Genomic DNA, 129291 nt, shown 5'->3' with positions numbered 1-129291 from the left:
GTTTACTGTGATCACCTTGGCAGAGGCCTCTGGCCAGGATTTGTCTCCTGTCCCTGACTCCGGCGGTGACCTGGAGTCCTCCAGTGTCCTGAAACGATGTTCTTGTTTCTAGAAAGCAGAGGGTAAGAGACCATCTGGTAAAGGAATGTCAACAGCTCCATTATCCTGTTCCTAAGCAGATTCCCATACAAAAACATTTCTGCTTCTCTGAGGTAGGTTTCATTGCCCCTCATGCCCAAACTAGCAAGATTAATTCTTAGCTGCATCAGCCTTCCAGCTTGAGGCTTACTGTGGATCTAAGAAGAGGGCAGAGGAGAGTAGAGTTTCTGTGTGGGGGAAAGGCAGAGGGAAATGCCATGACCCTTCAAGGTATGGACCATTTAAATGAAAGACAACTACACAGGGAAGAAAGTGAGCATTTCTTCCTGAATCTAAGACAGTTTATGCTCCAACTGATGCTTGACAGATCAACAATCCAGCATAAATAGGGGAGAAAATTAATTCTGGAGGTGCTAAACCACACGAAGACTGGATAAGGTCTCAAACCCAGCCCTCTTTCCCTACCCCTCACTCACAGTGTTCTGTGTCCTTGTAAAGCCAAAGTGTGGTTGGTAAATGTCAGCCTATGCAGAGCAGAGAGCAGGACTCCCCCTCCCTTGGAATCAGCAGGAACAATAGGGATATCACAGGTAAACTTCCCAAAGGCAGGACCACGGCTTGAGGTTCTATCACCAAGCAACGAAGCAAGGCTGTGCCCACAAAGAGATGAGGATCATCCTGTCTGGATCCTCTTGTGCACATTCTTAGAGAAGATGGGACCAAACTGATAGATTTAAATACATGGCTCATTCTACCCTCACAGAAGGGTGGGCATCAGGATCTTGGAGGTAGAATTCCCCATTGTGTCAGAGGTCAGCAGCCCTGAGAGGGAGACTGGACGGGGCTGGAAGAAGCAAGCCAAAGAGCAAACCAAATATTAGGAGCTAGCTTGTGGGGCAAAGATTTTAACCACAAAAGAAAAAAAAAAAAAAAAAACTACACAGAAACGAAATTCCCCTGAAGAGACTAGCGAAGGCACTAGACTTCCCTTCACCCCAAACAGTCCTATAAAGCTTATAGATCTGAGGGAAGAAGTACAGGAGTACCAAGAAAATTCAAGTTCAAGGATTTTTGAGTGGTATTCAGTTGCAATCGAAAGTCAGGCTTCAAAACGGTGTGTGTGTGTGTGTGTGTGTGTGTGCATGTGCTCAGTTGCGTCCAACTTTTTGCAATCCCGTGGATTGGAGCCCACCAGGCTCCTGTGTCCATGGAATTTTCCAGGAAAGAATACTGGGGTGGGTTGCCATTTCCTACTCCAGGGAATCTTCCTGACCCAGGGATCGAACCTGCATCTCTTGTGTCTCCTGCATTGGCAGGTGATTTTTTTTTTTTTTTAAACCACTGACTCACCTGGGAAATCCCTCAAAATGGCATAATGTGGATATTTCTGTAGAATCTTTCTCAACTCAGAGAAATAAAGATAACACTTGGAGGGAGTGTCCAGGAGCTGGGGTTTTCCTGAGCATGTTGAATGAAAGGGTGGAGGGCAAGGAATTGAAAGTATTCCTGGGAAGATCAGGATAAAGCCTGTGGGGTCCAGGTTGGGCAAGAGGTACAGTGAGGCAAGGAGTTTGGTGAGGCGGGTAGAAGACAGACAGACTGGGGCAAAATTCACACAAGGAGCAAGGGTTTTCAGTACTTTAGGACTGAGAATGGTTGTCAGTGCACATAAGGGCATGCCTGAGGGAGCTGGCCAGAGAGGAATTAGACGAGACAAGGTAGTTTAAGTTTCTGACGTGGAGCAGCCCCTAGGCATGTTTGCCACTCTGAAAGGTTGATCTGAAGCAGAACTAAAAATCACTCATGAAGTGAGTAGTCAAGGAACTGCTAGTGTTTGTGTTGGACAGGCAGAGCTAGATGTCTCAGATTGTCCAGGATGGGCCCACTTTACACCTGTTTCCCCAGTGTGTTTATTAACAGCACTTCCCATACTTTCAAATGCATTCTTTTACGTTTGAATGATGATTAATTCCAGTGGCAGCAGCAGCGGTGGCAGCGATGACCGTGGCCCAGGGGTGAGGAGGGGATCTGCACGGGGGCAGGCCTGGGGCCTCAGCCAGAGGCACCTCCCTGGGGAATGTGCACACATATGAATTCTTTGACTTGAACTCGAGGACAGAAGGGCTTCCCAGGGGGCTCGGGGGTAAAAAATCCACCTGCCAATGCAGGAGACACAAGAGACGCGGGTTCGATCCCTGGGTCAGAAAAACTCCCTGAAGTAGGAAATGGCATGGAGAAGGAAACGGCAACCCACTCCTGCATTCTTGCCTGGAGAATCCGCGTGGACAGAGGAGCCTGGCCGGCTGCAGTCCATGGGGTCACAAGCAGCTGGACACAACTGAGGGCACGTGCACACGCACAGCGGCAGGCTCTGCTCCTCCTCAAATAACTTTGTTAGCTGTAAACTGTACGTTTTTAGAAAATACAGATGCGACACAGACATTGCAGTAAATTGTATCAGGGTATTATTAGAGTTCTTCAAAAAGTTTAGAATACCTGGTTTTGAAAACTGCTGTGACATGGCAAAGCAAATATCTACAAGCTTAGAAATTAAGGTTAAGGATTGTTTTATTCAATGAAAATGAATACCATTTTCATGTGAAGCTACAGATGAACCAATTATTAATGACGAAGACAATTTAAAAATTGATTTTTCCTTGTAATTGATGATACAGCAATAAAGCAATAATGCACAAATAGCTGTTTTAAATTACACACAAATCATGAAGCAGCTTTTCGTTTCTTGTTCAACTTTGCACAAGTTACAGAAGGTATCAGAGGAAATATTAAAACGACATTGCATAAATTTACATTTAAAACTGTAAGACATAAAATGGAGATACATTTTCTTTTAGAAAAAATGTTCTTTAATAATCATCATTTCCAAATGTACTAAAATTTCTATTTTAAAATAATTTGTCAGAAATTTATCCTGATGTTATTACAGCCTATAAAATACCACAGCACCAATGGCTGTTGCATCCATAGAAAGATCCTTCTCAAAAATTTTATTTATTTATTTATTTATTTTAATAATTGCCCGGGGGACGCGGCCCCAGGGCCGGCCGACGCGGGAGGCCGGCCGACGCACCCGCCCGCAAGCCGGAGAAAGGACAAAATTTATTTTTATTTTTGGCTACATCGTGTGGTTTGCAGGATCTCAGTTCCCCAACCAGGGATTGAACCGTGGACTGTAGAGGTGAAAGTCAGAATCCTAACTACTAGGCACCACGGAACTTTCCTCAAACTTAAAATTATAAAAAATTATTTGTTATCTTCACTTGCCAAGAGCGACTGATGTCATTTTTAATTATATCAATTGAAAGTTAATTTTTTAAAAGTTGTTAAACTATAAATTTTGATTACCTGACAAATGAATTTGCAGAAAAGTGAGTCAAAAAATTATTATGATCAATCAAGAACCATAATAGCAAAGTATATTTAACTCAGATGACCATTATATCTACTACTGTGGGCAGGAATCCCTCAGAAGAAATGGAGTGGCCATGATGGTCAACAAAAGAGTCCGAAATGCAGTACTTAGATGCAATCTCAAAAACGACAGAATGATCTCTGTTCGTTTCCAAGGCAAACCATTCAATATCACAGTAATCCAAGTCTATGCCCCAACCAGTAACGCTGAAGAAGCTGAAGTTGAACGGTTCTATGAAGACCTACAAGACCTTTTAGAACTAACACCCAAAAAATATGTCCTTTTCATTATAGGGGACTGGAATGTAAAAGTAGAAAGTCAAGAAACACCTGGAGTAACAGGCAAATTTGGCCTTGGAATACAGAATGAAGCAGGGCAAAGACTGATAGAGTTTTGCCAAGAAAATGCACTGGTCATAACAAACACCTTCTTCCAACAACACAAGAGAAGACTCTGCACATGGACATCACCAGATGGTCAACACCGAAATCAGATTGATTATATTCCTTGCAGCCAAAGATGGAGAAGCTCTATTTAGTCAGCAAAAACAAGACCAGGAGCTGACTGTGGCTCAGACCATGAACTCCTTATTGCCAAATTCAGACTTAAATTGAAGAAAGTAGGGAACACCACTAGACCATTCAGGTATGACCTAAATAAAATCCCTTATGATTATACAGTGGAAGTAAGAAATAGATTTAAGGGCCTAGATCTGATAGATAGAGTGCCTGATGAGCTATGGAATGAGGTTTGTGACATTGTACAGGAGACAGGGATCAAGACCAACCCCATAGAAAAGAAATGCAAAAAAGCAAAATGGCTGTCTGGGGAGGCCTTACAAATAGCTGTGAAAAGAAGAGAAGTGAAAAGCAAAGGAGAAAAGGAAAGATATAAACATCTGAATGCAGAGTTCCAAAGAATAGCAAGAAGAGATAAGAAAGCCTTCTTCAGTGATCAATGCAAAGAAATAGAGGAAAACAACAGAATGGGAAAGACTAGGGATCTCTTCAAGAAAATCAGAGATACCAAAGGAACATTTCATACAAAGATGAGCTCGATAAAGGACAGAAATGGTATGGACCTAACAGAAGCAGAAGATATTAAGAAGAGGTGGCAAGAATACACAGAAGAACTGTACAAAAAAGATCTTCACGACCCAGATAATCACGATGGTGTGATCACTGACCTAGAGCCAGACATCCTGGAATGTGAAGTCAAGTGGGCCTTAGAAAGCATCACTACGAACAAAGCTAGTGGAGGTGATGGAATTCCACTTGAGCTATTTCAAATCCTGAAAGATGAGGCTGTGAAAGTGCTGCACTCAATATGCCAGCAAATTTGGAAAACTCACCAGTGGCCACAGGACTGGAAAAGGTCAGTTTTCATTCTAATCCCAAAGAAAGGCAATGCCAAAGAATGCCCAAACTACCACACAATTGCACTCATCTCACACGCTAGTAAAGTAATGCTCAAAATTCTCCAAGCCAGGCTTCAGCAATACGTGAACCGTGAACTTCCAGATGTTCAAGCTGGTTTTAGAAAAGGCAGAGGAACCAGAGATCAAATTGCCAACATCCGCTGGATCATGGAAAAAGCAAGAGAGTTCCAGAAAAACATCTATTTCTGCTTTATTGACTATGCCAAAGCCTTTGACTGTGTGAATCACAATAAACTGTGGAAAATTTTGAAAGATATGGGAATACCAGACCATCTGATCTGCCTCTTGAGAAATTTGTATGTAGGTCAGGAAGCAACAGTTAGAACTGGACAAGGAACAACACACTGGTTCCAAATAGGAAAAGGAGTTCATCAAGGCTGTATATTGTCACCCTGTTTATTTAAGTTATATGCAGAGTACATCATGAGAAACGCTGGACTGAAAGAAACACAAGCTGGAATCAAGATTGCCGGGAGAAATATCAATAACTTCAGATATGCAGATGACACCACCCTTATGGCAGAAAGTGAAGAGGAACTCAAAAGCCTCTTGATGAAAGTGAAAGTGGAGAGTGAAAAAGTTGGCTTAAAGCTCAACATTCAGAAAACGAAGATCATGGCATCCGGTCCCACCACTTCATGGGAAATAGATGGGGAAACAGTGGAAACGTATCAGACTTTATTTTTCTGGGCTCCAAAATCACTACAGATGGTGACTGCAGCCATGAAATTAAAAGACGCTTACTCCTTGGAAGGAAAGTTATGACCAACCTAGATAGCATATTCAAAAGCAGAGACATTACTTTGCCAACAAAAGTCCGTCTAGTCAAGGCTATGGTTTTTCCTGTGGTCATGTATGGATGTGAGAGTTGGACTGTGAAGAAGGCTGGGCGCCAAAGAATTGATGCTTTTGAACTGTGGTGTTGGAGAAGACTCTTGAGAGTCCCTTGGACTGCAAGGAGATCCAACCAGTCCATTCTGAAGGAGATCAGCCCTGGGATTTCTTTGGAAGGACTGATGCTAAAGCTGAAACTCCAGTATTTTGGCCACCTCATGGGAAGAGTTGACTCATTGGAAAAGACTCTGATGCTGGGAGGGATTGGGGGCAGGAGGAGAAGGGGACGACAGAGGATGAGATGGCTGGATGGCATCACTGACTCGATGGATGTGAGTCTCAGTGAACTCTGGGAGTTGGTGATGGACAGGGAGGCCCGGCGTGCTGCGATTTATGGGGTCACAAACAGTTGGACACGACTGAGCGACTGATCTGATCTGATCTGATATTCATTATAAAAATTATGGCACCAAAGGTAATTAATATGAAATAATATCAAATTACAGCAGCAAAAATGCAATCGTTTTTGTAATTTGCAGGTTTATGCTGTTACTCATGAATCATTATTGTTGTGGTGCAGTCACTAAGTGGTGTCCAACTCTTTGAGACCCTGTGGACTGCAGCATGCCAGGCTCCTCTATCCACCGTTAACCCTTGGAGTTTGCTCAAACTCATGTCCATTGAATTGGTGATGCTATGTAATCATCTCATCCTCTGCCACACCCTTCTCCTCTCACCTTCAGTCTTTCCCAGCATCAGAACCTTTTCCAAGGAGTCAGCTCTTTCCAACAGGTGGCCAAAGTATTGGAACTTCAACTTCAACAACAGTCCTCCCAGTGCATATTCAGGATTGATTTCCTTTAGGATCGACTAGCTTGATGTCCTTGAAGTCCAAGGGACTCTCAAGAGTCTTCTCCAGCATCACAATTTGGTAAGTAGTAAAATACTTTAAAGGGAAAAATTTTGTATTTTAGTACCTTTAATCGGAGAAGGCGATGGCACCCCACTCCAGTACTCTTGCCTGGGAAACCCCATGGACGGAGGAGCCTGATGGGCTGCAGTCCATGGGGTCGCGAAGAGTGGGACACAACTGAGTGACTTCACTTTTACTTTTCACTTTCATGCACTGGAGAAGGAAATGGCAACCCACTCCAGTGTTCTTGCCTGGAGAATCCCAGGGACGGCGGAGCCTGGTGGGCTGCCGTCTATGGGGTCACACAGAGTCAGACACGACTGAAGCGACTTAGCAGCAGCAGCAGCAGCAGCAGTACCTTTAATGATGGGCTTCCCTGGTGGCTCAGTTGATAGAGACTCTGCCTGCAATGCAGGAGACCAGGTGGGCTACAGGCCATGGGGTCACAAGAGTCGGACACGACTTAGCAGCTAAACTATCACCACCACCTTTAATGATGTATTTTTTCCTGCTTTTTGAAAAAGGGGCCTCCTGTTCTCATTTTGTACTGGCAATTATATAGTTGGCCCTGACTTGGGCGTTGAATTTACCCAGACTGATTGTATTATATGGCATAGAAACATTTCCAAATACCTCGTGAATGTCAGGAAATATGGAAAGAGCAGAAGGAAGGCTTGGCAAAGACATAGAAGACCTCTCAAAACAGGAGGGCTTGGGCCATGAGGAATAAGAGCTTGCACTTGCCATGAGGACTGAAAAGGCAGCAGTGTCTTCAGGGAAGTCAGGGGCACTCAAGGTAAGGAGGTTAAAGAAATGTCTCTATGGAATCCCTTGGTGGGGGCGGGGGCAGTTGTTGATTGGTCTGTTTCCCCTCAGCAAGGTTCAAGAGAAGGTAGAGTCAGGGGCAAGGAATTCTTCTCAAGGATGAGGTTGTAAGTGGGGGCTGCCTTACCCTTCAAGGAGGTTAACTTTTAATTCTGTTAAGATTCGCACAAAGCATTTGCATTATTTGTTTGTGCCAGTCAATATCCCCACAGGAAATAGCCTCACTCAAGTGGGGTAATTAAGGAGAGTTTAATAAGGACTATCTCCAGAGGTGTGGGAAGGGTTAAAGGGAACCACCAGGAGGCGATGCAGCGTCTTGGGGCTGCCAACAACCCGGGAGCCTGAAACACAGGTGGTCTCGAGGGGCGAGGAGAGGCAGTGGTTTAAGCACCACGCCAGGGCAGTGAGAGGAAAGAGCCACTTGACAGGAGCTGTGGTCTGTGGTAGAAGGATACAGACAACCCTCAACACATGAGTAGAGAGGGAATGAGCACCCTGACTTCTCACCTTCCGTCTCCGGCCATTGCACGTTGCCTCCCATCGGCCAAACAGAGCCCCAGGCAGAAGGCCAGGGAGCCCACTCTGTGTATACAGAGGAGTCCCGCCCGCCCGGCTCAAATCGTAGGGCAGGTGAGAGGGTGGAGAGTGGATCTGCAGGGACAAGATATTCTGCACGGGATATGTGTACATGGTGTATGTATTTGTCATTGTTGTATAGTTGCTAAGTCATGTCCAACTCTTTTGCAAGCCCATGGAGTCTGCCAGGCTCCTCTGTCCGTGGGATCTCCCAGGCAAGAGTACTGGAGTGGGTTGCCATTTCCTTCTCTAGGGGATCTTCCTGACCCAGGGATCGGATTCACGTCTCCTGCATTGGCAGGTGGATTCTTTACCACTGAACCACCATGGAAGCCCACCTGTTATATATATTCCATATGTATTACATATGATATCTATCATCTATTATAATATAACATCATATTTTATATACTATAATCTTGTCAAGGATAGAGGGAACTAGAGATCAACATATACACACACACACACACACACACACAGTATGTGTTAGTCACTCAGTCGTGTCTGACTCTTTGCAACCCCATGGACTGTAGCCTGCCAGGCTCCTCTGTCCATTGAATTCTCCAGGCAAGAATACTGAAATGGGTTGCCATGACCTTCTCCAATATATATTTTATATATATAATTAATTACCTGTCAATACATACATGTTATAGAAGAAACATAGCCAAATTAGAACTTGGGAAGTATAGAAAAATTATAACAAAAATTTATCACTTGCTAATAATTGCTTACATATTTCTGATTCTTTCAAAACTCTATGAATATAAAGCTAGCCAGAAAGAAGAGTGCTTTCTAATTTTCTTGGCTACACTTCCCCTGGGGCAGGCAGGAGCAACCAAGGACCTGAGTTCCATGGAGAAGAGGACGCAGCTTCTGGTTGTGTGTGTAAGTGTGTGTGTGTGCGTGTGTGCGTGTGTGTGTGTAGGGTGGAGGTACAGGGCAGACACCTGGGTCAGATACCGGGGCTTTAGGGTGGAGGCTGATAGTGTAATTTCCTTCTTGCTCTGTTTAAATGTATCCATGTTTGAACACGATCCTCACTGGCCTAGAGCCAGGTACAAAAGGTGTGGGCCAGTCCACCTGCCCCCTGCAAGGACTAAAGTAGGGTGGTGGTGCGGTGCAGATAGCAGCAAAGAAAACGTCTAGAAACTGCGTAGCCTGAGGTTGAAATAGGACACTTGCATTGTTCCAGGGTCTTGATGTCTTTGGCTGGATTTGTCCAGCTCCTAGTCATTCTCTTCAACCTGATTCTCTCCCCTCACATGTAAAATGCCAGGAATCTCATCTTCCCTCCACACCCTGTGCCCTTCAAATCTTCTACCTCGTCTTTCTTTTCTCTGCTCCCCCAAACCAACTGAAGACTCCTAAGGGGGCTCTGATGTCAGTCACAGACAGATCTTGTCATTCCTGTGTCCTGCCCCAAGACACTCTGGTTTTAAGAGATGAATCTTTAAAAGGAAATTTTCCAGTATTTCTAAACAGAGTTCCTCCGTTAGAACTCACTGGATGTACCAGGAGAAAGTTCACATCAAGAAAATACTGAGGCCCAAGACCTTAGTATTTGGTCAAATTCCTCCAGTCTCCGGGGATCCCAGAATATCTCTTGGGCCTGCTTGTGAGTTGCTGACCCCTGCAGTCCATCATTTTCCCAACGCTTGCCAAGGATGGCGGGCCTTGGAGATCACAGAGAATTTACCCTCATTGAGCTTACTAGTTCTTCTACGTTAGAGTCGAAAGGGTGAGAAAATGGAAACATCCAATCCAAATTAATGCTCACTAGAACCCAAGAGACACAGGATTGCTCTACAAAGGGTTTTTGTCAGTGCCCGCCCCAAATGTGATATCCGTACAAGTATAGAGATGGGCCAGATCACACTGGGAATGGCCTCCAGGCAGCCATGCTGCGCTCTCTTCTCCACCCCGATGGCGCATGGAGAACCACCAGCTCCCAATTAAACACAAATTTTAAAGACCTCCAAAATGAGTGTGCTTGTGTGCAAGTATCCTTGTGTTTTAGGAATTTTCCATTGGTAGCGAAAACTTCATTGTAATGAGCATTTGTTGCCTATCTTCTAGAGAATGTGGGCTACTTAGAATTGCAAAAATAGGGCCTTATAGAACACTGAGTGGAATAGTAGAGGGAAATATGGAGGGGTGATCTTCCAAAACCAGGACAAGTAAAACAAGGGAATTCATGGCACACTTAAAGAAGACTTTCCCATTGATGGTTGCACTGAATGACCAAGACAGGTTAAAAAAAAAAAAAAGATAATACAAAGTCAAGTTGTTTTCTGGTTTTCACAGCTCCAAGAAGAGGTGGAGGCTTGTGCAGTGGGCTACCCACCCCATTCTGATTGACCGTACAAGCTTTATCAGCAAGTCCTATCTAACATTCAAGGAACAGATAATCCTCTTATTATATTACTCATTTTATGGAGCTATAAAATTTTATTTATAATTTTAAATAAATGAGCTATACTCATTTTATTTAGCATACCCTTTATAATTTAGAAGGTCAATAAAGAAAAGAAAATTATAAGCTAAAATCACACAAATGTAAATATAAAGTTTCTAGGCAAAATATTAACAATCTGAATCCAGTGATACATAAAAAGGATAACTATCATGACCAAGTTCAGCTTATTTCAGGAATACTGATTTAACCTTAGAAAATCAATTAAAATAATTGATGACAGTAGCAGAAGAAAGGGAAAATATCATATGATCATCCTAATGGATTCTAAAAAAGTGCTGGTTTTTCAAAACCCATTCATAGTAAAAATTGTAAGCAAACTAAACAGAAAATAATTTCCTTAGTTATTATTGTGTGTGTTTACTCAGAACAACAAACATCATCCTTAATGGCAAAATGCTGAAAACTTTCCCTCTGAATTCAGAGATCAAATGATGAAGCCCTGTTCCATTTTTAATCAATATTGTACCATTCAGCTCAGTTCAGTCTCTCAGTTGTGTCCGACTCTTTGCGAACCCATGAACCGCAGCACACCAGGCCTTCCTGTCCATCACCAACTCCCAGAGTCCACCCAAACCCATGTCCATAGAGTTGGTGATGCCATCCAACCATCTCATCCTCTGTTGTCCCCTTCTCCTCCTGCCCTCAATCTTTCCCAGCATCAGGATCTTTTCAAATGAGTCAGCTCTTCGCATCAAGTGGCCAAAGTATTAGAGTTTCAACTTCAACATCAGTCCTTCCAATAAACATCCAGGACTGATCTCCTTTAGGATGGACTGGTTCAATCTCATTGCAGTCCAGGGGACTCTCAAGAGTCTTCTCCAACACCACAGTTCAAAAGCATCAATTCTTTGGCGCTCAGCTTTCTTTGTAATCCAGCTCTCACATCCATACATGACCACTGGAAAAACCATAGCCTTGACTAGATGGACCTTTGTTGGCAAAGTAATGTCTCTGCTTTTTAATATGCTGTCTAGGTTGGTCATAACTTTCCTTCCAAGGAGTAAGCGTCTTTTAATTTCATGGCTGCAGTCACCACCTGTAGTGATTTTGGAGCCCAGAAAATTAAAGTCAGCCACTGTTTCCCCATCTATTTCCCATGAAGTGATGGGACCAGATGCCATGATCTTCATTTTCCGAATGTTGAGCTTTAAGCCAACTTTTTCACTCTCCTCTTTTGCTGGGAGCGAGCTCCGCCCCTGGCAAAGGTTATGAGGAAGGAGGCTTGGCATACGCCAAGGCGGGATCGAGCCTCAGGAGTCCCCCTGGAAATTCTCGAGCATCTACCCCCAAAACCAGAGTCTGCCTACTTTCTGCTTTGTGCTCTCACCTACACCTCTGACTTTATGGGGGGCTGTCCCCCACTACCTCTCTCTGAAAAAAGAGTTAGCTTACAGCTCCAGTTAATAAAGTTCCTGGGTGTGATAGTGTTTCAACCTACAAACTCCTTTGGAAGTCCTCTAGCCTGCCTGAATAGGTTTTTCCGGCCACATGTGATTGCTCAGAGCCTCCCAACTGTGAGAGTCATGAGGTGTTCTAAACTGTCTAAATACAGATTCCTTTGAGCAGTTAGAAGATTGATTAGAAATTGTATTGGTGAAGGGTTTTTCACTTGTTGGGCCAATGTTTGCTGCTAAGTCTCCATATCCCTTACCTGCTGTGTCCCTGGCAGTGTATTGATTAATATAATTGGTGTAAGTAGTAGCTTTAATGTTTGTAACCTGGGGCCCTTGAGAATTCTTTTTCTTGTTATAGCCCACCACACCTTTGCTCTGTAGGAATGCAACTTTATCTAATGCTTTTGGAGGGTGTCGCCTGACTAATCACCTTTAGAGAAAAATAAGTTTTCTGAAGAAAGGGTATTAAAATGTTAACAGGCCTCTGGGCCAGAAGATGATGCAAATCACCTAAACTTTTGCATATGATAAGTTTGCAGGAAGAAAGCCTGGCTTGCTGCATGACTCTACCCCTTCCCCCATTATCCTCTATGCATAACTTAAGGTATAAAAACTAAATATAAAATAAAGTGCAGGCCTTGTTCATCGAAACTTAGTCTCCCCATGTCGTTCTTTCTTTCTCCTTCTGGCTGAATTTTTTCCTCTGAGGCGGGGAAGGTCGTCAAGCCTACTAATTTTGCCTGGGCTTCTAAGATCTGACCGGGGAGGCCTTAGTGTCTCCTCTCCTTCGGGAGAACGGGAGGACGCCTTCGGCCTTCGTAGGTGACGTAAATTCCCTGCTTTGGAATTTTATTCAGCCTCTTTTCTTCACTGAATTTCTTCGCTGAGCTATTCTTATTTCACCACTCTTTATATCCTTAATTAACGTTTAATTAAGCAGTTGTTTCCTGATCCTCTCAGACGCCGTCCCCGCTTCGAATTTCCTGGATCCACCGGGGCTGGACTCCGGCACTCTTTGACTTTCATCAAGAGGCTCTTTAGTTCTTCTTCACTTTCTGCCATAAGGGTGGTGTCATCTGCAGCTGAGGTTATTGATATTTCTCCCAGCAATCTTGATTCCAGCTTGTGCTTCTTCCAGCCCACCATTTCTCATAATGTACTCTGCATATAAGTTAAATAAACAGAGTGACAATATACAGCCTTGACATACTCCTTTTCCTATTTGGAATGTATGTTCTAATATAATAAAGCAAGATAAGAAGTAAAAGGTAAAAGAATTGGTAATGAATAATTCAAACTGTTATTGTTAAGGAAGTATAATATATATATAGAGAGAGATAATTCAAGAGACTCTACAGATTAATTATTATGATTAATAGACAAGTTTGGCAAAGTAATCAACATTTAAAAATTAATTATGTTTTTCTACATGCCAACAACAAACATAATAAAATAAGTACTAAATGAGTTAAAAGATACTTTGAATTTGTATAAAAAATATGGAGTACACAGATATAAATCTAACAAATTGTGCAAGACCTCTATAAAAAAATTATAAAACTTAACTAAAGGCATTAAAAAAGACCTATAAATATGTGGAGAGATACACTGTGTTTGTGAATTGGAAGACTCTGTTGCAAAGTTGCCAATTCTCCCTGCTGCCGCTGCTGCTGCGTCGCTTCAGTCAGTGGCCGACTCTGTGCGACCCCATAGGCGGCAGCCCACCAGGCTCCCCTGTCCATGGGATTCTCCAGGCAAGAACACTGGAGTGGGTTGCCATTTCCTTCTCCAATGCATGAAAGTGAAAAGTGAAAGTGAAGTTGCTCAGTCGTGTCTGACTCTTAGTGACCTCATGGACTGCAGTCTACCAGGCTCCTCTGCCCATGGGATTCTCCAGGCAAGAGTACTGGAGTGGGGTGCCACTGCCTTCTCCCAATTCTCCCTAGATATACTTAAAGATTTAATGCAGTCATTATCAAATTCTTAAATAGGACTTCAGCTGCTGCTAAGTCGCTTCAGTCGTGTCCGACTCTGTGCGACCCCAGAGACGGCAGCCCACCAGGCTCCCCGTCCCTGGGATTTTCCAGGCAAGAACATTGGAGTGGGTTGCCATTTCCTTCTCCAGTGCATAAAAGTGAAAAGTGAAAGTGAAGTCGCTCAGTCGTGCCCGACTCTAGCGACCCCATGGACTGCAGCCCACCAGGCTCCTCTGTCCATGGGATTTTCCAGGCAAAAATACTGGAGTGGGGTGCCATTGCCTTCTCTAGAGCCCCATATTTTGACTTGGCCTTGGAAAGAATCCTTCCATTCTTCTGTTACTCTCTCTCCAACACTCTTTTCAAACAAAGCATCTTAAATACCTTTAAAGTACCACCTCGTTTTCACAAAGGAGATTCCTCTCCTCTCCAGCAGCCCTCACATCTGCTACCTCATTGCCATCTCTCTGGCCACCGTGACCTTTCCAGTCCCTGGCCCTATCAAATTCATTATCAGTCCTTGGGCAGATGGAGGGAGGTTCTTTAATTCTAAAATATAATTGCATTAATTAGACTGTGTTACCTGCCAAGCAGCCATTAAGGTCGGCTGGCATTTCATGACTGAGGCAGTTGTAGTTCCAGTGATGACCAGTAGGTGTCATGGTCACAGGTGGGATACTGCCTGCTGGGTCTGTCTTGCTGAATGTGGGACTGCCTTGTACTACTCTCGGAAAACCTTTCTTTTTAGCAACTTGACAGGGGCAAAGAAAAGCACCTCAGACAATATCCCCTACTCTTTTTTTCATTATGGGCTCCTCCCCATATTTGAGTAGGCGGGCCATTTATGGATTACAGCTGTCTCATCTATCAACGAAAATATTCAAGCAAGAAATGGTGGGAAGAGTGTGCCTGGCCCCTTTCTTGATGAACAAACCTAGGGGAACTTCTGCTCCTCACCTACTGAGTGCAGAGAGACTACCAAAGAATGGGCCCCTTTTCTGATTTGGTATTTCCTTTTTCACTTGGGCTCTCAAGGGGTTATTTGTCTCTTCCTGGTACTTTGTCAACAACTGGAATACGTTGCCATGAGAAGAAAGAACATGGAAAGTGCTTTCCTGGAAGGACTGAGGCCATCTGACACGAGATTTTTCAGATTCTCCCCGTCCGCCTCAACATTTCTATGCCCTTTCACTCATCCTTTCTCATCTCATCTCTTCTTCCTCTCATCTCTCCCCTCATCTCATCTACTCATCTCTTCTTCCTTAAAGAAACAACGACCTCTCCACCTCTCCAAGGCTTTCCCTTGTGTGGGTGCTTCCAGTGGGAGGTACACAGCTTTTGAAGTCTATTTTGGGTTCAAATTCTAATTCATCATTTATAGTTATGTGTCCTTGGGCAAACAATTTTAATTCTCAGAGCCTCAGTTTCCTAATCTGTGAAATGGAGATAACACTCCTCACATCCTAAGGTGTGTGCATATGGAATCATACAGGATGTGTATGTGATAAAAAGCCTTGACACACAGCTGACTTTCGTTAAAGCAAGTGGTTTCTGGTCCTGCGCCTCTGTAAGACCTCTCATCATCAGTCATTCCCATGCTGTTGAATGCAGTTTCTGCCACTTTAGGAATTCTCCACGCATTTGATCACTTTATCCGTTTCCCGGCTAGGTGACCTTACCCAATTCATTTAGTCTCTCTGAGATTTAATCATCTTTTGGAAAAACAGCAAAAATGCATTGACTTCACAGGGCTAGTGAAACTAAACCAAGGAGAGCATATCTCTACAGTGTCATCATGAGTACTGTCTGGGTCCTGTGTCTGTCACTTTAGTCTTTAAGGGCACAAATATTCCAAATATTCATCCAATCAGTATGTGTTTAGTGATCATCTGTTATGAGACACAGTCCTGATCTGGGTGCTGGAGGTGCAGCCTTGTGGCAGAAATTCTTCGGTTTTCACCCAAGAGACACATACTCCTTTTTTCCTTCATCTCAGGGGCTGATCCATATGAACCCTTGGCCCGTGAACTTCTCACTTACTGGGGAGAGGTGCCTTCAGAGAAGGGAGGAGTGGGTCTTCTTGTCTAAGTCTGAGTGGGGGACTTCTTAGGAGTGGATAGATGGTGGCAGGAAGGGTGACAGGACATCTTGCCATGTATCTCAAAGATACTCAGGTTTTGGAAGGAAGAGCTAAGACAAGTGGTTGGAGAAGCAAGCAAGATGCCTCCTGGACCCTTTGGAGGCAGTCGGGTGAGTCAAGGCTACAGAGATAGATCCCAGCTAGGGGTTCAGGATGGGCAGAGCTGCACATCCTTTGCAGAACCACCACCTTAAGCAAGACACAGAACTATTCCATCACTACAAAGATCTCCCTCATGCCATCCCTTTATAACCACTCACCCTATCCCTAACCTTTAGCCACCACTAACTTGACTTCCATCTCTATAATTCTGTCATTTCAAGAATGTCATATATGTAGAATCATACTGTATGTGAGTGTTTGAAATTGGCTTTTCCCACTCAGCATAATGCCTTTGAGATTCATTTGCGCATTGCTCGTACCAGTGATTCATTCATTTTTACTGCTGAGTAAGATTCCACGGCGCAGCCACTTCAGTATTCTTGCCTGGAAAAGTCCATGGACATAGGAGCCTGGTGGGCTGCATACAGTCCACGGGGCTGCAGAGTGGGGCATGACTGCCAGGCACACAGGACTTGGTGGACCAGACATGACTGCCGGGCACACAGGACTCGGTGGACCAGACGTGACTGCCGGGAACACAGGACTCCAGGGACCACAGTTTGTTGAACTGTCCATGTACCGTAGGACATTTCGCCTGTTAACAGTTTCTGACTGTTGTAAATAAAGCTGACAAACAATCATTTGCACGTTTCTATGTGGATAGAAGTTATAATTTCTCTAGTATAAATGCCTAACAGTTTAGTTACTGGCAAAGATAGGTTTAGCTTTTTTTTTTTTTTTTAAAGAAACTGCCAAACTGTTTTTCTGGGTGGCCATGCCATTTTTATATTCTCAGTAGCAATGTATGTGAGGTCCTGGATTCTGTTCAGAATAATACAACTTTATTATTTTATATTTAATTAATTTAAACTTTGGACATAGCCTTGATAAAAAGCATAAAAAGCATAACTGGGGACAGTTTTAGTATTGAATTCTACTTGATTATATACCTTGCTCTGAAGAACAGTAGATAAATATGGATTAACATGGTTCTTAAAAGTGAAACAATTGAATTTTTAAAGATATGCCAGTTCAAAAATTTCAATACTGAATTAGGATTTTTTTCTTGCTCTAATGTGAATGAGTGAAATCTTAACAGAGATAATTGTAGAAGGGGATTACTGCTGAGTGCTAACACTGGTAACAAAAAATGTGAATGTGGTGGTGACTTGAAGCAGACCAGCCCACACTTGGGCATCCATGATTCCGTGCTGCTGTCTGCTCTACTGTGAAACAGCCACATGATGGGAGCAGTTCATGTTCTCTTTCTGAGCCTCAGTTTCTTCAACTGTACATGGTTGACCAGAATAAATTACTAAATAAAAATTACCTAGGGCTAGCTAAAATACAGATGTCCCTGGCTCTCCCCTAGAGATTAGGGTTCAGCAGGTCTGGGGAGGTGTTGGGAGATCTATATTTCATCAGGTTCTAATTTAAATCTGATGAGTTGACAAATTTGGGAGAAACAGCACAAGACGGTTGCAAATGATGAATTTGGGGGAAATAAATTTGGGAAACAAACAAATTTGGGAGAAGCAGCACAAGGTGGTTGTACCATGCTTTACTAGCTCGTGTGGAAAACTAGTAGCCTTGAGCAGGAAAAAGATAAATTCTGTAAAACATTATATAATATTTATTAGTTTTTGTAGAGCAATAGAACACAAGGAGGTACAAGGAGAAAAAAAATCCCAGAAATGGACAATAATTTCCTTGAATAAGTAATAACTAATGACTAAATGATAACAACTCAAAACACCCCAAAGCAACCACTGTTAAGCTTCTAGTGATTCCTTCTAGAGTATATATATATATATATATATATATATATATATATATGAGTACATAATATATATAACATACATCAGTTCAGCTCGGTTGCTCAGTTGTGCCTGACTCTTTGCAACCCCATGGACTGCAGCATGCCAGGCTTCCCTGTCCATCACCAACTCCTGGAGCTTGCTCAAACTGATGTCTATTGAGTTGGTGATGCCACCCAGCCATCTCATCTCATAACATAAATAGCACTATATATAAATGATATATTTTATATTTATATATATTATGTACATATTTACAATAAGAGGAATAATACAGGCCTATTCCATACCTTTTGTTTTTTAAAAGGTCTTGACAAGTTTTGAATGCCAGTGCGTATAGATATACCTGTCTCCTTGACATTGCTGTGTAGTTGATTTTCCACTGTGTATGCACTCCAATTTATTTAGCTGTCCACTATTGATTGACACTTTGGTGGCTTTTAGTTTTTCACTATTACAAAAAACATTGTGATGAGCATCCTTTTTTATATGCTTGAGTGAACTTTTACAGAATGATTCATGAGGTTAGTTCCTTGCAGCTGTGTTTATGAATGACATGTGCATTCACAGTTTTAATAATTATCACTCAATGCCCCACTGAGAGGTTGCACTAACCTACATTCCCACTCCTGGCATATGGGACTGCTCACCAGGCACGCCCTCACCTAGTCCTGGGTTTCATCTGATGTCATTTTTATATGCTTTGGTCTTTATATGAAGTAAAATGCATGGTTTCCTTTTTTTTTTTTTAGTCTCTCCATTTTGAAACTGCCTTTTATTTGAAGGGCTCCGACAGTCTACTCTCTCACCTTTACCTTTACAGAGCTAACGTCACACCAATTCTTGGTGTTCCCCTCTGTCTACTGGCTCCTTTTTGAACCTAAGTACCAGAGTGCAGAGAAGGCAATGGCACCCCACTCCAGTACTCTTGTCTGGAAAATCCCATGGGCGGAGGAGCCTAATAGGTTGCAGTCCATGGGGTCGCTAGGAGTCGGACACGACTGAGTGACTTCGCTTTCACTTTTCACTTTCACTCGTTGGAGAAGGAAATGGCAACCCACTCCAGTGTTCTTGCCTGGAGAATCCCAGGGACGCGGGAGCCTGGTGGGCTGCCGTCTATGGGGTCTCACAGAGTCGGACACGACTGAAGCGACTTAGCAGCAGCAGCAGCAACCAGAGAGTGTGAGAATTCCTTTTCTCCAACTGTAGTCTTCCTTTAAAAAAAACAAACATTTTATTGAGGGCTGATTGATGTACAAAGAGCAGTCTGTATTTAACACATACAACTGGAAGCTTGTAGAGATCACTGTACACCCATGAAAACATTGCCACAATCCATGCCGTAACCATATCCATCATCTCCAAAGTTCCTCCTGTCCTGTTATTATTATTATGTGTGTGTATCTGAGAATCACAGTCACATTTCTCTTGCCTTCTAACTGGCAGCTCCAGGTTATTTCTCATTGTTCTCAGATGTTTCTCTGTTCTTGTGGTGCGGGTCCAAAGGGCATGGAGAATGGCGGAGTTAGTGAAACTAAGACTCCGTTCTTGGCCGGCCCCCGGTTCCTTGCAGGGCTCCATTTTTTGATTGGACCGGGACATAAGGCTACATCATGGTCACAGCTCCTGCTGAGCCGCAATCCCATCGCCTTCAGTGGCATCTAATCCAGTTGAGCTCTTAGAGGCTCTCTCGGATCACTGGCTTTGAGGGCACAGACTGCTGGGGTGGCTGTGCCTGCTAATAGGCCAGAGGCTGCTCGGGGCTCAGGGCAGAGACCAAGCCACCGGAAAGGGAAGGGCCCTTGTTGACTCAGTTTCTGGGCCACCGAGTGCTCAGTAACAAACAGTAAACAAAGGCAGAAGCACAGGCGGCAGAAGCAGCTCAGGGGAGAGACAGCACCCCTGCTCCTTGGAGAGTGGGCCACGATAAAGGCCTAGACGGTCACGGAGACTTTCTGGACGCAGCCTTTGACACAGGACGCAGGTACTTCTTGACGTCATTTACTTTCTCCTATCAGTCTGCATCAGGGGAAGGGTAAACCCGTGGGGAATAAGGAGAGCTCAGCAGGGCTAGGCCTTGTGTTAAAGGCTCTTCGCAGTGTTGTTTGGAGTATTACTTGTTTCAGGTTACTGGCATGGACTCATTCAAAAACAAGTGAAGGTACATTTGTTCCTAACAAAGAGTGGGCTCAACAGAGAGTTTAGAGTCAGACCAACCCTTGTTTGAATCACCACTTTGCTACTCAACATCTGTTTAAACTGAAACAAACTCTTTAACTTTGCTGAGACTCTTTCCTTACCTGTTAACTGGTGATGATAGTACACACTTTGTTGCAATGTTGAAGATCCCTGAGGTGATATATGGAAGGCAGGTGCTTGGAGGATAAGAGTAACCCAGTATATGCTAACTCTCCCTATCTTCTAGGAATGAGTGTTGCAGTTATTCCTTACAGGAGGTCAGTGGTTTAAGGTAAAGAGTCTCAAGTCATGTCTATGTAACGTCTAGGAAACAATGAACAAAAGAAAAAATGTCAATAATTCGTCTAATATAATATGCATGCTTAAAGGAAAGAAAAACACTCAGTTTTGAGTTTTTTGACACTTTAAACAACCTTTGTTGTTAAAGCAACAACTGAAATCAGAGATGAGTATCTCCTGGCTAAATCCCACAGTTTGCTATAGGCTATTAGCTGAAACTAAGCTATGACCTTATCAATTTAAGAAGCACTTACTCGTGTCTCCTGGGTGCCATGCTAGGTTCTAGGGTGTCGGGAATACCTTTCTCTGCTCAGAAGATCTTCCAGGTGAATGGAGGAGCCAGCAAGTTTACCTGCACAATAGCTTGTGGTGGTAGCAAGTGCTGAAGAGGCGAGGGATCCTGGAAGAGGGGCTGACTGAGCACTGTTTGAATTCTAGGTGAGAACTAGCGAGAGATGGGAGGGCAGGAGTTGGGGAAAGGCATCTTAGGCAAAGCAAACCTCATGTAAAGGCCTGTGCATGCATGCTAAGTCGTTTCAGTCGTGTCCAACTCTTTGTGACCCCACGGACTACATCAGCCAGGCTCCTCTGTCCACAGGAGTCTCCAGGCAAGAATACTGGAGTGTGTTGCCATGCCCTCTTTCACGGGATCCTCCCTACCCAGGGATCAAACCATCGTCTCTTACATCTCCTGCGTTGGCAGGCAAGTTCTTTATCACTAACGCCACCTGGAAAGCCGGAAGCTGATGTAAAAGTCCAGGGGCATGAATAAGCTAAGCACATTCTGGGAACAGCAAACAGGTTGGAATAACTTGAGTAAAGTGTGAGTGTGGGCATCTGATAAGAGAGAAGGCTGCAGAGGTGAACAGGGCAGATCAAGAAAGGCCTTCTGTAGCTTGTCTTTCACTCAGAAGGTCCTATAGAGTCATTAGTGATTTTAATGACGGAGATGTCATGACTGCATACAGATATTAGAAAGATTATTCTGGTAGTGATGTGGGTATGGGAAGAGTGACCTTGGAATAACGATGGCTTCCCTTGTGGCTCAGCTGGTAAAGAATTCACCTGCAATGCTGGAGACCTGGGTTCGATCCCTGGGTTGGTAAGATCCCCTAGAGAAAGGAAAGGTTACCCACTCCAGTATTCTAGCCTGGAGAATTCCATGGACTGTAGAGTCCATGGGGTTGTAAAGAGTCAGACACGACTGAGCGACTTTCAGCCTAACCTAAGGAAACAAGAAAGGGGATGTCGAGAACCTCCAAGCAGGTGCTAACACTGAAAAAACCAATCATGCATATATATATATATATTCATTATATACATTCATTCATATACATATAAATTCATTATAAACATTACTGATGTGAAGGATGTATACTGCACAATTTACAAGTGATAAAATACACAATACTCTTTACTGCTAATTCAGTATAGTCAAGGAATTCACAAGGAATGTATTCATTGATTTTTGCTGAACTCTTGTATCCTTTGTCAGCCTATGTTTGCAATTGACCAACGTGTGTAGTTTCAACATTAACTGATATTTTTGTTTACGCTGACAAGTAAGAAGAAAGTTAAGCAATGAAGGTGAATGTGTTGCTTCTACTCATTGTCAATGACATGAATGACTTTTGTGCGGAATTGGACAACAGTTTTGAATTCTGGAAGACTATTTCCCCAAATTTTGTTCTATTTTCAATATAATAGCTACAGATATGACATACTTCTGGCTTTAACATGCATTGTTGATTTTTTTTATCACTTTCTTAAGTCTTGTTGACTGAAAAAAAAAGCACAACCTGAAAGTTGAGCCTTATTTTTTATGTGAGGGCATTATTTAGGACCGGCGCCTGGGAAGGAAGCCTCTCAGATAGCTCTAGGGGACTATTCCAAAGAGGTAAGGGAGGAGCTGGGACACATAGGAGTTTTTGCTGAAAAGAAAAAAATAAACACTCACGTAATTGAGCATCGAAAGATTACTGCTAAACACAAAAATCAGACATCTCAAGTTAATGATTTTAGTGCCTTTCTATGTATGTGAAGATGCAACATTCTGGGCTCCTTGAAATTACTTCTTTGATTTGCATCTTAACTACCAAAAGTCAGTAGCCTGTTTTTCTCTATCTTGAATTCCCCTCTGCGGGGCCCGCTGTCGGGGTGGCTGCAGCAGTGGGTAACATTCATTGTTTACTGGAGTTTTATGTTTGTCAACAGTGTAGACAGTCAACAAAACAACAAACCAAGTCCTCATTTGCAGTCTTTGTTAATTTCTTCAGTGTAAATATCCCCACTGTGGCCAATTCTAAGTTTCCAATGCTCTATCTCTGGACAGGAAGTTGGAAGAGATAAGTACTAATACACCATCATGTGTAATTTCTATCATATACGTGGAGGAGAGCAGAGACTGCAGTATAGTATATAGTAAAATAATTAGGAAATGGTGGGTTTGAGCTTATGATTAATATAATTTATTTAATTGGAAGTTCCTATAACTTAATTTTTTGTTATACCTATGTTTAACAACCAGCTTGCAAAATTTCTGGGGATTTAATAGCTGGCTCTCACTAGTCGGTAGGAACATTCTTCAGCACATCACAGGATCCAAGAAAGTTTTAAGGAGGAACTTGCCTGGTGGTCCGGTGGTTGAGAGTTTGCCTTTCAATGTAGGGGGTACAGGTTTGCTTCCTGGTCTGGAAGATAAAGGAAATCAGTCCTGAATATTCATTGGAAAGACTGATGCTAAAGCTGAAACTCCAGTACTTTGGCCACCTGATGTGAAGAACCAACTCATTGGAAAAGACCCTGATGCTGTGAAAGATTGAAGGCGGGAGGTGATGGGGATGACAGAGGATGAGATGGTTGGACGGCATCACCGACTCAATTGACATGAGTTTGAGCAAGCTCCAGGAGTTGGTGATGGACAGGGAAGCCTGGCGTACTGCAGTCCATGGGATTGCAAAGAGTCAGATGTGACTGAATGACTGAAATGAACTAGAAGCTAAGATCCCACATGACTCCCGGCCAAAAAAACAGAACAGAAAACAGAAGCAATATTTTAACAAATTCAGTAAAGACTTTTAAAAGGATCTACATCAAAAAAACAAGTCTTAAAAGAGAATTTAAAAAAAATTTTTAAAGGAAGTTTTAAAGAGGCACAATCCATGGGGAGCGAAATATGATTAGTAGGGATAGAAGGAGAGACAAAGACAGGAATTAAGAAGAATACCTGCTTCTCTCTACGGGCAAATACATCACTCATCAAAACAGGAAATACAGGAATGGATTCAGGGGTGCAAGTCAAGGCTGAACTCTTTGGAAAGACCAATATGGAAAGAGGACTATGATTTAAATATAGAACAGAGAAGGATGGGGAATGTTTACAGCCTTCAGGAAATGTCGCCGGACTTCTTCAGATGCCTAGAGACACGGTGCTCACTCCCCTGGTGGGATCCTATTCTTTGAGTTCCCTGTATCTAAAGCCCCAGATCTGGCTCATCATCATTCAGTGGAGTTTGTTTGGCCAAGTTGTTGTGCAGTAATCCTTTTATTTTTTAACGGAGTGTTTACTTTGCCCTGCTATAAAATGAATGTAATGCTACTCTTCTTTTTAGCCTAAAAATACCTGGAAAGCAATGTAAACCTCCCCAGAAAGACTCTAGGACTGTCCATCACTCACGCTGCCTCTGTCAGTCTTGCTCATTGAAGTTAAGGTTATGGAGGAAGGAGAGGGCTGGCTTAGAAGGACTTGCTGACCCGAGAAAGTGCTGCTGGTGGGCCAGGCAAGTGTGCGCAGGGCACACAGCGTGTATGGGAATACGAATGAAAACAGCCCTGTTGACCACTTTTCCCCTTATCAACCCCCCTAGTCTCTGGCCCTGGTGGTCACTCAGCCCGCCCCCCATTATCCTTTTTTGCAAGTCTCTTTTACCCATAGCTTTTGTCTTCAGAAGCCTACCTTTTGCGTTCACAGAAGCCTAATTGACATTGAGCATCTGGTCCTGGTTCATGGCCTCGGCTTATCCTCTGATAAGTCCTTCACCAAATTCCTTCTCTTTGATTTGATAGAGTAGTTACCCAAGTCACCCAGAACATTGACCAGCCCTAGTTGGGGGTCTCTTTGGTTACTTAACACAGCAATTATACCTCCACATTTTAGTTGACTACAGCCATTGCCTGCTTGTCACTGGTTCTTCCAAACAAGCTAATAGAACAAGCAGGGCTTATGGCTTGTGATGTGCTGTGAACCACCCAGTGATCTTTGGTGATTTTGTTAAAATGCAGATTTCGACTCAGGAGACTAGAGGAGGCCCAGAGTCTATTTATAACAAGCTCCCCGTTGATGCCAATATTGTTACATCTGAGAAACCATGCTTTGAGCTGCAAGGAATGGGGTTTACAGCTTAGGCCAACGGCACCTGTAGCCCCACTGATAGAGCTTCGTCTGTTCTCAAGTGTTAGTTTTGTAGGTTTGTCCCTGCTTTATCCCTTGCCATCAGTGTTTACTCACCGTTAATAATATAAACAGCTCCCATTTCTTGAGACGATACTGTGTGTCAGACACGATAACCAACATCACATAGCTTCCCAGGTGGCATCAGTGGTGAAGAGCCCACCTGCCAATGAGGGAAACGTAAGAGATGTGGGTTCAGTCCCGGGGTCAGGAAGATCCCCTGGAGGACAGCATGGCAACCTACTCCAGTATTATTGCCTAGAGAATCCCATGGACAGAGGAGCCTGGAGGTTACAGTCCATAGGGTCACAAAGAGTCAGACATGACTGAAGCGACTTAGCATGCATACACGCACAGAGAAAATTAACTGCCCAAGGCAGACAATGGTCAGTCCAACTCTGACTTTTGAACCTGCCCTCTCAGCCACTATGATTTGCTAGTCCTGTTTTCCTTCTGGGTTTTTAGGCCCTGAAGTTAGTGTTTTTAGTTGCTCTCCTCCCAAAACTCTTCTTCCTGAGACTGGCTAACTCTCCTTCCCCAGACTTGGTTTTCATTTTATTCTTGGTCACAGGCAGCTGTATAGTTAATTGCCCTTATTTTTCTTGCCTTGATTGTAGAACTTCTGCTTATATTTCCTTGAGTTTAAATGGTTGTAATAGCCTAACATTATTGGAAATAGAGTAGGTAGTGAAGAAAAGTGAATAGGTAGTGAAAGGAGATTTATAGAATGCTGGGAAAGTACCAGTTCATGGTGGGTTGGTGTCGTTCAAGAGGAAGATTTTGAGACCAAGTCATCAGAACTGACTCTTCCATAAACTGTTGTTGTTCAGTCAATAAGTTTTCTCCGACTCTTTGTAACTCCATAGATCGAAGCATCCCAGGCTTCCCTGTCCTTCAATATTTCCCTAAGTTTGCTCAAATTCATGTCCATTGAGTCAATGATGCTATCCAACCATCATATCCTCTGTCGCCTCCTTCTCTTCCTGTCCTCAATCTTTCTTAGCATCAAGGTACATTCCAGTGAGTTGTCTCTTTGCATCAGGTGGCCAAGTATTGGAGCTTCAGCTTCAGCATCAGTCCTTCCAATGAATATTCAGGATTGACTTCCTTTAGGATTGACTGGTTTGATCTCCTTGCAGTCCAAGGGACTCTCAAGAGTTAAGGACTGTGTCTTTCTTTTTTTTTTTTAAAGTGAAAGGATAGAGAAAGCTTTTGACATAGACATCAGAAAGAGGTAGAAAGAGTACCCCCCCTTTTTTTTTCTTTTTTTTTAAGTGGAATCACACAGTACTTGTTCTTTTGTGACTGGGCTTATTCCATTTAGCTATTTTCAAGGTCTATCTATGTCGTAATCTGTGTTAGAATTTGCTTCCTTTTTATTTTATTTTATTTTTTTTTATGTTAATAAACTTCTGTTTGATTTTGTCCTGCTATTCTGTCATTTCTTACAGAGATCCTCAGCTAAGAACTCAGAAGGGTAAAGGGAAATAAGCCTCTATGTCACCCTAAGTCAGCTTCAATAATTGCCATAGTGAGCAGTCTTTTTTTTTTGGGGGGGGATGAAATGTCCTATAGATATCAATTAGGTCTAACTGGTCTATTGTATCGTTTAAAGTTTGTGTTTCCTTGTTAATTTTCTGTTTAGTTGATCTATCCATAGGTGTGAGTGGAGTATTAAAGTCTCCCACTATTATTGTGTTATTCTTAATTTCTCCTTTCATACTTGTTAGCATTTGTCTTACATACTGCGGTGCTCCCATGTTGGGTGCATATATATTTATAATTGTTATATCTTCTTCTTGGATTGATCCTTTGATCATTATGTAGTGACCTTCTTTGTCTCTTTTCACAGCCTTTGTTTTAAAGTCTAATTTATCTGATACGAGTATTGCTACTCCTGCTTTCTTTTGGTCCCTATTTGCATGGAAAATCTTTTTCCAACCTTTCACTTTCAGTCTGTATGTGTCCCCTGTTTTGAGGTGGGTCTCCTGTAGACAACGTATGTAGGGGTCTTGTTTTTGTATCCATTCAGCCAGTCTTTGTCTTTTGGTTGGGGCATTCAACCCATTTATGTTTAAGGTAATTACTGATAAGTATGATCCCGTTGCCATTTACTTTATTGTTTTGGGTTCGAGTTTATACACCATTTTTGTGTTTCCTGTCTAGAGAATATCCTTTAGTATTTGTTGGAGAGCTGGTTTGGTGGTGCAGAATTCTCTCAGCTTTTGCTTGTCTGAAAAGCTTTTGATTTCTCCTTCATACTTGAATGAGATCCTTGCTGGGTACAATAATCTGGGCTGTAGGTTATTTTCTTTCATCATCTTAAGTATGTCTTGCCATTCCCTCCTGGCTTGAAGAGTTTCTATTGAAAGATCAGCTGTTATCCTTATGGGAATTCCCTTGTGTGTTATTTGTTGTTTTTCCCTTGCTGCTTTTAATATTTGTTCTTTGTGTTTGATCTTTGTTAATTTGATGAATATGTGTCTTGGGGTGTTTCTCCTTGGGTTTATCCTGTTTGGGACTCTCTGGGTTTCTTGGACTTGGGTGATTATTTCCTTCCCCATTTTAGGGAAGTTTTCAACTATTATCTCCTCAAGTATTTTCTCATGGTCTTTCTTTTTGTCTTCTTCTTCTGGGACCCCTATGATTCGAATGTTGTAGCGTTTAATATTGTCCTGGAGGTCTCTGAGATTGTCCTCATTTCTTTTAATTCGTTTTTCTTTTATCCTCTCTGATTCATTTATTTCTACCATTCTATCTTCTAATTCACTAATCCTATCTTCTGCCTCTGTTATTCTACTATTTGTTACCTCCAGAGTGTTTTTAATTTCATTTATTGCATTATTCATTATATATTGACTCTTTTTTATTTCTTCTAGGTCCTTGTTAAACCTTTCTTGCATCTTCTCAATCCTTGTCTCCAGGCTATTTATCTGTGATTCGATTTTAATTTCAAGATTTTGGATCAATTTCACTATCATTATTTGGAATTCTTTATCAGGTAGATTCCCTATCTCTTCCTCTTTTGTTTGGTTTGGTGGGCATTTATCCTATTCCTTTATCTGCTGGGTATTCCTCTGTCTCTTCATCTTGTTTAAATTGCTGAGTTTGGGAGTCCTTTCTGTATTCTGGCAGTTTGTGGAATTCTCTTTATTGTGGCGTTTCCTCGCTGTGTGTGGGTTTGTACAGGTGGCTTGTCAAGGTTTCCTGGTTAGGGAAGCTTGTGTCGGTGTTCTGGTGGGTGGAGCTGTATTTCTTCTCTTTGTTCAGTCGCGCTGTGGGGAGGGAGGGAGGGATGCTGCAAACAAATGACACTGGCGTGCGCTCGCAGTGCCTCAGCCACACTGGGTCTGCCCCCGCTCACGGCGCGTGTAGCCTCCCTACCCACACTGCTCAGGCTCTAGGTTGTTCCGCCGGGAACAATCCGAGGCTGGCCCTGGGTTGCATGCACCTCCCAGGTCCAAGCCGCTCAGGTTCAGGCACTCAGGTAGTCCTCAGAGGCGCAGACTCAGTTGGGCCTGCGTTTTGTGCTCTTCCCAGGTCCGAGCAGCTCAGGTGATGAGGTGTTTGGTGAGCGCCAATGCTGCGACTTATCGCCTCCCCGCCACTCGGTTATCTGGGTGTAAAACCGGCGCACCTTCTCAGGCAGATGTTGACCATCCAGACCCCCAATAAGTTTTAGTTAGCAAAGAAGCCAGTTTTATAGATAATGTCTCTCTGGGGCTGCGATTGCCCCCTTCTGGCTCTGGCTGCCTGTCACCAAAGGGGGAAGGTCTGCAGCCGGCTATCTCTGTTTAGTCCTTTGTTCCGTGCGTGGGCTGGCGGTGTCTTAGGTTAGGGCTGGCTTTTCGCATGGTAGATATCCCACAGTCTGGTTTGCTAGCCCAAATTATTTCGCTCAGATAGTGCTCAGGGTATTCAGGCCAGATTCTTACTCTCAGCGATGCAGCCCGCGCTGCGCCTCCCTGCCCAGCCCCCGCTTGCTAATGGCGGATGCAGGCGTCTGCGCTGCTTCTCCGCTGGGGGAGTTACCGTAGGGCTCGCAATCTGCGAGTTTTAATTGTTTATTTATTTTTTCTCCCTGTTATGTTGCCCTCTGTGCTTCCAAAGCTCGGCACGGATTCGGCAGTGAGAAGGTTTCCTGGTGTTTGGAAACTTCTCTCTTTTTAAGACTCCCTTCCCGGGACGGAACTCCGTCTCTCCCTCTTTTGTCTCTTTTATTGTCTTTAATATTTTTTCCTACCTCCTTTCGAAGAGTTGGGTTGCTTTTCTGGGTGCCTGATGTCCTCTGCCGGCATTCAGAAGTTGTTTTGTGGAATTTACTCGACGTTTAAATGCTCTTTTGATGAATTTGTGGGGGAGAAAGTGTTTTCCCCGTCCTACTTCTCCACCATCTTGGCGCCTCCCTCAGGATTGTGTCTTTTCCAAAGGTTATTTTTAAGACATCTTTTGGTCACACTGCATGGCATGTAGGATCTTAGTTCCCAAACCAGGGATTGAACCCATGCCCCCTGCGTTGACAGCACAAAGCTTTAACCACTGGACCACCAGGGAAGTCTCTCTGGGTGTTATTTTTAATGGTATGTTCTGGATGGATAAATTTGGCTGAAGGATGTATCTTTACCCCCAAAAGAATATTTAAAACAAAGTATTCATTTTGCAGAGTTTGTGACAGGGTGAGCCTCTTCTCAGCTTAAGTTGGGAGCCCACTAAAGTCCCTGTTCTGCCTGAGTTCCGTCCATCAGAGGTTGATCTAGTTGTCACTTTGAGACAAGAGGGGACTAAGGTCTCTGTGAAGAGGGACCTTGCTAGACTTCTCTGGCTCCTGGACCCCTCTGGAGGCAGCAGACTCCATCTAGCTAGCTGGTATGCACAAATCATTGCCCCCAACACACTTAACCTCTCTCTGCTTCACATTTTCCCTTTCCCACAGAGTAATGCAATTAGCAAAAGGAATCACTCTTTGTCTTCGGCTGTCAGGCAGAAATGGTTACATTTAGATATAAAGCCTCGTCCCTTTTTATAGACCGAAGTGAACATCTGGAGAACGAGGACCAGAAACTTGACTTGTTAATGCCAATTCCAAGAACTTTGTCATGATATTTATTTTATTTTATATTTTAAATTTAATTGAGCTTTATTTTCCTACTTTATTGTTTTATTTTAATAGACTTTCCTTTTGGAGCACTCAGCATAAAGCCCTTGAGGTCCATCCAAGTGGTCGCAGATATCAACAGACTGCTTTCCATTGCTGAACAGTATAATGTGATGTAGCCACACCACAGTTTGTTTAACCATTCACCAGATGAAGGACATTATGGTTGCTGATAGTTTTTATTTTTTCTCTGTATCTTCACCAGCATTTAGTATTATAACTTTTTTCTCTACTAATAGGTAGATAGTGATACTTTGTTATAGTCTTAATTTTCCTTCCTCTTGTGGCCAATGATGTTGAACTGGTGATCTTTCCATGTGCTTATTCATTGTGTATGTATCTACTTCTTAAAGTGTCTCTTCTTGTCTGTTGCCCATTAAACTGGCGGATCCATGTCAATGTATGGCAAAACCAATACAATATTGTAAAGTAAAATAAATAAATAAAACTGAAAAAATAGACTTTATATTCTAGAGAAATTTTAGGTTCACATAAAACTGAGAGAAGATATAGAGATTTTCCCTGCACCTATGTATGTGAAGATGCAAGATACCTCTTCATCTGGGCTCCTTGAAATTATTCCTTTGATTTGCATCTTAACTATCTAAAGTCAGTAGCCTGCTTTTCTCGATCTTGAATTCCCCTCTGTGGGGCCCATTGTTGGGCATGCAAGAAGTGAAAGTTGCTCAGTCGTGTCCAACTCTTTGAGACCCCATGGACTATACAGTCGATGGAATTCTCCAGGCCGGAATACTGGAGTGGTTAGCCTTTCCCTTCTCCAGGGTATGTTCCGACCCAGGGATCGAACCCAGGTCTCCTGCATTGCATGTGGATTCTTTACCAGCTGAGCCACCAGGGAAGCCACTCATGCATAGGCTTCCCCATTATCAACATTCCCCACCAGCGTGGTAGATTTGTAACAACCAGTGAATATTCACTGACTTATCATCACCCAAAATCCATAGTATACATTAGGAGTCACTTGGTGTTACATGTTCCATAGACTTGAACAGATGTAAAATGACATGCATCCACCACGACAATGTCATACAGAATAGTTTCACGACCCTAAACAACATCTTTGTTCCACCTGTTCATCCCACCCTCCTCCCTAATCCTTGGCAACCACTGGTAGTTTTCTGTCTCCATTGTTTTGCCTTTTCCAGAATGTCATGTAATTGGAATAACACTGTATGTAACCTCTTCAGATTTTTTTCCACTTAGTTGAGCAATATGCATTTGTTTCTTCCACATATTTTAATGGTTTGATAGCTCACTTCTCTTTCAGTTCAGTTCAGTTCAGTCACTCAGTCGTGTCCGATTCTTTGCGACCCCATGAATCGCAGCATACCAGGCCTCCCTGTCCATCACCAACTCCCAGAGTTCACCCAGACTCAAGTCCATTGAGTCAGTGATGCCATCCAGCCATCTCATCCTCTGTCGTCCCCTTCTCCTCCTGCCCCCAATCCCTCCCAGCATCAGAGTCTTTTCCAATGAGTCAACTCTTCGCATGAGGTGGCCAAAGTACTGGAGTTTCAGCTTTAGCATCAGTCCTTCCAAAGAAATCCCAGGGCTGATCTCCTTCAGATGGACTGGTTGGATCTCCTTGCAGTTCAAGGGACTCTCAAGAGTCTTCTCCAACACCACAGTTCAAAAGCATCAATTCTTCGGGGCTCAGCCTTCTTCACAGTCCAACTCTCACATCCATACATGACCACAGGAAAAACCATAGCCTTGACTAGACGGACCTTTGTTAGCAAAGTAATGTTTCTGCTTTTGAATATGCTATCTAGGTTGGTCATAACTTTCCTTCCAAGGAGTAAACATCTTTTAATTTCATGGCTGCAATCACCATCTGCAGTGATTTTGGAGCACAAAAAAATAAAGTCTGACACTGTTTCCACTGTTTCTCCATCTATTTCCCATGAAGTGATGGGACCGGATGCCATGATCTTCGTTTTCTGAATGTGGAGCTTTAAGCCAACTTTTTCACTCTCCACTTTCACTTTCATCAAGAGGCTTTTTAGTTCCTCTTCACTTTCTCCCATAAGGGTGGTGTCATCTGCATATCTGAGGTTATTGATATTTCTTCCAGCAATCTTGATTCCAGCTTGTGTTTCTTCCAGCCCAGTGTTTCTCATGATGTACTCTGCATATAAGTTAAATAAGCAGGGTGACAGTATACAGCCTTGACGTACTCCTTTTCCTATTTGGAACCAGTCTGTTGTCCCATGTCCAGTTCTAACTGTTGCTTCCTGACCTGCATACAGGTTTCTCAGGAGGCAGGTCAGGTGGTCTGGTATTCCCACTTGTCCTTAGCCCTGAATAAAACTCCAGTGTCTGGAAGTACCATGGTTTATTTACCTACTCACCTACTGAAGGACATCTTGGTTGCTTCCAGGTTTTAGCAATAATAAATTAAGCTATCATAAATATTCGTGTGCTGGTTTTTATATTGACATAGGTTTTCAACTCCTTTGGATAAGTACTTGCTGGTCACATAGTAAGAGTATGTTTCGTTTTGTAAGAAATCCCCAAACTGTCTTTCAAAGTGGTTGTACCATTTGCATTCCCATCAGCAATGAATGAGAGTTTCTGTTCCTCCACATCTTTGTCAGCGTTTGGTGCTGTTAGTCTTCTGGATATTGGCCATTCTAATATCATTCTGAATGCTCCCTTGTGAAGTACGTACGTATTAAGGATGGTCATGTCTTCTTGGAATATTGACTCTTTCATTATAATACTATGTACTTCCTGGTATGGTAATTTCAAGAGCTCCATCTTACCTGAGCCTGGTTCTATCACTTGCTTGATTTCTTTAGACTGATTTTTTTCTTGCTTTTATATATGACTTGGCGATTTTTTGTTGAAACCCAGACATTATGTATTGAGTAATAGGAACTGAGATACACAGGCTCTTAGTGTGAGCACTTACGTTAATCTGGCCGGGATTTACATTGTTTTTACCATTTGGTGTAGCCATAGGTGTCTAAGGCTTCAACTTCTAGTATCTTTGCTTTTCTTTCCCCAGTTGTTTTGGGTTTCTCTAAAAATGACTTCTTAAATACAAGCCTTTTGCTGTCACCTTCAGTTTTTATACAGGAGTCCTGTTGATGTGGTGGTGAAGTGTAATGGTAGTTGCTCAGTCATGTCTGACTCTTTGCGACCCCATAGACTGTAGCCTGCTAAGCTCCTCTGTCCATGGAATTTTCCAAGCAAGAATACTGGAGTGGGTTGCCACTTCCTACTCCAGGGTTATCTTCTTGACCCACAGATCGAACCCACATCTCCTGTGCCTCCTGCATTGGCAGGCAGATTCTTTACCACTAATTCCAGCTGGGAAGTCCACGTGGTGAAGCGCAGAAGACAAGTTATGTTCCATAATCCTGTGATTAGGTCTCAATCTCCGTAACTTTGTTGCTCCATTGGGCTCTGACCTTCACACACTCTTCTTAGCTTCCTTCTCCCCTGTGGTGAGACAGGCAGGCTGGAGGCACTGGATTTGGGTATTTCCCTTCCCTTATCTTGGTTAGACTCGTAAAGTAGTTTTCCTTGAGGAGGAGATCAGGACGCTTTTGGCCTCTTTTTAAATGGTTACGTTTTTCCTTCTCCTGCTGGAAAGCATAAGAGGATTTTCTCATATTCCCCACGAGAATCTGGTGGGACTCCTGGAGATAAAACTCACAAAATGTGAGGTTCCTCTAAGATGGGGCTCTGCAGAATTTTTAACTGTCAAGATAGCTAGTCTACCCTAAACCTATGCAGCATGTCAGTTATAGTCTGTTTCCCTTCCTGGTACTGATTCCAGACACTTTTTTTTCTTATTGTGAGAATGGGAGTGATGACTTCCAAGCTCGTCACATGCTGAAGCAGAAACTGGAAGACTGCCTGTTGCATATTTTAAGACTTAATTCATGTAAATGCCATACCAGACCTTGATTTTTTTTAAAATGTAGTCCAATATATCACTCGTGTTTCATGGATTTTGAATTTTTTATCTTGTTTAAGAAAGAAGATTTTCACCATTTCATTTATAAATTCAGTATTATTATATCCTAAATCTCTCCCTTTCTTCCCCTCTTTTCTTTCTCTTTCCTATATAGATATATAATACTTAGTACTTTAATTAATTTTAAATATCGTGTGTGATATGAAGTATGAATCTGAATTTATTTTTGCCAAATGAACAACTATTATCCTAATATTATTAATTAGCCACTGAATAGTCAGTTAATTGGACTATAAAGAAAGCTGAGTGCAGAAGAATTGATGCTTTTGAACTGTGGTGTTGAAGAAGACTCTTGAGAGTCCCTTGGACTGCAAGGAGATCCAACCGTCCATCCTAAAGGAGATCAGTCCTGGGTGTTCATTGAAAGGATTGATGTTGAAGCTGAAACTCCAATATTTTGGCAACCTGATGCAAAGAGCTGACTCATTGGAAAATACTTTGATGTTGGGAAAGATTGAAGGCAGGAGGAGAAGGGGACGACAGAGAATGAGATGGTTGGATGGCATCAGCGACTCGATGGACATGAGTTTGGGTGAACTCCGGGAGTTGGTGATGGAGGGAGGCCTGGTGTGCTGTGGTTCATGGGGTCGCAAAGAGTCAGACACGACTGAGTGACTGAACTCAGTTCATTAGTCAGTGCATCTTTCCTCATTGGTTTAAATGAGTAAATTTTCTTATTCAACTTGGTTTATTTTATATTTTGTTACTCTGTTCATATGTGAATACCACACTGTTTTATTCAAAGGGGTTTTATAATACAACTATTCTTTGTTTTAATACTAAGTAAAAAGTCTCTGCAGCTCCTTATTTTGCACTTTCAGCTTCACCAGGGAGCCTAGCATTGTGGAGAACATACCAGGTGTGAAGCCACTAAATCAGCCACTGTGAACTTAGAGGATAATATACTTGCAATATTTTAGCTTTAATGAAAAGGTCTTTATATGTTGCTGAGGATTTTTCTTTAATTGTGGAGTTTTCCCTTGATGACATGTGCGTTTGATCCTTGGTCTCTCCATTGCCTTTATTATTCTTCTCATCTTCATTTAGATTTTTGTTTGAGCGAAAAACAATCAATTGTTCCAGCTAGGTAACTTTCTTTTATTTTCACACTGTCTCTAATTGTGCGCAAGCATGTTAATGCCCTTGACTCAGTAGCTCAAGGGATGTCCTATGTTCTTTAATTTTTAAAAATGATTTAGAATTTCATGCTTTTTTTTATTGTTAAAACTTGTCTTCTCTTACACTTGCCAGAATAAATATGTCACAGCATGGTTCTGTGACACTTTCAAACCACTTTGCATGCTTAATGTTTGGCGTTCAACATTTGGCTAATGTTGCCCGAAGATCAGAGAGAACTTTGAGACAGAATACTTCCGAAGCAGAGTAAAAGAGCGCGGTGAATGAAGATGAAGCACAGGAAATGAGTGGGGATAGGAGCTCGGTAGCCTATCAGCTTGCTGAATTCCGTTCTTTTACTTCATGTCGTTTGTTATTACTTGCTGGTGTGAAATTTCTCTAGGAAAAAGACTAGTGAAGGGTTTTTCAATCTTATTTCCATATAACATTGACTTTATTTCCCCGATCTGCCAATCATGTTATTTTTATAATAGAGATGTGTTTGTTGATTGGAGTGTATTAGAAGAAATATGTTCATGTTATTGTTTATCTTCAATATTTTTATTATTTTATCTTAACAAATTTCTAAGAAAAATGTTATTATCTCTTCCTATGACTGTCAATTTCTAAATTTCTCTGCATAATGTTGTCAATATTTTCTTTTTAGATTTTCTGGTTGTATTTTTGGTACATTTAAGTTCATGATTGGTATTTTTTTAAGGATTTTCTTGGTCATAAGTTTGACAAAACTTTGACTTCTGTCCTTTATTAATGTTGCTATGCTATTAATGGCTTTATTGTGGTTGGTGCTTCCATACAACTACTATGCTTAATTCTATCTTGTCCACTTTTCTATTTTAGATAGCTTCCTTTAAACAATTTTAGCAGAGTTTTCTTTTTCCTCTACTCTGATAAACTCAGGTTTTAGAAGAGCTTCTTTTTGATATTAAAGATATATAAAGTACAAAAATCGTAAGTGCTCATCTTGATGCATTTTCACAAACTGAGCATACTCGAGTAACCAACACGCAGATCGATAAATGCACCATTACCAGAACCCTTCCTTGTGCCTCTTCCAACATGATCCCTATCCCAGGTAACCTCTATCCTGACCTCTCATGGTTTTTTGTTATCCTGAATGAATTCTGACAGATGTATTCTTCATTAATTTACCATTTTATTTGGAAAAACTCCAAATGCCTTTCCATGGCCTGAGCATTCCTCTAGGACATGAACTCTGTTTATCTCCTCAACCTCATCTTGTTCCGTTCTACCTCTCCTACATCGCACATTAGCCAAATTAGCCTCTGTACACAAAAGACAACAAGCATGACTGATTGCTATTCTTTGAAAAGCCTGCTTACAAGTTTAGCCCTTGGCTGGTTTCTGGGAATTTAGTTTCCAGGAAAGTCTCCACCACTCTAACTGATAACTGACCTCCCCTTACCCCTCTTTTTAAATGACTGTAGATTGACTCAGATAATGTACTCTTGTGCATGGCTTATTTTGCTCACCATTCTATTTATCAGGTACGTTTAGTTGTAGTTTGTTAGTCTCTTTGCCGTTGAGTATTTTATTATGTGGTGTATACACTAAGATTTGTCTATCCTATTGCTTATAGGCATTTGAGTAGTTTCCAGTTCGGTGGTACTGTGAATACTGTTGCTATGTCCATTCACTGCATGCCTTTCGGACATGTATATATGAAGAGTAGAAATTTGACTTCATGGATATGTAGCTTTTGTGGACCCTGCCAGATAGTTTTTTTTCATTGTTGTACTAATTTATGGGGCTTCCCTGGTGGCTCAGCGGTAAAAAACCTGCCTGCCAATACAGGAGATGTGGGTTAAGTCCCTGAATTGGGAAGATCCCCTGGAGAAAGAAATGGCAACCCACTCCAGTATTCTTGCCTGGGAAACCGCATGGACAGCGGAGCCTAGCCAGAGGGCTACAGTCCATGGAGTTATAAAGAGTCAGACACAACTTAGCAACTGAGCACTCAGCACTAATTTATATCTCTGCCAATGAGGTATGCGAGTCCTAGTTCTTCTATATCTTCATCAACCCTTGGTACTTTATGTCTTTTTCATTTAGTTTTTCTGACACTTGTATAGTGGTATCTCATTGTGAATTGTAATTCTCTGATGATTGATAAAGTTGAGCATTTTTTAATATGTTTATTGGCCATTTTTGTGTATCCTCTTTTGTGATCTGCTTGCTTAAGTTTTGTCCTTTTTTTTTCTATTTGGTCTGTTTTTTAAAAACTGATTTGTGATAGTTTTAAAAATACATTCTGGATAAAATTGCTTTTTTTGATATATGTATTCTAGATATCACCTCCCCCTCTGAATTATCATTTTACTCTTTAATGGTGTTTTTTGCTAAACAGAGTAAATGCACCAGCCTTTTAGTAGGTACATTTGACCTTTTTACATGTACTGATTTCTGATGTATTACTGATGTATTTGGCCCTATTTTGTGTTTTATTTATTTATCATTATTTATCCTGTTTTTTCCTTTTTCTGCTTTCTGTTGGATTGATAAACTTTTTTGTATTTTTTTTTATAATCCTCTGTTATTTGGAAACTATTGATTGGATTTCTATTTTTGAGATGAGTACCCTAAAGTTTTTTTTTTTTAGCTTTATATGCTACTGTTAAGATAATTTCTAGGGTGAGTATAATTGCTTTATAAATGATCTACCTTTATATCTGATAACATAGAGACTTTGTCTTTGATGTTCTATAGTGCTGCTGCAATGTGTCTAGGTGTGATTTTATTTTGATTTATCCATTTGTGTCTAAGGACTCATATTTCTTAAACTCTGGAGAATCTTCAGCAATTCATTTATTTCTTCAAATAGTCCTCCTCTCTTCTCCTTCCATTCCCTTCTGGAACTTACACTTGAAAAATGCTGGAGCCTTCCAATTGTACCACATACCCTGCAGCTACTGTGATCTTTCAAAAGTATGAATTCTATTATGTTGGTCATATTTGCAACTCTCTGTGCTGGACGTTTTCCTAACCACCCTCTGGACTTTCTAGCTCTTCAATTACTTATACAGTCAATTTTTTGTATTAACTTTTTTCCTTTAGAGAAACCTAATTTTTTGTTATCCTGGATGATCTCTGACAGATGTACTCCTCATTAATTTACCATTTTATTTGGAAAAATTCCAAATGCCTTAGCATGGCCTGAACACTCCTCTGTGATGTGACTTGTTTACCTCCTCAGTCTTGCCTCTGTCGTACACTAGCCAGATTAGCCTCATGTACACAAAAAACAAGCACGACTGATTGCTATTCTTTGAAAAGGCTGCTTATAAGTTTAGCCCTTAACTGATGTCTGGGAATTTAGTTTTCAGGAAAGTCTCCACCACCCTAACTGATCAGAGTGGTTATCTGTGCTTAGATGGTGCAAACAATATGATTTGTGCCGAGAACATGCTTTCCTTCTGGGACTCTGGAATTTTGGTACATACTAGGCAGAGGGTGCATATGGGATCATTCCCCGGTGAAAACCTTGGGTGATGAGCTTCCGTGGTTGACTATATTTCACTCATGTCATTACAACTCATTGTTGGCGAGCACATCTTTTCTAACAGCTGGAAAAGGACTCTGGAAATTTTGTGCCTTCCCCCCCAGGATTTGCCTTATCTACCTTTTGTTTTCACTAATTTTGCTTTGTATTTTTTCTCTGCGTTAAATAATAACATGATGAGGACTATATGCAGAGTCTTTGAATCCTCCTCCTGAAGCATGGAACCTAGGTGTGGTCTTGGAAATACCACCCACACACATCTTAGAGACCTGTGAAGGAATAAGGTATTGCATAATATTTTAAAGTCCATTTCAAAAATCTCTTGTATTATTTCCAAAATTTCACAAAGACATTTCCAAGCACACTTAGTTTCAAGGTTAGAAGTCATAGAGATTATAGACTAACTATAAAAGCAAATAAATTCCTAAATTTCACAAAGACAAATGCTTTAATATACATTTTTACCTTTAAGAGCATCTTTGGCTATGTATTTTTAATAGATATACAGAGAGTGTAAAGAGGTCTCAGTGAATTAGTTATTCACTATAGTGAATCAGTTATTACAGGACTGGACATACCTAACTTCCTATTGCAAACACTGTTGTTATTTTTGGGTGAAACAAACATGCTTCTCTATGGCAAACCTTCAAACAACTGTGATTTAATTTCCAAGCATACACAGTTTCAAGGTTAGAAGTCACAGAGATTATAGACTAACTATAAAAGCAAATAAGTACTTATTCAGAACTTCCCTTTTAATAAGCTATAGCATAAATATAAATTCAACTTAAATTTTGGAATACCTCATAGGCAAATCACTTATCTCCTCCCTTATCTTTCTAACCTCGAGATTTCAAACACTGGGTCAACAATTTGTTTATTTGAAGTCTTTCATTAAGCACCATTAACATTATCATGATTTCAACAGAAATTTTTAGTAAGGTTGTATTAAGACATTATAACCCCCTCCTCAACAGTTCCAATTCATTACTGCCATGAGGTTTTCCGTCAGCAATTCTCCTCTGCCATCTTTGCAAGGCTAACTTCTTTATTGTTGTTCAGACCTCAGTTTGAATATTACCTCCTTAGAGAAATCTCTCTCTAAAAAAGCTAGCTGTTTACTCTCATTCATGTTTTTATCTTTGCAGAACACTTACCAAACTCTATTTTTATAGTTTGTTGTTTCTTTAGTCATTTATTTAATTTTTCTTCCTTCTTCCTCACTAGAACATAAACTTCATGAAGAAAGGAATTTGCTATATCCCCAGTGTCTTTCATGTAACTGGCAAGTAATCAATGTTCATGGACTGAATGAATGAAACAATAATGCTAGATTTAAAATTCTCCTGATATTTTAATAACTTTTATTTTATTTATTTATTTATTTTAGTAGGAGCCATACCCAAGTGTTTTATTATTGTCCACTAGGTCAGTTTTCTTGCAAATGTAACATGTTGGATGGTTTAAAAATACTTTTTTTTTTTTTTGTTATAGATAACTTTTTTTTTAATTTAATTTTATTTTTTAAGTTTACAATATTATACTGGTTTTGCCATATATCAACATGAATCCACCACAGGTATATATGTGTTCCCCATCCTGAACCCTCCTCCCTCCTCCCTCCTCCCTCCCCATACCATCCCTCTGGGTCATCCCAGTGCACCAGCCCCAAGCATCCAGTATCGTGCATCAAACCTGGACTGGCGACTCATTTCATATATGACATTATACATGTTTCAATGCCATTCCCCCAAATCATCCCACCCTCTCCCTCTCCCACAGAGTCCAAAAGACTCTTCTGTACATCAGTGTCTCTTTTGCTGTCTTGTATACAGGGTTATTGTTACCATCTTTCTAAATTCCATATATATGCATTAGTATACTGTATTGGTGTTTTTCTTTCTGGCTTACTTCACTCTGTATAATAGGCTCCAGTTTCATCCACCTCATTAGAACTGATTCAAATGTATTCTTTTTAATGGCTGAGTAATACTCCATTGTGTATATGTACCACAGCTTTCTTATCCATTCATCTGCTGATGGACATCTAGGTTGCTTCCATGTCCTGGCTATTATAAACAGTGCTGCGAAAATAAATCAAAATTTTCATAGAAATGAATGAAAATGAAAACACAACAACTCAAAACCTGTGGGACACAGTAAAAGCAGTCCTAAGGGGAAAGTTCATAGCAATACAGGCATACCTAAAGAAACAAGAAAAAAGTCAAATAAATAACCTAACTCTACACCTAAAGCAACTAGAAAAGGAAGAAATGAAGAACCCCAGGGTTAGTAGAAGGAAAGAAATCTTAAAAATTAGGGCAGAAATAAATGCAAAAGAAACAAAAGAGACTATAGCAAAAATCAACAAAGCCAAAAGCTGGTTCTTTGAAAGGATAAATAAAATTGACAAACCATTAGCCAGACTCATCAAGAAACAAAGGGAGAAAAATCAAATCAGTAAAATTAGAAATGAAAATGGAGAGATCACAACAGACAACACAGAAATACAAAGGATCATAAGAGACTACTATCAGCAATTATATGCCAATAAAATGGACAACGTGGAAGAAATGGACAAATTCTTAGTAAAGTACAACTTTCCAAAACTGGACCAGGAAGAAATAGAAAATCTTAACAGACCCATCACAAGCACGGAAATTGAAACTGTAAGCAGAAATCTTCCAGCAAACAAAAGCCCAGGTCCAGATGGCTTCACAGCTGAATTCTACCAAAAATTTAGAGAAGAGCTAACACCTATCCTACTCAAACTCTTCCAGAAAATTGCAGAGGAAGGTAAACTTCCAAACTCATTCTATACCCTAATACCAAAACCTGACAAAGATGCCACAAAAAAAGAAAACTACAGGCCAGTATGACTGATGAACATAGATGCAAAAATCCTTAACAAAATTATAGCAATCAGAATTCAACAACACATTAAAAAGATCATACACCATGACCAAATGGGCTTTATACCAGGGATGCAAGGATTCTTCAATATCCACAAATCAATCAATGTAATACACCACATTAACAAATTGAAAAATAAAAGCCATATGATTATCTCAATAGATGCAGAGAAAGCCTTTGACAAAATTCAACATCCATTTATGATAAAAACTCTCCAGAAAGCAGGAATAGAAGGAACATACCTCAACATAATAAAAGCCATATATGACAAACCCACAGCAAACATTATCCTCAATGGTGAAAAATTGAAAGCATTTCCTCTAAAGTCAGGAACAAGACAAGGGTGCCCACTTTCACCATTACTATCCAACATAGTTTTGGAAGTTTTGGCCACAGCAATCAGAGCAGAAAAAGAAATAAAAGGAATCCAAATTGGAAAAGAAGTAAAACTCTCACTGTTTGTAGATGACAGGATCCTCTACATAGAAAACCCTAAAGACTCCACCAGAAAATTACTAGAACTAATTAATGAATATAGTAAAGTTGCAGGATATAAAATCAACACACAGAAATGCCTTGCATTCCTATACACTAATAAGGAGAAAATAGAAATAGAAATTAAGGAAACAATTCCATTCACCATTGCAACAAAAAGAATAAAATACTTAGGAATATATCTACCTAAAGAAACTAAAGACCTATATATAGAAAACTATAAAACACTGGTGAAAGAAATCAAAAAGGACACTAATAGATGGAGAAATATACCATGTTCATGGATTGGAAGAATCAATATAGTGAAAATGAGTATACTACCCAAAGCAATCTATAGATTCAATGCAATCCCTATCAAGCTACCAACGGTATTCTTCACAGAGCTAGAACAAATAATTTCACAATTTGTATGGAAATACAAAAAACCTTGAATAGCCAAAGCAATCTTGAGAAAGAAGAATGGAACTGGAGGAATCAACCTGCCTGACTTCAGGCTCTACTACAAAGCCACAGTTATCAAGACAGTATGGTACTAGCACAAAGACAGAAATATAGATCAATGGAACAAAATAGAAAGCCCAGAGATAAATCCACGCACCTATGGACAACTTATCTTTGACAAAGGAGACAAGAATATACAATGGATTAAAGACAATCTCTTTAACAAGTGGTGCTGGGAAAACTGGACAACCACTTGCAAAAGATTGAAACTAGAACGCTTTCTAACACCATACACAAAAATAAACTCAAAATGGATTAAAGATCTAAATGTAAGACCAGAAACTATAAAACTCCTAGAGGAGAACATGGGCAAAACACTCTCTGACATACATCACAGCAGGATCCTCTATGACCCACCTCCCAGAATATTGGAAATTAATAACTTTTAATTAAAACATAACGTACTCTAAGCACACACATGTAACCACCATCCTGATCAGCAGGGGACATTAACAGTACTTCAGGATTCCCCCTTCCTTTGTTTTTCTTTCAAGTCAGTATGCTCGTCTCCCTAAAAATAACCATAATTTTGACTTCTAACACTTAGACTACTTTGTGAACTTTATGTAAATAGAATCTTGTATTATTTTTCACTCAGATTATTTCCTTTAAATATATCTATGATACTTATCCATGTTGTTGTATGCTATGATGCTAAGTTGCTTTAATTGTATCTGACTCTTTGCGACCCCATGGACTATAGCCCACCAGGCTCCTCTGTCCATGGGATTCTCCAGGCAGGAACACTGGAGTGGGCTGCCATTTCCTTCTCCATGGTGTATGCTATAGAAATAGTTTATTTTCTTTGCTGCCTAGTATTTTATTGTTAGAGGTGACATTTGACCCACTGTATAGTTGATGGCTAACTCTATAGTTTCCATTTGGGGTTATTATAAATAGTGCTGCCATGGACGTGCTTGTACACACCATTTGGTACACACACATATATTTCAGATAAGTATCAGAAGGTCATAGCTCATGTATTTATTTAGTAGATCATTAAAATAAATATTCTAATGTGATTGTACCAGCTTCCAGTAAACCAACATTCTCACCAATTCTGGGAATTATTTTTAATTTTTGCCATTCTCAAGTCCTTATTGTACCATTAGTTCTTTGATGTCTTCAAATATATTTTAACCTTTAACCAGTATTTTCAGTTATTTTGGTGGGGGGTTGGTTTGATATTGGATAGTCCTTTAATCTTCCTTCTGCTGCTGCTGCTGCTGCTGCTAAGTTGCTTCAGTCATGTCCGACTCTGTGTGACCCCATAGATGGCAGCCCACCAGGCTCCCCTATCCCTGGGATTCTCCAGGCAAGAACACTGGAGTGGGTTGCCATTTCCTTCTCCAATGCATGAAAAAAAAAAAGAAAAAATAAAGTAAAGTCGCTCAGTCGTGTCCGACTCCTAGCGACCCCATGGACTGCATCCCATCAGGCCCCTCCGTCCATGGGATTTTCCAAGCAAGAGTACTGGAGTGGGTTGCCATTGCCTTCTCCAATCTTCCTTCTATAATCCATTAATTCTTCTTATTTTTTGATGCATTTTGAAGAAAGTTGCAGACATTAAACACTTCAACATGCATATCATTAACTAGACTTCAATGACCTGATTTAAATTTTTTTTTTTTTCATGTACCAACTGTGAGCATTTAAGCATGTTACTTCAGTTCTGAGCTTTGGATTCCTAATAGGAAAAAATGTTGATATTAATAACTACCTTATAGGGGGTTTCTAGGTGGGTTAAATGAAATTATAAATGCATGAACATATATGTATAGGGCTTCCCAGGTGGTTCAGTGGTAAAGAATCTGCCTGCCAATGCAAGAGATGCAGGAGACGTGGGTTTGATCCCTGGGTTGGGAAGATCCCCCAGAGAAGGAAATGGCAACCCACTCCAGTATTTTTGCCTGGAAAATATAGACAGTAGAGCCTGGCAGGCTACAGTCCATGGGGTTGCAAAGAGTTAGATGCAACTGACCATGCACCCAATACATGTGAGTAGTTACTTATTGGTAAATATTTATGTGTGCATGTCTGTTTATAATTCTTGCTACAGGGTTGATATGTGTAGTCTTTATTATTATTGTTAATCTGTGGTCTGGAGGACAAGAGTAAGTTATTGTCATTGACCCTCTTTCCTGTTCAGCTACATCGAGCTCTCAGCCAGGAAGGCAATGCTCACAGGGAGGTGCCGAGGGCAGAGGAATGGTGTTAATACAACCACTTACTTATCATAGCACGATTTGTCCTTTCTTTGGAATATGTAACTGTGACTATTAAAGGCACTGCATTTCTGTGGACAGAAACTCTAGTCTTGAGCTTTCTTCTTCTATTCAGTGAGCTGATTATGAGAGAGAGTCCACCAAAGCCAAATTTTCTTTCATATGCTGTGAAATTGTCATAGAATGTAAACAATTTCCAAATAAATAGAAGAAGGCACTTTCCAAAAAAACTGCCGAAGTGCCATAAGGGCTGAGTTCAAACACGGCCTGACTGTGGTCACGTGGGGTCTTCTCATTCTCTTTGCTTTCACTTTGCATGGCAGTGATGTGTCCTGAGAAGCACAGGCCTGTTAGGACAGGGGTGGGCTGTGAGTATTCTCAGCCACCTGTAGGAAGTTAAAACACTGTGGAGAAGTGGTTGATAAAGTAGATACAGGAGATAGATAAGAAAGCTTTATAAAGATAGCATAGTGTTTTAATGGTGTAACTTGGATGATAAAGCACTTAATAAGAGTCAGAATGAGCCAGTGAGGAATCCAACTGATGCAACAAACACCATGATAAAGTGTTCACTTCCAGTTTTAAGAGGTTGTGTTGTAGAATAAAAAAGCCCCAAAGCTAAAAGTTCAGCCAGTTATTCTGCGAAAACTCGACACGTGTTCTGTCTATAACTCATACATAAATTAAATATTTAGACCTAGCAGCCTTCACTGGGGAAGTAAAAAAACGTTTGGAAAGACAAAGAGCACTAATATTTGTAATGTTGTGTTAGGGATACGCCTTGTAATCATGAAGAAATATATTTATATATTTAAGATATTTGAAATATCTAAGAAAATATGATGTATAAGAGAACACTCAACAACCTTGGTTTAATATGAAATTATACGAATGTAACTAGTTAAGTTTATATATGGTGTTTACATGTGGAAATTTAAGGGAGACACAATTTAAAAATTGTCAACTGCTCTTTGATGACTAGAATTTGAAATTATAAACATAATATCAATTGCATCAGCAGCAAAAAAATATGAAATGTTTAAGAAAACTTGTTTTATTTGATATTCTACCTACATTCATTACATTTATAGGAGATATATATATATATATATATGTATATATATAAGACTTGGACTGATACGTTTATAAATTTACTTTGGCGTAATTAAAAGTATTAAAGTTTAAAATGCAGTTCAAATGTTCAAAGGAATTTACTTAACTAATTTTGAAAACAGAGTTAACTTTTTAGGAGTATTTAATATGTTGATCTGCCTTCCCTGGTGGCTCTGATGTTAAAGAATCCACCTGCAATGCAGGAGACTTGGGTAGGATCCCTGAGTTGGGAAGATCCCCTGAAGGAGGGTATGGCAACCCACTACAATATTCTTGCTTGGAGAATCTCTATGGACTGTAGCCTGCCAGGCTCCTCTGTCCATGGGGTCACAAAGTTGTGGACGTGACTGAAGGACTAAGCACAGCACACAATATGTTAATCATGGGTGTATGGTTACTCTATGATGTGTCAACTTGGCTGGCTGTATTACCCAGCTGCTCAGTCAGTACTAATCTGGCTGTTGCTGTGAGAGTGTTTGGTGGACGTGGTGCCCTAATGCATCCTGTGCGTCTTTACCCAGTTTCGAAATACGTAATCGGAATAGGTGTACTCAGCAACTGGCAGAATACCAACACTGAGAAGGTGATTTAAGTATCTAAATCTTCTCAGATTTAAGTGTTTAAAATTGGTGTCCTCTGAGTACAGATTGCATCATAACTGGCCCTGAGGCTGTATAAAAGGGTAACCGAGGGTCCAAAGGATACACAGGAGCAAGGAGCAGAGGTGGAGCACAAGGTGCGTTACTAACGTTGAATTACGTTTTTGACATTTCACTGTGATTCTTCAGATTCTGTCAAGAAGAGAGTCTGTTCAGAATGAAAGGCCTTTCTCATTTCCTGAACAAACTGCTCCTTTTACCGTGAAAGATCAAGCCTTGGGCTCAGAGAATTTGGAAGGCAATATTATCTAGCAAGCATTCAATGATTTAAAAAATTAGTTATAATTACCTTCTATGTCCAATAATACTAATGTTTCACTTCTTTTAAGTATATTATACATTTTCTTTCTAAAACGGGGCTTCCATGATGGCTCAGACGGTACAAGAATCTCCCTGCAATGCAGGAAATAGGATTTGATTCCTGGGTTGGAAAGATTTCCTGGAGAACAAAAGTGTTAGTCGTTTAGTCATGTCTGAGTCTTTGTGACCCAATGGACTATAGCCCACCAGGCTCCTCTGTCCATGGAATTCTCTAGGCAGGAATACCGGAGTGGGTTGCCATGCCCTTCTCCATCTTCCTGACCTAGGGAACGAACCGGGGTCTCCTGCATTGCAGGCAGATTCTTTACCATCTGAGCCAACAGGGAAGGGAGTATAAAACAAACATTATGAAGTTAAAAAACACAAAACCAAAACCCAAACACTTGTCTCATTAAGACAGATAACATGTGAATGTGGCAGATACTGGGGAAATGGTATGTAAAGTGGAAGATGGGTGTACCACTACTGTAAAACGCTCTGGAAGTTTTTCTGGACATCGATATCCATTCTCTTGTCTAGAAAGGCAAGACTCTACCTCGGAGCGCTGGAAAAGGTAGGCCACCTGCTGGATGGCTTTTTCCACTTGTTTGTTCTGTTTCTCACAGCCACCTTGTAAGGTGGGAAGCATCACCTTCCTTTCATGGATAAGGGGAACAAGATTTTGAGAATCAACGTATTCATGGTCATACTGCATGGGTGCTGCAGCCAGTATTTAGATCAGGGAGGAGGCCAGGGTCTGTGAGGTCAGGTTAGCTCACTTTCGGAGACTTCTGGAAGGTTAAGAACCCTGACCTTTACCTCTTTAAACAGAGCCCAGATGAAGCAGAATCTGTCTTTTCCTCCTGAAGGGGAAGCTGGCATTTGCCTTCTGTAAAGTTTTGCTCAGATTTTGGCCTGAATGCAGGTAGATAGTTTTTAATGAGCATTCAAAGGAAGAGGAATGAAGGGAGACACATGGAACAAGGGGAGGAGAGAAATAAGGATCATTCTGAAAGCTTTGATTCTTTGGGAGCCCTGCATCCTTCTCTGGTCCCTCCCTGGGGTGTCATTTTGGGGACACTGAGATATTTTAGGCTTTTTTGTGAAGGTTGAAAATGGGAAGTTTATAGTGCCTCAATCCTGGCAGACAGATGGAAACAATTAACACCATAGCTTAAAACTCTCATAGTTGGAAGCTGCTCAGCAGCCCTGATGCTTAAAATTCCTCTCTGGGTGGTTGGAGCAGAGATGAAAAGAGAAGGGAAATAAGATGGGTTCAGCACTTTTTGCATACAGAGCACTTTGGTAGAATCTCCCCAACAGTTGCATGAGGGAGCTGCCATGATTAACCCTGTTACCCCGATGACAAAACTGAGGCTCAGCGAAGCCACACATGTGCTCTGTGCCCAAGCTCACATAGCACAATATCCTGGCTGGGGATTCAACCTCCCCGAACTCAAGCCTGTTTTTAGCCAACAGATAGAAAGTGTTGCATGAAAAAACCTATAGTAGGCTGAATAATGCTTGCCTCCACCCACAATCCCCCAATTATCCACATCCTGGTCTGTGGAACCTGTGAATATTACCTTACAAGGCAAAAAGACTCTGCAGATGTGATGAAGTTGAAGGGTGTTGAGATGGGAAGATTTTTCTGGATTATCCAGGTGGACCCTAATCCCATATGTCCTTTTAAGAGTCAAGCAAAGGGAAATTCAAAACAGACAGAAGAGGAGATGGTGAGGTGACTACAGAGACAGAGACTGGGGTGATGTGGCCACAAGCCAAAGAATGCTGGCAGCCACAGACACCGGAAGAGACAAGGAGCAGATTCTCCCTGAGAGCCTCTAGGGGGAGTGTGGCCCTGCCCACACTGGTATTAGCCCCATGAAACTGGTTTCTCTGAGATAATAATTTCTACAGACCACCAAGTTTGTAGTAACTTATCATTACAGCCACAGGAAACTATTAGAGGATCTGAGATAGAGTCATAAAGGACAGCATTTCAGGGACAGTGAGAAGGAGAAAGAATGCTGAGGAAGTTAGGGGGAACCAGGAATCTGAAGTAACAAGGAGAGTTTCCTGGAGGGTGTATTCCCCCACTGGCTTGTCCCCGTGAGACCAGAGGCTGTGCTTTGTCCCCACTGGACAGGTCTCCTCTGCTGCCCTCACTTCCACATTTATGCCCTCTATTCCTAGGCTGTAGTTTTTGAAACTCCAGACACCTTGGTCCAAGTTCTGTCCCAATACAGGGGTGTCTTCTAGGGCATCACAGAGGGTTGTGAATGATACCAACTACACATGTTTCAAGGCCAGAGATCATCATTGGTGCCTTGGCAGAGGGTGAGGGAGGGGAGGGAAATGAACCCAGGATACTGGAACATGATTAAAATCCCATAGCTCAAAAGCCATTACACGGTCAGTCTGTGATTACGATTAGTAGAGATCCTTAGTTCCTTAGAAGCCAGCACTTTATAAACACTGTAAAATATCATGGCAACAAATGAGCAAGGCACACCTTCAGGAAGCTGCCTTGATCCGCCAGCTGGCACTGGTGACTGTCACTCAGCAGCTGTCTAGGTAACTCGGACATGATTCTTCCTGAGGGGGTGGGAGGCAGATGTGAGCCTTGCCCTTGAGAAAAGCCATCTCTGCGTGGGGGCTTCAAGAAGATAAGGTGTTACACTCTAGCCCCCAGGCACTGTCACTCCCTCAGTTCCGCTCCATACTCAGCAGCTTGGGTTGCATTTCTGCTGCAAGCTGTTAAATAAATACTGACAATTTTGAACTGTGGTGTTGGAAAAGACTTTTGAGAGTCCCTTGGACAGCAAGGAAATCAAACCAGTCCATCCTAAAGGAAATCAGCCCTGACTATTCATTGGAAGGACTGATGCTAAAGCTGAAGCTCCAATACTTTGGCCACCTGATGCTAAGAGCTGACTCATTAGAAAAGACCCTGATGCCGGGAAAGATTGAAGACAGGAGGAGAAGTGGACAACAGAGGATGAGATGGTTGGATGGCATCACCGATTCGATGGACACGAGTTTGAGCAAGTTCAGAGAGATGGTGAAGGACAGGGAAGCCTGGATTGCTGCCATGTACGGGGTCACAAAGAATTGGACACGACTGAGTGACTGAACAGCAGGTGTCCCCACACCACAGGCATGCTGTAGAGCATCCCCTTGTCTATTTGTTCTGTCTAGTCTTCTCTCTGTGGAATAATTTTATCTGTTTACTTATTCATTGACTGCTCCCTCCACCCAACCCCGTCCTCCCTAGGATATAAGCCTCACGAGGGTAGGATGTTCTATCGGACCTACTATTCTATTTGTTGCCAGGGCTTATAATATATAAATATTTGTTAAGTAAAGGGATGGCTGAGGCAAGGGTGTGGGAACAACATCACAGATGAAGCTCAGGGCTGCCGCCACCCATGTGAGGGGGCAGAAGAAGCACTAAAGAGCAAAGTCATGGATGGCGCTTCTGTGCCAAGCTAGACCCAGTGTGAGGCTGCTGGAAGGCGGCAGGAGAGATGCATTACAGCATGAGAACTTATGGAAGGGAGCCCTAGGAGACTTCTGAATGGGCAATGGGGTTTCAGGTGGAAAAAGAGACTTTTAGGTTATTACATGACCACAGAAGTCTTCAGAGAATGGAGTGGATACAGAGGCAGTGGAGGTGAGATTCAGCAAGCTGCTTGAGAGATGAGGGTGCAGCCATGGAACTTCCCCATAAGGGCATGCTTATTGGCTAGACACTTTCTCCAAGCATCCCCACTGACAGCGGGCCTAGGCTTATCTGTATGGCTGGATCCCTCCATCCTTTTTGCAGTTAACAGCCCCCTCTTTAGTCCATGACACAGCAGTAGCATGGACTCGCCCACCAGACCACTTAGAAAGACTTGGAGAAAAGCCCAGAGGCATCACAGCATGCTGGCGAAAGGCTGACGATGACTGTTTCATAGCCCGTATGCCGTTTAGCTTATTTACTTTCCTGAATTAACTTTCTAAGTCTCTACTCTTTGTTCTGTGTGGCCGCTGAAGTCTCCACTCAGTTAATTTAGAGGGTACCTAATGACTGGACAAGGATTTCTCTAAGGGCTCGTAACCAACAATTCTCCCAGTCTTCACTGAAGGGCTTTGTTTGATGTGAGAACGTGCCTTCAACACTCAGTCAGGCATAGACACTCTGCCTTAGCTCACTTTAGACTTGCTCAGAGTCTCATGGTCAGCCAGAGGTGAGTGTTTAGGGCCTTTTCATGTTTTACAACCTTGGCCATGTACACAGCCCTATCTACACATGTGACCTTTAGCCTCTAAGGATATTTTGCAGCTTTTCAAAGATAAATAAGGTCACTGCATTTCCCAGTTTTAGAATTTTTTTTTTTTTTTTTTTTTGGTGGCACGGCATGGCATGCAGGATCTTAGTTCCCTGATCAGGGATGGAACCCACACCCCGTTTGGTGAAAGCGTGGATTCTTAGCCATTGAAATGTCAGAGAAGTCTTCCCAGTTTCTTCAAGACTTTTTTTAATTAGCTTGCTGTTTGCCCAACTGTTATTGCTACCTCCAGCAGGTACAACGTTAAACAATTGTTGTTGACTCGTTTTGAGAAATGTCCCCTGGGAAAAGTCTGCTTGCATGGGGCAAACTCTGAATTGGGTTAAGTAAAAGCAAACATCATGAGAGGGGCTTTCCAAAGAACTGTCAGACAGGTCAGATAATGACAACTCTCTGGTTATGGGGCTTTGAAAGAGCTTACAACTATGCTTTGACCCTCACAGTGTCTACGAGGCTGCGTGTTTCTTCACTGCTTTTATGGAGGAGAGGGGTTGTGGAGGTTTTTAACTTTGCCACTCCATTACCTCATCTTCTCCTTTCTTTTTCTCCCTTCCTCTCTCCCTTATTTTTTTCCTTCTTTTTTACATAATTTATTTACTGAAGAACCCAGATAGTTTGACTGACCCAGCTTCCCAAGTATGGATTTTGTGATGGCATACTCTCTGTGTAGCTCAATATCTTCTTTACCCTCTAAAGGTCATAAGATGGCAGTCAGATACAGAGACCTGACCCGACTCAGGTTTAAGCCCTTTGTAAGACTATAGCGGGTGCTGTGTTCCTTCTGCGGGAGACACAACATATGAATTTTTAGGGCAAACCTACCACGTGAACAAATTTACTTTCAGACAGGATGGTAAATACATTTCCATCCATGGAATTCTCCAGGCCAGAATACTGGAGTGGGTAGCCTTTCCCTTTTCCAGGGGATCTTCCCAACCCAGGGAGCTAACCCAGGTCTCCCACATTGCAGGTAGATTCTTTACCAGCTGAGCCACGAGGGAAGTCCAAGAATACCAGAATGGGTAGCCTATCCCTTCTCCAGTGGATCTTCCTGACCCAGGAATCGAACCGGGGTCTCCTGCATTGCAAGTGGATTCTTTACCAACTGAGCTGTCAGGGAAGCTCCAAAATTAAAATAGGAGCAGAAATCTCATTCAACGATGCCTAAACCCTCTTAGCTGGCTATTGGGACAGCCAGCTAACACATTGGAAAATTTCAATGTGTTGGTTTGTTTAATATAGAATTGTTAGGATCTAAGAACATCTATAACTATAATAACTTTTATAATATTTCCATACAGTGTATTAATTCCCTATGAATATTGGGTTGGTGCTACCCAGTAATGATCCTAAAAGTTAATACTTATGCATATAGTGCCTATTTGTGCTAGGCACTATCCTACCCCCGTTTAATTTTTTTTTAATGTATTTACTTTTATTTTGGCTGCACTGGGTCTTTGCTAGTTGCAGCATGAGCTTAGTTGCTCTGTGGCATATGGGATCATGGTTCCCTGGCCAGGGACTGAACCCACATCCCCTCCATTGGAAGGCGGATTCTCAACTATCAGACGACCAGGAAAGTCCCTGTCTTACCCTCTTTTGCATAGTGTGTGCATTTTTCATTTGTCTCTGCTTGGTTTGTAGTAAATTGCAAATGTGGATACACACAGCATATATATTTAGCTCCTCCTATTCACGTGGGTTGGAAAGTGTCATCTACATTATGTGCAATAATCACTAATTCCCCACTTTCAGCCTCCTTATTTTAAAACCCTGAACAAAAACCTGTGATGGGCAAAATATTGTTCTTCTGCTCAATTGCAGCTATTCAAAAGGTGATATTAGAATTTTGCCACAGGATATATCTAGTGAAAAAGCAGACATGGCGACATTCACCACCTCACACGTATTTCAAATATTTCCACCCAGTCTTTAGCTTGTCTTTTCATTCTCTTAACAGCACTGTTCTGAGGGCAAAAGCTTTGAATTTTGATGAGGTCCAATGTATCAATTTCTTCTTTCATTGCTTGTGCTTTTGGTATCAAGTCTAAGAGCCCATTGCCTAGTCCTAGATCCAAATATTATCTGTATTTTTTCTAAAAAATACAGTTTGATGTTCTACATTAATCTATAATCCACTTAGTGTTAATTTTTGTATAATGTGTGAGTTTTTTTCATGATGGATCCAGTACTATTTGTTGAAAAGTCTGCCCTTCCTCCATTCAATTACCATATTGAAAAGATGGTATTAATTAATGACTGCAGCCTTTCTATACATTTAATGCAATTTTCTTCTAGTCATAAAATAACTTGAAAAAACCATATTTGATATTTGTGTGAGATATTTGATTTTGATATTCAGAGGTCTCGTTTCCTATTTGAGAATCAATATCTTGTCCCATTGGTTTTCCTTTACTAAGCAGCCTTTCATTGTGGTTATAAAGATTTAGAAAAATGTGGCACAGTGGGAATGCCTAGTCCATGAGTCCTAAGAAAAGTGTGAAAGAAGTCGGAGGAAGAAAAAAGAAAAGAAAGACAAGAGAGGGCCTGGACTTCAGCTTTGATTCCATCATTTTTTTCTTGGGTTCCCTTGGATTGTTTTCCTGCCTGTAAATGGGATCAACAGTTCCTCTTCACAGATTCCTTGTGATAAATAACATCACGTACAGAAAGCGTCTAGGTCCCGCTGCAATGCCCTTCTCGCCCCAGGGGATAGATAGATGGACAAGCCAGACTTTCTTCTGGGAAACCATCTCTCTTCCTGAGGCTGCAGGAGGCTGGTCTTAGAGGCATATGTAGAGAGCTGAGCAGCTGGCAAGTGGAGAGCTTGGATTAGCATGTTGGATAGAGGGATGGCGGGGCAATAATGTGCTCCCCACCCCACCCCCAACTCTGCACATCCGCCCTCCGAGCTCAGCTGTGGAGGAGATCAGTGACGTAAATGGATTAGGGAAAGCCTGCCTGGCCTCTTCCCACTGCCACGGCACCTGGGGCTCTCCACGTTGGAGATTAGTGGGTGGCAGCTTTGTCAGGGGGACAGACATTTAAATGTCAGCTTTAAAGGAGTATATTTAAGGAGAGAGGGAAGAGGAGAGCCTCCTTCCTTACCTCCTCCTCCAGCAAATCAGGCCCGTGCCTTCTTGTGAGTCTGCACCTTTTCAAAACACAGGGCTTAGTATTCTTTCTAGTGATTCTCGCCCTTTGGGCAGGTGCTAGTGATCGTTAGAGACAGGGCTGCTGCTGGAGCCAAATCCAACTCTGCATGTGGCAGCCAGTGAGGAGCAGACATGAATCACGTACTGGAGGCAAAAAAGGTTTTTAACCCACTTTCCCAGACAGAGAGGGGAGCAGGCGAGAGACAGTCCCCAGCAGGAAGCTCTCTGTGACAGCGCATGCCCAGCTCAGCGGGAGCCATTCTCATGGTTTGTTCATTCATTCATTTATTGACTTAACCCTTAATTGGGAGTTTATTTATTTACTGAAGTGCTCATTCACTGAGAACCCGCCAAAGCCAGCCAGCCTCCCAGTGAACATTTCTTTAGCTTCTCCTGTGTGCCTGGCCCTGAGCCCAGCCCTGGGGACACGTGGCAAAACATGGGGCTGTGCTGCAGAGGGGCTGGACTCCGCACAGGCTGGCATGGTCACATAAGCTCCTGGACGATGCCAGGGCTCTGCCACATGTGTGTCTTTGCAGGTATGAGCCCGGCCTCTGTGACTCTGGCCAGTGCCCTCCAGGTCCGGGGTGAAGCTCTATCTGAGGAGGACATCTGGTCCCTCCTGTCCCTGGCAACTGAGCGGCTCCTGGAGGACCTTTGTGATGGTAAGAGAGTGTGTCTGGGGCAGCTGAGTCACAGGGAGTTGAATGTGAAGCTTCCCACACAGCTTACTGGTGTGTCATCAGTCCTAGGTGACAGGCTGATTAGACTGAGCAGGCACGGGACACCCCTACCCCACTCCCATGAAGCTGCTCTGGGAGGGCTGCCCTGTCTCTTGGATCCATGGAATGACACAGAGTTGGAAGAAAGTCTTTTTGCCTTGGTACGGTAGCCTTTCCAGACATGGTGTTTAGGGAGAGAGAGGCTGGGAGCTCTATGGGGCTCTCCCAATACCTGGGCAGCCTGGGCAGAATCAGAGACAGGAGGCAGGGGGCAATCACCGGGATGGCTGGCATTCCCACATCATCCCCTGCCAGATGCTGCAACCGTTAGTAGATAGAACCCACACACTCAGTGGTCTAAACAGGGGAGGTTAATATGAAAAATTGTTAAACTAAGATAGAGGAGTAACCGTCAGATATGAGAAAGATTGACATGGTCTCCTAGGACTGAGGGCATACCCAGTGAGGGACAGACTTTGAAGGGAAGCCCCCTCTCCAAGTTGGGGTTCAGATCTGCTGGAGGAGCTGTGCTTGCAGACCACGATGATGGAGAAGTTCTCTGCTCTACCTGGCTATGGGTGTCTGCAGCCACGGGACACTCACGGTACAGGCATCGCCTACGGGGGCAGGGTGACCCCCCGGATGTGGGCAGGCAGAGATGAGCCACAGCTCCAGGAGCTAATGCCTGCAGGAGGCCCGGAACCTGCTGTCTCTGGAGATAGGGTTGCGAAGCGATCACTTCACAAGGTCAGGCCGAGGGGTGGCCTAGGGACCCAGAGTCCAGGGCGTGTGCAGGAGCAGAGCGTCATTCTTCATGCACACGCCGCTAACCCCAAAGAAACAGCAGGAGAGCCCGCCTCCCTTAATGTCTCTCCAGCGCCCTCTACTGAGAAAGCTGTACATTACTCTCGCAGTGAAAGCGAGAACTCTTGCAGTCAAAGGAGAGAGCAGGTATTGAAACGTGGATTTGCAGTTTCCAGGCACTGAACTGATAACTGGGACAAACACTTGAGTGTTAACACTCAGTGCTCACACTCCTGCCAGCCCGCGGTGGAGTTTCCCCATGTGGGAGATCACACATACGCAATCAGGGTGAGGACCCTGGCTGTGCTGTATGAAGGGAGGCTGTGCACCTGTACTTACCGCTACGTCTTCCTCCTAGTCTTCACTCCTCTTCCCTGCCCTGGAGGCTTTAATGAACAGCTAGAGTATGTTCAGAAGACCAGCTGCCTTGGTTTCTAAATTGACTCCAGAGAAATAAGACTTGTGCTAATTTCCAAGTCGATTTGATCGCTCTTTACCTTTTGCCTTGAGACTCTTGGGCCACCTGTGAACTTGGATGTGCTTACTAGTTTCCCAGCCACTGCTGCAGCCACATTTTGTGACACATGCTCCTGTGCCTGCACGTGTCAGGGTTGAATTCCTTCCACTCCCTGGGTCTTGCTTACAGTTCATCTCAGAGAGGGTTTTGGAAGACACCTGCTGGGCACACTCCCACAGATGGTGCTCCAGATGGTGGCCCTGTCTCTACAGCCCCATCACTGCCTTGGTTTCAGATTCCTCGAACTATGTGGTCTGCCCCTGGTCAGTCTTGCTTTCTGCGACCGGAAGTCTTTCCTTCCAAGACCATGTTTCCCATATAGAGGCAGCTCCTTTCAAGGCCCCTGAACTGCTACAGGGACAGAGCAATGATGAGCAGCTTGGTGCATCTCAGGTAAGGCACATGTTGTCTCTGCAGCATCTTGGGCCTGTCCTCTGGGAAGGGCCTGGTCCCAGGTCATCCCCAGCTCCCAGCTCAGCCCCAAGGAGTACTGAAGCAGAATGGATTTAACAAATGTTTTAATGAATTTTAAATGATTTTTTAAAAATTCCCAGGCTGTCTTGCCAGTAATTTATTAGCTCTTAGGTGAGAACAAGTCAACTTCTCTGAGCCCCAGGTTCTATATCTGTAAAGCGGGGGTAGTATTACCTAATCAATCAGCTTATTATAAATACTCAAAAGGAAGTGCTGGAAGAACTATAGGTAAGTGGTCTTGCAGCAGGTAGCAGGAACCCTAAAAGGACCCAACAAATCCTCAAATAGAATGTATCCCAAGGCTTGAGTAAAGATTGATGTAGCTGCACCAATGTTTATCTGTATTGTTGACATTAGGGATAAACTGGAAACAAACTAAATGTCCAGTGAGAGAGGAGATGAAACAAGACAGCATTACAATGAAACTGTAGAAGCTTAATGACTTGAAAAGTAATTAACTATATGTATTATAATTTATATTATATGTATATATATTTACATGTATGTGATCTTAGTTGTGTATACACACACACACACACATACCCAAGGTTCTAAAAATAAATGTCTGCATCGATTATTTCTGGATGTCAAATCAGTGGTGATTTTTGTTTTTCCATGGAGATGTTATACCATGCTGCTTTCTGACAACATATGATGCTTCTTAATCAGGCTGAGTCATAGATTGTCATGTAGAGACAGTTTTGGCTACAAGAAACAAAAAAGCCTAAAATATAGTGGCTGGAACCACAGATGAGTTATTTATGTAACAAGAAGTCAAGAGATTGGTCATCAGCTTTAGTGAATGTCATCATTTACTAAAGCTGTATATTTTCATTCTATCCTCCTTCGCTGTTGACTATTTGGCTTTATGCTTGTTGCCTCATGGTCACATGGTGGCTGCCACGATTCCATGTATCACATCAGTGTTCAAGACAGAAACAAGGGGGGAAAGAATGGGACCAGATGCACATGTTCCTGTTGACAGTAAAGAACAAACTTTTTCAGAATTCCCCTACTTCATGTCTTTCACAAAAAATGAGTGTCATGGTCACTGAGACTTTTAGTCTCTAGAGTAAGATGCAGCAATATTTAAAGGAGTTGCAGATGGTTGTTAGGCTAGGCAGCCAACAATGTCTGCCACACATGAAAATAGATTATATTTCATTTACAGGACCATGGAATAACAGAAATGACAAATCTAATCATGTGCTTTTTTTCTTGGATAGATGCATGTCTATTCTTTGGGAATGACTCTCTACTGGTCAGCAGGGTTTCACGTTCCATCAAATCAGGTCTGTGAACAGGATTCTCAAAGTCTTGCCAGGTGATGTCTTTGGATTTATTTAGTCTATTTCCCCAGGGCAGGGACCACATCTGTTGAGCTATGCACCATCACTCTGTCCTCCTGGGTTCTAGGAAGGATTGCCAATTGATTTTAAAGAACTGCTTCTGCTGAATCCAGAAAGAACCTCAGAATCCTACTCGACATGGCACTCCAGGCAGCCACAATTTGGGATTGGCAAGCAAGATAAGGCTTATATGCCACTCTAGTCCAGGGGAAGTAGGAAGCTAGAGAATTTTATAGATGCGGAAGATACCAATTTATAGAAAAGTTCTTAAAGCAGCCCTTACTGAAGTGATATGCTTCCATGAAAAAGGGTTCTGTGCTTAATCCATCTGGGAAAATATTCCCTACAATGTCTTCTTCTTGAAGATTTATCAGAGTAGTTTATTAGAGACTCTGAGAAGGCTTAAAGTGCAGAAACTTTTAAGCTTTATCATAGCATTTTATAAAAATTTTGACCACAGAATACATACGTGTCTGCTTGTATGTGTAAATATTCATCTGACACTATGACTATTTTGTGGAAACTAGTGTGATGAGAATACACGTTGGAGAACTCTATCTAGTCTGTTTGGCTTCTCTCTTCCTTCCTCCCTTCCTTTTTTCCATCTCACCCCTGTCTTCTCCAGTTCAACATTCTAGTGCTTCCGGTGCTCCCAGAGACCTGGCCACCTTCCTCTTCTGTGGAATTATTCACAGCTCTCCACTCCCCAGGGGGTTGCACTTCACTCCTCAGCACAGAGTGTGTGGCCTACATAATAGCACACTGCACTTGCAAGGGCCCCACACTTGATTTAATGCTCTGCATTAAAGTTCTGAGCCATTTGAACAAGGGCATTGTCCTTTTGCCCTGGGCCTGGTTCTGCCCGTGGTCCCCTTCCTTCCAGACACGTGCCAGCCTTTGCCCCCACTGCTTCCTCCATCTGTGGCTCACCTCCCGCCTTTCTCCCAATCAATGCGAGTGTGCTATTTGATGTTTAGTTCAAGTTGCTTCCCCATCTCCCTCCTCCCTCCCCATGATGGGCCGAGTGCCTTCCTCTGTGTTATGACCTTGTCTTGTACTTCCCAAGATCAAAGCCCTTGTCTCCCTGCACTGTGCTTGTCTCTTAGTGACCATCTTCTCCATTACAGTTTGAACCTCTTGAAGACAGGGACTGTCTCCCACCTTGTATCTCAAGCAGCTGTGCAGTTTAGGCATGTTAGAGGCCCTCGGACGTGCTGTATGAGTGTAGGACTCAGCAGTCTGCAACCATGTGAGGATAGAAATTCACAGCTGATGCTCCATGGCAGAAAATGCTAGAACAGCCTTCATCTGAAAAATGACTTGCAGTGTGGATGAGCGTTAGAAAAACATCTGATTGTGAGTCTGAACTTGGCACCCTTTCCATATAAATGGTGGCCACTTAAACGCATGAGGAAAGTGTTTAATGAAATATCCATTTTTCCTTTTGCCTGATGAGTTCATGTGACATGAAGTTCAATCAACAATTATTACTTTATGCTTACCACTGGTGATTCCAAAGTGAAAAAGCCACAGTGCTTATGGTCTTGGAGCTCACATACTAGGGGAAAGACCCAGTAAGCACCACCTAAATAATCTGAGAAAATGATAGGCTGCCCAAGTGAATGTGAGTTAAAGGCTGATCCTGGTTTGATCTGGGTCCTTGCATAGGCAGAAATCCACTTTGTCAAGCACCTGTTTTTCGTAGGGATTTTAAGCATGTGTTTGGGCTCCCCAAGCACCAAAGGGCGTTCCAGATTAGAGAGCAGAAAACTGCACACAGCTGGTGCAGAGATAATTGCTCTGCATTTTGTGGTCTCGGTGAAGTAGCCACGCAGAAGGAGTGGGCATCTGTCTAGTTAATGAGAACATCCGTTCTTGCTGGTCCCCGGGCATGCCTGACCGGACATCGCCCTCCGTGGCTGCAGCTCTGTCAGCCTCTCACAGGGCTGCCCCGCTCTCCAGCCCCTGCAGCTTTGCCAACCCCTGCACTCCATCTTGCTGACCATGTGCGAAGACCAGCCTGGCAGGAGGCTGCCGCTGCAGTCTGTCCTGGAAGCTTGTCAGATTCATTGGGAAGAAGCAGCTGTCCACCCAACTTCTGCCAATCTCCACGTCAGACAGCTAGTCGGCTTGGTCCTGGGCACCATCTCTGAGGTCAGTGTGGAGCTGTGCTTTTCAACCTTGGGGCCTTTCCCTGGCCATGTGCAGCTGTTAAAACTCAAATGAGCTAAGTTATAGTTCATCAGAAGGAAATACAACATTCAATTCCTCAGTCACACCTACCACACTTCAGTGCTCATTAGCCACTTGCAGCTGGCGAGGGCCATGCTGGACAGGGAGGATCCAGAACTTTCCTGTTATTGCAGTTCTGTTGGGCAGCGCTGGTGAAGACCTTTGTGGGAGCCTAGATTTCTAATGTGGCCAAGACCTCTGCGATCTTTAAAAGAGCCTCTTTGCATTGAAATGATTATATTTATGACCCATGAGTTAGCTCTCTTGTCAAAATTCAAATCTAGGCCTGACATGAGAAGCCTTCGCTGCCTGTGCCACGTGGTCCCTGGTCCCTCCGTCTCCTCTGCCATCTGATGCCTGCAGGGGGGCCCCTTGCTGTGGTTGTCTCGCTGTGCTGCTTGCCACGCTGTGTGGTTGCACCCTTTGTGTGTTCTCCAGCACCTAACGAGGGGTCTGGCACATACTAAGCATTTGGCTTAGGCTGGGTGACCCTGAAGCAAAGTCAGGGCATTTTTGTGCAAGTCAGTTATTGGGGAGGTGCTCCTAGGAGAGGGAGTGATGGAAGGATGTGTGGGTGGGTCAAGCTGAGTAAGGTGGTGGTCTCAGATGGAGACGGCCTCAGCCTGGTGTCACGGGTAGCTCCAGAGCAGGAATCGGACCAGCTTTGGTTCCCCTTGAGGCCAGGTCAGAGCTGGGACTCAGGTGGGGCAAGTGAGGTGCCAGCTGTGCAGCGCTGCCCTTTTAGTAGGGGGCGTGTTGGAGAGTTGAGACCAAGACTAACAAGGAGCCATGTGGGTGGAGAGCAGGGAGTAGCTGGGGAAGCTGCCCACAGAGAGTCAAAAACTGCCTCTCCCAACCTGTCCTCCTGTTTTGAACTTCTCTCTTGGGGTGTAAACACGTTACTCCTGTCCACTGAGCCGCAGGATTCAGTGGCGAAGGAGGGGCTCTTTTATTTGAAAAACACTAGAGCCTGCCTTCCATCAGTGTGCCATTGTGCCCTGACGGACACTGTGATGACGCTCAGCATCGTCACCAGAACACTGTGAAGTGATTTTGATCACTTACTCAGCTCTAACGGGGCACCGAGCTAGGTGAGTTACAGGGGTGTGTGAAGCACACAGTGAGGTCGCAGGCGGCAGACAAGCAAGTGAGTTTGTTGGAATGTGGTGTGATAGAGGCAGATGTGAGCAAAGTGCTGAGGGAGCTGATGAGAAGACGTTCGTATCAGCGGTTATGGAGAGGCCAGAGGTGGAGAGGCTTAGAGGTGGAGACGATGTAGCTCTGAGTCCTGGAAGCACAGGGCGATCATCAGGGAGACCCTGGCCTGTGGTGGGGGCGTGTGAGCCAAGGCACAGGTGTGCGTGAGTGGGCAGGTTTTGGGGGGTGGGGGCGAGTGTGTGGTTGGTGGGCGAGCGTGTGGGTGAGCCCGCCCTGGTGGCTACTGTACTCCTTGCTGGACTCCCAGTGTGAAGGACAGACTCTTCCACATTGACTCAAACTGACAGCCAGGCTGTATGTCTTTATGTAAGTGTTCCCTCTTGACCTTGGGATGTGGATGTGTGATGCACTTGGCCGTCAGGTGGAGAGGAGGGCCGTGGAGGAGAGCTCCTCTGGGCAGCGAGACAGAAGCCACCTGCTCAGGAACAGGCTGCATCAAGCGAGCTGTGAGAGCCAGGCGGCGTGGGCTCTGGGGTGTGCGCATCGCTGCAGAGGTGGGTGCAGCACCCTGAGCCTTCCCTGGGTAGGCCGATGATATCCACTGTATCGTTTCCTGCTCCTTTTGTTGTTTCATGGCCTGACGTCCATGCTGTGGGCTCAGAGAAAGCCCAGGCAAGCCCCATTCTTCCAGGTTGCCCCTGAAGAGAAGGGACTGAGCTTAGGACTCCTCCGGTGTCCTGAGGAAAGCTTCACTTGGAGATATAATTTAGCTGAGTTATTTATAGCCAACGTAGACTCTTTTTATATTGAGTTTTAACTGTCCGAGTTGATAAAAACAAATTTAAGCAAACATCATGAAAGAAAATTTTTTCCTTTAATTGATTTCTAGGCGGAATGAAAGGAGAAGCAATTTGTAAAGATAGTTTTTATTGTTGCTCTAAGTGTGTTGGAAGAATGGCGTTTAGAATAATCTTCCAATCTTCTCCTGTTCTCTACTTTTCAACTGAATGTGGGATTCGAAAAAGAAAGTGATGCTGCTGTCTGTCGTCCCTAAAACAAAGTGCTCTTTCTTGTTAGCCTTTATCTCTCCCAAACTCCCCCCACCCTCTGTGACTGCTATTTCTGTTTGCGTTTTTGCATGAGGAAACAGAAAGTTCAAGCAACTTTGTCAACATCGCACGGCTATGAAGTCGTGACGCTGATATCCGTACCCTAAGTTGCTTAATGCAAGAAAACTGTGCTATTTGCTTCTGCCGGCGCCTTTCACTATGATGTCTGGTTAGTTTCAGAGAGAAGCACAGAGACCCAGAGCTCCCTGGAGCCCGGACTGAACACCTCAGCACGCGGTCGCTGTAGCCTCGCTGTGAACAGGTAGGCACAGAGCTGTGAGCTTGGGGTTGGGTATTGGCATGGGAGCGGCTGAACCCTGCTTCTTCTCTTTTTGATTATTAATGAGAAAAGGGAAAGTGAAGTCGCTCAGTCGTGTCGCGACCCTCCGTCCATGCAATTTTCCAGGCAAGAGTACTGGAGTGGGTTGCCATTTCCTTCTCTAGAGTATCTTCCCGACCCAGGGATGGAACCCGGGTCTCCGGCATTGTAGGCAAATGCTTTACCGTCTGAGCCACCGGGGCTTTTTGATTATTAATGAGAAGTCTCTTGCTTTTCAAGGACAACCCGACCCTGTTCCAGTGGCAGGTGAGGAAGCCACGTTTAAGCAGATTTGGATTCGGGGTGACGAGGGACCTGATGGCAGTTGTCCCGTCAGGGTGTTCTCTGTCCTCTAGGAACCAAGTTAGGCTCAGTTTGGAAACAGCGTGCTGTTACATAGAGACTGTCTACATTACGTGAGCTGCACGACAAACAACCACAAAACACAGTGTTAAAAACAATGATTTATTTAGCTTTTGACTCCGTGTTAGGAATTTAGGCTCCGTTCAGCCTAGAGGGAAGCTATTTCCACTGTTAACTATTGCTTCTTCTCTGACTGCTGGCCAGCGCCCTTCCAGTTCAAGTTCCCCCAGACCTTCAGGAAGGCCGACGGCTCAGCTCCGGTTCTGCTCTCCCGGAAAACTCACAGCCGGCAACTCCTTCCCAAAGGGGTTTTTTGCAAAGAAAGGGAAAGGTGAGCAAAGAGGATCGAAGGGCACTGCCACAGGCGGTGTGAGAGAGGAGTCGTGTGCGGCTGACACAGCAAATGAAAATGGGCAGGATCCTGCTGAGGGCCAGCCTCCCCGGGCTGAGACTTACAGAGCTGGACTGAAATAACCTCCAACCTGGCAATCCAGGGCGATAGGTGTTATGGAGTGGCCTTGCTATAAACTCTGTAGGATAGCAGGTTGAAGGTACCAGGTCCCACCGTTCAGGAAGTTCACAGCTGTTGATGTGCGGTGGGGACAGAACAAAGGAGGTGGTCAGAGAGCTGACGGGGCTGAACATGCTTGGAAGGGCCTTCTGAACAGGTGACATGTGGAAGCAAAGGAGTGGGTGGGATAGTTCGGGAGAGAGATTCTCCAGGCTGGTTGGCACAGGAGCAGGGGAGTTTGGATGGTGTGGGGAGCTGGAGCTCAAGCTTCCCGGCTTGCCCCGCTGGGAAGTCCAGGCTGACAGGAGAGACCATGTCGGGGGGCCCCTGCTCATGGCTCCGGGGACCCGAGACTCCTGGCAGGCAGTCTGGTCTCTGCTGAGGGGCCAGCTCCCGGGCTGGAGGGTGAGATCAGGCATGGTCCCAGGTTGTACCTTCTGCCCAAAACAGCCCTGGCACCAGCAGTCAGAGCCGCTCTCAGTGTTTAGATAAAAAGCACCCCTTCGTCCACGTGTGATACTGACATTAGCTGAAAAACTAACCACACAAGGCCACAGTGGCCATGGGGATAGGCACCCCTGGATCTGTGACAAGCCCTCCAGAGCAGGCTGTTCACGGATGAGGCCGCCTCTGCCTGGCCTTCTGTTTGAGCATCAGGAGCCCTTTGGGAATGTCAGACCCTGAAGCCCCCAGCAGGCTTTGTCTGCTTGTCTTTCTGTTGTGAAGAGATTTTCCTGATGTGCTCAACTAATTAGGGATGAGCGGAGCCTAGCATAGCCTCAGGACATCCTCTCCTGTGTGGCAATGAGCGCCATATTCTGCTCCAGCCCCTGCTGCCCTCCAAGACCACTCTCAGGTCCTCATGAGCTTGGAGGGATGGGGGTCGAATGCTTCTATAATACTAGCAACTCTCTCAGGACATGCATTACCCCATGGCTGCACTTTTGGCCTCTTGAGGCAGGAGTCCTGATGGGTACCCTTGGGGGACACATTAGAAGGCCCACCTAGGGACTTCCCTGGAGGTCCAGTGGTTAAGACTTTACCTTCCAATGATGTGGGTTTGATCCCTGGTTGGGGAGCTAAGATCTCACATGCCTTGTCACCAAAAAAGTAAAACATAAAACTGAAACAACATTGTAACAAATTCAATAAAGACTTTAAAAATGATCCACATTAAAAAAAAAATCTTAAAGAAAAAGGCCCACCGAATCCTGTGATTCACTGGTGTTAGTTTGGGTGAATTTCTTAACCTTTTGGAACCTCCGCTTCTTGCAAAGGGGCTGAGAATGTGCACCCCACAGGATGATGGCTGGGTATAAATAATAATGGCATCAAGGCATTTCCTGGGTCACAGGTGTGCTATGAACATGAAGTACTGTGATACTGAGAATAAATACTCAGGCACACTGCCGACCCAACATCCAGAACAAGGTGAAATGTTTACTTTGAATCTAAATCCCAAAGTATTTTTGTTTTCAAACACTCTTGGTGCATATATTTATACACACAACGTGTCGTATAATTTTGAGATACATAAGAGATTATATGGTGATGCATGAATTACGACACTTAAAATGAAGTGGACACTCAAATGAAGAGCCAGAACATCACCAAAGCCACACCTACCTGTTTAAGACATCTGCTCCGAGATGCCTAGCCTAGCTAGGGCCTCAGCGCAGTTGACCCCATCTGATTGGAACTTGCTTCCTGCTGGTTTTGGGGAAGGGAAGGCTGATAGTGGGTAGGAGGAGGTGAAACCATGGGAGAAGCTTAGTTCTGAAGCTGGGAGTCCAGCCCTATGGAACTTGACTTTGATTTCTCTTCTTTACTGAGAGTAACTCTGCCTATTTCCTCAGTTCTCCAGGCCGGAGTTTGTCCTGATGGCTGGAGAGGCCCCGGTGACCTTGTATTTGCCTGGATCAATTGTGGTAACCTCTGGGTTAGACTGGGCCGGGCTGAAGGGTGGTGAGTGGCCAGCTGAGCAGTACCCGAGGCTGATCAAGTTCTGAGGGGCTTACCCTCTCCTCCAGGAGCCTACCAGCCCTTGCCAAGTCACATTGCTACTTGACATCCATCCTTTAGCATCCTCTTCCCCTTTTGGAAGAAACCTCCGTGACTTCTCACCAAGTCCTGCTTGTCCTTCCAGACGAGCTCTGTCTTCATCATCCTACTTAGTCAGGAAATATTGTTGAAGCATCTAGTAGGTGCCAGGCAATGCTCCACACCCCAGATCTCTTGATATGAAAAAAAAAAACCAGATATTCCTTTTCACACGGAGTCTGTGTTCCAGCCTTATGCATTTATTTTCTGGAGAGGAAAAGTCAATCTCCCTCCCCTTGGTCTGCTGGCTCAACCCAGGCAGACCTGGGCTGGGGATGAGTGACAGGCTGTCCCGCCCGAGGCTCAAGAAAAGAGCTTTGGTGGTGTTAGTCCATTGAGGGTACAGCCACTGCCGGCCTTGCTCTGAGATGTTTGACTGGGACCCTTCCTGAACCAGCACTCGGGGAGGAGGGGAGAGATGTTGGAATATATAAGCGGGTAGCTGCCCTGAGTGAAGGTTGGCAGAGGTCGCAGGGTAGGGAGGCGGAGGAGGAAACTGGAAGGGGCCGGGGCACCAGGGAACAGAGAAGCTGCAGCCAAAGCCCGTTACCAGAGCCCGCTACCAGAGCCCGCTACCAGAGGTGGGCAGGCAGGGCCGCCGTGGATCCAAGCTCTTTGTGCATAATGGGACGTCATTTAGAAAATGCACATTCAAACATACAATCGTTACAAGTTTCAAGAGGACAACTGCAAAGCATTAAACTCAAGCATGGGCATGGGTGTTACACAACAACCAGGACACACAGGTGCGGATGAGCAGGAGCCAGAGTGGCTTAGAGTGTGCCCCGTGGCCGTGCCTGCCTGGGGTCAGGGGGAATACCACTCTCACAGGGTCCCCAGTCCAGTGCTGGGGAGTGCAGCTGCCGCGGGTGTGGGAGGGTCATGGTGTGGTGGCAGGCTTGGTCTCACTGGAACTAAAGCCATCCGCAGTGTCCATCCATGACTGTCTTTTAGTGAAGACATTCTGAGGCGGTCTGGGCCAGGCCTCAGGCTAGGCTTGGGGCACAGGGGATGCTTAGCCCTCGTCCTTAGGGAGCAGGGCCCCTGAACACTAGGAACCAGGGGAGCAGAGAAGGGAGTGGGTGGCTCAACCCTCCAGCTTGAAGACGAGAGGTCCTGAGCCCGACCTGGAAACCTGGTAGGAACTGGCATGAGAGGATGGAGGGGAGGGCACCAGGGGCAGTGGGCAGTGTGTGCAGAGATGCGGTGCGACCGATGGGCTCGGCGGAGGTGACAGTGGTCGGGGTGGGGCTACAGAGGCGGATGCATCTGGAATTAATCTGAGCAGGGCGAGGGCCAGAAGGCACACGCTGCTCCACATCTTTGGATGCACCTCTGCCGATCAACTGCTCGGTTCACAGCAATCCGCTAAGCTCTAGCCCTCCCTCCTCCTTGGACAGGTGCCCGCCCAGGTCTCTCTGTTGTGCTCTGCGTTGACCTGGGGTCAGTACTGCATGGTTCATTACTCTGAGGGGGTATGGCTCACCGTTGTGGCCCTGGGCAGTCCTCTTGGGAAGTGGAGCCCCAGGGATTTTTGCAGGGGAGAGACATCCTCTACATGAGGCCCCCCAGCCTTCCTGGCCCCTGCAGAGCCTGGCAAAGAGCAGGGATTTGAGTCCAGTTCTGCCTTTTGCTAACTGTGCAACTCTGGGCTGGTCCCTTACAATCTCTGAACCTCGCTTCTAATCTGCTGAACAGGAATCATAAACATACTTGTCTCTTAGGTTGTCAGTTAAATGAAAAAATACGCATAAAGTGGTTAGCACGGTAGCTGCTGCTGCTGCTGCTAAGTCTCTCAGTCGTGTCCGACTCTTCGTGACCCCATGGACTGTAGCCCACCAGGCTCCCCCGTCCCTGGGACTCTCCAGGCAAGAGCACTGGAGTGGGTGTCATGGCCTTCTCCAATGCACGTAAGTGAAAAGTGAAAGTGAAGTCGCTCAGTCGTGTCCGACTCTTCGTGACCCCATGGACTGTAGCCCACCAGGCTCCCCGTCCCTGGGACTCTCCAGGCAAGAGCACTGGAGTGGGTGTCATGGCCTTCTCCAATGCACGTAAGTGAAAAGTGAAAGTGAAGTCGCTCAGTCGTGTCCGACTCTGTGCGACCCCATGGACAGCAGCCTACCAGGCTCCCCTGTCTCTGGGATTTTCCAGGCAAGAGTACTAGAGTGGGTGCCATCGCCTTCTCCGAGCACAGTCACTAGCCCGTGGTAAAGACTCCACGTCTTTCAGTTATTGTTACGGTTTATACTGTTCTTGTTTTCAGACCAAAAGAGCGAAGTCCTACTTGGCTCTCAGGGACCTCTGTGTGGTGCTGCTGAGCGGGCAGTGCCTGGAGGTGAAATGTGACATCACATCAACAGTGGGAGCTGTCTTCAGTGCCATTGCATCCTTTGCCAGCCTTGGGGAGCTCACCTACTTTGGCTTGGCTTACATGAAAGGTGAGTGGCTCCCAGGTAGCCCACAGCTGGCCTGATGCCTCAGGCAGCCCTGGTGTCTTGGTGTGTGTGTGCTAAGTGTGCTCAGTCACACATTTGTTCCGACTCTTTGTGACCTCATGGACTGTAGCCCACCAGGCTCCTCTGTCCATGGAATTTTCCAGGCAAGAGTATTGGAGCAGGTTGCCATTTCCTACTCCAGGGGGTCTTCCTGACCCAGGGATTGAACCCTGGTCTCCTGTATGGGCAGGTCGATTCTTTACCGCTGTGCCACCTGGGAAGCCCAATGTCTAGGTCCCCGAGATCTGTGCCCTCTAACAAAACTGCCCAAGACTAGGATGCTGCACTTGCACAGCTAGATACAGAGCGCCCGCCCGAGACAGAAATGGGATAAATGCTCAGCTCTGTGCTTTCTAATTTTATTTTTATAAGGTGGTCTGCTGCTGCTGCTGCTGCTGTTAAGTCACTTCAGTCGTGTCCGACTCTGTGTGACCCCATAGATGCCAGCCCACCAGGCTCCCCCATCCCTGGGTTCTCCAGGCAAGAACACTGGAGTGGGTTGCCATTTCCTTCTCCAATGCATGAAAGTGAAAAGTGAAAGTGAAGTCGCTCCGTCGTGTCCGACCCTTAGTGACCCCATGGACTGCAGCCTTCCAGGCTCCTCCGTCCATGGGATTTTCCAGGCGGGAATACTGGAGTGAGTGGGATGCCATTGCCTTTTCTGATAAGGTGGTCACTGGGAGGCAGATAAGTGATATCTCCTCTGAGATAAACATTCATACTTTCTTTTCTGGGTGCTAAGTTTCTTTTCACTGGCACTCTCGTCTTTGTTCCCTCTTCTTGGCCCCTCATGGACCCGACAGAGGTCCTGTGCACTAAATCCAGACAACCTGCTTCTCCTATACTCAGTCGGCTCTTGTCTCACCCTTCGGGCAGAGCTCAGGGCTGTGAGTCTGAGCGTGGTGCCTGCCCGGCTGCTTTTCCCTCTAAACACTCTCTACTTCCATTTCAGGTAAAGAGTTCTTTTTCTTGGATGCTGAAACCAGGTTGTGCAAAATAGCCCCTGAAGGCTGGAGTGAGCAGCCCCAGAAGAAGAGCTCCCCAAATGCCTTTGTGCTCTTTCTAAGGATAAAGTTCTTCGTGAGTCACTACGGGCTGCTCCAGTGAGTGCTGCAAACTTCTTGATTTGTTCCTTAGGTCATTTATGTCTGTTCAGGCTGACATTAGAGATAATGGGTAGGCAAGTGCTTGGCAAGTTAATGTGTGCACACATTACAACAGTTACTGCACCTGGTCTTCTTTTTCCTGGGTTCCAATATGACAGAAAAGGGGGGAAAGTCAGTGTTTGGGGACAAGCCCTGGTCAAAATGAAAGCTTTACCCTTTTGTTTCAAACATATGCCAGTCAAGGTCAAGCTCTCTCTCCCCTGACCCCAACATGCCCACCTCCCAGCAGCTCAGTGATGAGGATGGGAGGAGAGGGTCACGGCTTTGGGACTGGATCACTCTCTCTATTCCTTTGCTTATTAGACATACCATCTGACTAAGTATTCGTTTTCTTACTTGAGCCACAAGAACAAACATCTCCATGGATATGGTGGGAAGTGAGTAACCCTGTGTCTTGGGCACAGAATAGCCCTCAACAAGTGACAGGAGGCACGGTGTGGATAGACAAGCTCACCCTTGCCTTACTGGCATTGCCCTCTGGGTTCCACTGACTTGTATCCCATCTTCTCTCCTTTTTCTGCTTCGCAGACTGAGGAAACCCTCTGGCTTTAGTGCTCTCCTTTGTCCTCAGCGTTCCGGTAACCTTTATTCCTGCATCTCTTTGGCAGGCACAGCTGGACAAGGCATCAATTTTACCTGCAACTTCGGAAAGACATCCTGGAGGAGAAGCTGTATTGCAGCGATGAGATGCTGTTGCAGCTGGGGGTCCTTGCTCTGCAGGCTGAATTTGGCAGTTACCCAGAGGAGGTAGGTGTGGATATCAGGGGCCCTTGGGTGGGGTCACTAGAGAGGCAGTTATGGGACACTGGAGAGCTGTTGTAAATGTGAAGACTGAGCCTGTGTTCTTAGCACCTACCACTGAGATTGGGGTAAACTGCATCCACCCACCCACCCACCCACCCATCCATCCATTCACCTATCCATCCAACAAGTATCCATCAAGTGTTCTTTGCTCGGCTCTGGGGGATACAAAAATGAACAGGTCAAGTTTATACATTGTAAGGTAGTTCTAACCTAAAGTCTTGCCTACAACCAGTAATGTACTAATTTATTGGGCTCATCATCACTGGCTTTCAGATGTTTTGTGCCATGACCCCAATTAAAAAAAAAAAGACAAACATTATAACTCAACCTGTACACATGTGTCCATGTAACAGAAGTGAGGCAAAAGTTTAGGAAATAAGATGCACTTATGTGATACACACTGGTATTTCCTATTATAGTCTAGTTAATTTATAAGTGCTGGTTATGAAGCACTCACAGGTCACCCATGGATTACAGGCAGCAGTTTGAAAACCATTTTTCAGGCTTCACCAATATCTCGCTCTCTTCCCAGCACATCTTCAGAAGTTGCCTCTATGTCTGGAGCCGTCTAAGTCCCTCTTTATCCCCTTGCATTTTTCACCGTCTGGTGTGGAGTATCCATTTCCTTATCAGTCTTGCTGTCAGTCTCTCCATTAGAATGGAATCCACCAGACAGTAAAGATTTTGTTTGTTTTGTTCTGCTGTTTCCCTCACGCCAAAGCAGAGCCTCAAACATGGGGAGTTTGCTTAAGACCAACTGATCTGAGGAGTGGGTGGATGAACTGAGTACAGGCTCTTGGCTGGATAACACTGTGGATAAAGTCATCCATCAGGAAAGTCAGCACCTTGCTTGTCAGGGAAATGTAGTTCAGTTCCCAACACCCAGCCTTCTCTGACCCTCACTTTCCTGCTCCCACTTCATCTACAGGGACTGAGACCTCACTTTCTTGTCTTGGCACGTCCCCACCCTACCCCCTGCCTGGGCAGGCAGTCTCCCAGGGCCAGCCTAGCCCACATAGCCCCTCCCTGCCCCTTTGGCAAAACTCCAGGCCTGTCACTGCTTGGAGCCCCTTTGTGTCTCCTCGATTCTAGAGCTGGAGTCCCATCCACGCCTGGGCCTGCTCACTTCTGCCCGTGTGCTGCTACTTTGAGGGGGTCTTGGGAGGAGAACAGCCCAGGCACATGGAGGGTGCTGTAAGCCACGGGTGCCCTGGCGACAGTCACCATCCTTGCTGCAGCCTCTAGTCCAGCCCTGTGATGGCTCCTACAGACAGGGAAGTGTGGCCTCCCAGGGCAGTGTTGGGCTGACCTTAGCAGGCTCTATAGATTGAAGGAGTTTGTGAGTCAGACGGAATGAGATCCAAACCCTGCCTCTTTTGTTAAGTAGCCACGTGGCATTAGACATTATTTCTCTGTCTCAGCTCTTTATCTGCAAAATGGAAATAGGAGATAAGAGTAGGTCAGAACTACTGCAAGCGTGGAAGGTGGTGATGTATGCTGAGGCCCCGCGACACAGCTGCTCTTTGCAAGTTTTCCTGCCCTGCCCCGGACTCAGGAGCGCTCTGCTGGAGATTTCCTGCCCCGCCCTGGACCAGGAGCGCTCTGCTGGAGAACAAAGACCAGCTTTCAGTCTGTGGATTCAGACATACAGTTTCAACCTGATGCCCGGGATATAATGCTGAGAGTTGACAGAAACAGTAGGCCAGGTCCACTGAAGGCAGCCGGGAGCACACAGGCCCAGACCCTCCCACACGTTCTGCAATCCGGGCCCAGACCTCACCCTGGGCACCCCATTCTGGTGCCCCTTGCGCCCATCAGCTGCCCGGCTTCTGACTGGCCTCACCTAGTTTCTGCCTCAGCCTGGATCTCACCCTTCACCTTCAGCTCCTGCTTGAGATCCTGTCTCACCACCTCTGCTTCTGCTCTGGCCACCGGTGTGGTTCCAAGATATTCTCTGCTGCCCCCATGTGGCCCCTAAAGGCGGACCTTTTCCCTTTCTTGCACACCTGTGTGCATGCATGCGTGTGTGTGAAAGCAACAGATTATACATACCCGTTCATTTGGGCATCTACTCGCTCAACCCTAATTTATGGAGGGCTTGCTCCTTGCTTGCATCATCTAAGCCTGTGTCAACCCTGCAAAGCTGGTGTTATTTCCGTTGCATTTTATTTAAAAAATTTTTTAAAATAATTTTATTTAATTGTTTGTTTTTGGCTTTCCTGAGTCTTAGCTGCCGTGCAGGCTTTTCTCTCGTTGTGGTGAGTGGGGGTTACTCTCTAGCGCACAGGTTTCTCACTGTGGAGGCTTTTCTTGATGCAAGTCACGGGCTCTAGGGCACGAGGGCTTCAGTGGTTTGGGCGCGTGGCCTCAGCAGTGGTGGCCCCCGGGGTCTAGAGCACAGGCTCAGTCATTGCAGTGCTCGAGCTTGGTTGCTCCGAGGCACGTGGGATCTTCCTGGATCAGGGAACGAAAGTGTGTCTTGGGCACTGGCAGGCAGATTGAAGAATTGTGCTTCTGTGAGGTTAGGTAAGCTAGTGAGAGCACAGTTGGGACTCATTTCTAGGGCCCTGCTATCCTATGTGCCAGCACTGCAGTGGGCATGTCAAAGGGCATAAGGAGGTCTCAGAGTGCAGGCCTCTCCCTACATCTGGGTCACTGAGTGAGCAGGAGGAGGGGGCTGGCCCGTCCGGAGCTGCAAGGATTTCACGGCAGCCTTAGTTAATGGGCCTCGAGGCTGGGCAGCGCTGCCAGTCAGATCCAGGAAGGAACCTCGTGTGCCCTTCTAAGGGGTGGATATTTTGTCTGATAAATGGTTCTGGTGCCGGGGGAAAAAACATGATTTGGAAACCACTGCAGTGAAAGACTGGAGGCACTGATGAATTGTAAGCTGGGAAGTAAGTAACATGATTACATTTGCATTTTAAAAAGGGAGACAAAGACAGTTTGGTACAAAAATAAATCTCCTTAATCACATCATTGCAGCAGAACAAATTTCCTCTGGGTGCATTCTCCTCCAGCCTTTGATCACACACGGGGATTTTATGCAGTTGTAAATGTTGCCACATTTGATTTGCATTCTGCTTTCTCACTCAGTAGTATGTCTTCCCTTGGCCTTCCTAATGAGCTTTTGGGATAACCACGTGGCGTGCCTCACTAGGGCCGGAACTTGGCTTTCTTATTTGTTTTCTCGCTCGTGGGCGTCACCTAGAGGCTCCATGGAAGTGCGCATAACCACTACTATTATTGTTCCAGTCGCTTCTAATTTTCCTTTTCAAAATAAATGACAAAGAAAGAAATACTGGTGCTGGAGCTCTTTTAGTTTCACGCTGACTTCTGTTGATCTGACTTCTTTAGTTCTAGCAAAAGGATGCTGGGTCAAAGTTCCTACATTTTTAAAAAATGTTTAATGTCCTAAATGATTTTAAAAAATGCTTGATAGACTTCTGTTTTAGAACAGTTTGAGGTTCTTAGCACAATTGGGTGGAAGATGCAGAGATTCCCTACGTGCCCTTTGGCCCCACATACGCTTCCCCCACTCCCATCGTCTCCTTCTATCAATTCCAATTTATTGCAGCTGATAAGCCTACGCACTGATGTATCCTTATCCTCCGGAGTTCACAGTTACTATTAGAGTTCGCTCTTAGTGTTGTACATTCTCTACATTTGAACAAATTGATAATGACAGATATCTACTCTTACAGAATCATACAGAGTAGTGGGTTTTTTTTTGGCCACACCACGTGGCTTACAGTGTCTTAGATCCCCTACCAGGGACTGAACGTGGCCCTGGCAGTGGCCTAACCACCGGACCACCAGGGAATTCCCCAGAGTACTTTCATTGCCTTGAAACTCCTCTGTGCTCCACCCCCCTCCTCCCCTACCCCTGGCAACTGCTGATCTTTTCACAGTCTCTATAGTCCTGCCATTTCCAAAATGTCATAGAGTTGGGATCATACAGTACATAGCCTTTTCAAACTGGCTTCTTTCACTTAGTAATATGCATGTAGGTTTCCTCCATGTCTTTTCAGCTTGATAACTTATTTCTTTTTAGTGCTGAATAATATTCCATTGTCTGGATGTTCCAGAGTTTATTTATTCACTCACCAACTGAAGGACCTCTTTTGCTTGAGTTTTGGCAGCTGTGAATAAAGCTGCTGTGAACACCCATGTGCCGATTTCTGTGTGGACGCGCGTTTCCAGCTCCTTTGGGTAAATACCAAAGAGGTGATTGCTGGATCATATGGCACAAATGTGTTTAGTTCCATAAAAAATTGAAGAACTGTCTTCCCAAAGAGGTTTAACCATCTTGTACTCCCACCAGTAACTGAATGACTTCCGGGTCTTCCACATTTTGCCAGCATTTGGTGTCAGTTTCTGGGTAGGGGCCATTCTAACAGCATTCTGAACGCTTTTTTGTGTACTGGATTACCAAGCAATTTCTTCCTCTGAGCTGAGCTCAGAACTGGCATGGGCCAGCCCTAGGCTGGAGGATTCTGTCTCCAGCCACATGGGGACTCCTGTGCCAGACCAGGAACATGGGGATGTAGTGGATGCTGTGCCGTTCCTGTCAGACCCCCTCATCAGACCAACGTGCCCATTCCCAGCCCCGAAAAGGCCAGATGCTCCCAGTTTCCAGTTGCCTTCCCCATGGACAGTTGCCCTCAGCTTGCGTCTTGCCCAAGATTAGGCTGGTATTGGCTTCCTGAGACTAGGATGGGCTAATTCAGGAACACCAGGGAAGGGTCAGCTTCTCTATCTGCCAAGCTCTACGTTCCTCACTCCTTCCTGTGAACCTTGAGACCACTCCTCCAAAATGTCTGTGTACCTCTCCGTGCCCCAGAGTCCGTACCAGGGAACTCAGTATTGCAAAGTGAGTGATGGCGAGCCACAGTGTTAGCAGGGCTGCAGCCTCAGGTTTCCAGAAGAGTCGGCGCCGAAGGCTCAGGCCTGGGCTGTTGGTGCCAGATCTTCTCTTGTTTGGGGGACGCTTCTTGATCACTTTGTTGTGAAGAGATGGTGCCATAGACAAGCCTCCCTTGAGAGAGGGGGCAGTGTGCTGGTAGTGCATGCAGATAGAAGTGCTGAGTGAATATATAGGAACACAGCTTTAGAGCCAGGGTTTCACTGTGCCATTGGGGAAGTGGCGTGACATTGCGGAATGGGCGAGGGCTTTGTTTCTGTCACTTCCAAATGGTGTGAACTTAGTTCTGTTAAATGACTTTCTTTCTTGTTCATTTGGCTCATGTTGGCAATGCCAATAATAATACTGTCCTCTTACGATTACCTGGAGGATAGAAAGAGCTAATATGTTCTGGGGACCTCCTGGCATACAGAAGGGGGTCAAAAACAGGTGGCTTCTTTCCCCTTTCCCTTCTGTTTCCGTTACGTGGTTTGGCTCAATCTCTACTATGGTAGAATATGATATCCAGTGGGCACTTCAAAAGAGCATCTTTTCCCGGGGCCCCTAACTGAGTTGCGACTGCAGACAGGCTTCTGTTCTGCTCAGAGTCTTATAGAAGCTGTCTTGGCTGTGTCCCTTTTCTTCTGCATCTTTCCAGCAGGTAGAGAACAAAGCCTATTTTCAAGTTGAAGATTATATCCCTGCAAGTCTCATTGAGAGGATGACGGCTCTCCGGGCCCAAGTCGAAGTCTCAGAGATGCATCGTCTGAGCCCCATGCTTTGGGGAGAGGATGCTGAGTTGGAGTTCTTGAGGGTGAGGCCTTTGGACTCTTGAGGGGGCACGTAGTCAGCAATACCCTCCAGAGATTTCCCTGGGGCTGGGTGTGCTCAGAGCCACAGGGAGATACAGGCACAGGGCCCGAGACTTTTGGAAGTAGATGGCATTGGATATGATCCCCCAAATGAGCAGGATTTACTGGGCCAGGGTGGGCGTGGCAGGCCCTTTCTTCAACCTTGGAGCTCACACTGTCAATATTCTGTGAGTGGGGGCAGGCCACATTTACTGTAGAGACATTTTTGACATCTGAAGTGCAAACTTGAGTGTGAGCCAAAAGCGAAGTCTCTTATGTTGGTGCACAGAGCCTCCAATGCACAGCTTTTGCTCAGTTCACAACTTAACACCCGGAGTGGACCAGGCACTACAGGAAACAGACAGGAAGGACGTGCTTTCTGCCTCTGGGGAGTTTAAGTTTTGCAGGGAGGACAGAAGGGGACCCAGAGGCTTGCAGCACTGTGAGAGCTGATAGCTGCCCAGTGACAACAGAAACAGTACCAGTTACTCTGCTTCAGGACGGGAGGGGCTGGCCGCTCTGCCTGTGCAGATAGAGCTGGGGGTGGGGGAGAGACATGTGGGAGGAGGCCCCCGAGCATCCCCAGGGTGATGTCCCTGGTGGGGCTTCTAGAGTTGGGGAGCAGTTTCAAAAGGGAACTCCAGGGCTTTTATATTTCTTTTTACAATGTCTCCTGAGACAAAAATATTCTGTTTTCTAGCTTTTGATAGAGATAGTCTTTTGAAAGCAGAACTACTGAGGTGAGGGCTATATTTTTTTTGGTCAGTCACTTGGAACTTTCTGCAGCACTTAGTACAGTATAAACACTTGAGTGTTTCGTTTGAGCAGCTCTGGGAGAAAGGCGCTCAGTGTGTTCCCCAATCCAGCCTTTGTTCCGGTTCCTTGCTAAGTGGGTGCAGCATTCCCTTGACAATGAACAAGTGAGGACTTCAAAGCCATGAGCACACCTCTGGTGGAGAGAGGGTGCAGGACCACAGAGCCAGCAGAGAAGCCAAGGATTTGGGTCTGCAGGCCTCTGCGCAGCCCTGGCTTAGTGTGCCTGGCTCGTTGTGTCCCTTCTTCCTCTCATTGAAAGATGACCAGTAGTTGTAAAGGAAGCCACCAACTCAAGGAAAAATGTGGAAACTTTTTTGGGGGATATCTTTTTCAAATTAGTTGATTTACAATACTTCATTAATTTCAAGTATATACAGCAAAGTGAGATATATATATATAAATGACAACCCACTCCAGTATCCTTGCTGGGATAATCCCATGGACAGAGGAGCCTGGTGGGCTACAGTCCATGGGCTTGCAAAGAGTCAGACATGTCTCAGCGACTAACATACACACACACACGCACACACACACACACACACACACACACACACGCAAATAGGCTTCCCTCATGCCTCAGACAGTAAAGAATCCGTCTGCAGTGCAGGAGACCTGGGTTGGATCCTGGGATCACAAAGATCCTCTGGAGAAGGGAATGGGTATCCACCCCTGTATACTAGCCTGGAGAATTTCATGGACAGAGAAGCCTGTTGGGCTACAGTCCATGGGGTTGCAGTCAGACACAACTGAGTGAATGCACATTCACTTTTCACTTCATTCTTCCCCAATGAGACAACACGATCCATTTGTATGTGTTCATCCTTCCCTCTTTTGTCTGTGCATTCACATGTGTACATGCACTTACGTTTAAAACTGGATTTATATTATATAGTCAGTTTTGTGGGCTGTTTTTAAATCTCATCTCACTATTGAAACTTTCTTTTGAATCAACACATGAGGTACCCCAAATTTTTTCTCAGTATCCTGTAATTTGGCACATAAATTATTATAAATATGGGACTATTTTAAACAACACTGAGATTCATATTTTTTTCTGCATATGTCTTTAGCTGCATTTCTGCTTAATTTCTTAAGGATAGACTCTCATGAGTAGAATCACAGGGTCAAAGGTTAGAAACATTTTATACAATGTTGGCATATACTGCTGACAGTCTACATCACAGACATCTCTGTTCATTTCTTGTCCCTTCTTCCAGGTTGTAAATGTCCAGAGGGCCTTGGATCCCCAGAACTCAGCACAGAGACCAGTTACTCCAATAAACATTTCCTGGATTATTTAATTATAGCTCCTGGTGGCTCCCTTTTCCATTATCAGATGACACCTATTGGCCTGCGCTTCACTGATGACTAATGCTGCTAGTTCATCAGATTTGGCGAGAGTCCAGTTTGGGTACTGCTGCTGGCAAGATTCACACCTATATTAGCATATTAATCTCAGAACAACTTGTTCAAGGTTAACTTGGTGTTTTCCAAACTTCTTCAACCATGGAGCCATTTTTCCACATAACTAGGGATTGCCATATGCTGTTAAAATATTTTCTTTTTGTTGTTGAAGTCATACTGATTGTACCTTGTATTTTTTCCCACTTAGCATTATAACCTATGCATTCCCCAGACAAATACAAATGCTTTGTAAATATCCCTTGCAAAGCTTGCCCAATAATCCCTTTTAAGGTGGTACCTTTGTGTTTAGTTGTTCAGTCATGTACTACTCTTTGTGACCCTCTGGACGAGATTCCTCCATCCAAGGGATTTTCTGAGCAAGAATACTGGAGTGGGTTGCCATTTCCTTCTCCAGGGGATCTTCCAGACCCAGGGATCAAACTGATATCTCTTGCGTCTCCTACACTGCAGGCAGATTCTTTACCTCTGAGCCACCAGCTTCCCTTACCTTTAGGTGATACCTTTTAGGTAGGACCCTATAGGTGGTGGTTTAGTCACTAAGTCGTGTCTGACTCTTGCAACCCCACGGACTGTAACTAGCTAGCCAGGCTCCTCTGCTTTTGGGATTCTCCAGGCAAGAATACTGGAGTGGGTTGCCATTTCCTTCTCCAAGTACTCTATAAGGCGGGGCCTTTAGGAACATTTATTGCAAGGAACTAGTTTTCTCAACCCAACTCTGGAAGTCTGCACCAAACATCACTCTGATCAAAGGGTTTTGATCTTGGTCATTTGGTATATTTTCTTAGGACAGATTCCCGGAAGTGCAATGATAAGTCAAAGAAGGGCAGGCCTAGGAAGATAAAGCTTTTCTACAAACGAGAAGCAGGCGAAAGAGACCGGATGAGGAAGTCTGTCCCAGGAAAGCCCCGTAGGGTCCTGCTCTGTTACAGAACAGCACTGAACCATTTTAAAAATGTTGTGGGTCCAAGTACTTCAATATCATATCCCTTTCTATATAATTAAAAAATTAAAAATTAAAATAAAAACTAAACAATTTAAAAAATAAAAGAAAGTCTAATAGAGGCTATTCTATTGATGAATAGAATCTTCTACTGATGATGAATATTCGATAGAATTCTATTCTATCGAATATTCTATTATTCTATTGATTCTATTCTAATGATGACTATTTTAGTGCTTTAATTTTTTTTTTAGAAATATCACATCAAATTCTTTAAAAGAATTTATGCAGTTGTTTTGGGTTGGCCCTGCTTTGTCGTACTTTAGGCACATGCTCAGTCTGGCCATTGGACATTTCAGCACTGATGTCTGGTAATACTGTTTTAGACGATGACAATGACAGTGACGATGACAGGCTCTTTCCAAAACTGAAAGAAACAGCGAGATTCTGGCTGCAGAAATGTAATCAAGATCATGCAAAAGGCTATAGGTTTTGTAGGCAGTGTGACCTATCTGCACAGATTACTTATCAGTACAGGGAGAAAAGACAGAAAAGGGTTCGAGAAAGGAGCTCTCCAAAGCCATAATTTGTCCTCAGTTTTGTGAGGATGAGAGAGATTGGGCAGGATTTTGTCCCCTCTGCTCTGGGGTAGGATGAGCACCGGATTTCACCCCTGAAACCCTTCTGAGAGAGTTTCAAATGTGTGGAGAGCACATGTACACATTCTTAGCCCACTTGCCTTGAGCCTAGGTGCATCAGTCTTCTAGTAAGAACTGGAGTCTACCAGGTGAGGATGAAGATGGCAGAGACCAGAACAGAGACATGATTACCATTCAGACATAAAAAAAGAATATCTGGATTAGGTTTACACACCAGTCTCTGAAGATTTTGGTTAGCCTGCTGCAGTTCCCAGCTCTGACTGACCCTCAGGTTCCTGACAAAATTCTGTCTCCTAAACTGGAAAACTGAAGACAGATCTTGGACTGTGGGGACCCCACCCAATCACTGCCACATGCTGAGAAATGCCAGTGATTGCTCCTTTTTTCTGCAGGATGTTATCTTGTTTTAATAGTGCTGCTGATCATTTGGAAGGCTGCTTTCTGTGCCTGGGACTCAGTTTTTCCCCCTGTAAAATGAAGGGGTTGTATCAGTAGTACTGCAGTAGGCTTTAGAAAAAGAAATCCCTGTGAGATGATTCAGAAGAGTCTGAATTCTACAACCTTGTTCAGGATATTATTATTTTCTGGTATCCCTTTCATAATTAATATCAGTGTTCCTAGCATCTCAAGGTACTTCATTAGGGAAGGATTCCTTCATTCTATTAATAAAATATAACAACACCATCATATTAGAGGTGCAGAGAAATGCTGTAGTAAGGAGATATGTGTAGCTTAGTGTTTCCGAAACTTATTTGGCAATCTTACTCTTTTTTTCAGAACATCTGTTAAGGTTTTTTTTTTTTTTTCCCTCATGGAATGGTTTGAAATCCATTATTTTAGACCAGTGTGCCTGTTTCTTCTTAATTGGCCTTGTTCTCATTCTAGGTCGCTCAGCAGCTCCCGGAATATGGTGTGCTGGTGTACCAAGTTCTTCCAGAGAAGACACGGCTGGAAGGGGAAATGGCTCTGGGGATCTGTGCCAAGGGTGTTATCGTATACGAAGTGAGAAACAACAGCCGAATTGCAACTTTGCGGTTTCAGTGGAGAGAAATTGAAAAGATTTTGGCTTATGTGAGTGTCACTCAGTTGATATGACTCCGGCTTTGTTTTCCTTTGATCTCTTACCCCTTTAAAGGAACAATAGGTCAGATGATCTTCTCCTAAGAAGTTAAGCTCACAGCCTGTCAGCTAACCTGTACTCCGTTGACTATGGCATGTTTGGGAGAAGTCTACCAGGGGATTTGAGTCCCCTGGAGGCCACTTCTTCTGCCATCCTTCACCCAGGCCCCTGTCACCTCCACTGGCAGCCACTAGCCTAAAGGACTACACCTTCCCTCTGGGTGAAGTTCTTTTAGTTTGGGGAATCTATTGATTTTGGGAGTGGCAAGGTTGGGAGTGGCAGATGGGGAAGGAGAGTTTGAAGTAGGTGCAATGGAGTCTGCATGCTTTTGAAACATTTTCCTTTTATTTTAATTTTCCCTTTGCACACATAGTGGGGAGGCATCTGGCCTGTCTCCCATGGACTACAGATGTGAAAACATTTGTCAGTCATTAAAAAAAAATTACAGTAATAACACACCTATTAAATGTACAGTGTTTGAAATAACATTTGAACATCATTTATTCGAATTTAGTTACAATTAATTTTCATACTGCTCATGGGGTTCTCAAGGCAAGAATACTGAAGTGGTTTGACCTTCTCTTCACCAGTGGACCATGTTTTGTCAGAATTCTCCCCAATGACCTGTCCATCTTGGGTGGCCCTACACAGCATGGCTCATAGTTTCATTGAGCTAGACAAGGCTGTGGTCCATGTGATAAGTTTGGTTAGTTTTATGTGATCGTGGTTTTCATTCTGTCTGTCCTCTGATGGAGAAGGATAAGAGGCTTATGGAAGCTTCCTGATGGGAGAGCCTGACTGAGGGGGAAACTGGGTCTTGTTCTGATGGGCAGGGCCATGTTCAGTAAATCTTTAATCCAATTTTCTGTTGATGGGCGCGGCTGTGTTCCCTGCCTGTTGCTTGACCTGAGGCCAAACGATGGTGGAGGTAATAAGGACAGTGGCGACCTCCTTCAAAAGGTCCCATGATGCACTGCTGCACTCGGGGCCTTCCAAATGCAGCCTGAAGCAGCTGGCCCTGAAGCGGGCCACTGACGACCCACCCCTCTGCCGGAGACTCCCGGACACTCATGGCCATGTCTGGGTTAGTTTCTTGTGGGGTCACTGCTCCTTTCTCCTGGGTCCTGGTGCACACAAGGTTTTGTTTGTGCCCTCCAAGACTCTGTTTTCCCAGTCCTGTGTAAGTTCTGGTGGTTCTATGGTGGGGTTAATGGTGACCTCCTCCAAGAGGGCTTATGCCATACCCAGGTCTGCTGCACCGAGAGCCCCTGCAGCAGGCCACTGTTGACCTGCACTTCCACAGGTCAGTTTTCATTCCAATCCCAAAGAAAGGCAATGCCAAAGAATGCTCAAACTACCGCACAATTGCACTCATCTCACACGCTAGTAAAGTAGTGCTCATAATTCTTTAAGCCAGGCTTCAACAGAATGTGAACCATGAACTTCCAGATGTTCAAGGTGGATTTAGAAAAGGCAGAGGAACCAGAGATCAAATTGCCAACCTCTGCTGGATCATCAAAAAGCAAGAGAGTTCCAGAAAAACATCTACTTTTGCTTTATTGACTATGTCAAATTCTTTGACTGTGTGGATCACAACAAACTGTGGAAAATTCTTAAAGAGATGGGAATACCAGACCACCTGACCTGCGTCTTGAGAAATCTGTATTCAGGTCAGGAAGCAACAGTTAGAACTGGACATGGAACAACAGACTGGTTCCAAATAGGGAAAGTAGTATATCAAAGTTGTATATTGTCACCCTGCTTATTTAACTTATATGCAGAGTACATCATGTGAAATGTCCGGCTGGGCGAAGCACAAGCTGGAATCAAGATTGCTGGAAGAAATATCAATAACCTCAGCTATGCAGATGACACCATCCTTATGGAAGAAAGCAAATAACTAAAGAGCTTCTTGATGAAAAAGTAGGCTTAAAGCTCAACATTCAGAAAACTAAGATCATGGCATCTGGTCCCATCACTTCATGGGAAATAGATGGGGAAACAGTGGAAACAGTGACAGACTTTATTTCTTGGGCTCCAAAATCACTACAGATGGTGACTGCAGCCATGAAATTAAAAGACCCTTGCTCCTTGGAAGAAAAGTTATGACCAACCTAGACAGCATATTAAAAAGCAGAGGCACTACTTTGCCAACAAAGGTCTGTCTAGTCAAGCCTACGGTTTTTTCAGTGGTCATGTATGGATATGAGAGTTGGACTATAAAGAAAGCTGAGCACTGAAGAATTGATGCTTTTGAACTGTGGTGTTGGAGAAGACTCTTGAGAGTCCCTTGGACTGTGAGGAGATCCAACCAGTCCATCCTAAAGGAAATCAGTCCTGAATGTTCACTGGAAGGACTGATGCTAAAGCTGAAACTCCAATACTTTGGCCACCTGATGTGAAGAGCCGACTCACAATGAGGGCTTCCTTGGCGGCTCAGATGATAAACAATCTGCCTGCAATGCAGGAGACCAGGCTTTGATCCCTGGGTGAGGAAGATCCTCTGAAGAAGGGAATGGCTACCCATTCCGGTTTTCTTTCCTGGAGAATTTCATGGACAGAGGAGACTGGCAGACCACAGTGGGGTCGTGATTATTGAATATTCAATACTGTTATTACTTCCTATTTTCTCTATCTCATATTTGATTGTTCAAAATTCTCAATTCTCAGTGTAATTTCTTTTAAAACATTTGTAGAAGTGCCGACAACCTACCAAGTAATTTTGAAAACTAGAATTTTTGAAGCCATAAATTTAACAGCCCCCTGAAGTATTTTATATTTAAGTTGGTTTAACTTTTACAGATATTTGTTTTCCCCGTGACCACAAAGAATTTCTTGTTTAAAGCTGGAAAGTCATCTGGTTCACAAAACAAACTTTGTAGCTTAAAAACACCCAGTCACTAATTAGGATTTCCATGTTCTGATGACCAGTCTCTTCCTCAACATAAATATCCTTTTTTATGGAAAAGTCATCATGGGAAGTAACATCACCAGCTGCTTGCCACAAACCCAGCATCTTACACAGAAAATGACTTGAGCTCTTCATGCTACGACTTAGGAAGCTAGTTTCAAATTAGCTTAATTACTAGAGGAAGCCAGAATGCTTCAGACAATTGCTAACATGTTTTGTCATCCTAAAGAGAGGTAGCCAAGGAAATAGGAAAAAAATGCCATTTTTACAATGAATATGATTTGTAGGTACATTGGCAGCCCGCCTGTGACAGAGACATGAATTCAGAAGATTATTCAATCACGAAAGCATTCATTGTGAAATAATGAACTTACCCATGCTAATAACTGTTCTTGGATATTAATAGTAGTTAAAAATGTCTGGAGAGAAATGCGCGAAGCCTGGGAGGATACAGCATTTGTAGGGCTCTCTTTAAAAACAAGGATGCAAATTTCCAAAAACAAACAAGGTTTTAAAGTGACTGCTCATGTAGAATGAGAAAATTAATCACCACAACTCTTGAATTGTAAAAGATCAACTACTGCAAAATCCCCAAAGTAAAAAAGTTAATATTCTTATTAATGAATTTCCGGATAAACTCTATAATTCTTTTTTTTCTCTTTCAATGTTTTGGTGGCACACACTTTGTACTTTTCCATAGGATGATACTTTTGTAATATCTTTTTTTCTAGAGAGAAGAGAAATCTAGCACATCTGATTGAAAGTTGTTTTTATTGTTGATGAGATCCATAAAACATGCAGCTTTGCGACAGACATTCTTGCTCTTTGAAGCGCCATGCAGGTTTCTAGGCTACCAACACAGGAAAATCAAATAAATTTCATATTGTGTGATTCCCATCAAGAAAAGAAAAAGAAAAAAATGTGCACTGTATTGATAAGGCAGTATATGTACAATTACAAAGTACATTCCTGATAGGATAAAAATTCCACTTAATTCGATGTTTTTGGGAATTAAATTACAGGTTTTCATTTCTGATGATTGAAAATGTTTCCTGCAGACTGGCCTCTGGCTCTGCATTTCAAATCTTATTCCTCTCTAGGGCTGACGCCACATACTTCTGAGGCTGGTTATTGTAGGGCATAGTCAATTTTTACATGATTACTGGTCCTGTCTTTATGCTGAGATTTTGGGTGAGTTGGTCCAATGGAAGGAATATTCTGGGATGGCTGGCAATACACTGTTGCAGAAGAGACTGTAAATCACGTAAATAAATCCCATTAACTCTACATTGAAAGCAGCCCCATTCATTTCTGCTTCTCCTTAGCGGGCTCTGCTTCTCCATCGTGCAGTGTTATCTCTGGTGAGAAAAATAAGACTGAGTTCCAGTGGAAAGAAGAGTCAGTGATTTTAATTGATTGTGGTGAAAGCATCTTTCTTTCTACATTTTATAAAAACACAGGAAGCTGTTGCTGGGTCCCTTCCAGGAAATGGCCTTCCCAAGTAGGGGTCTGGAGTTTCAACTTCCTTAGCTGGGCACATCTGCCTCTGTCTGAGAGAATCTTATCCTGCAAAGATGTGTCAAGCCAAACAAATAAATGAGCCTGCAAAGGAACAACAATAAAATTACCAGGGAAGAAATATTTGAAATGATAAAACATGCTTTGAAACAAGCATGATGTTACAGAAACACCAAGTATTTTTATTCTGTAACAACACAGATGTAAATACACTTTTTGTGTTTGTGCTGAAAACCCTGAGATTCAAGTTACTCATCATCTTATTCATGGAGCAGTTTGCTTGTGTGAAAGTTGGCTTGAAGATATGGATTTCCCATTAAATGATGTTATCAAAGTGGGAAAAAAAAATCTAAACCACTACAGTCAAGACTATTTTCAGCTTCATGCCAAGAAATGAGATAGCAGTTCTCCTCTCTGGGGTGTTTAATACCTTAGGGCACTGGGGTCCGAAAGCACAATGGTTTGGCAAGAGTTTATGGTCTGAAAGAAAGATGTGGTGTATACGTGTGCACGTGTGAACAATTCTCTTTTTTTAGATTTGTTAAAGAAGAATTATTCAATTTTAGAAAATGACTTATCTAAGATTTTTAATACCTGAGTGAATTTAATATAAAATTGTCATGACTGTATATAAGCATATCAATGCATATTGACAAAGTAGATGGATTCTAAGCAAATATTCAACTTTGGAAAAGTATGGATAAAATGATCAGCCAGTGGAGTTTAGACATTATAATTTGAATACTGAGGAAAAAATTAGTGAGGATAGTTAGATAGCATCTATTAATGTTTGAGAAAATGCATTAAATATAAAATACTAGATATAATTCAGTTGAATTCAAAATCCATTCACATTAGTATAGATTCAACATTAATTTGTTAATAAAAGTAAAGGATATTTAGAGAATGCTTAAATTATCTGAAATTAGGTTAATGGTAAAAAAAAGTTTTTTAAAAGGGAAGTAATGAACAGTTGTCACCCTTTGTTAATATTTGATTGTGTGAATGGAGGTTCTTGGGAATGGCAATTATCAAAAATTAAAAGGGATTAGCCTTAAAGACGGAGAAGGCAGTGGCACCCCAGTCCAGTACTCTTGCCTGGAAAATCCCATGGATGGAGGAGCCTGGTGGGCTGCAGTCCATGGGGTCGTGAAGAGTAAGACACGACTGAGCGACTTCACTTTCACTTTTCACTTTCATGCACTGGAGAAGGAAATGGCAACCCACTCCAGTGTTCTTGCCTGGAGAATCCCAGGGACGGGGAAGCCTGGTGGGCCGCCGTCTGTGAGGTCGCACAGAGTCAGACACGACTGAAGCGACTTAGCAGCAGCAGCAGCAGCAGCCTTAAAGAAGTGCAGGAGTTTCAGAATGCCCTTTCAAGCATAAAACCTGTATTTATAAAGTTATCTTTATAGGAGCAAGCTCAAGGTTCTTATGAAATATCTAGAATAGAGATTTTATTTGGAAGTTATATATAAGTTTGTATTTAATAGCATTTCTATTACTGTATATTTCATTGTTCTTATTAGAGTTATAAATTGCAAACATTAAGGATCTTTTCCTGGAAGCTCGATATAGATAGCCCCAGATAGATATTCCTCTCCAGTTTATCTCAGTGAGCGGTACAAAAATTATCCCTTTGCGCATGGGCCTTGAAGGTATAAATGCTGAGGAAGTGTTTCTTGGTGACATGACCTCAGTTCCTGCTGCATTCTGAGGCGTCTCCGTCCACTTCCTCATCTGTAGAATAAGGATAATGATGGGACTGCTCTCCTTCTGTAGCTTCTAGGACGAAATGAATTAAGACACAGAGAGGATTTAGAACAGAACCTGGCACATAACAGCATGAAAACATGAGATTGCTGATGTGATTTTATCTTTTCTGTAAACTTGCTAGCTGAGATTTTGCCTTCCAAGTCCAGGAGTTTGAACAATGCAAACTATAAGTATATTCAATGGCCTTTCCCGACGCACATGGAGATTATGTTCACTTCTTGCTGAGGGAAGTGCCTGTACTGAGCTCACTTCATATTCTTTTCACCTAGCACAGTCCTTGGCAGATACCAATTGCTCAATAAAGAAACATTTGATTTATGAATGAAGGGGGAAAAAAAGAGGGGTTGTATTTAAACTAAGAAAAAATATTGGGCCATAGTCAGACAATGTCTGCCATACCCTTCTGGATGCCTACATTGGTATCCAGCTGACAGCTCCTGCATTTGGTTATTTTCTGGATAGTTATACTTCGATGGATGGGTGAGAATGGTCAATGTGTTAAAGTCCGCATTTGTTCCCCGCAGCGGAAGAAGTTCATCATCACAAGCAGCGTCACTGGGAAAAAGCACACATTTGTCGCTGATTCAGTCAAGACCTGTAAATATCTGCTGGGCCTGTGCTGCGCCCAGCATGGGTTTAATGCTCAGATGAGTTCTCCTGGAGTTACGAGTGGTGAGTACACACTACGTTCTCAGCCTAAAGCTAGTTGGGCTTGAAGGCTGGGTGTATCCTGGTTACTGTTGAGCTCTCACCATTATTTCCTATTCATTTATAAAAGGGAGCAATATAATATAGTGCTTTCACCATTCATATTCCCAGAGTGGTCCCTGTGTGTGCGTCACCTGGGAGCCAGTTAGGAAGGCAGAGTCTCAGGCCCCTGAGTCAGAATCTGCCCTTGTGAAGACCCAGGTGATCTGGACGCAGATGAACCCCAGGCTTGGAATGTGGACCCTGGAGTCCAGCAGACTCAGAGCTATGCCAGGTACTAGCTGCGTGACTGTGAACACTCACTTGCCTTTCTGGGCCTCGGTGTCCTCAACTGAGCAACTGCCCATCCAGCGGGTTCGTGCTGTGCCCCAACAGGACGTGCTGTTCTCACTCATCTAGAATGAACGTCTGATGTTCATGGCTCCTCGTGACACGTTACGGCAGCTTCCTGCTTGTGGGGGTTTTGTTTGTTTTCAGTCACTCGGTCGTGTCTGATTCTCTGGGACCCCATAGACTGCAGCATGCCAAGGGGTTTTGTTTGGCACCAGTCAATTCACAGGGGAGCTGCGTCCCTGCATCCTGGCATCCTGGAGATCCTGGGGATCAAATAGGAAACAAAATTGTTGAGCATTCAGATGCAGAACCAAATACAGAAAATAAAAGTGGCCTATTATTTTCAGCAAAACCAAACAAATATATAAATATGTCTTTGAAGTCACAGACTAGCATTTCTATGATGTTTCCAGGGAACTAGAAATAATGAATGTAAATTATGTTTTACCTGCTATTGCTAAAATAAAGTGTGAGACATCATCCGTATCTATTTTATTGCCTGATATCAATGAACATAAAATATTTATAAAGACTCCATGGGCTTACTAGCAAAATTAGTCCTTTTAAGCCTGTCTTGCTCATAATACACTGTTTTCTCAAACTACAGATTCGACCATAATAGGAATTTTGGGGAATCTAATATTTGCATGGCCTCTACTTGCCATGCTCTTCCAGGCTCAGACAACCAAGATAAGTCTGATTCTCCAAGAATAAGTTCAAGGACAATCCGCTCCTTGCAGTCCTTGCCAGTTAACCGCCTCTGTGCTCCCTTCCCAGATGGACCTGACTGCTCCTCCTTTCGTGCAGGCTCCACCTTCTCACGCGTGGTGCTCAGCCCCTTTGATTTGTGGATGTGTCTGCCTCCACTTTTCAGTGAGCTGGGAGTTCCCAGAGGGTAGGGAGAGGGTCCCCGCCTTTACTGTTCCAACATGAAACAGCGGTGTATCAAGTGGGAGACGGTTAATATTAACACACGTTTTTTGAATGAATGGATGGATAATTGGTGTGGAAATACAACCATTTAATTAATTGTGCCTCTATTTTGATTTTATATTTGGTTTTCAGTTTCCAATATCATAAATAATATTGCAGCAAACATCAGTGGGAGAAAAACTTTTTTGTATCTTGTATTGTTTAAGCTAGATTTCATTTAAATCTGGGACACAAAGGCAGGGGCAGTCTTAGGGCTTTTGCTGGTTTTCTGAGCACCATTCCCGTGCCCAGTATCACTGCGCCTGCTTCATTGTGTCTTTGCTGGAAGACATATCATCATGTTTATCTCTGTTCATTTATGGGGAGAGATGATTCCTTGGTGTTGTTTCATTTGACATTTCTTTGACTGTTGGGAAGCTGGACGTTTTCCAAATGTTTCTTAGTCATTCTTCTGTGAATTGTCTCAACAAGCATATTACTTTATAGTTATATTTGATTCCCTGGGGTGAGAGAAAAATCACCGAGCTTCTACAAGTGCATAAATTCAGGATTAAATCAGAGAGAATCTGTCAGCATCGCAGAGGGGGACCACAGGCCTTTTCTCGTCCTTTCAGACAGATGGCCGAAAGCTTCAGGGGTGCTTGTGGCCCTTCCGCAAGCTTGTGGCTGTCAGACGCCACAGACCTGCAGTGACCAGCCGCCGTCCTGCCCTAGTCCCCTTCTCCGATTCCTTGTGGCTTCCTCTCTGGCGCACCAATGCTCCCCATCTTCTGCTGGGGACAGAACTCTGCTGGGAATGCAGGCCCTTTGTGATCTTACTCCTCTGCTACCTTCTGGAGCCTTCCTCTCTTGGGCACACCTCTTCTTCCCGTACCGCCAACCTCTGTACATAGGGTTCTTTGAAATCCCACAAAACCTTTTTGAGCTGAGTCCCTGTCATCACTTTCTTTCTCTACAGTGTCTCCCTGTGAGTATTAAATATCCACCATAATTAAGGCTAAGGTCACTGTCCCTTTAGACCTTGGCAATCGGAGGGGGCTGGAAACGCCTCAGATGAATCTCCCGTGCTGTTTTCATCTCCACGGCCTCGGTACATCCATTTTCTGGTATGGGCTATAAAGTCAGCTGAGTGAGTCCTGCTCTACCACCTACAAGCCCTGGGGACCTTGAGCAAATTGTCAACTCTCTCTTAGCCTCACTTTTCCTCATCTATAAAATGGGTATAATAATATCTAACCCACAGGGTTCTTGTGAGGATTAAGTGAGACAATACAGATAACATGCTTACCACTGTGCCTGGCATGTGACAAGCACACAGGACGGGTGGGCTGCTAGTGTGGATATCACTGTCATTGCTGCTGTATCATATTCAAATTGCGTTCAGTCTTCTTTTCTTCCTTGCCTGTTGTGTTCAGTCGCCAAATCGTGTCTGACTCTTTTGTAGCCCCATCTGTCCATGGGACTTCCCAGGCAAGAATCCTGGAGTGGGTTGCGATTTCCTTCTCCATCTCCCTTGCCTGCTGTACGTGAATGATGGTGCTGAGTGCCTCCTAGACACAGAATGTTTCCCCAAAATATTTTTTAAAGGCTACCTTGGGACTTCTCTGGCAGTCCAGTGGTTACGATCCCTGCAGGTGGTGCAAGTTTGATCCTGGTCAGGGAATTAAGATCCCACATGCCATGTTGTGAGGCCAAAAAGAAAAAAAGAGCTACCTTTTTCAGTGGGTGCGGTACGGACAGTGAACCAGGCCCGCTGTGCGTTAGGGGGATTGTCTCCTAGAGGAAGTAAACGCTCACGGACAAGCTCTCACTGAAGGCACCTCACTGCTTTAGATACGAGTGCAGACACGCGCTCACACACAGCTTGGAGCCACAGCAGTGCCACGTGCTGAGCATTCTTTTCTTCTTGGTCGTAACAGGGTCGTGCCATCTGTTGATAGTCAGAACATAGTCATCATTTTCTTTTTTCAGATTACAAACTGGACTTTGTATAAATCCTAGTTAAGTTAAGGAATCTATCTATCAAATCCAGTTTCTTACGAACGAAGTGGTGAGAGTCACTCACATTCCTGGGCTCACGTTAGGGATTTCATCTAAACCATTTGTTACCTCTTTCTGTAAGAAGGGAGGGAGGGCGTTGTTAAAACTGGAAGACAACACATCTGATCTATTCATATTTCAGAAAATCGGATCTTAAATCTTATTAGTAAGGAAACTAAGCTGTGTAGAGATGAAAGATTGTGTTCCACAGGGCAGAGAGGAGTCTTGGGAGCTCAGGTAATCTGCAGACCTATTTGTTAACGTTTGGAGGATGGTTTGTAAAGGCAGCGAGCAGAACAGGTGCCGGCAGTTAATTTTACACCAGGCTCTGCTGGCGCTGTGACACTGCCGTGAACTGTGCCTCAAAGTCCTTCAGCTGCCGGGGCATGGAGGGTATCCCGTCTCTTCCTACCTGTGTGTCTGAGTTTTCTTTCCTTAGTGAGTGCTAACTAGACAGACTTGGCATTCTCAGGGCTCATCACAGCAGCTCCACGAGCCAGCATGAGGAAAAATAGGTCCCTCGCTGCAGACAAAGTAAAGCCAGGACAGCACCTGGGGCCTGTGATGGGTTGCTGCCATGAGAGTGATGGAACCAGCATCATTCTTGTGGGTATTTATGTTTATCTGTTTCTGCCACATTTCAGACTCCGATAAGTGTGTGCAAATGGCCAGTCTGAGTCTTGCACACCTGGCCCAGTCCAACCAACTCACTTGGATTCAGAGACTGTCGAGCTCAGAAAACGCGCTGTTCATACCTGGGCTGGAGGATGCCGCGGGGGGCCTGCTGCGCAGGTCGCTGGGTAACTTCACCGTGGACACCAGCGAGGGGACAAGGGCCCGAGGACTCAGAGGCAGGTGGGTTGACACGTCTGCTCTCTGGGCCTGAACCGCCGTGTACTTGGTGCTCTGGAGCAATCCCTACGTGAAGTCCTTGTTTAAAGGAGGTCAGATGTCTCAGGGAAGTACGTGTTCATTGGGTAATTACCAGTTAATTCCACAGAGATTTCCCGAAGGCTGTCTGTGGGCCAAATCTATGCTAAACACTCTAAGGCCGATATCCCGTGTCTCCCTGCTATGCTGCTCTATCTTTTGGCAGAGAAAGAGCTAGGTGATGATTCGAAATTGATGAGAACAAAATAAACAAGTTGTAGTACCTTTTCGGGTTTGTCATGAACCAGGTACTGTTCTAAACACTGTATCCATCAAAGACTTTAGCCTTCACAACCCTACAGAGTAGTTTCTATTTTCTCCCGTTTTGGGACTTGAACACACACAACTGGCCCTGGAATCTGCACTCCTAACTGCTACACTACTGCTGCTTTCTTTGTTGATGAATCACTTGTAATTTAATTTGCAAGGCAAAATAATGAGCTTATCAACATAACTCTACATTATAACACAATGATCCATAAATTTTAAACTAGCCTATCAGTTGGATTGCACTAACATGGTGCAATAAAAATAGCACAGATTCACAGGCAGCATGTGACGTTACAGGAGCAATGAAGATGTTACAGGAGCTGTTCTTTGGAATGAGTTATACATCTGTTTCAGCAAGAGGAAAGGGTGGTTGATTTGGATTGTGATGCATATATTATATCTTAAAGCAATTCATAGAAAATTATGGCTCCCAATCTGTTGATGCAAATATGCATCACCATATACTGCAAACCCAATCAGTAATGATGAAGCCAAGCTATCTATTACTGTGTGACGAACAACCCCAAAGCACAGTGGCTTAAAATAGCAAGCATCGCGTTATTCTATTTCACAATTTTCTGGGTTACAAATTTAAGGCAGGGCTTGGCTGGCTGATTCTTCTCCTCTTGACGGTACTCATCTGGACTGGTCTGAAGCCTCCAAGACTGTGTTATTTACATGCCCAGCCCGCTGCTGGGGATGATTGGGACGGTGAGCTCAGCTCACCTGATAGATTAAAAGCTCAAAGAAGCCATGACTGACTTGAGGCCATCTGAGAATGCTTTGACTGCAAAATACCCTTCCAGTGACCTGCTAGTGAAAGGTTGTTGTTGAATCATGCGAATACACCGGGATTCTTGGCCCCCGGAGGAGAAGAATTCAATCTGGGGCCAGAGATGAGGCTTGATCGCTCAGAGCTTTTGTGTAATAAAGTTTTATTAAAGTATAAAGGAGATAGAGAAAGCTTCTGACATAGGCATCAGAAGGGAGCAGAAAGACTACCCGCTTGCTAGTGTTAACAACGAAGTTATATAATCCAAAGAATGTCTGGAGGTTGTAAAGACCTCCCATAATTTACATTTTAAGATAACAGAATTAGCCAGAAGGTTTAATCCAGAGACTGTCCTCAGGTAGGATACATTGTTGTTATATAATCCTAAGGAATGTGGAGAAAGAAAAAAAGTTTGTCCTTTCTTCCTCCTTCAGAATTCCAGACCCCTCTCTCCTTGGGGACCCCTAGACTCCTTATCAACCTGCCTAGGAACTGACTCTCTCACTAGAGGACATGCCCATGAGGGGACTGGCAACATTGCATGGCAGCCGGCCTTCTCAATCGAAAGCTGAATCAGAGTCCTCAGTAATCTCCTCTACTTTTAGTTTATGAATGCCAGGTTTTCACAACCCTTAATGACTCACATCAGTCAGTCAGTCAGTTCAGTTGCTCAGTTGTGTTCGACTCTTTGTGACCCCATGAAACGCAGCACGCCAGGCCTCCCTGTCCATCACCAACTCCTGGAGTTTACCCAAACTCATGTCCGTTGAGTCGGTGATGCCATTCAACCATCTCATCCTCTGTCATCCCCTTCTCCTCCTGCCTTCAATCTTTCCTAGCATCAGGGTCTTTTCAAATGAGTCAGCTCTTTGCATGAGGTGGCCAAAGTATTGAAGTTTCAGCTTCAGCATCAGTCCTTCCAATGAACACCCAGGACTGATTTCCTATAGGATGGACTGGTTGGATCTCCTTGCAGTCCAAGGGACTCTCAAGAGTCTTCTCCAACACCACAGTTCAAAAGCATCAGTTCTTCGATGCTCAGCTTTCTTTATAGTCCAACTCTTACATCCATACATGACCACTGGAAAAACCATAGCCTTGACTAGACGAACCTTTGTTGACAAAGTAATGTCTCTGCTTTTTAATATGCTGTCTAGGTTGGTCATAACTTTCCTTCCAAGGAGTAAGCATCTTTTAATTTCATGGCTGCAGTCACCATTTGCAATGATTTTGGAGCCCCCAAAAATAAAGTCTGCCACTGTTTCCACTGTTTCCCCATCTATTTGCTATGAACTGATAGGACTGGATGCCATGATCTTCATTTTCTGAATGTTGAGCTTTAAGCCTACTTTTTCACTCTCCTTTTTCACTTTCATCAAGAGGCTCTTTAGTTTTTCTTCACTTTCTGCTGTAAGGATGGTGTCACCTGCATATCTGAGGTTATTAATACTTCTCCTGGCAATCTTGATTCCAGCTTGTGCTTCTTCCAGCCCAGTGTTTCTCATGATGTACTCTGCATATAAGTTAAATAAGCAGGGTGACAATATACAGCCTTGATGTACTGCTTTTCCTTTTTGGAACCAGTCTGTTGTTCCATGTCCAGTTCTAACTGTTGCTTCCTGACCTGCATACAGGTTTCTCAAGAGGCAGGTCAGGTGGTCTGGTATTCCCATCTCTTTCATCAGAGGTTACTGATAACTTTCCATGAAAAGGGAATAACCAGGTCAGCCTTTGATGGCATCTAGAGATCTGCTGACCGATAGAGCATGGGACCACCACACATACTCTGAACGGTGGGAAGTTGCCTCCCAGGGGCCTCTTGTCTAAACTTGTTGTCTTTCCCCACAGCCCCTGCCTTGGCCGAGAGCAGCTGGAGCGCCTCTGTTTGATTCAGAAGCCAACAACTTGTGACCTTCTCTCTAGGCAGCCTGCTCAGAGCATGCGCACAGGTACAGGCCAACCATCGGCCAAGCAGGGGTAAAGGAAACCTTACCCGTTAAGCTTGCTTTCAGTCTTTTGCCATCACTTCATTTTGCTTCTCCAACAATGTTCACAGTCGTTTTGCTTTTCCATTAATCTCAAAAGTACTTATGGTTGAGAAGAGCCCTTATTGTCCACCTTTGGTTTGGGCTGGGCACATTGATCTGAAATGTGTGAGCACTGGCCAAGATTCTGAGCACTCTGGTCCAGTGTGAGGAATACCTGCCATGGAGAGGCATGGTTAGAAAAATGCTTCATTCATTTTTGTTACAACTCTTCATGCAGTCCCAGAATATCATCTCCCACTACTTACCAGAAAGGGGATTCCCCGGGGGCTCAGATGGTAAAGAATTTGCCCACAGTGCGGGGGACCTGGGCTCAATCTCTGGAAAATTCCCTGTAGAAGAAAATGGCAACCCACTCTAGTATTCTTGGCTGGAAAAGTCCATGGACTGAGGAGCCTGGTGGGCTACAATCCATGGGGTTGCAAAGAGTCAAACATGACTGAGCAACTAACACTTTCACTTTCTCTTATCAGAAAACATAATCAGGGCAGAAGGCCTCCCTCTTCGTCATATATCCTCTAGGAAGGTCCCCAGTGGGACATAAAAGTTCCTGAGTTAGAGAAGATATTTGTGTTATGAAGATATTAATATACATATTGATAAATATTAATATGTATATTATTTGTGAGCATTAAGCCTGGGGGCTGAATCTGGAATACCACCAGGAGGCTCTTTACATGACCTGTGTGCCAGTCCTATTATGGTGCCCTGTGGGAGGGCGTGATGTGGAAATCTTTGAGGGGTGGGTTACTGTTTGGGGATTTGTCCATGTGCTCTGTGGTCAGAATTGGAATGCCCCTTAAGGCTCTGTCTTGAGTCCCCTGCAAGACCCAAGCTGGGGGCAAACTTGCAGGGTGCCTCCGCTGGACTTTGAGGCCACATCACGCCTGGTGGTGAGGGGCCAACAAGAGGAAGGCTTTGCTGTGTCATCTCTGCGCTCAACGTTAGTTCTGGCTTTCATCGTCAGCAGGGTTGTACAGGCTCAGTTGCTCAGCCGTTTCCAACTCTGTGTGACCCCATGGACTGTAGTCTTCCAGGCTCCACTGTTCATGGGATTATCCAGACAAAAATACTGGAGTGGGTCGCCATTTTCTCCTGCAGAGGATCTTCTCAGCCCAGGGATCAAACCTATGTCTCCTGCATCTCCTGCATCAGCAGGCAGATTCTTTACCATTGTACTCCCTGGGAAGCCCTGTCAGCAAAGTCACCTCTGCTCAAATTCTGTCTTATCCTAAGACCAGTGCAGAAAAAGAATAGCTGTAGTAAGTCGTGCAGAACAAGCACATGGCCCACCCTGCCTTCCTCTGCTTTTGATGAGCCACCGCTGGCCCAGTGAGCTCATCCGGTATGTGCTCCGTGGTCGGTGCCCAGTATTATGCACGTGCACACCCGTGTGTGTGTGAAATGCTGTTCACACCCTTTGCATTACCTCTCAGATAATTTTGGGAAAAAGCACAATGTGTGGCTTTATTTTTATATCTAGGATCACGAAATAACAGGAGAAGGAGCTTTATAGCTGAACCAGATGGAGAAATTGTGCATGTGACTCTGAGCCGGGACCCACACCGTGGTTTTGGTAAGAGGGCCCCCGGTAGAGGAGTCCCAGTCTCTCTCTCTCTGGGCAGAAAGGAAGTGTGTACCATCTTCCCTTTAGACTTTCCTACTCCCTTTTCCTGCCTGTCCTCTTCCAATTTGCCTTTTTTCAGTGATCACTTCTTTTTCTTCCCTTTAAATATCCCTAATGAGTAATGGGACTTTGGGGACAAAAGTTTCTTTTTAGATCCTATAAGATTTTGGAGTGTGTATCTTGAAAATCTAAGAACAAGGTAGAAAAACAATTTTTCACCTAACACCATATCTTAGTATATTGAAATTCTTAGTGATGGAGAAGAATAGACAATATTTTTCACCTCTTACAATTTACCACATTTGAAGACCCCTAAGAACCTTATTATAACCTTAAAATAAATAAGGCACTGAGAGAAAGTACTTGATTAAATATCATCTTTTTCTTATCTCTGATTATGTACTGGAGCAAAATCCATGTACATTGATGGGCTTTAGCTGTGCTTCTGAAAGGGAGACCATCTACTTTTCTCCATGCGTCATGGCAGAGTAGAAAGAGTTGTTTGAAGATCAGAGGGCCTAGGTACAAATATCAGCTGCATAATCTCAAGTAAATAACCCAACCTCTCTGAGCTGCAAAATCATCATCATCTTCTTTAATATAATTGGACTACAGGTTTTGTGATTAATGAGGGGGAAGATGTAGGCAAAGTGGATCCTGGCATCTTTATATCTTCTATTATACCTGGGGGACCAGCTGAAAAAGCCAAAAAGATCAAACCAGGTATGTCTTTTTAAATTGCAAGAGATGCTGCTTTAAGGAATTGCTCTTTTTCATTTTCTTGATGGGATGATTGAGATGTCTAATTCTTCCAGGAGGGCAGATCCTAGCCCTGAATCGCATCAGTCTGGAGGGCTTCACATTCGATATGGCTGTTAGAATGATTCAGAATTCTCCTGACAACATAGAGTTAATCATTTCTCAGTCAAAAGGTATGTCTTCATCTGCTTTCAGAAGCTGGAGAGTCTTCTTTATTCTCAGGCGTGCATCTTTACCTTCTGGGACTGGGATTTTAAGTCATGGAGGTCTTGTTCATTACTTTCCCCGTGGTAATGGCTTTGGCACAAATCAATAAACTCCACAATTTCAGGGCCAGCACAGGCTCTACCGTTGCTTGTCCTGCTGAACGGGAGAAGCCTGCCTTGGTTCTTTATCAGATGCAGCCATTGCGTGTTTCGGTGCCAGTTTTCTTGCATGAGAAGGGAGGATCTGCTTTCTGTCACCCAAGTCCTTATTGAAAGTGGCTGCTGCGGGGTTTCTGCATAGCTGGGGGCATAGGTGTGGCAATCAAAAGGGAAGGAGATGGGGGTGGGGGCTACTCACATAACAAGCATTCTGTTCTTACTTCACCAAGGCTTAGCGTGTTACAGATCAATCGAGTAAAGGTTTGTTTTTCTCTTTTTAAGATGTTTTTATTCATCCTTTAGATAACTATACGACTATCTACTATCAAAAAATGATATTACTATGTTTATCTGGGGCAGATTTGGTGGGGGCTTGATGGAAGTGATGGGGTGTATTAACATCTCTTTCCCTCCCAGTCACCTAGGCCCTCCACTGCTTTTTGGTTGGATGATCCTGTTTGCCAGCAGACTGCCTGCAAAGCAAGGCTCGTGCTTAAGGAGCTTTGTATAATTCCCTCTCATGCACAGCAATGCTTCAAGCCACACCAGCCAGCAGTGCTGGGTCCTGAATGTTGTTGCCCCTTTGCTGTGCCCACCGAAAAATCTCTCTCATTCCTGCACGTGTGCACACCATCCCCAGATGGCTTTCCCGGGGCCGCAGCTCCCCCGGGCCCAGCAGCTACGGGGAGTGGGAGAGGTGGCAAAGCTGGGGCCGAAGACGTATGCCTTTCACCCTGTGTTTAGAGCTGACCCAGGAGCCTGCCCAGCCCTTCCAAAATACCAGCCGCAGCTCACCGCTGTATTGGCTTTTGTATATTGTCACTGTCCTTCCCACATTACTTTAGCTGTCCTTGGTTTCCCTCTACACGTTCCACAGGAGGGACAGAAAGGAGAAATCAAATCATCCTTTTCTTAAATCGAGAAACATAATGCAGGTGAGCTGGAGTCATTTGTGTCAAGGGTGCCAGCTAGGATTGGAGGGTGGCACCCCAAATCTGTGAGGCTCAAAATCACAGTCTCACATTAGAACTTTAGATGATAGAGCAGCCACAGTGCCTCTGAGTTACACGTACTCTCATCCTGGGGACCTGTCACCTGTGAGTAACTGCCTGGTCACAGCTGGAGATCCTCGACACAGTTGCTGCCTTTGTTGGAGGAAGATGTTTTCACAGAGACTCCAGCTGGTCACTGTGGGCAGAGGCTTGGTCACCAGGAGTTTCTATGTGATTGAGGTGCTACTGGGGGAGGTGCTCTAGATTGGAGGTCAGGAACAAGACAGGTATCATTCTCTCAGGAGAAGTCATCGCCATCTACAGTAAAATGAGTTTTAATTACCCGTAGAAGGTCTCCTAGCTTGTATTTCCATTAGGCAGGACATACGTTGCACAGCTTGACATTTTAATACAATTGTAAGTCCTGTCCTCATCTCTTGTCGAGGGTACGGGAGAAAATGAACAGATGCTGCCAACGTTGCCCGAGGACTATGGCAGCAGAATCTGAATAAAATGGCCAGAAATAAGGCATTACCGAATGGTGGCTCCACCAGTCTCTACCGAATACCTTTAGGATTGAACAACTTCTAATCTAATTCATTAAATTAAGTTCATTCACTGGATTTGGGCACCTTCTTGGGTGGTAATGAGTCTGTATCAAAAGTCGTAAACTTACTTATGTGTCTATATATCCAGATTTAAAGAAAATCTAACTGTGTTCCTTTCTCGTATATACGGGGATCTAGTTGAATCACTGATACTAACGCATGAATAGTAAATACACATATCCAGGCTCTTAGTACCAAGTACTAAGCTGTAATCTCTCTCTCCCCCCCTCTCTCCATATATAAACATCTTTCTCTGTATGTAATCTCTAAGCCTCACCAACCCTGTGAAGTGGTTGATATTATTTCTATTTTAGATAGAAGGAAGTCAAGGTCCAGAAATGGGAATCACCTTGCCCAGGGTTTTGCCTATTGGTTCTTCAGGTTCTTTCCTCTGCTGTATGTCAGCTCACGGGTAAGACATGGGGTAAAAGGCAATCAGTGGCCCAGTCTTCACCAGAAAGGAGTCCACCATTAGTTAGTGCAAAGCTGCTCCCAGTGACTGGACACTTTGGTCTTTGGATCATAGGGTGATTACAGGTGCGATCAGCAGGGACCCTGGAAGAGGCCAGCTTTAAGAGTGCATGCTGGTTATGGGGTCTTGGGCAAGATTTAATCCTTTTCACTTTGCTTTTTTATGTTTGAGCTGGGGTCACACCTTCCTGGCGGGCATGTAAAACAGATGGAAAGATACATATGTATGTGTGTGTTTGGTGCTCATCCCATGACAAGAGCTTAGTTAGGGGGAACTGCCATTATAGCTGTCTGTTGCTCCTGCGTTTTCATAATTGGGTCACACGAGCTCTATCTAAGCTTCTAGAGCACATCCAGAATCCTCCCTTCCTCTACTCTGAATGCATCATGTTTTGTGAGGTGCTAAACTCACCCGGCTCCCAGCTGCTATGAAAGACCTCTCCATCACTGGAGGAAAACACGGTGCCCCACATAGAAATGCCACCGAGACACCAGCCTTTTTCCAGGCTGTCAATTTCCTCTTGGCTTGTTTTTCTAGGTGTTTGTGGCAATACCTCAAGCGAGGAGAAGAACAGCACAGCCAATTCAGGGGTATGCTCTACAGACAGCCTGAGCAATGGGCACCAGGGAAGTCTTTCATCACACACACAAGACCGGGAGAGAAATATCGAAGAACTGGAAATGGCTCAGACTCAGAGCGTAATGCCCGGGTTGAGCCCTCAGCTGTCTGCTCTGCCGTTAAAGGTAATCATCCTCTTGCTTCACTCTAGAGCCCGGAGTAAAGAGAACAGGCTGTGGAGCCCAGCAGCCTTGGCTCAAAAGTTCTTCTTTGTTCTCTATTTGCCACGTCAGGCGGATAGAGGTTACTTAACTTCTCTGACCCTCAGTTTTCTCATCTTCAAAATGGAAATAAATGCTCACAGTACATGGTTGTTGAGAAAAATATAAAAGGGAAAAGGGAAAACTTGGCGTGCAGTACCAGGGCCCAGTGTTCGAGGTTTCAGTGGCCCCGGCCACTAATTAAAACGGCGGCTGGTAATGACTGGCTGCTGCTGCGGCCAATGCAGGGACAATCAGACCTCTCACATTGTTGGCCTCTAGTTGGCCCTCAGGCTGCAACTCATTGGCTTTGCTCTTGACAACACACCAAGGAGGAAGAAGAGAAAGGCTGGCTTCGGGGTGCAGAGAACTGTCTGCCTTAGATCCTGGGCCACCACCCTCCAGCTGTGTTTCACTGATGGAAAGGGCTCCTTGCCCCACAGATCTCTTTCCCTTTTGCTCTGGGCCCCATGGAGCGCTGTCAGCTGTGTGTCTTCTGGCTCACTCCGCCTCAAAGCCCTGCGTCTAGAATGAACCTCTGTTCTCCTTTATCTCACCATGACCCCAGTTTTGTGGATTTTCCACGTCGAGCAATTCTGTCACTAATGGGCTGGAATTAGCACCAGATCCCACAGGTGAAGGACTAGGTCCTTGAAACGGCTCCACTTCAGATCACAGTCAAGTCGTTGGTCCCAGGTTACCCACACTCCTGTCCGACGTGGCTGCAAACTGGAGTTCTCTGTAACCACCTCCTTGGGTTTGTTAATTTCCTAGAACAACTCACAGAACCCAGGAAAAGAGTTTCATTCAGAAACGGTTCAGTTTCAAATGGAAATCAGCCATTGCTGATTTACTGTAAAGGATGTTTTTAATGGAAACAGGCACATGAAGAGATGCACAGGATGGAGTCTAGAAGGGTCCTGAGAGCGCGATCTTCTCCCTCTGGAGTGCGGGTGTGCCATACTTCCTGCGTAGATGCGTTTATCAACACAGCAGCTATGAATCCCATACTTTTAAAATGTTTATGGAGGCTTCAGCACACAGACATGATGGATCTTTAGCTCAACCTCCAGCTCCTCTTGCCTCCCCAGAGCATGGGGAGTTGGGTGGAGTGGAAAGTTCCAAGCTTCTAATCATGGTTTGATTTTCTGGTCACCAGTCCCCATCCTGAAACTGTACAGGAAGTCAGAGTCCACTCTTTAGAACCAAAGACATTCTCCTCACCCAGAAAATTCCAAGGGATTTGAGAGCTCTGTGTCAGGAACTAAAGTCAAAGACCAAATATTAGTATCAAAGATTTTTTTTTTAGCTTACTTCAGCCTATTTATTTTCTATGTGCTAATTGTATTTTCTGACAAGGCAGACCAAGAAGAAGCTAAGTCAAGGAGGCAGATAGGACAAAAGGCTGGGAGTATGTGGCCCCATCTTGGCACAGCTCATTGGAAGATCCTTCCCCATTAGAAGTGTTCGATATGGGCATGCGTGTCTCATCACTGCCACCTCCCCAACTTTTACAGTACCTGGCATATAGTGGGTGCTCAATTAAGGTTATGATTGGAAGGATGACTTAACATATCATGCATCACAGCACTGAGCAGAATGCCTGGGATGAGGTCGATGATTTTCTCTTCTGTCCTTCCCTCATGCATTCACTCACTGTAGAGTAGAGACCCATGTAGCTACTCTCGCTAGACATGGCTGAAGATCCTCCCGAGGTTTTCTTCTGCTGGGGCAGCTACTATGTGTCTGGTATCCAGCATGCCCTCACTTGAATGGTGTCATGTGTAGGAAGTGTCTGAATGACTTCAGTTCTCATAACAATATTTGCATCTCAAGTAGAAACAGAAGGGAATCGATTGAGTCCTTGTTAGGCGTCAGGCATCATTCATACTCACTGTTAGAAGGAGATCGCTCATTCCAGTCCTGTGGATTGGGAAACAAGGCTGGAGTGACCAGGAGACAAGTCCAAGTTTCATACAAGGAATCCTCTGTTGGCCCAACCCTGAAACTTATGATTATTTTAGTGTGCAATTTTTTTTCTCTATCTCCTGAGAGTGAGGGAGAGGTAAGAGATGCCATCTGCTCAGGCAGGGCCCGTGCCTTCACACCTTCTCTCCTTCTGTTTGTTTGTGCAGGGTGCTGGTTCTTCCTGTCCTCCATCACCTTCAGAAACCAATGCCAGCGAAATTTACTTTGTGGAGCTGGTTAAAGAAGATGGGACACTTGGATTCAGCGTGACTGTAAGAATTTCTAAGAGTTTGAAAAGTAAATAGTTGAAAGATGTTCATCTGGAGCCTTGGTGGGCATTACACTCATATGCCAGTCTCTAATAACCCAGTGCCCATTGGGTAAAGGCAGCACGCCAGAAGTGATGAACCAAGGAAATCTGTGGGAGCCTCAGTGAGGAATAGGAGTTGAAGGTGAAACTGGGGCACTAATGACAAGCTTGGGATGAGCAGACACTCCAAGGAGCATGGTTGGGATTAAGGTTACACTGGACAATAAGGAGAGGGTGGCAGGGTGGGGATTCAGGGACACAAGCCGAAGATGGGTGGGGTTGTCTCCAGTCATCCACAGCAGGGACACAGCGGGGCCTCAAGCTCCCATGTCCAAGGCCAGGACAAAGTCAGGTTGGCAAGACTTCTATTCAGCATGGACACTGCATTTGATTCTGGAGCTCCATCTGGCGGACCCTGGAGGAGTGAGGATAAAAATTGTACATAGATGATATAACCCCACTGAATCTTTATACGTGTGTACATACATGCATGGAAAAACTAGAAGAGAAAGGGTTAGGTCTTTGTCTAGTGATGGTATGGACCTTAGTGATCTATTGTTAAGTTAAAAAAACAGTAAACTGCAGAACGCTGTGTAGTTGAATTCTACCTTTGCATACACAGATCAACACATGAGTGTGTGGGACAGGCCAGGCACCAGCCTTTTGGATCATAGCTGTATCCACCTTTGCTGGTCTCTGCTTATGGAGACACAAAGTGGAGCATTGATACGATTCATTTCTGAGCATCTGCCGTGGGCCAGTGCTGGGCTGGACACAGCACAACTCTCTTATCCAGCTCATATTGTTATACTTCTTATGAGCATCTCACCTTCCTGCTCAGGGGATAATATAGCCTAAACGAACAAGTGAATATATAAGATGGTGTCACATAAATAGGACGTGATAGGTAGAGTTGCACTGCAGATGGGGGCTCTCTGAGTCAGGGAGGTTGGGAAAGCCCGTTTAGGAGGGGAGCAAATGGCTGGTGAGGTTTTTTTTATTGTATTTTCCAGGGAGGAATTAACACAAGTGTGTTCTGTGGAGGTATCTATGTGAAATCCATCGTTCCTGGAGGGCCAGCTGCCAAAGAAGGGCGGATCCTGCAGGGTGAGGGATGGGCTCTGCATTCTGTGGTGTGAGGATCCCTGGCCTGGGGGTTGCAGCCTGCAAGGCTTGCCCAACTCTCACTCTTTCTCCTGTACAAATGATTGTCTCTCTAGCTCTCAGCCTCTTCCCCTGAAAAGCCCACCTACCTGACATGTAACATGGGGCTCAAAATACTTGGGAAACACAGATGATTTAAAAATATGAGATTTTTAAAGAAGCTTGTGGCCATTTGGCTTTCATGGGAGTAGTGCTCCAGCAAGCCTCCTATCTGGCCTTCCTCAAGCCCATTGCTCTGAAGGAAGGGGGAGAGTTTTCACTGCTCTCCAAAATGGCCAGAATGGAGCTAAAAAATGCACTGAGATCTTACTCACATACATTTCCACTAGAATTTCAGTGTCCCTGGCATCAACTGGGTCTCCCTGACCTTTTTTTGAAATAAAAAATGTCCTGGAGATATGAATGTTACTTGTAAGAGACTTGCAAAAACTTTCAAAAATAGTCTCATGGGAAGTTGAGAAAAAGGACAAGGCCGTGCTTGTTAGTTGGCTTAACTACGCTGAGCCAATGACAGAAGCTTCTGGACCACTGAGTGTGGAGGTGTTCACAGGGGCCAGCACTCAGGCCTAGTCGGGGCTCCTCCCAGCTTCCTCCTTGAGGCTGCATGGAGAGGTGCTGGGCAGGGTCTCCCGAGTCCTTCCTGCAGCTTGAGGAGCTCGGGGACATGACATCTTCCCCTCCCAGGTGACCGGCTCTTGCAGGTGGATGGAGTGAGTCTGTGCGGCCTCACCCACAAGCAGGCCGTGCAGTGCCTCAAGGGCTCTGGACAGGTGAGTGCAACATTACTGGTTACTGGGGAGCTTCCCATCCCTCCAGAGATTTCCTGGCAACATCGGAAGCTGCAGTTGCCTCTGGGTGCGAGAGGGGTAGGCAGGAAACAAACGAGACTTTCTTATCTGTTTGCTTTTTTTCCTTTCACATCTACCTTTTAGCTGCACTTTTCCCTGGAGGTGTCAAAGTCAGGAGGGAGCAGGCAGATGTTCCCAGGCAGGGAAGCTCACCTCCCACAGAGAGCCCTGAAAATCTTACTGTCACTTGCCTGGAGTCTGGAATCAGACAGTTGGACTGAGCTGATGAAGTGAAGGGGTTTCTCCTGCCTGGCTCTGGCCGTCCTCTCATACCCTCAGCTCCAGCCGTAGCTGGCCAATGCCTCCATCTGCTCTCAGGGCCTCTCAGCACTGGTCTTGGCATGCACTGACACCCCAGCACACCCCAAGTTCGTGACAGTCCCATCATCTTTTGTAATTATAGGACACACTGTCCTGGGGGTCCTTTAACGACAATGACGTAGAAATCAGGATGCACAGAGCATTAACTTCAAAGTTCTCTTTCTGTGCAGTATCCAGGCAGCATCTGGATGTTATTGTTCTCTGTCCCATCCTCCACCTGGGAGTGGGAGGTTCTGCTTGCCACAGTGTCCTAAGCCAGAGAGCTGGGGTCTCCCTCTTGGCAACTGAGCAATTGGCAGAAATGCAGAGAACCCCTAGGACCCCCTCTGGCAAATAGAGGCAAGGAAGGGCCTCCTTTTGCTTCCTTGCCCAAAGCATTCTTCTAGTTTGTGGTGAGATTTACTTGTCTTGGTGACCATGGTTGACATATCTTGAAAACAGAGTCATCATTTATTAGTATTCTGTATTCTTTGGAACTTTGCTAATGGGTGTGCTCAGAGAATGTATTTGGCCAACCTACTAGCGGTGATGACAGGTAGCAACTGTCATTCTGGGGTCACAGGCTTGGTGCTGAATGACCATTGCTGCAGGAGGATGTTGGCAGGGTTGGGTTCCCTGAGTGGAAGCTTAGAATCAAGAGCTTCCAGGTGATGGGGTCATGCTCTGGGTAATGGGAGCATATGGTGTGGGGGAGGAGGGTGGGAAACTGAACCAGAAATAAAGGGGGAGGCTGGATGGACTTAAGCCACCTGGGATACTGTCCCGAGGGGTTGAATTTTAGGTGATGGAAAACACTGGAGACTTTTAATCAAGAGTGTTGCACATTCAACTCTGTCTTATTTTAATCCACCAATAACCTTGAGGGGAATGGACCGAAGGAAGAGGAGATAGGGTCCAGGACGTCAAGTGAGAGGGCACTTGCTCCAGTTCAGCTGGCCATTGGCAAGGGAGAAGGGAATGGAGAAGGGAACATTGTGGGGGATGTTTCTGGTGGAGAACATGCAAGCCTTGGAAGCCAGATGTGTATTTGGAAGGTGGAAGGAAGAGAGTTGGGCTACTGCAGGAGTGGCCCCTGGGAGGTTAGCTGAGGGACAGGTCTGGGTTCTGAGAGAGCAAAGGCAAGAATAGGAGTGTTTTAGGCAGAATGAGGAGTGGGCAGGGAGGGTGAGCGAGACAAAGAAGATGATTTGGACTTGAATATACTGAAATGGAAGTACATGCATTACTTCCAGGATCATTTGTCCAATAGACAGTTGGAAATATGGCTCTGGACCCCAACAAATAGGCTAGATTGGAGATTTTGATTTGAGATTCAAATGAGGCAGCTACTAGAAGTATCAAAAAAATTATGAAGCATTTGCAGTGTGGAGGGAGAGCCTCCTGGTTTCCATATGAGGTGTAAATTGAGTTCATCCACCCACACTTCTAGGTTGCAAGACTGGTCTTAGAGAGAAGAGGCCCCAGGATTGCACAGCAGTGTCCTTCTGCTAATGACAGGATGGGAGAGGAGTGCACAGCTGTTTCCTTGGCAACAGTCTTGCCTGGAAGGCCCGCAAGCAGTGTCTCGGCGACAGATGGTGAGAGGAGAGAGAGTTGAGTGTTACTATTGTCCTGTCATCCTGTGCTGCTTTTGAATTGTCATCTCCAAAGGGAAAGCAGGAAGGCTTCATCTGGGTTCTCAAAAGATAATGAGCAGTGGTGGTTATAATGGGGCCGACTTTCTGATGTGATGGAAGGCAATCTAATGAAATATTTCTAGGGAAAAAAATGCAGTGTCCAAAATATGATGACCAGGTATAATTCTGCCCCAAAGCCTTCTGAGGTTTTCGGATCAGCTGCTGGAATGCTTGTGTATAAGTGTTTGGGGTTGAAATTGAAATGAAAGGGTCATGCCTTTTCTGACCAAATGTCCATATTTCAGCCAAGATTTTTGTGGCAAAATCTGAGGAATGCTGAGGTGGGTGAGGAGAGGAAGGTGCTCAGAAACCTAGCCTAGTTATTAGCATTTAAAAAAGCGAACCCACGATCAGTTTACGGGGACGCTGTAGCACATCTTCTGATGGGTTGCCTGTCTGACTTTCCTATGGGTTTGTTTCCTGTTGGAATACACTTATTCCCTTAAAATATCATGATTTGGAGCTTAACCGCTCTTCAACCCCTTTTTGGAGATTTTTCTGAAGGCATAAGTCAGGTTGAATACACGTGGTGGAGCGGGGAGGCGTGTGCGTAAAACAAGCCCGTTTCCACGGAGGACCTTTGAGAAACCGACTACAGAGTGAGCTACGGTGGTCAGATGAGGACGCTGCTGAGATCGGTCATGTGACGCACCTGAACCTAATTGCTTCAGACACTTTCATTCTCGCCCCAAATCCGAGTTTATAAATTAGTGCTCTGTCCCTCTACTGGGGTGGTACAGGCAGGCCAGGGGAGGCCTAGAGACCTCTTTGGCTGCCAGACTAGAAAGTTCCTGAGTCTGTGTCCACCTTGGTGCCCAGAAGCAGTTGTTTTGTCTGTGGTCAGTTCATAGGGCCAAACAAAATGGCAGCAAAAACGTTTTCATAGAGTTGGCATAATTATTGTCATGGTCTAGTTATTCCAGAAGTTTTTTTCAAGTACACTAAAAGATGACTGGGGTTCTAAAAGGGTAACAGGAATATATGAGATAAAAGTTCTACTAAATGATATGTGTCTATTGTAGATGGCTATAGACTGTATCTTTACATATAACTTTGTTGGCTATCTATAATTACTCTGTCCAATATGATAGCCACTTGCCCATGTGGCTATTGAATACTTGAGGTGTGGCCAATCCAAATTGATAAAATACATACTCAGTTTTAAAGATTTAGTTCATAAGAAGAATGTAAAATACCTTGTTAATTTTTTTCACATTGATTGCATGTTGAAAAGGTAATACGTTAGATATGTTGGGTTAAACTTTGAAATTACATATGTATTTGCATATGCAGCTCACGTATTTCTACTGGATGGCATTGACCTATAAAATGTATAATAGACTCTGTATAAAAGTGAACAAAGTGAAATCTTTTAACATAAAACAGAAATAATTCATCTACTTGACAATTTGCATTTTGAGGCTGGCAAATTTCATCTGTAATTTACTGAAGGATGGATCTCATTCACATCCCGTGATACAGGCCCCAAGTTTGAAGTCAAGCTAAAAAAGAATGCCAGTGGTTTGGGATTCAGTTTTGTGCAGATGGAGAGCGAGCACTGCGGCCACCTCAAGAGTGATCTCGTGATGATTAAGCGGCTCTTCCCTGGGCAGCCGGCGGAGGAGAACGGGGCCATGGCAGTTGGTGACCTTATCCTGGCTGTGAATGGAAGGTCCACGGAAGGCCTGGACTTCCAGGTGGGAGGACGTGAGGGATGCAGTCCTGTTTGTGGACTAAGGTTTGTGGGCTGAGGACGTTCCCTTCAGGGCCACCCACCCTCAGTGAGGAATACTGTGGGCTCCTGGAGATCACACCTGGAGTCTGAGCTTGAATCACATAAAGACAGAAACTGGCAGAACATCCTCATGTTAAAATTTTCATCTCAATTCTTAAGTATCTGACCTTGAGTAAACCTTGTTTCGAGTTGGGTTTGTAATGAAATTCGAGATAAAACTCTGACTTCTGTGCTAAAGGTCTCCTAACACTCACTCCCAGAAGTGGGCGTGAAGTTTCAGTGGGCCACGGTAGGTCCTTTTCTGCTCTCTTTCCCATTTCTCTATTAAATTTACAGCTTTGACATGTAGAGTTGTGTAGGTTGTTGTGTTTATGATAAAAAACGTAATAAAAAAGAAGGCAAAAAGTGGACACTAAAGAAGAGGGCAGCAGAAGATGAGCTGGTCAGATGGCATCATTGACTAAATGGACATGAATCTGAGTGAACTCCAGGACATAGTGAAGGACAGAGAAGCCTGACGTGCTGCAGTCCATAGGGTCAAAAACAGCTGGACACGACTTACTGACTGAACAACAACAACGATGTTTATGGCATAACATCTCAGTGAAATATTGTACGTATCAGTCAAGGTCCTGGCAGAAATTGGACCATTTGAGAAAGCTTAATGAAGGTGTGGAGGTTGTTGGGAAACTCAAGGGAAAGCGTAGAGCCCTGGGGCTGAGAGCAGAGGATGCAGTTATCGACCCTCTCCCCCCGGTCCAGAGGGAGTGGGTAGAAGCAGTTACCGAAGTGCAGAAACTGAGTGAGCTGGGTGAAGTAGACTCGCTGACATGAGCTATGAAATTAGCTGAGAGATATCATGATTCCATGATAACCGCATGGGCAGGAAAGCCAACCTGGACGTCCCCCTCTTCCTCAGATCTGACCCCTTCTCACCCACTCGTTGGCTGAACCCAGCAGAAAGCTTCTCTGTAGCTCATGATGCAGGTCCACCTCCAGGGCACAGAGCAAGGCGCATGAAGGAGGGATGGGGAAGGGTGGAGAATCCTCGGAACAAGATTAGAGGGGGGATGTCTCCATCCGCCCTGCATCCTTCATCTGGTCCAGGAACTGTCCTCTGAGAACTGCTGCTGGGCCAGCAACTGTATGAGGAACTGGAGACACACAGACAGACAGTTTGTAGGGTCTCAGAGCTCATGGGGCTGGTGGGATAGACAAGAACAACACTCACTGCGGGAAATAAGTGAGAGAGAAAAGCCCCGCTCCACTGCTTGCACAAGGGAGCTGGGAAGGAGCCCCCTCTGTGGCAGTCCATTGTAGCTGGGGGCACTGAGTAGGATCCAGATCAGTGGTTCCCAGGTAGGGGTGAAATTGCCTCTTGGGACATTTGGTGAAGCCCAGAGATGCTTGTGGTTGTCACAGCTAATGGCATCTAGTGGGTAGAGATCAGAGATGTTGCTCAACATCCTGCCATGCACAGGACAGCTCAGACAATGAAGTTATTCAGCCCAAAGTGCCAGTAGTGCTGAGATGTTGAGAAGTCCTGGTCTAGTTAGGTAAGAAGAGCTCCTCAGGCAAACTCACGCCCGGGGCTTTGAGAGGATGGCTTGGAGCAAGAGGTTCACTATGGTGGGAGCTACAGATGTGGGTGCAGGGAGGAGAAAGTGGGAGAGAGACAGCAGGTAAGACCAGGTTCTGGGTGCTGTGCTTATGCTGAGGGGGAGGTGAGCCAGAGAGGGGGTTCGGCAGAAGAAGAACCTGATGATATCTGCATTTTAAAACGATTGCACATTAATGATGTGTAGGAAGGGAGGTGGTGAGGGTGGAGGAGCCAGGGAGCAGAGGGGAGGTCACTGCAGTGTCACAGGTGAGAAGTTCCGAGGGCCTGAGCTGAGCCTGGGCAGAAGCTTGGAGCTGAGGGTCAGGCTTTAGAGATTGGAGTGGTGGTGTTTATGTGACCGATAGCTCCTGATATGAGCCGGGTAGAGAAGCAATGAACATTGAGATGGGAAGAGTCACTTGCTAGAATCACTCTTTCTCTCTGAAGAAGAGGCATCAGTATTGGCAGACGCTGCTGTGAAAAGGCCCTGAGCAGACCTTGGTCATTTAAAGCTCAGCATTGGCTCATCATTTTGTGGCCTTAGATCCATGCATTTGGGGAAGTCAGGCCCACAGCCCTGCTCTCCAAAGTTCTCTGCAGCCAAGACACAGAACAAGGTAGGGAGAGGAGGGGCCAGAGAGATAGTGGGGAACACAGAGGAGGACACCCCCACAGCCAGGCCAGCCCCATAACTAACCATAGGTTTTGCTTTCTGGTAGGAGGTGCTCCATTTACTTCGAGGCGCCTCACAGGAAGTCACGCTCCTGCTTTGCCGACCCCCTCCAGGTGCGCTGCCTGAGATGGACCAGGGCTGGCAGGTAAGGGGTGCTGCCCTCTGCTCTCTCCACATGCATCATCTTCAGGCGCCCCTTTCTTGTCTGGTGGGTCCTGAGAAGCCTGACTTTTGCCTTCAATAGGGTTCAATGCCATCTTATTTCATTTGGGCAGGAACGTAGCTCACCACCCTAACCTCAGTTAGTCTGTGACAAGCTCATAAGGCCCTGTTTCTCCCTTCCTCTCCCTGCTTCTGTCTCTCCCAATATTTAGGTCTTCCCGTAGTTGATTACATACTTAAACCTTAACTGAGAAACTTCTAGAGCTGGGTTCTCTGGCATCAGAGGCAGCCAGGCATCAGAGAGGGGAAACCAGGAACAAGGAGAGTGCATATAAAACCAGACAAAGGGGAGGTAAGAATTTCCATTCTGAAGAATGAAATGGAGGGGAAAATAGGAAGGATCTAAGTCCACCCTTCTAAAACATGGATTAGGCATGTATAGTCTGATGCAGAGAAGACAGGCATTGGAATCTGGAAAATTCAGATTATTATGTTGATGCCTATATTAGGTTCTTGGGAGAAATATAACAAATAGGATATGTGTGTGCATGTGTGGAGAGAGAGAGAGAGATTAAGGAACTGACTCAGGTAATCGTGGGGCTTCAGTTCAGTTCAGTCTCTCAGTTGTATCCGAGTCTTCGTGACCCCATGGACTGCAGCACACAAGGCTTCCCTGTTGTGGGGCTTGGCCAGTCTAAATTCTGTGGAATAGGCTGGCTGACTGGATATCTAGCAGAGAGTTGATGTCACAGTGTGACTCTTATGGCAGTCTGGAGGCAGGACTCATTTTTCTTAGGGCTCTCAGTCATTTTTCTCCTAAGGCCTTCAACTGACAGAATGAGGCTCTCTCACATTATAGAAGGTTATTTGTGTCATGCAAAGTCTACTGATTTATAGACAACTCTCTCATTTAAAAAATACCTTTACAGTAACATCTAGATTTGTATTTGAACAAATATCTGGGTAGTCTCCTGGAGAAGGAAATGGCGACCCATTCCAGTACTCTTGCCTGGAAAATCCCATGGATGGAGGAGCCTGGTAGGCTGCAGTCCATGGGGTCGCAAAGAGTCGGACACGACTGAGTGACTTCACTTTCACTTTCTACGGCCTAGCCGGGATGACACTTAGTGTTACCCAGCACATTGCCACCTGCTGAGCTTCCAGGACACAGAGTCTGTGCCGGAGGTGGACGGGGACAGCTCTCGGGACACCCTTGTGAGGGTGAGAGAAGCAGGGCTGGGCGGAAGGGGAAGTAAATGAGCTTCAGCTGCAACAGGGGCTTCAGCTGGCCCCAGAGGGAACTCTGAAGCTGAGATGGCCCCTCAGAGCTGTCCTTAACTGGAACAGAAGAGCCTGTACCTTTGCTATCTGTACCAAACAGCACTGGGGTATGAGCTGCCCAAGGGAGGGGCCTAGCTTTGGCTGAGGCAGTTCCCTTAAGCTGAACACAATTCCTGGGGAGGGGCTCGCTCACGGAGGAGGGTCTGCGTGGACACCCGGAATCATCCGTACCTGCTATGTTTGCGGCAAGGACCTTGGGCACTTGCCTAACTTCTCTAGGTCTCATGATGCCTCATCTGAGACGTGCACAAGCCGTGTCTATGGCTTATCAGTCACAATCAGTCACTTTTCACTGAGGGTGACAGTTGGTAGAGACAGCACAGGGACTTGGTGACCCACGTATTCTTGATGCTTGGACTCTAAGAGGTCGTTTTATACCAACTTTGGTGAGACAAGAGCTATAGGAAGGAAAGCAGAGAGCTGCTAGTTTGGAAAGAAGGTAGATGACAGCACTTGTGTTAGGCAAGTGAACGGGGTGGGAGAGGGTCACATTTCACACACTCAGAGACCAGCAGGCCAAGGGGCTGGTACCCTGTGTCTTTGTTCAGATATCTGGTAAATGCCAGGGAAACAGTTGTCCTGTCCTGGAGAAGAGCTTCTACCAGAGAATCCAGAAGTGTCCAATGGAGAGGGTTTGAGGCGAGGAATGGTGGGCATGCTTCTTCTCTCCTCATACCTGAGGGCCACATGGAAGAAGAATTTTCATTCATTCGCTTGGTTCCAGAGCTCTGATTGAAGAACAAGAAAGGGAGACTTTGGTTTAGAACTAGAATAGTTACGAGAAGGAGGCAGCTCTGTAAACATCTGGAGTTGGTCATTTCAGGCAGGAGGCATAGCAAGTGCAAAGGCTCTGAGATAGGAATGACCTAGATTTTTGAAGGACACAAAGATAAGGATTGTGCCTGGACAGTAGTTAATGAAGGAAACTGTGGAGGGGGAGGAGTTGTAGAGGGGGTTGGGCTCCGCATCAGGTAGGGCTTGGAGGTTTTGGTAATGTGCTGATCCCATCCTTGCTGCCATGGGAAGGCACTGGGCTGGGGAGGTGGGAGGATGAAGGGTGAAGCGGAAATGTGGCCTCATCTGGTCCACACTTTGGAGAGGTCACTTAGGTTGCCAGGAGAGATGGAGTGGAGCAGGTGATCTGGCAGTGATTCACGTAACATATGGTGTCTTAGGCTCGGGCTGTAGCCAGATAGCTGTAAGAAGGACTGATTTAGGATACTCTGGGAGGTAGAGCCCATGGGATGATTTTTGGACGAGACATTGGTGTGAAGACCGGGAGTGGAGTTGGCTCAAGTAACTGAATGAATGAAGGTGGCGCCACTTACCGAGACAGGATGTGCTTGAGGGAGCACTTTAAGGTACGTGGAAAGAAGCAGCAGTTCTTGATAGCCTGCAAACAAATGTTTATAGAGCATTCAATGGGGATATCTGCTAGGGCTGGAAAATGTGAATTCGAAATTACCAGCAGATAATGCCACTGAGAGCTGTAAATTTGATGAGATCTTCTCGGGGAGGAATACCAAAAAAGTCAAGAAGAGGGCTGAGCGATGCGACACCCCAAAGAAATGAGATAACGCATGAGACTGAGAAGGAGCCTTGGAGGTGATTCGGATAAAGGTGGAGCTTAGGGTAAACTCAGTGTTTAAGTAGAGTAAACGAGTAAAGGACATTCTCAGGAAGGAGGAGGGTCCAATTATGTTGAACATTGCTGAGAGGTAGAGATGAAGACAGAGAATTATCTTTTGGCTTCAGAAAGATGTAGGTAACTAGAGATCCTAATTAGGTATCTTTCAGTTGAGTGATGGAGACCGAAGCCTGGTTCGAGTGGGTGCAAGGAAGGAGAGGTGGACACAGAAATACCAAGGCTAGGCTCTCATTTAAGAGCACGGAAAAGGGGTGGATTGGTACCAAGTGTGGTGCCCACTGGTACAAAAGCAACACTTAGATTTGGCTCAATGTGCACCATGGATCCAATAATCCATAGTATTTCTTTCAATAGACACCTGTGCTCGCAGCAGACAAAGAATTCTCCAGGGCAGCATGCACTGACTTGGAGCAGAGCCCCAGCCTGGATCAGGGGGACAGCCGGAGGGACAGTGCCTCCCCAGACACAGGGGAGGGCCTGGGTCTCCGGCCAGAGTCTTTCCAACAAGCCACCCAAGAGGCACAATGGGACCAAGACACCGAGAGACCCTGGGCCACTTCCTTGACTGATCCTCGGGATTCCTTCCCTCATCTATGCAGACTTCACCAAGAAATGGAGGCATCAACATTGGCTACCTCTTTGGAGAAGGATTTGAGGCAAAACTGTGATTCAGTTTGTGATATCAGGAGACTTGGAAGGTAAGGCTCAGTCCATTTTCAGACATACTGTAAATTGTATGCATGTCATTGCTAGAAATTACAAGCAAACAATTAACATGGCTCAGATGCTTGCTGGGCCAGGAGGGTTCTGGGCATTTAGAGAGGAGGATGAAAGAAGAGAAACATGAAATCTGGAGCTGAGGTAATCACAACTTGTGAGATTTTGGGAAAGCAAACCCCACCCAGTGGTCCTCCAGTATCCTTGGAGGCTACAGATGGCAGGCCTTGGGATTTCTTCCTCGCATACAAGCCTTTGTTCTGCGTCCCTCATGGCCTCCTGAAGCTTTGTGATAAGAAAGAGTTTCCGTTGTGTGCATCATCATTTCTATAGCTAATATGATGCTTTATAATCAACAGAAGCTTAAAAAAAACCCTACATCTTCAAAACCAGACTGAAACCTTCATTTAAAAAAAAGATCTCTTTATTTAATAGTATCTTTTGGCTGTGGTGCATCTTTGTTGCTGTTCACAGGCTTTCTCTATTGCAGTGAGGCAGGGGCTACTCTTTCCTGCGGTGTGCAGAGCTTCTCATTGCAGTGGCTTCTCTTCATGCAGAGCACGGGCTCTGGACAGTTGGGTTTCAGTAGCTGCAGCACATGGGCTCAGTAGTAGCAGCTCACAGGATCCAGAGTGCTGGCTTGGAGTTTGGTGCCTGGGTGTGTTACTCTGAGGCATGTGGGATCTTCCTGTATCAGGGATCAAACCAGTGTCCCTTGCACCGCAAAACAGATTTTTAACACCGGACCACGAGGGAAACCCTGTGATGTTCATTTTAATAGCCATTTGTTTTTAACTTAGTCTGCATTTTTGTGCTCATCCACCCCTGAGTGGGTGGATGAGTCCTTCTCAGTCCTGTTCTGATCGAAAACAAACTCTTTCATTCAGTTGGATGAGTATTTACTACACGTATCCAAGGTGCTTGGAAACCTGTCAGGAGCAAAGAGAGGGGCACGGATACGGAGAGAGGGTACGATTTGCTCCTAGGCATGTTGTTAGTTAGATGCACGGGCACAAAGCAGCCAAACAACGGGAACAATGCTTCATGTTTGACATTGTATAAACCCACTGACACTAAATGGCTCTTAGCTGTTGGCATCCTAGAAGGCTGATACGGGCAAATCTACAGGGACTAGTAGTAACAGGAAGTGTAAAGCAGCTGGGGTAATGCAATTAGACAGGGTTCGATCTGTGACAGACAGAAGCCAGGTGTGTTTCCTAGAAGCATCCAGATAGGATTGTTTAAAAGTATACTGTGTTGTGCCAAGCAAACAAAATTCAACTGTGTTAGCTTCTCTTCCAAGAGAGCCTTAGCTTGCACTTAGAGCACGCATAATTAGTGGCTGCGCCCTACAGAAGGAAAGCCATGGCACACGACCAGCAATCTCTGGACACAGTTCCCCCAGCTCGTGGGCAGCGTCAGAATTAGGATTCCAAGGTGGGATCGTGGTTCTTTGTGGATCTCCCTTGAATGTCCACAGTTCAGTTCTGAAGTGACTGCCCCAGGTAACTGCCTCTTTGCTTCTGGCATCCACGAGTGAAGTTTTCTTTCAGTGGTTTAGATCAAAACGATGACTGACTTCTTGATCATATAGCCTCGGTTTCAGCTCTACTACTTACTAGCGTGTCTGACGAATTGATTTCTCTGAGCTTGAGGCTTCTCAAATGTTAATGAAGACCTCAGTAACTCCAAAGTGTGCTGTGGCCTTCAAAAGAAATAACACATGCAGAGCGCTAGCCCAGAGCCTGGCACACAGCAAAAACTCAACACCAGTCAGTTTTCCTTCTCTTTCCTCAGCCATTTCCAGCTAAAGACAGATGCCAATCAATTGAAATTCCCAGCAAACTGCCAGATCTTACCATCTACCAGGTGGTTACTTTCCACAGTCAAGCAGCTGCCAGCACCCTTGCAAATGCAGAGTGTTCATGAAGAAGATGAAATTCTACTTTTCTCGCCCTGTTCTCTTCTTTTACCGCACTGTACACATACTACTGCCACACAGGAGTAGGGCTCTGCAAAACAAGAAAGAAAGCAACACAGTATCTGACTTCCTGTGCCTCTTCTTGCCTCCCCTCTCTTTCCCCACATCCACAAGCAAACCCCAGGTCAGAGCTCCAAGAGCAGTCGGGAGCCTGGGTGGAAGGGTGGATGGAAGGGCAGTGATTCTCCCTGAGGTAAGAATGTCACCAGAATGGCCAGAATGCCACCCTGGAGATCACCATCCCTTCTCCAGACACCCAGCAGCTTTGCCTCTTGCCCCTCAGGCTGATGGCTTCCCTGGATCTCTCTCCTGGTGGGGCCAGCAGCTAGAGCCCCAGATCCAATCTGGAGAGCATGGAGATCATTAGAAAGACTGGAGGAGCACAGTTGTGGGAGGTGAAGTGCGGGCAGCCAGGCGTGGCCCTGCTGCCACCTGCTTCTTGGCAGGGAAGGTGGCACAGGTTGGCTGCCGAGGGGGTTGGGGGAGGGGGACAGAGTGTGCCTGGGCACCAGGCTGGATTTCCTGCCCTTTGGTAAAGCTTCCATGATGTTCCCTCCCTATACTTACAAAGAAACACATTTTTCTACACAATTTGGTCGAGTAGCTTAAGGTTTTAAACCAAGTTCTTCAAGTGCTTAGGGATTTTAAAATATTTCCTTAAAGTGAATGTCCTTACAGAATATAGTCCCTTTTTAAGCACATGAGTGTGTGTATATTTACATGAAATGCACATTTACTTGAACCCTGTATCTCTCATGAGCAGAAAGGATGTCTCTTTGACAGCAAAACTCAGGCTGAGACAGCTACTCTGGCTCTACCAGAAGGAGGGCCACCTGTATGGGTGTTTGGGAGTTCTTGGCTATAGGGCGTTGCCAGTGCTGATTTTAAGGGAAAGACGTATTGCAGGAAAGGGAAGGGGAGGGCAGGGGATACTGACAAAACCAACCTGTTGATATGGGGGTGGGTAAGGAGGCTGATAAACAAGGACTTGTGTGTTTGGTACAAAGATCAACCTGTCTGCATTTCTTGTAGATTTTCCTACTCATCTTCTCTAACCAGACTCTCTACAGATATTTTCTGAGCACCTTCTTTGCATGTTGGAAGCCCTGTGCAAAATGCTCTGTCATCTTCATGAACTGCTCTTTCTAATCAAAAAGGAGTGTGTGGTGACTTTTGGAAACCCCTGGAAGCCTTATTCTTTCACCATTGCTTCTGCGTCTTCGTCGCCAATGAGCCTCGCTGTTCACCTGCTTCCTATGTCACACAGGGAGTAAATGTCACTCCAGCTAGCTGCCTCTCCAAATAAGCACTTTTGCAATGCTCAGAAAAGGACCTGATATTTGCACAAAGTACTTTGAAGGTCACCTGCTGGATTTGTTCTGAGCCTCTTGCTTTGGCCCTTTCCATCTAATTCTTCTGTTGAAAGAACTATAATCATAGTAGTGATCATGGCCTCCTCCATTTACTGAGAACTTACCCTGTTACCAGGAGCCATGGCTGGCTGTATCAGAATTATTTAACTTAAGCATTCCAACACTCCCATATGTTTTGTGACCTTCCCATTTTTTCAGATGAAAAAACTGAGGCTCTAGAGAAGTTAATAAACTTGCCTGAGGTCTGACTCTCTTCCCATATGAAGCATGGGTCAGAGCTCTGCTTTTGATCCGTGTCGTCTAGTGAGTCCCCCCACCATCTCCTGGACTCAGTAAGGAGCTCGCCCACCCTCATAGCATTCTGTACTGTAGCACTAACTACCTGATTGTAACGTCTGTTCACCGCTTACTCTTCTCAGTAAATCACGGACTCCTCAAGGTCAAGGCTGCACCCTGTCCACTGTTCACCTCCTGACCCCAGAGGAGGCTCTGGCAGCAACTGTCTGAAGCCTGTGACAGTTGCCTGTGACATGTCATGACCGCATCCTGAAGGCAAGGGAAGGTGGGGAGCGGGATTTGTGATCAACCCTGGAAGAAACGTGGATTTCTGTTTTCTAGTCCTGAACTGTACAGTGATAATGAGGAACGGGACATGCACCATCCACCTGGGACCCCTTCTCCTACCTCCAAGGATGAAGTGTATCTTACTATCAACCCTTCACTGGCAGACCAGCTACCCTGTGGAGAATGTTTGGAGGCAGATTCAGGGACCATTCCCTTACCACAGTTCTGTTCCTGGAGTACTTTCTCACAGTCTTTGCCTCCAGAAGTGTCCCATGAGAGTGAGAGCAAGTGGGAAGACTTCGAGGAGGCTGAGGACGCAGATGAGGGCCCCCTCAGGTGGGTAGCACTCTGGGTGGAATACGGCTGGGCTAAATTCTCCTAGAGGGAGTCCGCGTCTCTACTTTGCTGGGTGATGGTCCGTGGGCATTATAGCGTTCCCCTTGCTTCCCCCCTGGGGTCACACCTCTTCGTGGTACGTATCATATTCCATGTTCCAAGGCGACAGCCCTGTGCCCTGACACTTCACGCTATTCCGATGGCACATTCAGGACTTTCCCAGGGTCATCAGTAAGTAAGTGATGGAGTCAGAATCCAGCCCCAGGCCTCCCACTTCAGGGCCCCTTCATGGACCTCTGCTGCCCGCAGCACGCGGCCAGGCCCTCTGTCCCTCCTCAGCGCTGTCTCTCGGTGGGTTACTTTGTGCGCTCATGCCTTCCCGTGGGCTAAGTGTATTTCAAAGAAGAGTCTTGGTGACATGTGATGTGGCCCCTCTCAAGGTCCCCTGTGGTTTTAACACAGTGAGCTCTTTCTTGATCAAGAAAGCCAAACTGTTCACACGAACTGCTACCAGAAGCTGGGATGACCAGGCTGGAGTCAGATCAGACTGATGAAGACACGGGAGGAGTAAGTGTCACAAAAACTGTCAGGCTGCAAGTAGAGAGGGTTAACCTCTCGAATTCTGTTCACGTGCGTACAACACAGGTAGTTCCAGTATTTGAAAAATGCTGAACGTTCAAGAAGCGTTCGCGTCAACACATTTTCACGACACACTGAAACTTACCAAGGCACTGGCTGTGAAGATTTAGGTATAATTGAAACACAGCCTTTCACTTTCATTTATATTGTGTCCCAGCTACATTTTCATCACAAATGACTGAACTGGACTCTCAAAGGACAGTGGCAGGCAAGCTGATAAGGTGGGTGGATATTTGAAATTCAAATATGACAAATGGGCTGGCTCTTATCTGAAATAGGAAGCAACGCGTTAATAGAGAGGATGACATGGAGGCTCTGAAGACCCTGCATGCCATTTATGGGAAAGTTGGACACTCTGACAACTTTAGGAGTGATGCATTATGCTATGCTATGCTAAGTCACTTCAGTCGTGTCCGACTCTGTGTGACCCCATGGGTTGCAGCCTAAAAGGCTCCTCCGTCCATGGGATTTTCCAGGCAAGAGTACTGGAGTGGGGTGCCATTGCCTTCTCCGAGGAGTGATGCATTATGGGTTCACAAAAGTGTAAAGCAAGCAGAGAGCAGCTTATACGTGGAGGGCAGTCTTCCTAGAGGGGGCTCCTCAGGGCTGGAGAGTTAAAGAAAATAGGGTGAGCAATGCTTTGGGGATCCAGGGGGAAACAGTTAAGGACCGAAAGTGTCAGTACTTACAGAATGTCCTAGGAGATCTGCAGTGCCCTGAAGGGAGGAGGCAGAGATCAGAGTCGTGAGAGCACGGCTCCAAGCTAGGCTCCGCCACTCACTCACTGACTAGATGACCTGCAGCAAGAGACTTTAAACCATCTAGTGAAATGAAGTGAAGTGAAAGTCGCTCAGTCACGTCCAGCTCTTTGCAACCCCATGGACTGTAGAGTCCATGGAATTCTCTAGGCCAGAATACTGGAGTGGGTAGTCTTTCCCTTCTCCAGGGGATCTTCCCAACCCAGGAATCGATCCCAGGTCTCCTGCATTGCAGGCGAATTCTTTACCAGCTGAGCCACAAGGGAAGCCCCTTTAAAGCATCTAAGATGCAGCTAGCTGACTGCCACGTGGAGATAATGAAATCCACCGCGTGCTGTTCCTGGGCGTGCTAGACGACAATTTGAGTCACGTTTAGCACACTGTGTGGCATGTAGTAAGAACTCAAAAAGTGTTAGCTGCTTTTAATCATAAATCATAAAGGAGGAAATTACAGCAGTGAGATGATGCAGCCTTATTAGTGCATTCAATACACTGTCTTTCTTTTTTCCCTTGTAGACAAAGAGCTTGTGCCCGAGCATGGGGTGTGAGTTGGGGTGAGGAGAAGCACTGGTTTATGGCAGAGATGTCAAGATTCAGGGTGACTAAATAGCCCTCAGATGGACGATGGCTTGGGGTGTAGTTAAGCTGACTCCTGTCGTGGTCACTTATTCTCCCTGCTGACAGAAGGCGGGCCTGTGGGCGGCTCAAGGCGTGAGTTCCCAGCCTGGGCTCCATGGAGCTGCCCACAGGTGTGCTTCGAGGCAAGTGGGGAGCTCTACAGTTAGAATGTTGACTTGCTGCATCTTTGGAAAAAGTAACTTTTAACATTCTCCAAGTTCTCCAGGAGAATAAATCTCCCAAAGGTTAAGGGTCTCTGTTGTATACATTTTCTCTTTCATCCTGGAAGTACGGAGACGTTTTGGAGGGTATAATGGGACTTTGCTTATGGATGGAGTCATGCATCCTTTAAAATTGTGTAACAAATTATTTTGTTTGGTTCTTTTAGATATTAAGACGGTAATAGTATATAGGTACTTTCTATAAATAACTTCATTGAATCTTCAACTTTGAGTGGTATTCTTATTCCTCTTTTTTAAACGGAGCTTAGAAGGTTTATTTAATTTGTCTTAGATCATGCAGCCATGAGGGGCAGATTCACACCTCTGCTGTCTGATTACCCTTTTGGTGCATTTTTGCATTTCCCCTAGAATGTGCCTGTCCACGTGGACTTGTATAACACAGACGTCTTTCCATCACATGTCATGCGTCCTCCTGCTTCTCTCTTCCGAGGCTAAAAAAACCACTGCTGTCCAGTAAGATTAAAAAGACAATTGAACTGTTCTGTTTAGGGAAGGCTGCTGGCCAAATGGCAAAGCAATCCAGTAAAAGCTGCTATTGTTTTAGGTGAACAGAAAAAGCAGGACAGTCTCCAGAGGCAGAACCCAAGGGTTTCTGCCTGGACATACTTCTGACCCTGATCACATGGAAGAGCCTCAGATGTTGGTCTAAAGAATGTACCCACATACTCTACAATCAGGAAGGAGGCCAGCTGAGAAGGTGACCTGGGATGGAAGGTCTGGCCCACTTAAGAAGTAACTTCAAAAAAACAAACAAACAAACCATGCCTGTCACTTCTGAAACTCATTTTTTGAATAGTGATTGCGACCTTCTTTAGTTCTGGGGTTTATGTTGAATAAAGCTCTGCGTGTGTGTGTGTGTGAATGCAGGTGCATGCACATGCCCCTGCGAGCTCAAAGTGGGACTTCCTCTGGTGAAAGAATTTGAGAATCAACCTCTCACATCAAGATAAACCAGTGAAGGGTACATTCTCACTGTACCACAAGTGTGCACTGGTCACACTTTCTGGGACACATGCTTTGTTGCAGCTGGTACTTTTGGGTTCTCCATTGGTTGAAGGAATCTCCATGGTATTCAAAGTGCCCCCAGATTCCTTGAAGGAATCTGATGAGAGACTTGGCTCAAAGGCCATGGGAGTAATATGTTTTGTTATCTGTCTGTGTTTTTCCCATGCAATTCCATGTCTGTGTTTTTCCCATGCAATTCCAAATAGTTATACATTCTTTTAAGAACATTTTCCTTTTGGGGCTCTGATTCTAAAAATTATAGGAAAGAAAAACAAGACGGGACCCTATAAGAAAAAAGGAAGAGTGAAATGGCAGATTCACTGCTACCAGATAGCCACCACCATAGCGAAACTAAAGTCCTAAAACTTGGAGCTCTCAAGTGTACAGAAGAAACAGGCTTGGTGGACCACAGTGTGAGCCAAGGAGCACCGAGTGCTCTGTGACGGGGGCTTACAGCAGTCAGGGCCTCAGGGCGGGGCAGAGGCCAGCTCCACAGGCAGAACGGAAACAGCTGGAAGGGATGACTTAGATTCCAAATTCACTTCATCCACGAAAACTACATACGGTTTGATTTAAAACAAGCATAGGAAAACTGGTAGAAAATAGACTCTGGTTTTATCAGATCTACAGAGGCATAGTAACTTTCTCTGGTAGCCCGCAATAGACAAAGCGTATAACAAACAAGAATTGCAAAGTTGACAATATTGGAAAAGTTAAAACTTCTGTTTAGTAACAATGACAAAATTAATGTAAAAATAGGAGCAGTGGATAGGGAAACATTTACATAATTGTGAATACAGATTAATATCTATAATATTTAGAAAGGTCATTATAATTTATAATAGGGTAATAAAGTATTTAAATAGACAATGTATATGATAAAAATACAAACGATAGACACATTCTAATAAAAAATAATGAATGCCAATATATACATTTGCATCCACCACATTTGCAAAATTAAAAAAAATACTATCCAATTTTGGCAAAATTTTGGTGATTTTGGTATTCTAAGAAATATCAAAAGTCATAAAGATACTTATGCCCAAAGACCTAACAATGATATTCCTGAGAATTTATCCCAAGGAAATAATTCAGAATAAGAAAATGTCTGTTTAAGATGTTCATCTCATTATTATTGATTAAAACAACAAACTAAAAATGGCTGGAATGCCTTAGAATATATCATTAATAGTATAAAAACAATTGTTTTTGGTAAAAAAAGTATAGAATAGAAATGGTAATAGAATAAAATATGGTAATACTAAAGACAACATGGTGAAAGAGAGCAGTTCTGGTATATTAGCACTATTGAATATTATGCAGCCAAGAGAGTAATTAAAGTAAATACTGAAAAGTCACAACTTAGGAAAATGTTTGACATAAGAACTCCAAATTGTATGCTAGTTGAAAGCAGATGACACCACCCTTATGGCAGAAAGTGAAGAGGAACTCAAAAGCCTCTTGATAAAAGTGAAAGAGGAGAGTGAAAAAGTTGGCTTAAAGCTCAACATTCGGAAAACTAAGATCATGGCATCTGGTCCCCTCACTTCATGGGAAATAGATGGGGAAACAGTGGAAACGGTGTCAGACTGTATTTTTTTGGGCTCCAAAATCACTGCAGATGGTGACTGCAGCCATGAAATTAAAAGATGCTTGCTCCTTGGAAGGAAAGCTATGACCAACCTAGATAGCATATTCAAAAGCAGAGACATTACTTTGCCAACAAAGGTCCATCTAGTCAAGGCTATGATTTTTCCAGTAGTCACGTATGGATGTGAGAGTTGGACTGTGAAGAAAGCTGAGTGCCAAAGAATTGATGCTTTTCAACTGTGGTGTTGGAGAAGACTCTTGAGAGTCCCTTGGACTGCAAGGAGATCCAACCAGTCCATTGAAGGAGATCAGCCCTGGGATTTCTTTGGAAGGAATGATGCTAAAGCTGAAACTCCAGTCCTTTGGCCACCTCATGCGAAGAGTTGACTCATTGGAAAAGACTCTGATGCTGGGAGGGATTGGGGGCAGGAGGAGAAGGGGATGACAGAGGATGAGATGGCTGGATGGCATCACTGACTCGATGGATGTGAGTCTGAGTGAACTCTGGGAGTTGGTGATGGACAGGGAGGCCTGGCGTGATTCATGGGGTCACAAAGAGCCGGACACGACTGAGCAACTGAAATGAACTGAACTGAACTGAATAAAAAGCAACAGAAAAGTGTGTATGCACACAGAGGAATACAGTGAAGAGCAGGGAAGGTGAACCAAAGGAATATTAGTAGAAATTGCCCAGTGTTTGGGTGATGGAATTAGGGGAATATTTTGTTAAAAATTCCTTTACTTTTATATATTTATTACTTAAGTAATGAATTTTACACTGAAAAAAAAATTGAAGCAGCAGAGAGAAAGAACAAACAAAAACAATGACAAAGGTTTAAAGAAACCTGTGCTTAAAAATTTAATTTATGAGCTCTTCTCTATGTAATTTTATTTATAATTTCCTGTTTTCTTTATAATATAAGGGATTCCCTGGTGGCTCAGAAGGTAAAGAATCTGCCTGTAATGCAGGAGACCTGGGTTCAATCAGGAAGATCCCCTGGAGAAGGAAATGGCAACCCACTCCAGTATCCTTGCCTGGAGAATCCCATGGACAGAGGAGCTTGGCCGACAACAGTCCATGGGTCACAAAGAGTCGGACACAACTGAGTGACTTCACTTTCACTTTCTTTTATAATAGAAAAGTCTGATAGGTTATTTGGAAAGAAGTTTGCAGGCACTGATAGGTTATTTGGAAAGAAGTTTGCAGGCATCTGAACAGTCATGTTTCCAACGCTCTGGGGGCTGGAGTCAGCTCCCTGGGGGCCCTAATGCACAGTTTCATGGGCCTCAAGGTTAGGGGATTAATCAAGTAGGCAATGCAGTGAATAAATAACAGTATTTACAACTTTGCAACTGCTTGCAGTCTTCTGAACTCTGGTTTCTTATTTTGTCTTTGAAAAAGAAATGGGTGGCTACAGTTTCAAAATGAATTTAATCTTTCTCCTTATAGGAAAGGACCTTCCCCTTCCCTCCAGGGCTGTTTACTCATTTTGAGCCATATTTCTTGAAGGACTTGTTCATTTGCCTTAAGTGAACTTAATTTCAGCTGCCACTTCTTTTGTTTCAGGGCAAATATCAAAAAGAACAGTGTGGTCCTAAGGGACTCAGCTCATTGCCTGCAAACTGCTTCCATGTCTAGTTTCTGTATCGTATGTTCTCAAACCTGACTGTACCTGAGAATCAATTATAGAGAGTGTTAAAAATAGAGGTCCACTGGCCTCAACCATGGAGAGTCGGAACCAGCAGGGTAGGCTGAGGTGAAACCCAGAAATCTGTACTTTTACTGTCAGCAGAGGATTGTATGTGTGGCTAAATTTGGGAACCACTGATGCAAGCTTTTCAAGATTTTGCCAGGCTCTCCCATCCTTCCTTTCTGCCAAAAATATTTATTAAGCTTCTATTATCTGCCAGCACACTATTTGTATTAGGTTGCTCAAACATACCCACGTTCATCACTAAACTGCAGAGCAAAAATGGCCTTCCCAACTCAACACAGTAAAGATGTCAATTCTCTCCAAATTAATTTACAGGTCTAATGTGATTCCTATCAGATTCCCAGGAAAGCATTTTGTAGACATAGATAGGTTTATTCTGAAATCCATTTTATAAACTTTATTTTATATTTTTATTTTTAAAAATGTTCTGAAAAGGTGCAAACCTTAGAACAGCTAAAATAATCTTGAAAAAGTAGACTGAAGTGCGAAGAATCACTGTACTAAATAATAAGGTTTACTATGTAGCCACAATAATCGAAGTATAATCTATACTTTGTCAGTATAATCTATCAGAGAGATAAACATATAGTTCAATGGAACAGAATAAAGAATGCAGAAATAACCCTGCACAAGTATTCCCAATTAATGTTTGACAAAGATACAGAAGAAATTTAATGGGAAAAAAAATGGCTTTTCAATAAATGAACATACATAGACCAAAAAAAAAAAACAAAACACCACAACCAAACAACAACAGAAATCCCCCATTAACCCTATTGATTTTACACCTTAAACAAAAACAAACTCAAAATGGATCACAGACTCAAATATAAATGTAAAGCCGTGAGAATTTTACAAGAATAAAAGGAAAGGATTGGGTTCTCGTGTTGCTGTGCTGCATGCATACTCAGTCGTGTCCAACTCTTTGCGAGTTCATGGCCTGCAGCCCTCCAGTTTCCTCCGTCCATAGGATTCTCCAGGCAAGAGTACTGGAGTGGTTGCCATTTTCTCCTCCAGGGGATCTTCCTGACCCAGGTATCAAACTTGGATCCCTTGTGTCTCCTGAATTGGCAGGCAGATTCTTTACCACTGTGCCACCTGGGAAACCCTGGATTGGGTTCTAGGGCTAGGCAATGAATTCTTACACTTGACATCAAAATCACAGTCCATAAAAGGAAAAATGAAAAATCTATCCTTTTCTCTGTGAAAGTTTCTATTATAAGGATGAAAAGACAAACTGTAAACTGGGAGAAATTATTTGCAAGCTATGTATCCAACAAAAGACTAGTATCTAGAATGTAACTCTTAAAAGTTAACAGTAGAATATAAAAAATCCAATTTGAAAATAGCAAATGAACAGATAGTTCACTGAGGATTATATATAAATGACAAGGAAGCATATGAAAAGATGTTAAATCTCATTAGTGATTAGAGAAATGCAAAGTCAAACCACAGATATCTTTATACACCTATCAGAATGGTTGAATAAAAAATAATTACAATATCAAATGCTGGTGAAGATATGGATAAACTGGGCATTCATACATTGCTGGTGGAAATATAAAATTATACAGTCACTCTGGAAGACTGACAATTCTTTATAAAAACACAAATATACAATTACCATAGGACTCGGCAACTGCACATTAGGCATTTATCTCAGAGAAATGGAAACATATTCACACAAAATCGTGTACATGAATGTTTATAGCAACTTTATTTGTAAGAGCCAAAAACTGCAAATAATCTGGATGCCCTTCAAGCAGGTGAATGGTTAAACAAACTTTTGTACATTCACACCAAGAGGAGTAAACTATTGGTTCATGCTTGGATGCATCTCCAGGGAATTATGCTGAAAAAAAAAGTCAATCGCAAAAGTTTTCACAGCATGATTCCATTTATATAGTATTCTTAAAGTGACAAAGTTATAGAAATGGGGAATAGATTTGTGGTTACTCTAGATTTAGGAGGAAGCGGGGAGGAGGGGCAGGTAGGAGGGAAGTGGGTGTGGTTATAAAGGGGCGCCATTCTGATGGTGATAGAGTGTTTCGTATCTTGACTGTGGTGGTGGATACACGAACCTACTCCTATGATAAAATTATGTAGAGCTTTTTCAAAAAATTGAAATACAGCTGATGTACAGTATTATGTATGTAAATTTTAAGTTTTATAGAACTTAAAATACACACATAAAAATGAGTACAAGTAAAACAAAAGAAATCTGAACAACAGGATGGATCCATCAATGTCAATATCCTGGTTGTGATGTCCTGCTGGTTTTGTAAGATGCTACCACTGGGGCAAGCTGAGTGAAGAGTAAGGAGATCATCTGTTTCATATAACTGCATGTGAATCTACAATAATCTCAAAATAAAAAAGTTTAATTTTGAAAAGTGGTCTTCTTTACTCTGCTTCAACCATGCCATGACTGCTCATGTATTGGCAGGGCGTGTTCTATAGGAAGTTTCAGAATGACCTGAAGGCGGCCCTTTCTTCATTTGAAAAGAGGGAGGGCATTATAAACAACTGGCGAATGGCAACATTACCCAAGACCCAGAGCTGCCATTGGAGGTATCTCAAAAAGGAATTCTTGGGGAAATTCTTAGGGAAAGCCCAGGATTTTCTCAGGACAAACAGTCAGCAGAGGGCCCTGTGTTGGATTCCAGATGCAGAGGTGTCAGATGCTGGGTCTGGAGGGTAGAATGTGGGTGTGAATTTGGTTAAGAAAGGAGAAACTGAAGTGCCCATTTCCCATGCCAGTTTCTAGCCCAAAGCAGTTCTGGCCTCAAGATAGAGAGAGCCCAGGAGTTAGATAAGAAGTCAGAAGGAGTCTTTCACTGAAAAGGACTATTCTGGGTGCTCAACGTTAGACCTGCCCAAGGTTTTATATGCAAGACCCCATGGGGGAAAATGCATCTGAGCACTGAGTTCGAAAGACATTAGAAAGGAACAAAGAAGTTGCCTTCTGCATGCACCCTATTCTGTCCAGCTAATAACATGCAGTAAGATGGCAACACCTGGATTTTTGCTGCAAAGCACAGGGCTTGGCACAGACCAAGAAGACCAAATACATGAGGCCTGAAAGGCATGTGTCCAGCTCCTCTCTTAGAATTTGGCAGT

General features: G+C 44.4%; 1 protein-coding gene and 1 long non-coding RNA gene across 5 annotated transcripts; both read left to right on the top strand.

The window, feature by feature from the left end:
- The first annotated feature begins 19887 nt into the window (after positions 1 to 19887).
- Positions 19888 to 123029, top strand: FRMPD2 (FERM and PDZ domain containing 2). Of its 4 annotated transcripts, XM_061405618.1 has the most exons (30): positions 19888 to 20010; positions 55013 to 55138; positions 56752 to 56909; positions 58217 to 58282; positions 60302 to 60493; positions 62151 to 62283; positions 63013 to 63100; positions 63725 to 63851; positions 65888 to 65959; positions 68395 to 68569; positions 69579 to 69729; positions 70401 to 70539; positions 76155 to 76310; positions 81073 to 81258; positions 88037 to 88184; positions 92171 to 92381; positions 95347 to 95447; positions 97027 to 97119; positions 97786 to 97893; positions 97986 to 98102; positions 100904 to 101109; positions 103320 to 103424; positions 104476 to 104569; positions 105311 to 105396; positions 107225 to 107372; positions 108954 to 109168; positions 111526 to 111624; positions 114985 to 115328; positions 119320 to 119601; positions 122207 to 123029. In XM_061405618.1, exons 2-30 carry the CDS (start codon positions 55015 to 55017, stop codon positions 122313 to 122315), a joined length of 4233 nt encoding a protein of 1410 aa, XP_061261602.1. In that variant the 5' UTR covers positions 19888 to 20010; positions 55013 to 55014; the 3' UTR covers positions 122316 to 123029. The 4 variants fall into 4 exon arrangements, with proteins under 4 accessions (XP_061261602.1, XP_061261604.1, XP_061261600.1 ...); XM_061405620.1 differs by lacking the exon at positions 19888 to 20010 and having other exon boundaries at positions 54997 to 55138; positions 122403 to 123029; XM_061405616.1 differs by lacking the exon at positions 19888 to 20010 and having other exon boundaries at positions 54997 to 55138.
- Positions 123030 to 123043: 14 nt separating this feature from the next.
- LOC133240569 (uncharacterized) lies at positions 123044 to 126906 on the top strand. The gene is made up of 2 exons (XR_009734258.1): positions 123044 to 125607; positions 125641 to 126906. It is a non-coding gene; the product is annotated as an uncharacterized LOC133240569 (long non-coding RNA).
- The last annotated feature ends 2385 nt before the right edge of the window (positions 126907 to 129291 follow it).

Source organism: Bos javanicus, chromosome 28, assembly GCF_032452875.1.
Source record: "Bos javanicus breed banteng chromosome 28, ARS-OSU_banteng_1.0, whole genome shotgun sequence".
Lineage (NCBI taxonomy): Eukaryota > Metazoa > Chordata > Mammalia > Artiodactyla > Bovidae > Bos > Bos javanicus.
Note: the sequence above shows the minus strand (reverse complement) of the source record. Positions and strands in the feature narration are given on the sequence as shown.

Bases quoted from the DNA above. Each gene is read 5' to 3' on its own strand.
- FRMPD2 (XM_061405616.1), top strand. From the start codon at position 54,997: ATGTGTGTCTTTGCAGGTATGAGCCCGGCCTCTGTGACTCTGGCCAGT. The intron at 60,494-62,150 runs GTCAGTGTGGAG...CTTGGCCGTCAG, and splicing joins TCCTGGGCACCATCTCTGAG to GTGGAGAGGAGGGCCGTGGA. The intron at 76,311-81,072 runs GTGAGGCCTTTG...TTCTCATTCTAG, and splicing joins CTGAGTTGGAGTTCTTGAGG to GTCGCTCAGCAGCTCCCGGA.